At 40.2% G+C, this 121,896-nt stretch overlaps 5 protein-coding genes across 5 annotated transcripts; 1 reads left to right on the forward strand and 4 right to left on the reverse strand.

Annotated features, from left to right (window-relative positions):
* Positions 1–33,593: 33,593 nt before the first annotated feature.
* Positions 33,594–37,723, reverse strand: LOC124277771. Its single transcript, XM_046713505.1, has 5 exons — positions 37,672–37,723; positions 36,618–36,790; positions 35,223–35,361; positions 34,444–34,579; positions 33,594–34,346 (listed from the first exon to the last, which is right to left on the reverse strand). The coding sequence occupies exons 1-5, from the start codon at positions 37,720–37,722 to the stop codon at positions 34,258–34,260; spliced, it is 588 nt and encodes a 195-aa protein (XP_046569461.1). The 5' UTR covers position 37,723; the 3' UTR covers positions 33,594–34,257.
* Positions 37,724–37,727: 4 nt separating this feature from the next.
* Positions 37,728–43,139, reverse strand: LOC124277746. The gene is made up of 2 exons (XM_046713471.1): positions 42,328–43,139; positions 37,728–37,954 (listed from the first exon to the last, which is right to left on the reverse strand). The coding sequence occupies exons 1-2, from the start codon at positions 42,719–42,721 to the stop codon at positions 37,728–37,730; spliced, it is 621 nt and encodes a 206-aa protein (XP_046569427.1). The 5' UTR covers positions 42,722–43,139.
* A 7,163-nt stretch (positions 43,140–50,302) lies between these two features.
* Positions 50,303–63,927, reverse strand: LOC124277770. Its single transcript, XM_046713504.1, has 6 exons — positions 63,487–63,927; positions 61,881–62,032; positions 60,680–60,861; positions 57,186–57,324; positions 54,504–54,636; positions 50,303–51,135 (listed from the first exon to the last, which is right to left on the reverse strand). Exons 1-6 carry the CDS (start codon positions 63,893–63,895, stop codon positions 51,008–51,010), a joined length of 1,143 nt encoding a protein of 380 aa, XP_046569460.1. The 5' UTR covers positions 63,896–63,927; the 3' UTR covers positions 50,303–51,007.
* Positions 63,928–65,676: 1,749 nt separating this feature from the next.
* On the reverse strand, positions 65,677–80,702 carry LOC124277772. Its single transcript, XM_046713506.1, has 7 exons — positions 80,355–80,702; positions 79,138–79,224; positions 71,439–71,593; positions 69,961–70,136; positions 68,201–68,339; positions 66,507–66,639; positions 65,677–65,863 (listed from the first exon to the last, which is right to left on the reverse strand). Exons 1-7 carry the CDS (start codon positions 80,692–80,694, stop codon positions 65,775–65,777), a joined length of 1,119 nt encoding a protein of 372 aa, XP_046569462.1. The 5' UTR covers positions 80,695–80,702; the 3' UTR covers positions 65,677–65,774.
* Positions 80,703–83,127: 2,425 nt separating this feature from the next.
* LOC124277774 (CREB-binding protein-like) lies at positions 83,128–116,166 on the forward strand. Its single transcript, XM_046713507.1, has 2 exons — positions 83,128–83,208; positions 110,419–116,166. Exon 2 carries the CDS (start codon positions 110,434–110,436, stop codon positions 112,582–112,584), a length of 2,151 nt encoding a protein of 716 aa, XP_046569463.1. The 5' UTR covers positions 83,128–83,208; positions 110,419–110,433; the 3' UTR covers positions 112,585–116,166.
* The last annotated feature ends 5,730 nt before the right edge of the window (positions 116,167–121,896 follow it).

The raw sequence follows: 121,896 nt of genomic DNA on the forward strand, positions 1-121,896 counted from the left end.
TAAAGTTGTTAAGCTTTTAATAGACTTGCCTACTGAGATTTTATTTGTTTGTTGTAAAACGGTGCACTCAGCAATAGTTCGAATATTATCAAGTCTGGACCAGACAATTAAGTGATTGATGTCAAAGAGCATCGATCTATGCAATTGGGAAAGCAATTCATCACAAGCCTTTTGAGAGTCATACGACATCAAATGCTCCATATATGTAATCATTATTGCCAATAGCACCTGTACCCTGCTATATAGAAGCTAGTGTCAATGGCAACCGTGTCATACTGTCATCTATGAAACAAGCATAAACTCTGTTCAAGAGTGTTATCTGAAACAGAGTTGAAACCTTTACGTAAGCAGGGAAAATAGAAAAATCAAACAAATAGAACTAAGTGATTCCCGACACTCTTCACTGAAATATAAGACAATTATATTGTTAGAAACGGTTAAGCAGGTCCGACTTACAAACGGTTAAGCAGGTCCGAATTACAAATGTAAGTCCACACACCTGATGTACCAAATTACAAACTACCTAACTATGGCTGAAACACTGTGCCTACAAGATACAGAGATACTAGTAGTTATCCAGGAGAAGATTTTGCATTACTTGCTCAAGTATCATGTTCTTGGGCATTGTTAGTATCACTGTTTCTCAGAAGTTTTCATTTACAATTCCACAAGACGAAATCTTTCAAGTATATTTTTCAAGATTAATGAGAAGTACTAGATTTAGAAACATCATTATATGATTAAATATATCTCAGCTATCATTGTAATATTAGTAGCTTGCAGGCAGTTCCTAAAATACGTATTCATTACAGAATCCAGATCAATAACATCATTTTAACAAAACAAGTTAATCAAGAAGTGGGAATTTATGGACACCATCGTCAGTAACAAGACGTTTCTAACATCGTGTTCCTCATATTACAGAAGTTGACATCCATAAATTTCCTCTTTATGGGTATCGCTTCCAATGTCATCCGAACACTTATACGTTCATCAAAGGGATAAATATTGGATGATAGCAATGTATATATGTAAACCTAATTCGTAAATGTATGCATGTAGAGGAGAGAGGAGAGAGAGAGAGAGAGAGAGAGAGAGAGAGAGAGAGAGAGAGAGAGAGAGAGAGAGAGAGAGAGAGAGAGAGAGAGAGAGAGAGAGAGAGAGAGAGAGAGAGAGAGAGAGAGAGAGAGAGAGAGAGAGAGAGAGAGAGAGAGAGAGAATAATGATCCGTATTGGTTTCCCCTAACTTCTTGTGTCACTCGCCGTGACATGGCTTCTTCATATCCATAAGCGTTGTAAAACCACATTCTACCATGACTTAAGTAAATACTGGATTGTGATTGGTTATTTAATTAAAGTCACTCAGAGGTATATAACCACGTTATATACATCTGGTTTTCCAACACAGTATGTAACCTTTTATAATCTTAATAACGCGGTTATGGTAGAATGGAGATAAACATACTGTGTTGGAAAATCAGAGGCATATAACGAAATTATAATAGCTCTAATTTTGTATTTCAAAAATATTTTAAAAATACCTCATGCTATGCGTTCGGTTTTAAACCAAATTTAGAGCTGTTATAATGTCGTTATATTCCTCTGATTTTCCAACACAGTATATTTATCTCCGGTCCAGGAACTGGTTAAGTGTGTGTCACGAGTAAGAGTTTCCCTAGCCTTGAGGGTGATTCATGTGATGACACTAGATCGCATGATAGTACATCCTGTGTCATTCAATCATTGAGGCATCGTGAGTGAGTGTAAGTACACAGATGTATATGTAATACCACATAATGCATACCGTATATTCCATAGAGTTTCATGTGACCAAGGCGCTCGAGGAGACAAGGGACGACTATCCGTGGAATCTTCATTGAAGCGGACAGATTTAGTAGCTACCTACCCCAGCAACTCAACGTTAGTGCTGGTTGTCGAAGATGAGAATCATGTTCCTTTATGTCCATTTTACGTTGACTTTACCAATACTTTACCATTGATCAAACAACCTGGTACATGCTACTCCATCATTTGTAATCACAGTTATAACATCATCACATTGTGACGTCATAGCCACTTTTCATATTGGATATGACGTCACAAAATTTAATCAGTTGTTAGACCTCATCTGAGGCTTTCAATAGATGCTAAATGTGCAGGGGTTATATTTGATATGTAAATATGATAATGGTGTTGCCATTACTTGTTGAACAGCCCTCGTACAATGTGTTTGTACGTAAATGTGATTTTACAATTAATAGTTTGTTTATTACACCTTCCCATTTTACTGTTTTACTGCACGTTATTGACACAGTGCAGTATTTGGATGCGTCTGTGTGTGAGTGCACGTGTGAGAATGCCATTCTGGTGTGCGTCTGTGCGTGTGTGCATGTGTGTAAGAGTCTGCGTCCATGCGCTAATGTGTGCGCTTAAGGTTAGGAAGAAATGCATGAAATACTCATGGGTGCATCATGTAAATATTATGTAAGCAGGACAGCCTTAATGGTTTGATCATAACACTTGGTACAAGTGTCAGGTATATAGAAAGTTTGTCTTGGGGTTTGTTGTCATTTGTAGAATGCACAAATCTGGGAAGGATGAAACAGAAGAAACTCATTCGGTCATCCGAAGTCTGGTTACTCTACATGGAAAGTCTGTAGTTGTTGTAATTTCGTCAAAGCAGTCAAATATCACATGAAAGCAAATTGATGTATTGTTTGCTCAAGGAAATTGGTATAAGTGATATACAGGAATAATGCCACGTACAATGCCAGTATGGTACCAGAGGACGAAATCTGCCAACACCACGCATCATATGATCAACTTTTGGCTTGACTCTAAAACCTGAAGTAACCTCGATTCCTCTGTGCTGGATTCCAAAGCTCCATAAGGATCCGTACAAGGTGATATATATTTGGGGGTCCACCAAATATTCCACCAAATCCCTGTCTCAAAGAATAACCATAATTCTAACCACTACCAATTAAGAACTTTTTTTATGTATTGCATTTGAGACAAGTGGAATTAATACTGTTAGGAATCTCAAATTTGCGTATTTATTTACTGCTTCATAAACGGACCGAGTTAGGTTCTGTAAAACATTTGGTTTATCTTTACGTTGTACACCACTATCCCACAAGGGAAAATGAAAGTAGTGAGCATAGACAACTTGTCCTAGAATGAAAGCAAATCCATTTTTGAAATTTTCTTAGAAAGTTTTGAACTGCTTAACTTCTTTATTAATATCATTTACGTAATATTGGGGATAAAACATTCAGACAAGAAATATGGGCACCATTTGTGTTCCCCTCCTTTTATGTATGCATATGAGTCAGAATTTCTGCTCCGGTTGGCAAAATCAAAACGAGTTTGATTTACCTTCAGATATTTCGATGATGTAATATAGTTCAATCTTTTATCTTCAGAACTGTAATCACTTCTCCCTGAAGATAAAGATGAATCATGTTGGAGAAGATCCGTGTCGTGTGATTATTTCAGAAACTTCTTCTTATATATGTACTACTGTACGCTCGGTATTCTCATCACTTTCTTTATAAAATATATTTCTATATATATATATATATATATATATATATATATATATATATATATATATATATATATATATATATATATATATATATATATATATAAATATGAGAGTATATATATATACTCTTTATATTTAAGCACATACATATTTATGCATATATTTATGCACATATGTGTGTCTGTGTGTGTGTATATATATATATATATATATATATATATATATATATATATATATATCAGAATATATATGCACAAATATTAGATAATGTGTATTAAAGGGAGATGATCAGTCCTCATTAACAGCTCCAGCATTTGCTGTTTATATTTCACATTTTGGGGGTAAATCAAGCCTTCTCGTTTTATCAAGTCTTCAAAGGGCGTCATATGACACTTGCTCTGAAGTTGCTCGATCAAGGTTACAACATTCAATGCTTTCAAAAAGTGTTATGGTAGACATGTTCAGAACATTTCAAAATTTGATGCATCAGTAACAAAAAATGTTTTTCACTTGTACCGTACATTTCCTTGTGTTTTTTCAGGTGAACAATTGACCAGCCTGTCCCTGGAGGGGAACGATACGCCTCTCTTCGCAAACACCTGGGAAGTGATTTATTAGTACATGGTCATTCTATAGTCGGAATTGTACATTCGACACTGCTTCCTTCAGCAGAGATTTCTATGGATGTGGAAGGATTTTGTTGCTTTTATTGTATGTGTGTATTAATCTACGAATGCGTTAATATACATCTACTTCTGTCTGTATGCCTTACAGTGATGTAAAGGTACACTGTGTATCTGTGTGTGTATTAATCTACGAATGCGTTAATATACATCTACTTCTGTCTGTATGCCTTACAGTGATGTAAAGGTACACTGTGTATCTGTGTGTGTATTAATCTACGAATGCGTTAATATACATCTACTTCTGTCTGTATGCCTTACAGTGATGTAAAGGTACACTGTGTATCTGTGTGTGTATTAATCTACGAATGCGTTAATATACATCTACTTCTGTCTGTATGCCTTACAGTGATGTAAAGGTACACTGTGTATCTGTGTGTGTATTAATCTACGAATGCGTTAATATTCATCTACTTCTGTCTGTATGCCTTACAGTGATGTAAAGGTACACTGTGTATCTGTGTGTGTATTAATCTACGAATGCGTTAATATTCATCTACTTCTGTCTGTATGCCTTACAGTGATGTAAAGGTACACTGTGTATCTGTGTGTGTATTAATCTACGAATGCGTTAATATACATCTACTTCTGTCTGTATGCCTTACAGTGATGTAAAGGTACACTGTGTATCTGTGTGTGTATTAATCTGATGCGTTAATATTCAACTTCTGTCTGTATGCCTTACAGTGTGTATCTGTGTGTGTATTAATCTACGAATGCGTTAATATTCATCTACTTCTGTCTGTATGCCTTACTGTCTGTATGTATTAATCTACCGTTAATATACATCTAGTGATGTACAGTGAAGGTACACTGTGTATCTGTGTGTGTATTAATCTACGAATGCGTTAATATACATCTACTTCTGTCTGTATGCCTTACAGTGATGTAAAGGTACATTGTGTATCTGTGTGTGTATTAATCTACGAATGCGTTAATATACATCTACTTCTGTCTGTATGCCTTACAGTGATGTGAAGGTACACTGTGTATCTGTGTGTGTATTAATCTACGAATGCGTTAATATACATCTACTTCTGTCTGTATGCCTTACAGTGATGTAAAGGTACATTGTGTATCTGTGTGTGTATTAATCTACGAATGTGTTAATATACATCTACTTCTGTCTGTATGCCTTACAGTGTGAAGGTACACTGTGTATCTGTGTGTATATTAATCTACGAATGCGTTAATATACATCTACTTCTGTCTGTATGCCCAGTGATGTGAAGGTTACAGTGATGTATACAAGGTACAGTGTGTATCTGTGTGTGTATTAATCTACGAATGCGTTAATATTCATCTACTTCTGTCTGTATGCCTTACAGTGATGTAAAGGTACACTGTGTATCTGTGTGTGTATTAATCTACGAATGCGTTAATATACATCTACTTCTGTCTGTATGCCTTACAGTGATGTGAAGGTACACTGTGTATCTGTGTGTGTATTAATCTACGAATGCGTTAATATACATCTACTTCTGTCTGTATGCCTTACAGTGATGTAAAGGTACATTGTGTATCTGTGTGTGTATTAATCTACGAATGTGTTAATATACATCTACTTCTGTCTGTATGCCTTACAGTGATGTGAAGGTACACTGTGTATCTGTGTGTGTATTAATCTACGAATGTGTTAATATACATCTACTTCTGTCTGTATGCCTTACAGTGATGTAAAGGTACATTGTGTATCTTTGTGTGTATTTGTGGTTGTGTGCACGTATAAATGGTGGTAATGCGTATTGTGTTTGTAGGGTGGTGGTGATGATGATGATGATGGCATGCGTCCTTGTGTGCGAGTGTGTCAAAGTATGCCCGCTGTAAACAAAATATTATATTTCCGTCGTCATGTCCTAATATCTGCTATAATATTACTCTATGTATTGAATACTATCAATAACGTATGTTCCTCCTGACCCATTCTGGGTGGCATTCATACACACTGTGTGTTGTAGTGTTATAGTAGTCGTTTTATCACTCTTTTTAACTGCACTAATGGCGAAGCTATAATAAACTAGTTCGAGTGTATTGTACTAACCTATATACAGTATTTGTGCATAAACAAATGTTGCCAACGAAAATAGCAGACAATGCCTTTCTCTGCCACTGAGTCCATATGATCAATGACTGATGAATGACAATAACCTCGGTAAAGGATGCAGACATTAGATGATTTTAGAATTTAGAAATCAAGGGAGCAGCTCTTGTGTTTTCAAATTACATTCAGACATCACTTGAGGGGATGGGATTTCTGTTCGTGTCACAACAGAAAATAAAACTTTTTAAAATATAAATAAAATATTTAGTTGACTTCCACGAAAGATTAAACCATAACAGCGAAAAGGCAACTCTAAAGTTTGGCTCCTGAATCTGCAGTGACAGTGACTTTATGGACATTGGTTGATTGTGAGGAGTCCGGTATACAGAGACGTAACAGTGCACGTCTTAAAACTAATACATATTTTCTATCGATTTCTTATCGATTTTCTTTGATAAAACGTTTGAGTTATACACTGGAGACTGGGTCCAAGCTTCGCTGACATCAATTACCAAATGTCTGCCCCAAACTGGTCGACTATTTCCGGTGGATCTGGGGGTAAATGTCTGCAATCATCCCCAAACTGGTCCGCCATTTCCGGCTGTTATAAAGGTAAATGCGGGTGTTGGAAATGTCAACATGAAAAGTATCTTCAAACGGTCGCGGGGAAGACCATTTCCGCTTTGTAATTAGATAATTCACTAACCGCAGTTACCTACCTATCGGTGACCTGATCTCCTGCGAGAGATGGGTGCACTCCACATGAGAAGATGTGTATGGTGTAAGCCGCCTTTCAGCAATATTTCAGCAATATTCCAGCAATAACACACCGTGATCTGGATTGACACATTTTGACTAAGCTGGCAATTGATGCTAAGCCCTCGACGAGGTGAGCGGAGTTACAACACCTCGTGTGGCGACTGGAAAAGGGAATATATATCTTGCTTATAGGTACCCAGGAAATTCCAGTTTCGGGGGCTATTTCAGCGGATGCCAGTATAACATATTAGAGACCGTTCATAATTTATGGCTAGGGGGTGGGTGGGGTGAGGTGGTGTGTGTGTGTGTGTGTGTGTGTGTGTGTGTGTGTGTGTGTGTGTGTGTGTGTGTGTGTGTGTGTGTGTGTGTGTGTGTGTGTGTGATGATGATGATGATGATTTTTATGGAGAAGCATGTACAATGTGAATGACCCCCCAACATATGTACAAAGTAAGTGACCCCCTGCATGTCATGTACAAAGTCAATGACCCCCTCACCCTTCCTATATTTTTAAAGCATACATTTTACATATTTTTATGTACAAAATTGCTGACCCCCTACAAACCTAAACACACTGCCCCTTTAAAATACACACATATGCATGTCACACATTAATACGAAGAAGTACAAGACACACATAAATACATACAAATACAACAAATACGACTACATGATAATTTATTTCAATCTTGGCAATCATCTTTGGAAAGTAACTGTAAATGTCTTTACTATAAGCAATTCAAATCTTTGTTAAATGCTGAGAGCTACTTGATAAATAATGATATCCCTCAATATTTAAAAACTATATATGCCCGATTTCGGTGCTGTAATTTTAAACTAGCAGTTGAAACGGGCAGATACACTGATGTTGCATATAATGAAAGGCATTGCCTGTTTTGTAAATTAAATGGTATCCTCGTTGTTGAAGATGAATGGCATGTGTTTTATATCTGTGATGCATATTCTCATATCAGAAATAAGTACATATCAAAATATTTCAGTAAATGTCCATCAACTATTAATTTTATATCAATATTACAGAGTAAAAATGTTAATATTATCAAGGATGTATGTCTATTTTTATACTTTGTTGACAAGAAACACAAATCTAAATGAAATATATATGTGCTCTACTTATCACCAATGTATGTACATGTATTTTGGGCCGGACGCCTGTTACTGAAATAAAATTCTGTTCTGTTCTGTTCATAAATACGAAGAAGTACAAGTCACACATAAATATATACAAATACAACTCACACATAATGCACACAACTTCAAGTCACACATAAGCGCACAATGATACAAGTCACACGTTAATACGCTTAAATATACCGGAAAAGCAATGCTCTTTAAACCCAACTCGCATAAAGTTACAGTTTACATAAATAACGCTGATCAGAACTTTGTCCATGGACATCAACATGGGATTGCATGCAGGACTTAAACCATTTACATTTATTGCATAAATCCTACTCAGACTGGGAATGAATTGAAAGTTTAAAGAATGGTGCTACAAGTACTTTAGCATTACGACCTATGGAACTAAACAGATCTGATAAAATTCTAATAAAAAGTGGTGACTTCGACCGTGAGTCACAGAACACAACCCACATTCGTTGCTATGTCTATGAGGCACCGAGTTAGTTATTAAGACATAAAATTTCACATAAATAAAGGATGATTGCTAAACACTAGTGTCAGAGAACAGCACAGACGTATTCCCCATCTCACAGACTAAACAATAACCCCACTAAATAATACATGAGACGCTGATCACGTGGAAATGCACATTTTCTCACCAGAAACGTACGGCACCAATTATGCCATAGATTTTACTATTTAACAAACGAAAGTTAACGACCTAACAGAAAAAAATCAATGCGTATCGTGTCGACAGCGCGTGCATTTCGTGTGAGAAACGCGAATCTGCCATTTTCCTCGCTGGAGTACCCCAGGGTTAGATTCTTTGTCCTTTGTTATTCTATCATAATTGCGATCTCTCCTAATCGGCGCCGCTTGAGAATGGGCTAGATGACCATGATAGTAAAAACGATGTTTTGCGTGTTTTCGCTTCTAAATCACCTGAATGTCCTCAAAACAAAGATAATCATCTGAACAATCTGACCCTAAACGGACAGACGCTCACGTGAGGAAAACTGGGTGGGAAAAACAGAATGACGAAAGCTGGACAAAGATTAATAGTTTTCCCCGTAACGTTTGGTCAATGAGGAGCGTAGGGTTACGCACATTGGTGGTGAAATGGTACTTGGCGCGAACAACGTACTGTTGACATTATTGGGGGGTGATTTATGATGGGGAGACTTCTGTCCAATGCAAACATGAGGCTGGGTTTCACAAATATTTAGAGAAGGAAAGAAAGGAAACGGTGACCTCGTGTACCACTACGTACGTCAGCCAAACACCTACAAAGAGTTAATGTCACAGTATCTCTTAAATTTATTTGTCGAACTATTATTCAGTTGTGTATTAATGAATACTAATAATGCATCAATCTGAGCAACGTGTCGCACTGAAGGATCAGATTCAGCTGGCCGTTGGTGATATTGTGATGCTAGAATATTGCTTAATACGGCGTAGAAACATGAATGTTTGCACCAAATAAATATACAACAGGAAGCTGTTCACGCAAATCCTAAAACTCCCCAACAAAAGCAGGATGACCATAATCAAAGATATAACAACGTGGCCAGTGAGATACAAAACTTTACGTTAAATACTTAAAGGTTATGTGTATTTACTGTTTCGTAATACAGGGGACAGCATCAATACAGCAGGAAGTAACACCCGCAATAATGTACTGTGTTGGTAATTTTCACCATTCTCCCTTATTTAGGATTAATATTTAATTTCTTTTATGAAAAATACACAGAAACTGTTGCTTCGTTTTGAGTCCAAAGTAACTAACTGGGACGTTCAATCAAATGGCCCATTTCTGGTGTCCCCTGCCGTGATATTGCCGGAATATTGCTAAAAGAGGCGTAAAACCCAACTCACTCACTCAGTCAAATGAATCAATCTAATAAGAGAGGTGCTGTGGAAAGCGACTGACGCGATTATGAAAATAGCGACGTCGTTTCTAAAACAAAGATACGGAGTGGGCGACTGAATGAGTGAGTTTTGTTTTGCGCCGTTTTTAGCAATATTTCAGCAATATCACGGCGGGGGACACCAGAAATGGGCTTCATGAAGTGAGTGGGTATTTATTGTAACAGAACGGAGTATGTTGTATTCGAAAATCCGGGTTAGAATTGGCCTTCAGTAACCCATGCTTGTCGTAAGAGGCGACTAACGGGATCGGGTTCTCAGGCTCGCTGACTTGGTTGACACATGTCATCGGTTCCCAATTGCGTAGATAGATGCTCATGACGTTGATCATTAGATTGTCTGGTCCGGACCCGATTATTTACAGACCGCTACCATATAGCTGGAATATTGCTGAGTGCGGGGTTAAACGAAGAAAAGAGGACAAAAACAAGTAACTGTGTGATCCTAATGGCCTTCTGTAGGGCATGTGGATGATATCTCGGACCCAGGACCTTCGTTTCTCTCTCATTTTCAGTTTTTCTTTGCTGATGGAAATATTTTTTCTGTTCGCTTTACAAGACGACGTCATATTAACTATTGAACCACAACAATAAATACACGTGTACATGGACACACATATAGCTATAGATTGCCCTGTTTTGTTGGAGGTTGTAAAACCGTGTTCCGTGGCACAAGCCGAGTTCGATCCACACCTGAGGGCGACACAGGTCGCCATTGATGTGCCACGCTGTGACGAGGCGCCTACAACTGTCTACGTATGTTCTCTTCACCCACAAACGTCGCTGTGATGAAACACGGTATTGTCCTTACAGATGTAATATTCTCATTGTGAAGCTTATTAAATTCGCTTTTGAAATAAGTATAAAAGTTTGCAAGTGTCAACTTTCTATTTCAAGTATTCTGTACCGGGTCATGCGGTTCGCTGTCGTTGTTTCGGGCCGGTAAAGAACTCAAGCCGGAAATGAAATGGCACTGCAGTCTATTCATCCCATGTTAAATTTCTACACATAAATAAACTAACATAAGACTGTTACACACTTTCAAGCTCTGCATTATGTCGGGGTGTTTTTGTTCCATCACAACCCGTCGCCCACAAACTCCATGTATTGTTCATCTACTCAATATGATATAAAACCGCTAGCCTTTGCTGCATTGTCAGTCTCCGTGTTTAGAGAGCATTGCTCATTGAAAAGGTGCACTTAACCTTTTAACCAGCGCTCGACCTGCAGCGGCAAGATGTGTTTTGGTTAAAACACATAAAAGAGCAGACCTCGAATTGATACGAATACATTAGGAGAAATATGAAAGCATTATAAACACTGTTTCACATGGAAGGACCAGCAGTTCTGACCGAGTTTATTTCCATTGACATGTTTGTCCAGCAAATACTCCAAGAGTTCATGTTGTAGGCTGGAACACGAGCCTAGCACGTTCTGGTTGTTGGAATATTCACAAACTCAATGCATCATGATACAAACTGGTCCCAATAGACCTAGTCTCTCTTTCTCGCCGGAGCTGGGCTCAGTCTATTTTTTGAAGATAAACCCAAGCTAAATTTACGGTTTCGCTGTCAGAAAGCGGGGCTCCATTCACACTGCCATGTTGTGGAGCTCGCATGGTAGTCAAGCAACACAATTAAAATCACCCCCATGCTGCTTTTCGCACGAGCGTAATTAATGACTTGCGCGTGCCAGCACGTGCAGTCACGTGCCGAAAGACGCTCAAAAATCGAGCATACGTGACCGTAACGGCGAGCGACTTTGCAACGAGAAGTAGGAAGCCCTTCTAACCATCTGCAATGAAATAAACATGCCCATCCATTGGACAGGGCGATGCAATGAAAAATGACTAGGATAGGGGTCATATGCCCCCCGTCCTTACAACGTTTGGAGAAGTTTGGGAAGAACGGGTTGTCCTTTGGCACAAAGACAATTCGCGACCTACAAAGAGAGTTGATTACAGTCAGCTTGCTGACTTGGCCGATATGGGCGGATTTTCACAAGACTTGTACTTTCAGTTTGCAAAGCTTACAGCTGGCCATTACGAGCTATGGTGATGTTGAGGGTCGGTGCGTGGAGAATAAGGGGAACGGTGGCGAGCGACAACACGTGAACAAGTGTTTAATATGCATAGGATGTGTCCATGGAATCACTTCTTGGTTCCGTCTCAGGAGCCGAGTCTCATCTAGAGCCTGGAGGAGGGTTCCCCGAACAACGACCGTGAGGGTTCTCCACAGCGCCGAACCCATAGATCCCCCTGATGAGCTGTCGGGGGATTGATCCTGAAGTCAACGACCGCACTTAACTCTTCAATGTTCAGATGAGAATGGTTGCACCCTCCTTTCATGGTTCTCACATAAAGCAAGTGGTGAGGGCGTGGGTTGGCTCCAGTCGTCTTCGAATCATGAAACGAAAAAACCAACAAGATCCTAAAACACAAGATAAAACAAGGACTTTCTTCCCACATCTTGAAGTTACGAAACACTTTTATATATTAACTACAGAACGCCATTGAGATAATGCTGACGATCGGATGCCTAACACTGAGGGTGTGGGTTCGAATCCCGGATGGAACGAACCCACTAGAACATGTACTTCAATATAAAAGTGTAATCCTAACATAAATTCTTATTTGTACACATTGTTATTCCTGCCTCTACAGATGGGGGTTTATACGATACGATATACAGTTTAGGATTTCCAAGCACTTAACGGAACAGTTTCACTTTCAATGAAAAATAAATCAGAATTTCATAACGATTTCTGACCGTTTTTCATGTTTCACAAATTAAAATCACAGTTTGCAGTTTAAGTGAAGTTCCCCCCCCCCCCCAAGCGGGACCAGGTGTTTCATAAGACTGTGTTGCCTTAATATGTGCTCAAGGTATTTGTGTATAGATGTTACATTGTCACAAAGAGTGAGTGAGAGGGTGAGTGAGTGAGTGGGTAGGTGGTTGAGAGAGTGGTTGAGTGAGTGAGTGCGAGCGAGCGTTCGTTCGTTCGTGAGCGACTTTCACGCCACTGTATGTTGTGACGCTGGGCTTTCATAGAGAATCCAGTGGGTGATAACATGAACAACAAACAACGTCATCAAGGCAAGATGTGACACAGTTGCCCACTGTACGTAAAACCTATGAAACCAATTTCACATAATCGTAATAGTAGGTGGGTTGCGTCTCTTTACAATATGGAAAGGCAAAGCGATATGGAACAGCGTGTACAAATCAACCACAATTTACGTCATGGGCAATATCAAAGCAACATATACAATGTGAAATGAAAGAGATGTGGCACAACACAAGTACCACAGTTATATTTCCATACAAAAACAAGCATCTATAGGTTCATGTCAGGCATAGAATAGGCATCCTGTCTCAACAAAGGGACACAACTACTCATATTGCCGCTCCCCACCGGCCAGCGATTTCTCCGGTAGAATAGTTGATTATGCAGCCATATTACCACATCACTGTAGCCCGCAACTGTTCGAATCCGATATCTATAAACCAGAGGTTGAGAGCATGAATAGAAATGGTGTTGGAGTAATGTGAAGACTATGCGCTGAAAGGAAATAGTTCCGTCAAAACCTACTCCAAGTATATGAATTTTCGGTGGTCAGTGTGCACACACGACACCTCCCTTGGCTCCATGTCACTGTGTGTGAGGCTGTACTTTCACATCCAACGGTATGGTATGTTTTGCTCTGGGTTCATATCAATAAAGTACACAATATCTTGGCCAGCTGTGGATACACGCCGCACATAATTCGTTATGGCATGTTGGCCGGGTTTTTCGTCACAAGAAAGGTGTAAAGGGTGTCAGTTTGACAGTTTGGATTTCAGTGAAAGTTTTGTTGAATGTTCAAAACTACCATCAAGTTGTCATGCGATAGTCACGTGCATGAAGTTCAACTACGGATTTTTCTGGGTGAGACCCAGTGATACGACAAAAATTAAAGGTGTTAAATATAATGTAAACTTGAAGCCTAAAGCTCTATCAACTAATTACTTTCCAATTTTCAAAAATATCTTGTGAAAAATCTCTTTTTTCCACAATTGGTATTACAAATTACTTTTTAATTTTCAAGAATATCTTGTGAAAAATATGTTCTCTCTGCAAATTTTGTAACTGAAAACATGTACATTTACTTTCAAGAATTCAAAGCTGAATGAAGCAAAATGTTACATAGAAATTCATGAAAATAATATTTGAAAACAGCGGCAGAATCTTCCCATCGGTATGCCTCTACTAAAACCCGTGTATTTGATTCCAACTGCAATATCAGGATGTGTTTCTAAAGAGATGAAGATGACACAATCGGAAAGTTACAATGAACACGGCTTTTATCAGAGAATTCTTGTAGCTATGGAAACGGTCTTGTCTTATTTAGGAATCAGTGATGATAGCAGGTGTTCGCCAAAATGTCAGCGTATCCTGCCACGGGGTTTGTTCAACTGAAAACACACTGAACACATGAATCAAGTGAAAACCATCCATGGGACATCACTGATGCCTCGAATTTGGAAATAGAATCTGGCGTTTGAAAGCTTTACTATATTGCTGCAATACTGATGAGACAACCCTTGAGCAAGAGGCGTATGGCGCTGCTTGAAGTCTTCGTAGACAGAACACGTTCGATTGGACGTCCAACGCTGTGATATGTAAACTAAAGGACAGAGCTGCTCCAGTATTCATGACAGGTTGACACCAACCCTCTTCACATACAGTCGGTAGTTACTTTTGTCACACTGAATGTATCTATATATGAAACAGATAAGACAGTTCCACTGCTTATTTCTTGTTCGGGTTGGTAGAAGGAATTAACTACTTGGCCATGTTTTAGCGATTCCAGCCATTGTTAGTACTCAAACGTAAGTTACGTCTTGGCCTTCATTCATTGTTTAGTGATGCCAACCATTGTTAGTCCTCAAACGTAAGTTACGTCTTGGCCTTCGTTCATTGTTTAGTGATGCCAACCATTGTTAGTCCTCAAACGTAAGTTACGTCTCGGCCTTCATTCAATGTTTAGTTATGCCAACCATTGTTAGTCCTCAAACGTAAGTTACGTCTTGGCCTTCATTCATTGTTTAGTGATGCCAACCATTGCTAGTCCACAAACGTAACGTACGTCTTGGCCTTCATTCAATGTTTAGTGATGCCAACCATTGTTAGTCCTCAAACGTAAGTTACGTCTTGGCCTTCATTCATTGTTTAGTGATGCCAACCATTGCTAGTCCACAAACGTAACTTACGTCTTGGCCTTCATTCATTGTTTAGTGATGCCAACCATTGTTAGTCCTCAAACGTAACTTACGTCTTGGCCTTCATTCATTGTTTTCATCATTTTGAACAGGTCGAAACAGGAGGAGAACACAAATGGTACCCATGGAGATGACATTTGCTTTTTATTTTTTGACAAGTTGTTGTAATCCTTGAAAACAGATTTGAAGATTGTTACTTTAGGTATGGTGACCTGGTTTCGTGACATCCACGGATGAAGGAATGAAGTTTCCCATTAACACTGTCATTTGAAATTGTGGTGTAAATTGTTGAAAAACAAAAGGTTTTAACGTAATTGACCCTTTGACGTTATTTTCTGAGATTGCAAACAGTCAAACAAATCGGAGCGTCATAGGTGGCATTGTTGTAATGCCATTTAGTACTAGGTTCTTGTTGAACGCCCTTGCGCATTAAGACCGGTTGTAAGTATGAAAGACGACCAGACTTTGAAAAGGTGCTTCAAGTTTTCAGTGCACAAAGCACGTGGACACTGTACACGTCACGATAAGAGTGTGATGGTCTGATTTCTATAACAAACGTTGTGCACAAGCGTGAAATTTATCAGATGCGATTCTCGCGCCTCAGTGAAACGCAAGATCCGACAATTGTCAGATTTGTCCTGAAGGTTGTCAGATATGGCAGGGTAATTAATCGTAAAGGATACAACACGTGCCAAGAACGTTCCCAGTTTTCAGCTATAGCTGAATCTAAAAAGGCTTGTCACGTGACATGTCATTTTTTTCAGGTTAATTTCACGTTTCGCAGTATAGTATTGAACGCGTTTCATCCCCATTTTCGGTGCGGTCGAACTGTACAGACCCGTGTACCTACATCCGATTTTCAGGTGTGTCGCGATTGATTACACCACGTCTTGGCTAAGCTGCATTCTTCCCAGCTGTATGTTAGCCCTGATCGTATATTTCCTGCATTGTTAGCACGGAAAAACAGCATGCCTATCAGTCTTAGGAACAGGCAGTAATTATTAAAATACGTTCTCAAAGATGCATACGAAACAAAAAATTAAATGATGAACTTTGCCTCAACCTCAGTTAATGAGCATACTTATGTGTTATATATTTTGAAGAATGAGAAGAGCGCATGAATTGTACTTAATCTGATGACTGTCGTATCTGTGTCTGTTCCATGAATCGGCTCCATCTACACAGACCTTTTGTCCGTGACGTCGCGGGGAGCTTGTCTTATAATGGGATCAAAATATCAAACGCAAAGACTTCAAACTCATAAACTGGGAATACTGTACGCGTTTTTGTACGGCCGACACACCTGAAGTAAATTACCTGTAATAGGGTATGATATCGCTAACTTGCTGGCTTATTCAGAGGCTGCCGGTTTTTACCAAATAACAACCTGTCCCATCGATTCTGTTACAATATATGGCGTGGATTAATTTTTCAGGCAGTGGAACAGTTTTCTTAGAAGAGTCCGCTGCGGCATACAATTACCTCTGGAAGTCTTTCCTAATGACAGACATACTTTGTGTTTGTTCTGACAAGGCTTAGAAGCGTAATGAGAAGAATTATCATAATTATGATTGGAGACGTCTTAATACTTCAACAAATACTGAACAAGCTAATTGGACAAGGACCCCGCTGGAAATAACCGGCATCTGTTTCTTTGTAGAAACAAAAATATTTAGATCCATATGTTGAAAAGCCTATAGTTTACTTTTGAACTATATCAAGTTTCATTATTCAAACATTACAATTTTACATCAATTTAAATCAACAATATTTAGAGAATATTTGTTGTGGAATTACTGATGTCTGTCCCGTTTGTGTGTATTGCATGTCCTCAATAAAACTGATCAGTATAATTCGTTCCCATAGCGATGTTTCACATATGGTTTGTTATAGAGCATTTAGCACAGATACACGACATGACAATGTTGCGATCTACCACACTATGACTAAAGACTGAATACTTTTAATTCGCATTGCTAGAAAAAATACTATCATCTGCAAAGTATTTTTCTTCTAATTTACCCCCAAAGTCTTGGTTTTTGTATTCCAGACCCCAGGATGTATTTTTTTTCGAAGAAATCAAAGGATTCCAAGACAATAACGTGATATGTTCTGTCAAAGCGGTATATACCATGGCCCAAAATAGAACAAACATTTGTAAAAAAATCAATTAAAACACATTTTCATATCGTCAGCAACATACTTGTTTCATAATCGATGAAAACACAGTTAAAATAACAAAGAGCTGCATTTGTCGATGTTAGTTTTCCAAACAACTTAGCTCAATTCGCGAAGACGCATAACCAAGACAATCCGTAGCAAGTACCTTGTCGAAAGGGGAGCTGTTCCTTAATTTCTGTTAACCTTTCACGGTAGCGAACATCAAGTGTTTATCTTCTCCTATGAGAACTGTGCAGCTTCTCGGGCAATTAAGGAGGTGAGACGCGAGACAGCTTTACAACTGTATTTATGGAAGGATCGGTAGCCAAAACGCACCCATATGCTGCACGTGAACTTGGCCACTTGGTTGTAGCAGATCGACTTGGTAATGGCACCGTCATTAGAGCTAGAGGGGGCAGCAGGAGGAAGCTGGGAATCGGTAGCCAGAGAGAACAATTGTTTAAAACCTCTAATGTAAATATAACACACACATCTGAACATCGGAAAGACTTTGGCACCACATGTATAGAGAAAACAGAGGTTAGAACGTGGTCTTGCTTTACCGGCAGTTACCGTGTCCCACTTACAGTTGAATATGAGATTTTCTGTCATTACAGGGCATTACGAACGTCTCCCACTGTACACTGAAGGGTGGCAGCAAATCATGAAATATCTGTATAAGCTACGTATTAATCACGACCACTTACCTCAGAATACTTACACTGCTATGTTTCATCGAAAGCTGATCGAACACAAAAATATTCACAGATGTTCATAGTTTCCTGTTGTAAGTTGAAGAGCGGAAAGTTGTTATTTCATTGATATGGTACGTGATAAGGACTGGCCGATTAACGTAAAATGTTTACGAAAAACAAAATATCAGCTCTGAGAAATCTTTCGTTGCTCGTGAATCATTGCAGGAACTGAAACTGTTATAGCTTCATACCAATATGGCGTTCACGACAGTGTGCAATTACACGGAGTCTGGCGAAATATGTATGTATGTATGTATGTATGTGTGTGTGTGTGTGTGTGTGTGTGTGTGTGTGTGTGTGTGCGTGCGTACGTGCGTGCGTGCGTGCGTATTTGAATTTCATTTACAGATCCTCCGTACGTAACAGGTATATTCATTAAATATTACAAGGCTGTGAACCCTAACAACTTCATTGGCCATTTTGTTTTAGAAATATTGACCACTTAATGCGTCGTCGTACTATATTTCTGTTGACGATTGTAACTATATCATGATAATGTGCTTATTATTCACTACCAAATAGTCAGTTTGTCATTTGTTCTGTTTTGTTTTATTATCACACCAGGGGCGGTGCGGTAAAAGCGGTTAAAGCGTTCGCTCGTCACGCCAAAGACCCGGGTTCGATTCCCCACATGGGTACAATGTGTGAAGTCCATTTCTGGTGTCCCCCGCCGTGATATTGCTGGAGTATTGCTTAAAGCGGCGTAAAACCCACTCATTCATTAATATTACACAATCATTGTACTTGGAGTTTTTAGAGATAACAAGTGCGGCAAGCACTATCCAACAAGGAACACATCTCCCGGAGCCACGCACCAGATTCCTGAAAGACCTGCCCCAACATAGTGAATGAGAGAGTGAGTTAATGTTTAATGTATTTTAATATAATATATTAGAGAATCGTGGCGATATTCAAATTCCCCTAAAAATGGACATCCGTCATACGCATTTACAGACACATAGAAATATCTGTCGCCGTTTACTCTTCATGACTCAACTTCTGCTAAATACACTGTGCTTTCTACGAATACAATAACCTATTTATTTGTTCCAGAATTACTAAAACCCCAGGTTAAATCAATAGATAATTGCCCACCAGTAAGTTCTGAAAAGAGTGATGTGTTTCCGACAAAAGACGTCAAGACTAAAAAGTTAAGTATTTTGAAATTACACCTGCGATCAAATCACACACAAATCATTCCTTCTGTGAAGTTTTTAATAAGTCTGAATAATCCGATTTTGGCATGCATTTTATCCATAAATCGACAGTCTGTAAACCTTTTGTCGGTGAACTGGCGTTTCGAAAGGGGGAAATTTAAGATCAATTGAATAGTGAGATTCTTGTTCACCTGTATTTGACGCCACTGCGCACGTGTATAGTTAGTGTTAGAGAAAATAGCACAGTCATGCATTCACATTTTGACGTCATTACCTGAATGGCGTTGACACAAGGCGCGTTTTCTCCGGCTAGAATGTTGGGCGCGCCACAGATTTGCTGATAGTGAAGCTACCATTATCCAGCTTTGGTTTTTCGGCACACGCATGTCCTAAAATCTATCCGTCCATATGTCACTGAAATTGCTTAACTTCTATGATTGTGATAGATGACACAAACCCAGTATACCGCACCTTTTGCGACATGCCATATTCCGTTAATAACGGTTGTTGGCACTCAATGGCGTCAGGGCTCTGCACAGGGCTTAAGTGTGATTAAGCGATTAGAGAAGGGAGCGAAATGACAGAAAGAAGAGTAAAGACAGCACCACTTATCGAGAATGAATTTTAACCTCCAGAGTTCTCCTCTCACACCAATCAGATGAAAAATGAATCGATTAATGTTACATAATATGTTCAATATGATTTACTGTTGTACCAAAACCCGCAACATTGTGTGTATGATCATGGATGTTGTCAGGAAATATGACAATATTGAAGAGTGAGTTTGGTTTTACGCCGTTTTCAGCAATTTTTCAGCAATATCACGGCAGAGGACACCAGAAATGGGTTTCACACATTGTATCCATGTGGGGAATCGAACCCGGGTCTTCGGCGTGACGAGTGAACGCTTTAACCACTAGGCTACCCCATCGCCCCCACAAGGGTGTATTTGTAACATATGTATAACCAGCGTGGGTCATCAGGGTCAGCCTGGGATAGGAACGCCGCACAAGTGGAGAGAAAGAGGGAGAGGGATATCGAAATAGTCTGCACTATTAACAAAGAGAGTATGCAGGTGGGTGAGTGACCGAGAGAAAATATTTGGTTGAGGAAAAAGTTTGCGAGTGAGTGAGTGATAGGAAGTATGTTAGTTCGAGAAAGCGGATGTTTGTGGGTGAGTTCAAATATGGGGAAGTTCGAGAAAGGTTAAGTATGTTGGTGAGTGAGTGAAAGGGACGCATGTTAATGTATTAGAAAGGGGAAGTTTGTGAGAAGGAAACGGCATGTGGATGAGAGTCGAGCAAGCAAGAAAACGCAAAAGTAAGGAAAGGGAAAATACGAGGGATAAAGTGATCGGGTGAGTGAGAAAGGGAAAATACGAGGGATAAAGTCATCGGGTGAGTGAGAAAGGGAAAATACGAGGGATAAAGTATTCGGGTGAGTGAGAAAGGGAAAATACGAGGGATAAAGTATTCGGGTGAGTGAGAAAGGGAAAATACGAGGGATAAAGTATTCGGGTGAGTGAGAAAGGGAAAATACGAGGGATAAAGTATTCGGGTGAGTAAGAAAGGGAAAATACGAGGGATAAAGTATTCGGGTGAGTGAGAAAGGGAAAATACGAGGGATAAAGTATTCGGGTGAGAGAGAAAGGGAAAATACGAGGGAGAAAGTATTCGGGTGAGTGAGAGAAAGAGAAATACGTGGGAGAAAGTATTCGGGTGAGAGAGAAAGAGAAATACGTGGGAGAAAGTGTTCGGGTGAGTGAGAGAAAGAAATACGTGGGAGAAAGTGTTCGGGTGAGTGAGAGAAAGGGAAAATACGAGGGATAAAGCATTCGGGTGAGTGAGAACGGGAAAATTTGTGGGAGAAAGTATTCGGATGAGAGAGAAAGGGAAAATATGTGGGAGAAAGTATTCGGATGAGAGAGAAAGGGAAAATACGTGGGCGAGAAAGTATTCGGGTGAGAGAGAAAGGGAAAAAACGAGGGATAAAGTATTCGGATGAGAGAGAAAGGGAAAATATGTGGGAGAAAGTATTCGGATGAGAGAGAAAGGGAAATACGTGGGAGAAAGTACATGTATTCGGGTGAGAGAGAGAAAGGGAAAATACGTGGGCGAGAAAGTATTCGGGTGAGTGAGAGAAAGGTAAAGATTGTCTGTGAGAGAGGAAAATACGTTTGGGAATGAGAGAAGTGAGTTGGTGAGAGGAAAAGACATAAAACTATGCCACACATGACATGCACATTCATATCTGTGGTTCCAATGCGGGTAAATACACACCTTAGCTCCACAGAGTCCGTGGTGTATGTAGATGCGGGCTAAATGGATATATTTGATTGAAAGACAGACATCCAGGTTCTCACAGTTCTGAAAAGCGCAACGGAAGATATCAATGAATACGCACTGACCCTCAGGCGGTGGTGCGATCTGTACAGTTCAAGTACAACGACGTGCTACCGCAACCCATGGGAAACATTCAGATGTGGAGCATCCTGCATTCACCTTCCAAGTTTTCATCAACATTTCTGTAACTGTATGTTCGCCGAAACTAATTCCACGAGAGACTGTACCCTTATAATGTTTATATATAAAGTAATATAGTTACATTGAATTCTAAACTTCATTGTTTTCGACCACGTGTTATATAGTGTGTTAACAGCAATACGAAAACAATCAAATGGTATTTAATGACAAATATAATTATGCATTTGTTAACGGTGCACTGAGTCTAGAAGCAGGTTATTAAAATTTAAAACGATTACAGTAAATTAAAACAGGCAGAGTTTCAATAACTGAAATAGCAATATCCATCTCAGGGAGTTGACATTGCACTCCGTATAAGGTCACGTGTTCCTGCATTTATATAATGGTCTGTACTGCTACAGTTAGAATCACTATCTATAAATAGTAGCAGTAGTAGTAGTAGTAGTAGTTGAAGCAATAGAATTACCAGTAGTAGCAGTAGTAGTAGTAGTAGTAGACCAGTAGTAGTAGTAGTAGTAGATAAGGTAGTATTACAGTAGTAGTAGTAGTAGTAGCAGCAGCAGAAACAACAGGAACAGTAGTAGTAGTAGTAGTTGTAGTAGTAGAAGTAGTAATAGTAGTAGTAGTAGTAGTAGTAGTAGTAGTAGTAGTAGTAGTAGATAGTAGTAGTAGTAGATAGTAGTAGTAGCAGCAGCAGGAACAGTAGTAGTAGTAGTAGGTTCTGGTGTCAACAGCCGTGAGTGTTGTAGTAGCTAAAAGTAGTAGTAAAAGCAAACTCAGTCAGTCAGTCAATAGTAGTAGTAGTAGTAGTAGTAGTAGTAGTAGTTAGTACTAATGGTTGATCGTCACGATATGGCTGAGATATTGCCGATGTGACGTTAAATATTCACTCACTCACTCACTAATAGTTGAACTATAGTAGCACCGGTAGCAGTAGTAGCACAGTAAACATGTAAGTAGTAGTATATTAGGCATTTCATGAATACATCAAACATCAAAATCCTACCCAGAGTAAAGAAATCTATAGTGTAGCAAAGGTTATAGTTAGCTAAATGACAGACTGGGGAGACAGTTGGGAATTGCCAAATAAATGTAAGATAGACAGAAAGAAGCTATGATACTGTCCCGATTTAATGGAAACTACATATTTGCAAAACTAACTACACAGTACAATCGACATCAAACAGCTGATACTGTGACACGTAGCATCTTTCCATAGAAATAATAATGTATATGAGATTAAACAACGATTCTTCAATAAACAGTCATTGGCTAAACATATAGTTTCAATATTACTGCATGTATCAAAGTACAGAGATACAAACACAATTGTACTTGATGACGGCCTTACTGGAAGAGGGTGGAAAGTACAATGCCCGAGGGCCAAACAAACACTACCCCCATTGTATACGTTGCTATTGATCTCGTGGAAGGCCAGGACTATACTTACTTATGAATGCATTTTTTCAGAGACAAAGTCCAGAACGCCCATATTCAAGAAAACGTTTGGGCAGAATACAAATATACACTTAGAAGTTGGTGTTCTGAGCTGACTAAAGCAACAGAGTGAAGGCCACGAATACTTCTGCTGTACCTGCCCTCTCATGTTGTTTTGGCGTTGTTGGACGGGAGTAGACGTCCAGGGTATTGACACCCACACACAAAGAACCATGTCGGACCCCACCAGCCTCGCTGTATACAGCTATATTTATAAATATACATGAGAGGGAGATGTTTGATTAATGTAGATGCCTTCTTGTGACAGAGTTTATCGTGCATGTTTTCCCTCGCATTTATTAGTTTGGTTTATTCTCTTGTGAAGCATGCAAAGACTCATGATGAATACAACGCATTCAACAGATTTTCTTAACGAAATCAGGATAGTGGGCATAATCTCAGTGTTGAGTTTATTGATGGTTGTGTGTAGTGATAGAAGTGTCGACCAAGTGAAGTGTCATAGCAAACAAGCGAAGGCTTGGCTAAGTTTTACAGAAAAAGGCTTGGCTAAGTATTACAGGGGAAATCTTGGCTAAGTTTTACAGGGAAAGACTCGGCTAGGTTTTACAGGGGAAGGCTTGGCTATGTTTCACAGGGGAAGGCTTGGCTATGTTTTACAGGGGAAGGCTTGGCTAAGTTTCACAGGGGAAGGCTTGGCTAAGTTTCACAGGGGAAGGCTTGGCTATGTTTTACAGGGGAAGGCTTGGCTAAGTTTTACAGGGAAAGACTCGGCTAAGTTTCACAGGGGAAGGATTGGCTATGTTTTACAGGTGAAGGCTTGGCTAAGTTTTACAGGGGAAGGCTTGAGTAAGTTTAACTGGGAAAGACTCGGCTAAGTTTCACAGGGGAAGGCTTGGCTATGTTTCACAGGGGAAGGCTTGGCTAAGTTTTACAGGGGAAGGCTTGGCTAAGTTTCACAGGAGAAGGCTTGGCTAAGTTTTACAGGGGAAGGCATGGCTAAGTTTTACAGGGGAGGCTTGGCTAAGTTTTACAGGGGAAGGCTTGGCTAAGTTTCACAGGAGAAGGCTTGGCTATGTTTTACAGGGAAGGCTTGGCTATGTTATACTGGGAAAGGCATGGCTATGTTTTACAGTGAAGGCTTGACTAAGTTTTACAATGGAAGGCTTGGCTATGTTTTACAGGGAAAGGCTTGGCTATGTTTTACAGGGGAAGGCTTGGCTATGTTTTACAGGGAAGGCTTGGCTATGTTTTACAGGGGAAGGCTTGGCTATGTTTTACAGGGGAAGGCTTGGCTAAGTTTTACAGGGGAAGGCTTGGCTAAGTTTTACAGGGGAAGGCTTGGCTATGTTTTACAGGGAAAGGCTTGTCTATGTTTTACAATGAAAGGCTTGACTAAGTTTTACAGGGGAAGGCTTGGCTAAGATTTACAGGGGAAGCCTAGACTCAGTTTTTCAGTCGAAGGCAAGGCTCAGTTTTCACAGGAAACATATATGAACGATCACTGCACTGAGTTTATGTGCAGTGTGTTGAGAAGTGGTCTGACAGGGCAAACAGAATGCTTTCTGTGTGCAGCTCACGACCAGTCTCTTCCCACTCGAAACCATCACAGTGTGGATTGTCACCCTTGCATTCCGAATATTAATTGTTACTACTAGTACAAACACTATTTTGACAGTTTCATAGGCAAAGACGTCGCAATGAGTGGAACAAGGTTACGGAACTTCAAAATGTCCAAATACTCACAAGGCCCGATTTATATGTTATCTTATATTCCGTTCACAACGTGCTAAGGACGACACTGATGAAACTGCTCTGTGGCTCACAATAACAACGCCAGTGAATAGTCAGCCATGGTTATATTTAGTGGGAAAATGTAAACCGTTCTCGAAATTTCATACGAAAAGTGAAGTAACATCAAGTGTCATTTTTTACAAAAAGGTAAAAAAAAAATCGTTTGCTAGATACACTGGATATCTTGAACAATAATGTCTGACAGAAACTCCTGAGGGTAAAAAGACCGTATCTCATACACAGTCGCAGACCCTGTGAAATGATAATGATTGGTCCGCAAGAGCAATGTCTTGATAGAATATACTGTCGGGACAATAGAAAGTATACAGCCATGTTTGATGATGGCTATATATGACACAAACAGGAAGTGCGCTTTGGACCTTACGATGCTTTGTTTCGTCAACTGGTGTCTGCCCAGAAACCTTCTGATAACTTGTAAATGTTTCGTTTAACCCAGTTTACATGGGAATTCGTTCTTTTGCCCACCCTGCAGATGTGTTCATCGTACTGTAGTAAATGTTAGTTATTATATTCCGATGCATTTTAGGTGCATGCAATGTAAAGAAAAAGCTATATAGAGATGGGTTGATTGGTTGGTTTGTTGTTTAACTTCGCGCTCAGCAATATTCCAGCTGTATGGTGCCGGTTTGTAAATATTCGAGTCTGGGCCAGACAATCCAGTGATCAGCATCATGAGCATCGATCTACACAATTGGGATACGATGACATGGATCAACCAAGTCAGCGACCCTGACCACCCGATCCTGTCTGTCGATCCCGTTACGACAAGCATGGGTTGCTTAAGATCAATACTTACCCGAAACGTCACGGGTGATATAGGCTGGCTGGTTGGTTGTTTGTTTAACTCATGGATCACTGCACCTGCTATCAATCGATCCCAGGTACAGGCGCTCGTTCACTGACTTAATTGTTGCCGAAAGTGGCGAAAAACAACTTTCAACCATTCGCGCAAGATGTTTTTATTTTGTCATACATGGTTTCATATTACATATGCATTCCCGCGTTTTTGCATTGCCATTTGCAGAGAAGGCTCGTGTAAATCAACACAACACAACACAAACATCCTGAACGTTCAAACTGGATCATAAACAAACATCTGTATTACACGGAGACTCTCTATTCACACTAGATACCTTCAAAAATGGATCTCTCTCTATTTTATACTGGTCTTGCTGCTCATCAGAAAACAGAGGTTCTTGGTTTAAAGGGTTGTTGTTGAAGTCACACCTTCTGTTTAAAGTATTTCGGTTTAACAGTTTAAATTCAAATTCGTTTCAAAATGTTGTTTTTCATTACCATCTGTTAAAAAAATCAGCTTTGGAACCTTTGTGAAGGATAAATCCTGAAACACCAGAACTTGGTGAGAGAAAGCATTTGGCCGGCATAGTGCCAGACAAAGTGGGACTGATTGTCCGGAACATACTTTTCAAAAGCCAAAACGTGATCATTTATTTATTTCCCTAATAATTCGTTTCCCCGTGGTAATTCTAGCAAAGTGTGACATGAGGGACATGACAGTTGTCAGGAAAGCACAATCGCTGACATATCACCCTCTCCTGTTCAACGGGCTCCGTTTCGATTTTAATGAAAAATTACTTTTGGTGATCGCCTGGACTTTGGGTCATGAATTCGCCAAGAGAGGGGTACACTTCATATGTATCACTTATCCATAAAAACACCCCCTCCAAGCACACAAAAGATTTGAATGTCCATGTGGCATTTTTTCCTTTGAATGGACCTGCTTGCTTCTAAGTTGGAAGCCGTACCCGGACTGTCGTTTTGCTCAAAGCCCGAACCGTAATGGCGGCACGTGCGCTTTGGGCGTGTCAGGTTCTCATGCGCACTTCTCGCGGCGTGGCTCGCTCACGCGAGATTATGGCGCAAGTCGGTTCTCACTTAACCCCACAGTGTACAAAAGCGCAAATGGCAGTTTTAGGGTGAAAACCGACAGACGAAAGCTAACAGAGCCCTTTAGTTTTCATCACCCAGATGTCCCATCAATAGTACTGTACACCAGGACCAAAACAAAGGTCCTCAAGTGTTAAAGTTAATTTGAGACGTTTTTCTCGCCATATGTAAACACTATTACACCAGACCCCTTGTTCGAGGCGACTCCACAGTGGGGAGGTTTAAACACGAGTAAAAAAGTGTGAGCTTTGAGAAAAAAAATTGAATTTAAAGTTTAATCGCTAAAGCCTACACGATTTTAGTGTTAAACAAATTGCATCCTCTTGACTCGCGCCCTTAAAGCAGTTTTAACAAGATGTTTCATCTTGTCGGGTGTGTTTGGTTTTCTGGAGAGGATATCTGTTCGATCACACCAAAACCTCAAGAGAAACAGTGGGGAATGAAACACCCAAGAAACCAGAAACTTGAAGTCACAAGGCCGCAGAACTATAAATTATATTGTATTTCAGACCTTCACCGGCGCCGCACCATGTTGCCGTGCTTTTTTTCTGTGCGGTTTTCACACATTGGCTCATCCAGTCTGCGTTGTTATTCACGGATAGGGTTGCTTTTTTCACACAGTGGCTCATCCATGCTGTTTTGTTAGTTACGGATAGGGTTGCGTATTTCACACATTGGCACACCCATATTGTTTTGTTAGTTACGGATATTAAGATTGCGTATTTCACACTTTGGCACAGCCATATTCTTTTGCTAGTTACGGATAAGATTGCGTATTTCACACTTTGGCACACCCATATTGTTTTGTTAGTTACGGATAGGGTTGCGTAATTCACACTTTGGCACACCCATATTGTTTTGTTAGTTACGGATAAGATTGCGTATTTCACACATTGGCACACCCATATTGTTTTGTTAGTTACGGATAGGGTTGCGTATTTCACACACTGGCACATCCATATTGTTTTGTTAGTTACAGATAGGGTTGCGTATTTCACACTTTGGCACACCCATATTGTTTTGTTAGTTACGGATATTAAGATTGCGTATTTCACACTTTGGCACACCCATATTGTTTTGCTAGTTACAGATAGGGTTGCGTATTTCACACTTTGGCACACCCATATTGTTTTGTTAGTTACGGATAGGGTTGCGTAATTCACACTTTGGCACACCCATATTGTTTTGTTATTTACAGATAGGGTTGTGTATTTCACACATTGGCACACCCACATTGTTTTGTTAGTTACGGATAGGGTTGCGTATTTCACACACTGGCACATCCATATTGTTTTGTTAGGTACGGATAAGATTGCGTATTTCGCACAATGGCACATCCATGTTGTTTTGTTAGGTACGGATAAGATTGCGTATTTCACACATTGGCTCATGCACAAACATTCTGTGTTTGTTACGGATTTGGTTGCATTTTTCACACATTGGCACATCGACTCCATGGATTTGCAAATATTTGATTATTGAGTATTTTGAGGGAGGTAATTGAGTTAGGTTTTGCACCGCTTTAAGCAATACTCCAGCAATATCACGACGGGGTGACTAGAAATTGGCTTCACACATTGTGCCAATGCGGGGAATCAAACCCGTATCTTCGGCGTGACAAGCGAACGCCTAAACTACTAGGCTACCCCAACGACCCTGTACACACAGACTACTAAAAAAGCTGCCACTTGACACCTGTATATGACCGAATATTTACAAAGTTTATCAAGACGCCACCGAAGCATTGCGAATTTTAGTTTGATGTGGCGTCCTTTTGTCCGGCAGTTTATTATGAGTACAAACCATTGAAACTCTAAAATGAAAGAAAAATGCTGATTGATAAAATTGATGTCGATGAACGATCATGTCAATTCCCAAACTAAAGATTTTACCATTTCCTATAACAGCTGACAGTCCTGACAGAATTGTCTTACATTTATCCCTTATACAGAAGTTTAATCTATTATTTATAATCATGATGGGTTTTGCATCAGAGGTGTGAACATTGATGCTCATCAAACCAATACTAAGGTACAATTTAAAAGGTTGGCCATTCTTCATACTCTGAAACTACAGTCCAATCCCGATGAGTCGAATGCCGGTGTCTCGAATATTATGCATAACTCGAAGTACCTGTCGGTCCCGACCATTCCCTGTTATAGTTGTCATCATTTGAATACCGGTTACACGAATTCGTCTCATAAATACACACGATGACTCGAGAAGGAAATTTGGTCCCATGAGATTCAAACAGCAGCTATCTTGTATACATAAGCCGAAGTCAGTCAATGAGAAGTTGATGGTGTAGCAAACTGATCCAATTAACAAACCAGCGCGACTCGCGACTTTCCGCCATTGACAGGTGAGTTCAAAAGTCAGATTAGTGATTTTACTGTCTGTGCTAATCAGACTGGAACTAATAAGGTGCCCCTGTTAGTGATATGGAAATCATTAGATAAACAAATGCTCAGTCGGAGGAATTAGGACTGGATCATCTTTTTTTCTACCCTCATAGACATACCTATGTCTCGAACACATCGATAAGTCGAATTTATTACTTGGTCCCGAGCGATTCGACTCATCGGGATTTGACTCTACTTCTCCATCGAGTCAGCTTTAATGTATCAATACAAACGAAACTGCTTCTTGACAAGGAAAGAGTGTACTCCAAACCGCGGGCACCTGTTCAACTGTACTTAATCTGTGAACACTTTCGTCAATTTAACGTTGATCCAATTTGTAAAGGCCGGTTTTAAAAAGCATTGTGTCTTTACTATTTTTTATCAACGACACCTTTGAGTATTTGACATTTGCAATCAGTATGTACATGGTGTGTGTAGATGTTGTAAGGCGGCATTAGGCATTCAGCACTACTCTACCTTCACACAGGCTCCTGTACATACATCATGGCCTGACAAACTAGTGGTTGATAACATGAGCACCGCTTCACACCCATTGAGGTTTACTCGACTTGAACTGACCATGTTCCATCACATTTTGTTTGTCCTCGGTTCTTGGGGAAATCAAACTTACAATTGTAACTCACTCTTGAGGAAATCAGGGCCATTCGCGACTTCTCGTGTCATTCCGAGGTAAACCGAATGACAACTCGTGCCTTGTGAACTGGGTTCATATCAACTGAACGCAAACGCAAAAGCGAAAGAAATCGTCAGCTTCACGTACCACCTGTGCCATTGTTTACCGGATTGTTTTCATGGATTATATATTGTTATTTTGGATATATAACGAAATAAGGACGATATTTGTTTATCAAGAAGCCTATATCACCTTACGCAGTTTCCATTTCATTGTCGTATTTGCTAGTACAACATCGGTCGGAGTGGCAATGGGTCGTCCCACAGGTTAATTACGAAACAGCCGAGTGGTGCTAAATGTCAGGAATCAGGTCTGAATGCACGCACCTGTCAGGCTCATGTATACTGTAGTTATCTGTAAATAATTAGAGAATGTGTGCATGTTACTTGCTGTGACAATCAGAATTTATCTTAGCAACACATCCTTGTGAAAGGCGGTTAACGGGATCGGCAGGTCAGACTCAATCGTGTCCCAATTTCGTTGATAGAAGTTCATGGTGTCTAATCACTGTATTGTTTGGTCCAGGCTGGATTATTTACAGATGGCCGTGATATCTCTGGAAAACTGTTGAGTGCGGCGTTAAACACCAAACAAAAAAATAAAAAAATGTTCTGTTTCAAACTGGTGTTCATTTGATTTATGGAGCAGAAAACAACTGCGCAAAGACAATGTCTTAAACATATGTGTGCATGTGTTGGAATAGGATGCGTGTACATACGCGTGTAAACGTTTATGAATGTATGCACATGCTGGTATAGTATGTATGTGGTATGCATGTATGTATTTACGCTATGTGTATATGATAAGTGTAAATGTATGTTTGCATGTTGTGTGTACATATGCACGTGCATGGGTATATGAGGTGTGTGTGTATGAAAATATGAATGTAAAAGAAAATATTAATAATATTAAATAGCACAGACCTGCTATACAATGAATCATTTACTTCCACATACTGATATGTTGTAAAGCAGTTCGAATTGATGAAGTACTTCACAGGGATTCTAAAACGCTGTATTTCATCCAAATGATTGTGGCACCATTGTTTCACCTGCGCCATATTAAGAGTAAGGGCAGACAGAACGAGGCACCCTCTCATTCGAGCTCTGTTTAAATGGAATTTCACGTTTACTTTAATTTCGTTATCCCGTATTTTAAACCTTCACGCCAAAATGTCAGACATTGTTCGGGTGCACGAAACCAGAAGGCTATTGACACTTGTAACATTTTTACAGGTGCTCTTTAGAAATCCAGCACATAAATTGTTCACGAAAATTGACTTTGATAGCCGTATAATCGCCATTACCTGAGCAGGTAAACAGGCCATTGAAAAGATATAATAAAGAATAATCTTTATGATGCGGGCATCGGCTTAATATCTGTGACAATTATGAACGAGACACAGCTGAGATCAATACGCTTTTAAGGCACAGTTAGAGAATCTAAAATGAAATCTGTGAAGTTCTTACCTTATTAAACAACGCTGGCCAGGATGTTGACGGTAACAACAGCCACACTACCTACACCACTACAGTGGCATACATGCGGGCAGGGAAATATGTTGTAATGTCCAACCAAGTGCTTTGAATTAAATTTCTTTTCATGGTTTTGACAACACACAGCATTCTTCAGAAATTACACACGCGTTTGAATATAATGATTTATTTTAAAAATCAGAAAGGTCTGTAATATTGAAACAGTTATATTTCTACCCGTGATTTATATTGTTGGAGGCCGCGGGAACCCATTCACAGATTGTGCATTGGTGGGTCTTATCCGATATAAATGCTTTGGTTTTGATTGTAAGACCGTGTGCATACAGGTTGTGCCTGTTAAGTTTTAATCTGAAAGGTAAACATGTCAAAAAGGTGCCCCCCACCCATATATTCCCGTATGCCAGGTCGCCCCGACTGTCGAGCAGTACGGTGGAGGATATCAGCGTGCCAGTTCATTGTTGGGATTCTGTAAAGCTGAACAAGATTAAGTTTTGTTCAACTCTTCAGTTACGGCGGAGATATGCCCACATCTTATGAAGCAGGGCCTATATTTTCGAAGCTCTCTTAGCGCTAAGATAGTCGTAAGTTAATGTTAATGTATGGCACTTACGACTATCTTATCGCTAAGAGAGCTTAGAAAATCTAGGCCCAGGACACTTACACATGAAGGTTGGCAACACAGAAAGACATATGTACTATGTTCCGTAGATAAACAATGACTTTACTGAACAATATTGACTATGTTCCGTAGATAAACAATGACTTTACTGACCAAGCTTTACTTATTTACTTGTAATGCCAAACAAACAAAACACCTGTATTTTCTTGAATTAATTTCGCACAATTCCGCTAAAGGACGAGTGAGTGAGTATGGTTTTACTCCGCTTTTAGCAATGTGTCATCAATATCACGGCTGGGGACACTAGAAATGGGCTTCACATATTGTACCCATGTGGGGAATCGAACCCGGGTCTTCGGCGTGACTTCCGCTAAAGGAATTCATCAAGAGGGTATTCAGTCAGATATACTGGCCAAGTCATCTGTTACTTCCTTTGGTAAAATATGACATGAAGAATAAAGTTGTGTGTCATTTTTGACAACGTGAACCTAAATATGACCAAGTAGCACATGGCCTACAATGACCATCGGGACCAACCAACACTGACCTACCCCTCCCATTCTGCCACACCCTGGTCGACCTTCTCCGACCCTCTTGTGTCCATCCTCACGTCCACCCAGAGCCCGTTGATACACATGAACATCCGGGTTAGACTTGATCTTCAGTAACCCATGCTTGTCGTAAGAGGCGACTAACGGGATCGGGTGGTCAGGTTCGCTGACTTGGTTGACACGTCATCGGTTCCCATTTGCACAGACCGATGCTCATACTGTTGATCACTGACTCGAAGATTTACAGACAGCCGCCATGTAGCTGGAATATTGCTGAGTGCGGTGTTAAACAACAAACCAACCAACCAACCTTGCACTTGGCACCTCCGAGTGTGGCTGCATGTTCTGCGTATCTATTTCACAGAGCAAACTGTATGAAAGACCAAGCTGGAATATTGCTGACTCACTCACTTACTGAAAGACCATGCCACCAGATTAACACGGACGTCCTCTTCTGACACATACTGCCTTCAAGTAGACCAGTCCTTGTTTTGTTTTTTCTCCTTAACGCTGAGTGTCAGAGGGGGTAACACCAAGCATCACCGTTAATGGTCTTTGGTATGACGCAACTCTCCGCGCCCAGAGCAGATACTCTATCCCTTAGACCAGGGAGGTAGTGGGTGCAGACGTTGACGTGATGGTGGTGGTAACGTGTAAGTACACATTAATGTGTTTAATCCAATTCCCAAGTAATATATATCTCATATGAAAACAAATGGCAGAACGACATTTATTATTACCTTACATTATGCACACAAATAATCCTTTAAGAAAAGGGCAATTTAAGTCTGTCTACTTAAAATAAGATTAATGAGAATATTTCACGAAAAAAACAACTCAACTGTTACACCACGCAAATACTGTCAATCTCCAGTCTACTTGAGAAAACAGAAAAGAAGAAATTTTGTTATCGTGTGCCGCAAGCGTTGGACTGACTGACTGGGTTTAGTTTTACGCCGCTTTTAGCAATATTCCAGCAATATCACGGCGGGGGACACCAGAAATAGGCTTAACACATTGTGCCCATGTGGGGAATCGAACCCGGGTCTTCGGCGTGACGAGCCAACGCTTTAACAACTAGGCTACCCCACCGCCCTCGCAAGTGTTGGAAACGTCAACGGTTCTGAAGTGTTAAACGTCTCCGAAATCATCAGAAACATTTCAGAACAGTTATAGTGAGTGAGTGAGTGAGTTGGGTTTTAACGACGCTTTTAGCAATATTCCAGCAATATCGCGGCGGGGGACACCAGAAATTGGCTTCACATATTGTACCCATGTGGTGAATCGAACCAGGGTCTTCAGCGTGACGAGCGAACGCTTTAACCACTAGGCTACCCCACCGCCCCAGAACAGTTATAAGACTAGTGTTTATATCATATATACTAGTTCATGTGACTGATTTATATGTAGATATAGCCCTCAAAGGCGAGACTGGTGGACTTCGTGTTAGCCAGTAGCTGAACATCCCAGAGGCCGCCAGGAAATAGAACTGGAAAGACAGAAAATAGGTGTTATCAAAAATGGGAATGAACGACCTGATAATAGTTTCCAAACCATAACCTGATAAAAACTTCGGCCTCACTTACGTGTGTCGCCTTCCATGACAGTCACGTGAACGTCCCGACATGCATTTCGACACTCACGAGGCGGTGAAAATTTGACAGTTCGCTGCCCTTGCCCCTGCACGTAGCAGGCGTAAGCGAAGTCTGAGAAACCTTCATTCTGATAAACAAACAAGTTTCGACATTTAAACCATCTTGATACCAGGTAACAATCTGTATGAGGACAATCAAGTTAAATAACATCAATAAAGGTTAAAGTGTGGGTCGGTACTATCAGCTTAACACCCGTGAAGATCCGGGTTAGAATTGATCCAGTAACCCATGCTTGTTGTAAGAGGCAACTAACGGGATCAGGTGGGCAGGCTCGCTGACTTGGTTGACACATGTCATCGTATCCCAGTTGTGTAGATTGATGCTCATGCTGTTGATCATTGGATTATCGGTCCAGACTCGATTATTTACAGACCGCCGCCATATAGCTGGAATATTGCTGATTACGGCGTTAAATACGAAACAAACAATATGTATATATATATAAGCCTTAGGTGATTTATGGTTTAGATATTAACCACTACGATGAAACTGAACAGCGCGAGTTGTAGTGCCTAGATAACTTGGCTGTCCTTATATTGAAATCAGTTTCTAACCAAACATTCACTCTAGAGGAATCAGAAATGCACATGGAATTTTCAAAAGAAACCGCCACTGACACTGTAATAATGGTGTTCGGTTGATACTAAAAGATATGTACTTCGTCATTCTTGATGGGCAAAACTACTTCTACAATGACAAACACTCGCTACCATTTTCCTACTACCGGTCCCAGGACCATCCACGAATATAAACTTCTTTGGCGCCACTTCGGATTCCGGGGGTAACAGGTTAGGTCTGGGAAACATCTTCCTCATCAGCATAGCCACCGCCAAATTCATCTTACTATTCCTGAACATGAGATACAGAAAATATTGGAAACATTCAAGTGATATCAGATTTACGTCATTCACAGACATGTAGCTGACTTCTTTGAGTGGAATTTCTGAAAGTGGCAAGTACAATACATAGAACAAACTTTATGGATAACAACTTCTTTTATTTCGTGAGTGCGACGTTTCGATACAGATTCTTGTACCGTTAGCAAGCAGGAAAGACAACGGTACCAGAATCTGTATCGAAATAAAAGAACTTGTTATCCATAAAGTTTGTTCTATATATTGACATGTAACTGGTCTAAATAAAAAAGAAAGAGTCACGATATGTGTGGTTATAAACAGTCTTAGATCGGCCTAAAATAAAGGCTTGTATTTATAAAACAGTCTTAGATTGGCCTAAAATAAAGGCTTGTATTTATAAAACAGTCTTAGATCGGCCTAAAATACAGGCTTGTATTTATAAACAGTCTTAGATCGGCCTAAAATAAAGGCTTGTATTTATAAAACAGTCTTAGATCGGCCTAAAATACAGGCTTGTATTTATAAACAGTTTCTGGTTGGCATTAAACAGAGGCATTGCACTTTCTTTCAGTGAATGTACACAACCGGGAGATTCTGGGACTTTCTCCAGAAGTCTATGACAGTTTTTTTTTGTAATGGTGGACTCAACCAATTGGGAAATAGGTATCATGGCTAAAGGGGTGTCATCGTACCCTGAAGGCGTGGCGCTTCGCCCATATTATCAACCACTGGATTGTCTTGTCTAGACTCGCTAGTTTAATGGTCACCGTTATATTAGATGGAATATTCCTGTTGTTGGCACAGTGGTATCTAACGTTTTGTTTTACGATCGTTATAGTGAGATTATAGCACAGAGGCAATATATGTCCTTCAGTTTGCTTGTTCAGCGATCATTGGTTTTCAAGATAGCGTCGCAAAATGCCTTTCCAGGCTTTTCAGGGACAACTATTGAATACATATTGTGCTATTGTGGGGAATAATTACTCAATTTATTTCGGAAGGGACATGGGGGAAAAGTGCCAAATACGTGCTAACTATAATCGTATGGTCCTTTCACAGGTCTGTCTGTCCTCGACCCCCCTGCACAAAGCAGTTTCAGCGACAAAGTGATCGACAAAGTGATCGTAGCTCTCATACGGTAGTCGTAACGCTGAGGTCGCTCTGTGCAACGGGGCCAAGCCAGTTAACAGATCGATAATACTTATATTTAATTTCATGTTAAAATACTTGGCCTCACTTGGATCGTACCAGGTACATGATACTTTCTCCGACTGCAACTTTGAAAGAAAACTGTGGGTGGAGAAGTCTTTGATAGGGATAGCGCCGGTAGGGAAACAGTCTAGCGTGACGTTGGCCAGAACGTCTTCATGCTCTTTAACTAACGCCACCATGTCGGAAAGATTCACGCTGTTGGCTGAGTGCTGAAAATGTAGAAAATATGCCTCGTTGTTGCAAAGTCACACAAGGAACATAGGGCATTGTTTGGTCTGTAACTCGATTCGCTGTGCAGTGTTGCAGCCCTTAGTTCACCCAGTATCTGCTGATTGGGAGGTAGAATCCCATTTCGCCCTTATTGTGAACCCTGTTTGCCAGCACTATACCGCTGGGCGTCATCAACACAGAAATACAGCTTGCTCTTAGCAAATCCACTCACTCATACAACAAGGTACTCTGTTATTGAAATAGGTTAAGATTAACTTCAAGTTAAATGAAGGTACCAGAGTGCCAATGTCCTATTACTTGTCTAAGAATTTACCCCAAGCTGAAAATGATGGAAACAGCGCCGTATGCAAATAATCGATGTCAATGTCAGATGTTAGATCGTGTTTGACGTAGTATCCAACGTAGCTCCCTGGTGTAGTGGTTAGAGCGTCCGCCCGGAGAGCGGAAGGTCGCGGGTTCGACCCCCGACCGCGTCATACCAAAAGACGTTAAAATATGGTACTTGTCGGTCCATGCCTGGCGCTCGGCATTAATGGGTACAACAAGGACTGGTCGGCTCGGAGTCAGTATACTGTGTCTGAGTGGGGTATTTTCATGCTTAACTGCGGCATGGTATCTCAGTGGGCTAGCACTATAAGAACAGCTTACGTCTGGGCTAGTACAAGCAGCCACACATACACATACACACGCATGTACGTCGTCATATGAGCGAAATATTCACCTCAAGCTACAGCGACGATAAACCCATATTTCACCTCACACTTTCTTTGTTTAGAATGAGCACCTCATCCTCATAGAGCGTCCGCCCGGAGGCAGCATGAATTACATAATGTGAACTTTATTCTATGATGCAAATTACCTTATGCAGCAAAATGTATCTCGAAAGATATCTCCTGGATTTCTTCAACATCGTTCTCAAAATGATTCGATATCTCCTGTCTTCAAATTCTCTGACGCTGTCTCAAATTCTTGGGAACCCTCGTCACCGCCATCGTTCACGTCGAGACCCAGGACCCTGTCGGTATGGGCATGCTGAGCCACACCTAGCAACACTTTGGCTTGTGTGACGTCACTACAGAGTTCGCAGTCGACGTGGTCGTAGTAGAGGGGGTTAGGTACAGCACACACGGCCGGGATATATTCTGAAACCAGGGAGGTGATTCCTGTAGATTGGTTGTCAGATATAATTTAAAATCACGCAAATGTTTCCTCGTGGATCTCTCTAATAGTGTTTAATATTTTTGATACTTAAAGGTCACATGCAACCAAAAAAATCAAACATAATTAAAACACAATTATCACTTATTCATGACATATAATATACATTGCTGGTTATGAAAATACATATAAACAAAATTATAAGCGTACAATCGCAAATCAAAAGTGCAATATTGTGTACTTCGGTTTACTTCCCAAGAAACGGGGGCGGTGGGGTAGCCTAATGGTTAAAGTGTTGGCTCGTCACGCCGAAGACCCGGGTTCGAATCCCCACATGGGCACAATGTGTAAAGCCCATTTCTGGTGTCCCCCGCCGTGATGTTGCTGGAATATTGCTAAAAGCGGCGTAAAACCAAACTCAGTCAGTCAGTCAGTCAGTCAGTCCCAAGAAACGAAGCAGCCGGGATACCGAACCCAGTCAGAGCGGGTGGGTGTGCACTCAAGTGTAACGGATGGTTCATTTGCAGATGCTCATTGTGTGTATATATAGAGATGTTGGGTTTTGTAAATACATGCTCATTTTTTGTGTATAACATTTTGCAATCAACAGACATCATAACATGTCATGTGTTCAAGTATCACACCTGCCTGTCTGTGTAATTACATAATGTGACAGAGACCGAACTCGGGCCATAAATCAATGCATTTTGTTTATGGTGTATAGCCTGATTGGTGTTAAGTTCAAATTGCATGTGGTCAGTGATAGCAGCTGTGTATTGAATATTGTCATTAGCAGACAGGCAGGCAGACACACAGGTGTCAATAAAACAAGACATTGAGTTTTGTCTGTGACAACGACATATCTATATCACAGTTAGAAATTCTGTCAACGTTAAATAATGACATTGCTTTTAAGTATCGAACTGAGAAAGTGACTCGGTAAGAAGAACGTGTGGTGAAATAGACAAATGAAATTATATAAACAGTTAATTTACTGTCATAACATATAAAAAAGCTCGCGCCTGTGAGATATCAACAAAACATTAGAAAAATAGCTCACACCAAAGCCTTCACCGAGTATTCACCAGACAACCCGCTTCCAACCCGCGCGAATCTATTTCACTGCGCACATGCTATGAGCGCAGCCAAGCTGTTGAAACCCGTTTTCCCCAGAAAAGTCTGGGGAAATTTAGTGAAACGTTTGAACTCCGATTTCGCGCGTTTTTTTTCATCGCGTTATTTTTCAACTTTATAAGTTGAATTTGCATTTTTTGACGCTTTGTTTCGGTAAGTCCATACCGAAAGGTATCAGAATCTGCAAAGTTGTGTTTTACGTTGCATGTGACCTTTAACAACCAATCCTTGTATGTTTGGAGAGCCTGGCATCGAGTGAGTGAGTGAGTGAGTATGGTTTTACGCCTCTTTTAGCAATATTCCAGCAATATCACGGCGGGGGACACCAGAAAGGGGCTTCACACATTGTGCCCATGTTGGGAATCGAACCCGGGTTTTCGGCGTGACGAGCGAACGCTTTAACCACTAGGCTACCCCACTGCCCCCCTGGCATCAAGGCTGCACCACCCTTTCTTTGATTTACTTTCCAAGGCCATTGAACTAAACGTCATGACACGTGGTTACAAACAATCAACTACATATTTTCCATAAAGGTGTTATGACTTCCTGAAGATGCTCAATGAGATGTTCAATCAGTTGTCACTTTACTGTATCTGCTAGTAATACCTTTACACATGTGGCTTTGTCTATGTAGCCTGGGGTCAAAGAATCGTTATCATGTAGGATGTTAATCATCTTTATATCACCTGTACCTGGTACATAACGTATATCATGAGGCACTACGATTATTGAACACTCATGGATCGGCTCTCATGGATGTGACTTCTTTGAGTGGCATTTTTAGAAGTGTTGTGTATATATATCACATGTACCTGGTACATGACGTATATAATGAGGCACTACGATTATTGAACACTCATGGATCGGCTCTCATGGATGTGACTTCTTTGAGTGGCATTTTTAGAAGTGTTGTGTATATATATCACCTGTACCTGGTACATAACGTATATCATGAGGCACTACGATTATTGAACACTCATGGATCGGCTCTCATGGATGTGACTTCTTTGAGTGGCATTTTTAGAAGTGTTGTGTATATATATCACCTGTACCTGGTACATAACGTATATAATGAGGCACTACGATTATTGAACACTCATGGATCGGCTCTCATGGATGTGACTTCTTTGAGTGGCATTTTTAGAAGTGATGTATATATATATCACCTGTACCTGGTACATAACGTATATAATGAGGCACTACGATTATTGAACACTCATGGATCGGCTCTCATGGATGTGACTTCTTTGAGTGGCATTTTTAGAAGTGTTGTGTATATATATCACCTGTACCTGGTACATAACGTATATAATGAGGCACTACGATTATTGAACACTCATGGATCGGCTCTCATGGATGTGACTTCTTTGAGTGGCATTTTTAGAAGTGTTGTGTATATATCACATGTACCTGGTACATAACGTATATCATGAGGCACTACGATTATTGAACACTCATGGATCGGCTCTCATGGATGTGACTTCTTTGAGTGGCATTTTTAGAAGTGTTGTGTATATATATCACCTGTACCTGGTACATAACGTATATAATGAGGCACTACGATTATTGAACACTCATGGATCGGCTCTCATGGATGTGACTTCTTTGAGTGGCATTTTAGAAGTGTTGTGTATATATATCACCTGTACCTGGTACATAACGTATATAATGAGGCACTACGATTATTGAACACTCATGGATCGGCTCTCATGGTTGTGACTTCTTTGAGTGGCATTTTAGAAGTGTTGTGTATATATATCACCTGTACCTGGTACATAACGTATATAATGAGGCACTACGATTATTGAACACTCATGGATCGGCTCTCATGGATGTGACTTCTTTGAGTGGCATTTTTAGAAGTGTTGTGTATATATATCACCTGTACCTGGTACATAACGTATATAATGAGGCCCTACGATTATTGAACACTCATGGATCGGCTCTCATGGATGTGACTTCTTTGAGTGGCATTTTTAGAAGTGTTGTGTATATATATCACCTGTACCTGGTACATAACGTATATAATGAGGCACTACGATTATTGAACACTCATGGATCGGCTCTCATGGATGTGACTTCTTTGAGTGGCATTTTTAGAAGTGTTGTGTATATATATCACCTGTACCTGGTACATAACGTATATAATGAGGCCCTACGATTATTGAACACTCATGGATCGGCTCTCATGGATGTGACTTCTTTGAGTGGCATTTTTAGAAGTGTTGCGTATATATATCACCTGTACCTGGTACATAACGTATATCATGAGGCACTACGATTATTGAACACTCATGGATCGGCTCTCATGGATGTGACTTCTTTGAGTGGCATTTTTAGAAGTGTTGTGTATATATATCACCTGTTCTCACCCTGTACCATTCTTACTTGAAAACGATACAAAAATCTGTCGTGCTCTAGGATTAAAGACGTTGTCATCCATATATACTTGTTATATTTCACGGATGTGTTTAAAATAACTCATATACACACAAATGGTAATAATTGTTATTCTCTAATCGGATAAAAGAACAAAGGTTTTTTTCGTTTTCTGTAGGTGATGATGTTGTACAAATACATTTACTCAACTTGCTACAGACTGTCAGTTGGCACAGGTCTAGGTCACTTGTCAAAGAAAAATATTAGTCATTTAATATTGTACATTGATATATTAGTTTATAAAAAGATGCCCCATCCACGAAAACAATACAGGTGATAGACAGACATAACAGGTGTGGAATAGAGCACCTCAGGTGACAGACACGAAACAGGCGTGTCGAAAATAGTACAGGTGATAGACATAAATCAAGGCAAAGATAAAACTTTAAGAAAAACTACACAGGTGAAATATTTAAATGAATAAACTGAAAAAATAAGGATGGTACACTGAACACAGAAATACACATAAAAATCATTAATATAAGAGTGAGTGAGTGAGTATGGTTTTACGCCGCTTTTAACAATATTCCAGCAATATCACGGCGGGGACACCAGAAATGGGCTTCACACATTGTACCCATGTGGGGAATCGAACCCGGGTCTTCGGCGTGACGAGCGAACGCTTTAACCACTAGGCTACCCTACCGCCCAATTAATATAAGAGGAGAGAGAGATGGTGTGAATGTTCGAGTGGGAACACTATGTGAAGTCCATCCATGATTCTGTAGCCCCGCTATAAGATCATACCAGGTAAATGGAGGCGTTATAATTTGACAACACTCACCGTCAGCGCCCGAGGTGGGCAGGTAGGGTTCCACGAACAACCGCGCTAATCTGGTGATCTTGTACTCGAGGCCAGACATGGACTCCTGCATCGAAGGGGGTATAACATCACAGCAAACCACCATTGTAATCAAACCTAACACAACAACCGCCACCACTGTGATGAGTCGAAGACTTCTTACATAGTCTATTACAGAACACACCGCGTCCAGTTGTCGTGCATACGGTGTTCTGTTGGAGACATCTCGTTGTAATGCCTTCTTGGAGCAGCTATGTATTGCCGCGTCGCTTAAGTGCATTCTTTTCCCTAATCGAAAAAGTTTATCTGCTCTGACAGAGAGTTCTGTGATTGAACTCTGTTTTGAGAATACATTGTCACTAAGATATTTCATCATGAAAGTCCTGGACCCATACGCTAGCAGTATGCTGGGAAATGTTGTTGAAATTTTCGTTAATCATTAAAATGTTGCGTTACACTCCAAGTTAGCACTTTTGACACTGAATAATGTTTTAAAAAATGCAAAATATAAGAACAATATCCTCATGGCTGTCACACGTATTGTCTTCAGAAACTGCCAAGTGTGTTCACGACTAAGGCCGAAGATAGGCCTTAATCAGGTTCTGTTAGATCCTGACTCTTGCCACTATCATCATCAGTGCCTGTAACCCACTGAGCCCATCTGCATTCCGGGTGCATGGAGCGTCAACTATCCACCGACTTACGTGCATGCATTCGTCCGAGTCGACATCGACGCTATCTATTTGTACGTGGCTCTATGGTCAAGACATTTCATAATTAACCACCGCATGTTGCATTCCTTTTCGTCTGTTACAACGCGATCTTTGACAAATTTACACTTATAACAAGCACGATCCAAGCTGTGACAGGGAAAATCTTAAGGCTAGATCGGTTGCGACTTCATGATTCATGTGCACACTAGTGTTGGGAATTGGTTAAACTTTTATAATTGATGATTGCTTCATTACAACCGATCAATCATCAAAAATAATTGGTTAGCGTCATTTATGAATTTTTCCTGGTTATTTTTGTTAATGAACAAAAACATAAAGAAAACACATGTAGTTCTTAGGTGTTTTTGTGTGCAAATTTCACATCTTGAAAGGATGACTAATATGTTAGGAACATAACTCTCTTGGGGCCTTTAAGATAAATTCAATCATGACTTGGAACGAGCTTGTAGTGCTCATGAAATGTAACTGATAAAACCAACCTTGTGAAAAATATTGTTAATGCAAAAAGTGTTCCAGAATTGTTTGTGTTCGATTATGAGAAAACATGATCGATTGAATGGTCGTTTAGTCATTGCGACCAATCTTCGATTATTTCAATTAATCGGACCACCACTAGTGCACACTCCTTTGTCCAAACTCCTGGATCCATCTCTGCTTGTTGGGAAGTCGTCACAGGCTGATTAGCAGTACCAGCATATTTGAACTTTAACAAAAATTACATATTATGGTGTAAAGCAATTACCTAGGAAATGTCCTTGATACCGCGTCTCACGCATGTTACATATTGCAACGTATGCCACCACTAACCCGATAACCTGCATCGTTTCAGGATATCCTCCTTCTGTTCAATGAACTGTCACGCATTAATCGGGGCTGACGTGACAGATATATCGGCACTGTCTCCATCCGACACGTGAATCTTGTCTGAACCAACCAGTCATACCATTACAACAGGCGATCCACGCCGCCAACAGCATCATAAACTGTCACAGCTGTAGACACCCGGCCACCAAGGGGTATTGTCGTTACATTCTCATTAAAAATCCCCTTTGGTGCATGAAATGGGAATGTCATTTTTTATCACCGAACATTGATTCACATGTACAAAATTTAATATATATATTTTATATGATCACACATGTCTAAAAAATCAATACCTTCACATAATGGCCACATGCACCCTATGACGTATTAGTTTTAGCAACTGTATCCTCTATTGTGTTTGTGATAAGAGATTCAAATCTATTTGTATTTACGGCCAGCAGTAGCCAGGTTGCATGGAAGTGTGACAGATGCGAGTACTGTCGCTATAAATGCATGTCGCCCGTAAATGTCTCGTGTCACAACGATGCTACATGCGCACCTGACGTCAGCCTGTCAGACAGATTTATTTACCTGTACAGGTAGGTCAGAGGTCGTGCTTACATTTCTGGAACAACTGTCAAGTTACCCCGACTAAACTATTATACTACATTTATTTCATTGTTCCTCAGATTCTACATTCTTTTTCACGGGGAATGGTTTCTTGAACTATTTAACTGTGTGAATGTTGTTTTACACCGCTGGTGGAAACATCACTAAGCTGTCGTCATCGGCTCTCATGGATGTGTTTTAAAAAAACACTAGTGGTAAGAATGGTTATACTCTAATCGGATCAAAGAACAAATTGTTTTTGTTTTCTTTTAAGTGATGATGTTGTACAAATACATTTACTGTGTTCCAGACCGCCAGTTGGCACAGGTCTAGGTCATTTGTCAAAGAAAAATATTAGTCATTTGATATTGTACATTGCTATATCAGGTTAGAAGAGATGCCCCATGCACGAAAATAGTACAGGTGATAGACAGACAGAACAGGTGTGGAATACAGCAGCTCAGGTGACAGACACGAAACAGGTGTGTCGAAAATAGTACAGGTGATATACATAAATCAAGGCAAAGATAATTTTTAAAATATTTTTTTTATTTATTCAAATCATTTACACGGTTTTGCATGACAGTATATTTAGGAGAATAGAGCATGGCAGTTTGGCTATTGAAGTAGTTTCTATTACAATTAATGAGAGAGGTATACTTAGTTAACTTATAGAATTCAGTGAGCTCCTTCTGTATCAACTGGAATGTTGGCGTGTAGTTATTCTTTCTAAAGTTAAAAATGATTCATTTTGACAGGATAATTACAAGGTTTATGGGATTGTTATTTTTCGATAAACAGCCAAAAAAGAACGTTTTCTTTGGATATTGTTACCGGGCTTTGCATTTTGTGCGATATCCAACTTGTCAGGTCTCTCCAGATGGGACTCACTTTGTTGCATTCCCAGAATATATGTTTGACATATTCTATTTCTTTAGAACAGGGGTGGTGGGGTAGCCTAGTGGATAAAGCGTTGGCTCGTCACGCCAAAGACCTGGGTTCGATTTCCCACATGGGTACAATGTGTGAAGCCCATTTGTGGTGTCCCCCGCCGTGATATTGCTGGAATAGTGCTAAAAGCGGCGTAAAACCATACTCACTCACTCGTTGCTGTCGTAGAACAGTAACTGCATTTTGTACTGTCCACGTAACCCATCGAGTGAGAAGACAGTTGGTTGGCAAGATATGGTGTAAGATTTGATATTGGAACCACTGCAGTTCAGTCACATTCGTGCAACTAAACGGGATAGAATTGATGTTCTTCCTGTCTTGTTCGTCAATATCATGTCCAAGGACTTCCCATTTGGCGAAGTGATTATTTTTCTCGCATATCTCTGTAATAAATATTTTATAGTACTACTGTGAACCTTGTTTTTGTCTGTTCAGATGGTATATATGAAATGGTAAAAGAGGGGATTGTAGGAAAGCATTTAGTTTTGGTAATCGTTGGCTTCTACAGAATTGTTTAATAGCTTGAACAACACCTGTGTAGGTTAGAAAGTTAGGTTTCACGTTGAAAACAGATTTGAAGGTTTCGAATTTATTATCTACAAGATCGTTGATGAAACGTACCCCATTTACAAACCATTCGCTGTAAAATATGCTAGCATGCATGTTTATGTTCTCGTTACACCATATATACTAGGCTAGGATGCCCTTGGCATTTATACTCTCCGCGTGGATGTTATCTATGAACTTCACGAGGCTTCATAAGGTCCTTGTAGTATGCATTTCGTATCCTGGTAATCATAAGAATAATGGACACCACTTCGACGTTGATTTTGATGCTCGACGTACCATTGGTATTCTTTGGGCATGGATTATTTCTAGTATTTTGGGGCATTTTATACCTCCATCTGATGTTTCACAAATAATCTGGCTTCTTACTTTGTCGGGTTATTTCCCAAAATGAACTCGAAACACTTTTGTCTAATATCTGGTGGATCTGGAAGAGATGAGAATAGATGGCTGCATTTGGGAAGAAAACGTGATTTTAAGTATGGTGTTTTCAAAATCTACAAGTATATTAAACCTGGTATCCGATAGGTGTCTGTGTAGTCCAGTAAGTGATATATTTGTTGTTATTTCACCTATGTATCTTCCAGCAATAAATCCTTTTTGGTCTTCATTAATCAATGAATTTAACACAGTTTTTACTCTTTGTGATATTGCTATCGGTGTGATTTTATAGAACACGGATAGTAGGTTGAGCTTATTGGTCGCCAGTTTTTCAAATATTGTTTTGGTTTATTTCCTTTTGGAAGTAGCGTTATTAGTCCTTGTCTTTGTGATATTGATAAGTGTCCATTTTTGTAAGCGCTATTTAACGACTTTAGAAGATATTTCCTTAGATCGTTCCAGAAAAAAATGATACATTCCGCCGTAAAACCATCTTGGCCAGGACGCTTGTCATTTTTAAAGTGTTTCACAGCTTCCTGCATCTCATTGTAGGTCAGCTCACCTTCTAACCTCTGGGCTATTTCATTTGATAGTTTAGGAGTATCGTATTCTTTTAGTATTCTTTTCAAGGTCTATTTTGAAATGTTCTGTTTTGAATATAGTTTCAAGTAATACGATTTTCCTTCTTTTGGTAGATCCTCTGTTCCACAGGAGATATCGCTTTGTGTGAGATCAAACGATATCTCCTAGGAGATATCGCTTTGACAGTAGATTTTGTACAATGCCCTGACAATGCTATGACGTCATGAACTTGATGACGTCACAATGCTATGACATCGCTGCACTGCAAGTCTAATGGCAGTACAGTGTTCAGATATGTACATTTTCATTGAAAACTAATGAAGAATGATTTTTGATGATAAATAGAATCTCATCCTCGTGTTATCAACACTCGTTGATAAAGGTAAAAATATTCTCGGCAAGCCTCGGATATTTGTAACTTTATCAACTCGTGTTGATATAATTGATATCAGTAGACACTTGGGTGAGATTCTCTATATAACCTGACCCAACACACCATTATATCAAGTCCCGACACAAACAAAAATCAAATATGACGCAAATAGTGTACCAGACCGCACATTAGTAAGAGAGACACACACACGCACACGAATATATATAGGAATGCACAATACGGGTAAATATTCCGGTCCTTTGGTTAGGGAAGGGGGTCTGTGGAGAGGAACTCTTGTACAGATTCTTACACAAACTACTACGGGGAATAACATTGGAGGCACACAGGCAACACCCATTTCATCACATGGTGTTGTACCCATGGGGAGGTTACCAGTTGAGATTTCATCACATGGTGTTGTACCCATGGGGAGGTTACCAAGTGAGATTTCATCACATGGTGGTGTACCCATGGGGAGGTTACCAATTGAGATTTCATCACATGGTGTTGTACCCATGGGGAGGTTACCAATTGAGATTTCATCACATGGTGTTGTACCCATGGGGAGGTTACCAACTGAGATTTCATCACATGGTGTTGTACCCATGGGGAGGTTACCAACTGAGATTTCATCACATGGTGTTGTACCCATGGGGGAGGTTACCAATTGAGATTTCATCACATGGTGTTGTACCCATGGTTGAGGTTACCAATTGAGATTTCATCACATGGTGTTGTACCCATGGGGAGGTTACCAATTGAGATTTCATCACATGGTGTTGTACCCATGGGGAGGTTACCAACATGGTGTTGAGATTTCATCACATGGTGTTGTACCCATGGGGAGGTTACCAATTGAGATTTCATCACATGGTGTTGTACCCATGGGGAGTTATTTGAGATTTCATCACATGGTGTTGTACCCATGGGGAGGTTACCAATTGAGATTTCATCACATGGTGTTGTACCCATGGGGAGGTTACCAATTGAGATTTCATCACATGGTGTTGTACCCATGGGGAGGTTACCAGTTGAGATTTCATCACATGGTGTTGTACCCATGGTGTTACCAATTGAGATTTCATCACATGGTGTTGTACCCATGGGGAGGTTACCAATTGAGATTTCATCACATGGTGTTGTACCCATGGGGAGGTTACCAATTGAGATTTCATCACATGGTGTTGTACCCATGGGGAGGTTACCAATTGAGATTTCATCACATATGTGCCATACCCATGGGGATGGTGTACCAGTTGAGATTTCATCACATGGTGTTGTACCCATGGGGAGGTTACCAGTTGAGAATTCATCACATGGTGTTGTACCCATGGGGAGGTTACCAATTGAGGTTCATCACATGTTGTTGTACCCATTCATCACCAGATTTCATCACATGGTGGTCACATGGTGTTGTACCCATGGGGAGGTTACCAATTGAGATTTCATCACATGGTGTTGTACCCATGGGGAGGTTACCAATTGAGATTTCATCACATGGTGTTGTACCCATGGGGAGGTTACCAACTGAGATTTCATCACATGGTGTTGTACCCATGGGGAGGTTACCAATTGAGATTTCATCACATGGTGTTGTACCCATGGGGAGGTTACCAATTGAGATTTCATCACATGGTGTTGTACCCATGGGGAGGTTACCAATTGAGATTTCATCACATGGTGTTGTACCCATGGGGAGGTTACCAGTTGAGATTTCATCACATGGTGGTGTACCCATGGGGAGGTTACCAATTGAGATTTCATCAATATATGCCATCTATTAGCCATGGTGTAGTAAAACTTATACTGAGTGGAGTATACAGGCTTTAAATCCCCTCACGTATATTAACACACTGTGGATATAAGTACAGGTACACACATGCATGCATGCATACATACATACATACACACAAGTATATGCATACCATGGTTTGATATGTGGGTTTGAGGACTCAATGAATCTTGTGATCCTCGCCTCAAAGAACACAAATTTGTCATGCCAGAGGGTAGCATAAACGAAATGGGTTGGTCTAACGCGTAAAAAGTCATTTAATATTTACATTGATCTATTAGTTTAGAAAAAAATGCACCATGCACGAAAACAATACAGGTGATAGACAGAGAAAACAGGTGTGGAATAAGCTGCACAGGTGAGACTACAGAAACAGGTGTGTCGAAAATAGTACAGGTGATAGACATATATCAAGGCAAAGATAATACTTTAATAAATAATCACAGGTGAAATATTTGGACTTCTATGAAAATGCCTTGCAAAACACGATTTCATGATGGTTTAAGTACTTATATCAATATAAACATTATTCCTCTTCTACTGTAAAATATATGCCTCCCTCATTCCACTGGGTTTGTTTTATATTGGGAAAAGGGGCGGTGGGGTAACCTAGTGGTTAAAGCGTTCGCTCATCACGCGGAAGACCCAGGTTCGATTCCCCACATGGGTACAATGTGTGAAGCCCATATTTGGTGTCCCCGCCATGATATTGCTGTAACATTGCTAAACGTGGGGTAAAACTAAACTCTCTCAATTATATTGGCAAGTGCACAACACATGGCACCATGTAATCATAACACTCCCAACATTAATGAAGCTTTGAAACTTACAAGATCTTTCCAGCTAGATTAACATTGTAAGAACGGCACGGAAACGTCACTATATGCATCTGCAATCAAGAGGAGTGGTCATCCATAAAGTTGTATGCTTCATTACTGAATAACCAAGTTCTAGAATGTCGATCAAACAACGAACATTCACCGGTCTATCCCACCATATTCTAATGCTGTTCCCTTTATGTTCAGCAATTTCAAAGTTACTAATGAAGCTGATTTATCATTAATTTCATGGGACTCATTTGTTTTCGTTTATCTGTCCTAACTCATCAGTATACTAATGACACTATTTTACATCTCTCAATCTGAAACAATACAGACTGGAATCAAGAATATATCAATATATTTAATTCAAATTTCAACTTGATATACAGAGTGAAGATTTAACAATTTGTACACATCCCCTTTCCAGTTACTCACTCACTTCACTTCATCCATTCATTGCATCTTCAGTTTGTGGAGTAGTTGTACAGACAATGGCATAATACAAAAAATATATTTAAAAAAATATAATTAGAGTACAGTGGAATTCTAAAAATACGGAATTCTTAACAAGATGTAGAATGCTGAATTCAAACCAAAACTTACTATATTTTTAAATTACATATGCAATACCGTACACCTTTGAGGAATTCTTAATGCTTCTAATTACTTAATGGACTTGTGCTGGTTGTAAAACACACCTAAGGTTGCCTGTCCACCCTATACTTCCTCCAAATCTCCCAGCATTAGATGTTAAACCCTGAACATTCTTTACATAGAGACAATCAACGCATTATTTTCAATTAGAATTTTCATCAACAAGAACAAGGGACAGCTCCACAAGACTTGAGGAGTCTACAACTGTCTAAAGATTCTTTTTAAATATTGGACAGGAGAGTAGTCAAACTTTGTATGAAAATATCAGTTTGTGAATTTGGCTTGTCAAGAAATAATACCAGTGTTTTTCAGATCAAGATTCCTTTCCGGATTAAGAAGATATCAATGATTTGTTTGACAATATTATGCTGGAGGTGTAGTTGCTATATCCGACTCATTGGTCTTCTGTTTCTGACAACAGTGGTGGAGGCAACTCCGGTAACATATGTCCGAGGTAGCTGATACTGATTTCCTCCTTGTTGTCAGAGACTTCTACGTCCATGGCGCCACTCAGGAAAAGCACTGTACAAACAAACAACACTATTACATACAGTTTTCTACTGAATACATTGGCCGAGTAGCGGCATTTGACAAAAATACATAGGGATTCCAAGTCAGATCTGTTAATTCATGGCGTTGAGGGGCGGTTGGGTAGCCTAGTGGTCAAAGTGTTCGCTCATCACATCGAGGACCTGAGTTCGATTTTGTGTGAAGCCCATTTCTGGAGTCCCCCCACGGTGATATTGCTGGACTATTGCTAAAAGTGGCCAAACCTAAACTCACTCACTCACTCACTCCTGGCATTGACTGATAACAGATCAGGATTACTTGGAAGGGTTATACCCAAACCTTAGCCTATCAGATGATTCTGTTTGTTGGAACTTTCTGACATTATTGTAGCTACTATTGTTTGAAATGTTGAATCTGATTTTGTTCCTTATATATATTATTCAATAAAACAATTACTGACTTTATATGAGTTTAATACTCTCTTTATGGTAATTAGAAAATGATCCAAATATGGATCTCAGGCTTCCAGATTTCAGAATAGAAAATATAATATAGAAATATATGAATAGAATATGAACTAACATGCTCTTTTATTTTTTAAGAAAGAAATTCATTGTCTTAAAAAAATGTATCAAATTCATTTTAAACTGCAAATTTACAAAATGGTGCACTGTTGATGCAATCATGTAGAACAAGAAGCTATGTTGAATGTCGTTCAATCTCAACAAACAAGGAATTATCCACAGTCAGCTGCTTAGGCCAAAAAAAAAAAATGTCCGTTTCCTATTACATGCTTTTTAAAAATAGGGTAGGTGGGTCAGTTTTATCTTTTTTTTAAACTTTTTTTTTATTTTATAGTAGCACCAGGTGGGCACCTGAGGTCTTCAAGGATACCATATCATGTAGTGACAATGCCTTGTGATGAAACATTGAAAGATTTCTATATCAAATCATTATTTATGTTATATATTTGCAGATTTGGTCAGTGACAGCCCATTATGCCAATTCAATACAATCCATTTTAGCCCTATGTACACTGAAAAACATGAACATATCATAATCGATTTGGATGAAACTGATGAGTTGAAGTGCACTCCAGTCATGATATTGACTTGGTTAAAAAAAGATTTACGGTCGGTCGGGTTACCGGAAACGGACATATTTTTTTTCTTGGCCTTACACAGACAAGGGCCCAGTAAAGATGAAGTCAATCACACTGAGTTCACATTGTAGTAAAGCATTAATTCTATTAAATCAAGATTTTATTGTTTTTGTAAGAAAGTCCAAAGTGGAAGTATTTCATTAAACAGTATCAATTATAAAGAAATAATTGCAAGAAACCTTTCTATTTTTTTATCCAAAATTAAATCTTCATGTGAACCATTATCTTCATTTAAATGATTAACACTGACAATGAAATAACATTGGTAATGTCACGCTGATATAATCCAAAGCGGCAAGGATATCTCTACTATTATGTTCCTCAATTCTCTCTGAGCTATATAATCTGGTTTTCATGCTGTTAGGTTAATTCACATCCATTGTTTCCATTGTTCTTGTCCATCTTGTCTTAACAACAATGCATTGTCACAAACAATTAAAGATGACTTCTTCCATTGTTCATGTCATCACAGCAGTTTTTGTGACATTGTTCGAACAACAGACCTAGTCAGCTAGCTATTCTTGAAACATTCATAGCCCTACAAACTTCTGAAGCCCATTCTTAACACACTGGCTACGGTCAAAGTTAAGGATTCTTAGGGCTACGAACGTTTCGAGAATATTGGCCAATGTGTCTGCTTGTGAAGGGGAGACCACAGTTTTCTACACTGTCCCTCACAAAACAAAATACTGGCATCTTAGAATTATGGATTTTATCTTTGTTGATAAACAATATCAATTTTTTCCCAATTCAATTACTATTTGACATACTGAGTGATAAACATAATAACAGAACCTTTGATTGTTTGTTTTGAATTGTTTTAAGAATAAAATACAAGCTCATAGTCTTTGACATTGTGTGCCAACCCTTGCAACCCTTGCTGCAGAATTCACAGGAGAATGCCATGAGTCATGCAGGTAAGCCAATAGGTTGTTTAATATGGGATTCCAACAAATCTCAATCTTAATCATGATACAAATTTTGTTTGCAGAAACCCTTATTTCAAATATTTCTTTTGGTAGCTCTTTTTGTCACAACTGCCTTTGAATGTAACCATGCAAAGCTCCATGTGACAATGTTTCTTTGCTATGTAAGAAAATAGAATGTAGAAGTCTATTCTTTAATCTCACATTGACTCATCAGTCCCGGACACAACTAAAGGGAGATAACCCTTGACAAAACGTTTGCCTGCTGGTCGGTGTTTTTCCACAGCACACATTGGAATGAAGTTACACTGTCCTTCATGGAAGCGCTGTCAGCTTCCTGCAGAATTATATCATGCTTTCAAGTAAACACAGAATTACTATTAAAAGCCCCAAAATCAGAGTCGGTTCATGGAATATTTTCAGAAGACATTTAAAAAAATATGTGTTTGAAGTATTAAGTTGCTGCTTAATGCGCTCCACCATGAACTACCAGAACAATCTGTAGGACATCTTTATAAGCATCCCCCAAAAGACCAAAAATTACTCTGACAATCCATAACTTCATGTGGTTTTACAGAAAACAGCCGTAACGATCAATGACTAATAATGAAAATGTTTGGGTTGCATTATGATGTATACTAAGTTTGTTCACTACTGCATTAAAAAGAGCTTAAATTTGTGTAAGTTTTTGACAGCACACTACAAATTTGTTAGGTGCTCAGGGTACAAATGATGATGAATCTGGCGTGTGTTTCCATATTTGCAGGTATTATTGAGTATTTATTGCCTCCAAATTTTAATCTGGTACCGACAGCACTTTTAGAGGTTTAAAACAGTAAATTATGAGGTAAGAAAGTTACGTCTTCAGGTGACTGATAAATTAAAAGTTCCTCCATGCTTGTACAGTCAGCTTTGAAAACTTCACCCTTTAAATTGTTTTAAACAAAAAAATTAATATGATGCTGTGATACTTAAAGAGCAATAAAAAAGCAAGACCATTTCAAAGTTGGTAATATTGTAAATCATTAATATTGGTTAGTTTGGTTATTAGTTGTCCAACATCACACAATATTTCAACTATATGACTAGAAAACCTAGTGACTGATATCATGAGCAATGCTCCACGTCATCAGATATGCAAGCCGACGACATGCAAACAGCCGAGTCAGCAACCCTGATCACCCAATCTATTAAAACTCATCCCAGACTAGCATTCAATGCTGTGGAGCAGTTGGAGGCAGGGTGCCTGGTGTGAGTCCCCCTTGTACAACACAGTAGATCTCACAACTAACCCATATCTCCCTCCTTCACTGTGACGCTCAATGACTGACAGACGTCATCACATCCCTTGTGTGGGCGGAACACGAGAGTCCGGGTGCCTGTCCCCTGGGCGTACCAGCTGTACCCTTCCAATGTGCTGGGAGGCTGCAAACATAAGTGAAAAATATGAAAAAACCTTCCCTTTGATGGAACAATTCAGTTTCTACAGTTAATTAACCTAAAAAAATGTTAAATAGCACAGGTATTTTTAAAACAATATAAACACTGTTGGTTTCAAGATATTTCTCATTAACATCTTGCACCATGTTCTTGACTACTATGTGATTACCTCCCTTACATACTGAAATCGATAAACATTGTCTTTCCACAACAATTGGTGCAGCAACCCTTTCAGGTCACATGAACAAGAAGCTAACCAGTACAGAGGCACCGTCTCCCTCCCAGTGATAAACTTACTGACAAATGTCACACACAGCAACGTTTAGATGAAAATACAGATGAACAACTAACAACATTGTTTGTGAAAAAGTAGATAAAAATTACATGTTGCAAGCAATAATTGTGTTTATAATACAAATATACTTTCTGTTCAGTTACCCAGGTGTTCAGCTGACTTATACCATTTCAAATAGACAATGGCTCAACTGTCTCACCTGTTTACACCTTTGCGAGAACAATCCTGATTCATAAGTGCAAAAAGTGATTAAATTAATGACATTTCAAATTTTGTGTTCGTAAAGTGTGCCATTATTTGTCTCAGGTTCACACCTATTTTTTATTGTAATGTTAGCTAAATCGAGACAAAAACAACTGACGCAGTTTCCTTACTTGTAAAACTACAATGTAAACAACATGTGTGTCTCAACCGGACGTATCCTCAATCAGTTTGATCACGGAATAGATCGGTACACAATGTCCTAATTGTGTCCCGTTGTTGCCCACATGAGTTTTGTCGTGGGGTTTACGATTACAGTCGATTTTTCAGCTCTGATTGTCGATATATATAATGTGAGTGATAACCAGCACTAGATACTAGGCGCTATATATATATCCATTATTATTATTATTATTTTTGTACTCACTTCTTATGATTTTAGGGCCAGTGAAATTCATAAATAGAGTATTAAAATAAATAACTCATGGCTTATATGACAAAATCATCATGCCCACCCTTTTAAAAGGTCCCAAATGGAAATAACCCATTGCCCGGCGTCCGGGTCCAGTGTTTTTTTTTCTGTCGGGCAAGCAAATTTGTATATCTCCTGTAAGTTGACCAAGTGAGTCTTAAAGTTAGTGGATTTGTTGTTACATGGCAGTGTTGTTTTGTGTCTTAAAAAACAATGTTGAAATGTTGTAATTAATATATTGTTTTTTTTCAAGTTTCACTTTATGTTCATAACTAGTTGTTGGAATGAATAACTGTCTATCCTTAACAGTGGTGTGGAAGTTAATATATTATGATGCTTTAGGAGCAAAGGTTAATCCGGAAGAACAGTTAGAGAACAATCCTGCAACAGAACTTTCTAGAGGGATAGGAAAGCACCACACATAACATCACTGCCACAGGCTAATTTGCATATCATGTGACCGGACTTTTCTCTTGTTTGTAATCAAACACGCATATTCATAATAAGAAGAGACTGGACTCACGAACGCTTTTCGGCGCTCTCTTCATAATGTTTTACATTGTTACATATATATTCTTCCACAACTGCGACAGTTAGGTCTATGACAGTACATATTTAGATATCAAACTGGCTGCATCGTTTGCTCTCCGTCGGCGACGATGACAGCACGTGGAGCCGTACAACCTATGTAAACAAAGGATCGCTACGCAAATCGAAATAGTGTTCCATGTTTTTGGATATATTCTCAGTGAAACTAATTCATTCTATTAAAGATGTTTAGTAAGATGTGTAGACCCATCAAAAATAAAAGAGTAAAAGAAATCTGTACATTATATTGAATGGACGGTGCAAGATGTGACGAATCGTCCTGTGGCAGAGGTACTATGCTGGCTTGCCGCATGGAACTCTGGGTTGGAGAGTGGGAAAGCACATGCCTGATCTAATACTACATCAAGACCACGGATAATAGTTTCACCCTGTATATCTGGCCTTGACCTATTTTGGAAGCTTGACCTTGCTTGCTGCTGGGTGAGTATCATTATAAGTGACTTCATAGCCGTAACTACCTCCTGTGTAATTCATACAACCATTAGGTGTACAACTGTCAAATTTTGTACTTCCTGTCTATTGGGGACTGCACCTGTACTTATTTGGCAACTGTCTGTATTGATTTGAAAACCTAGTTGATTTTATGACATATTTGTTAATTGTGTAACATTCTTTCTTACTTCTAGTTGGTTTTACACTGATTTCTTTGTGCAAAGATTTCTTGGTTGACTTTTCTGTTTGAATTTGGTATCACTGGCCATATATTACAGAGCTGTATCATATTTTGCTGACACATCAAATCATATTATCAGGAGGAACATGGCATATTCTTCATAAGGCATTCTGCAGAATCTGAGACATTTATCAAAATGTGGTCAATGTAAAGTAACAATCAAGTAGTTATTTCAAATAGACAAGTGGAATTGCAAAATATTTGAAGCTAAAGAGTGGTGCAAAACTGTTTTCCATGTCCAGAGTTACCAACTGCTTGTCATGACAGGGTCGTCAGCTACTCACCAGTTTCCGATGTTCAGCACCTTTCCCGTCAATGAAGACATTCCTCTGGAGACAAATCTCTGCATTAGAGGGGATGACCGACGCTTTTGGAAACAGACTCCTCATCAGCTGCCCATGAAACAGCTTCTCCCTGCTATCCCTGTCGGAAGTTACAATAAACATAATAATGATCATTGCTATATATCTAGATTTATGATTAAGTCCTGGGCCCATTTCCTCAAAGCATATTAGAGCTAGGACAGTAGTAAGTCTATGTTGAAGTATGAGAGTTACGATCATCTTAGGCCATTTCAGTTACTGGCTGTAGATCCTCAACTCACTGTCAATAGGCCAAGGGAAGCAGCACACTGTCAATAGGACCAAGGGAAGCAGCACACTGTCAATAGGGCCAAGGGAAGCAGCACACTGTCAATAGGGCCAAGGGAAGCAGCACACTGTCAATAGGCCATGGGAAGCAGCACACTGTCAATAGGCCATGGGAAGCAGCACACTGTCAATAGGACCAAGGGAAGCAGCACACTGTCAATAGGACCAAGGGAAGCAGCACACTGTCAATAGGGCCAAGGGAAGCAGCACACTGTCAATAGGGCCAAGGGAAGCAGCACACTGTCAATAGGGCCAAGGGAAGCAGCACACTGTCAATAGGGCCAAGGGAAGCAGCACACTGTCAATAGGGCCAAGGGAAGCAGCACACTGCCAGTAGGGCCAAGGGAAGCAGCACACTGTCAATAGGGCCAAGGGAAGCAGCTCACTGTCAATAGGCCATGGGAAGCAGCACACTGTCAATAGGACCAAGGGAAGCAGCACACTGTCAATAGGACCAAGGGAAGCAGCACACTGTCAATAGGCCAAGGGAAGCAGCTCACTGTCAATAGGGCCAAGGTAAGCAGCACACTGTCAATAGGCCAATGGCAGCACATGGAAGCAGCACACTGTCAATAGAGGCCAAAGGGAAGCAGCACACTGTCAATAGGGCCATGGGAAGCAGCACACTGTCAATAGGGCCAAGGGAAGCAGCACACTATCAATAGAGACCAAGGGAAGCAGCTCACTGACTGCCAGTAGGGCCAAGGGAAGAAGCTCAGTGTCAATGGGTCTAAGGGAAGTAACTCACTGTCAATAGGGCCATGGGAAGCAGCACACTGTCAATAGGGCCAAGGGAAGCAGCACACTGTCAATAGGGCCAAGGGAAGCAGCACACTGCCAGTAGGGCCAACTGTCAATAGGAAGAAGCAGCACACTGTCAATAGGGCTAAGGGAAGCAGCTCACTGTCAATAGGGCCATGGGAAGCAGCACACTGTCAATAGGGCCAAGGGAAGCAGTCAATGAGGCCAAGGGAAGCACACTGTCAATAGGGCCAAGGGAAGCAGCACACTGTCAATAGGGCCAAGGGAAGCAGCACACTGTCAATAGGGCCAAGGGAAGCAGCACACTGTCAATAGGGCCAAGGGAAGCAGCACACTGTCAATAGGGCTAAGGGAAGCAACTCACTGTCAATAGGGCCATGGGAAGCAGCACACTGTCAATAGGGCCAAGGGAAGCAGCACACTGTCAATAGGGCCAAGGGAAGCAGCACACTGTCAATAGGGCCAAGGGAAGCAGCACACTGTCAAGGGAAGAAAGCACACTGTCAATAGGGCCAAGGGAAGCAGCTGACTGTCAATAGGGCCAAGGGAAGCAGCTGACTGTCAATAGGGCTAAGGGAAGCAGCACACTGTCAATAGGGCTAAGGAAAGCAGCACACTGTCAATAGGACCAAGGGAAGCAGCTCACTGTCAATAGAGGCCAAGGGAAGCAACACACACTGTCAATAGGGCCATGGGAAGCAGCACACTGTCAATAGGGCTGAAGGGAAGCAGGAAGCCAAAGGGAAGCACACTGTCAATAGGACCAAGGGAAGCAGCACACTGTCAATAGGCCATGGGAAGCAGCAGCACACACTGTCAATAGGGCCAAGGGAAGCAGCACACTGTCAATAGGGCCAAAGGGAAGCAGCTCACTGTCAATAGGGCCAAGGGAAGCAGCACACTGTCAATAGGGCCATGGGATGGGCAGCACACTGTCAATAGAGCCAAGGAAGCAGCACACTGTCAATAGGGCCAAGGGAAGCAGCTCACTGCCAGTAGAGACCAAGGGAAGAAGCTCAGTGTCAAAAGGTCTAAGCAGGAAGTCACTCACTGTCAATAGGGCCAATGGGAAGCAGCACACTGTCAATAGGCCAAGGAAGCAGCACACTGTCAAAGGGAAGCAGCACACTGTCAATAGGGCCAAGGGAAGCAGCACACTGTCAATAGGGCCAAGGGGGAAGCAGCACACTGTCAATAGGTCTAAGGAAGGGAAGTAACTCACTGTCAATAGGGCCATGGGAAGCAGCACACTGTGTCAATAGGACCAAGGGAAGCAGCTGACTGTCAATAGGGGCAGCACCCAAGGGAAGCAGCACACTGTCAATAGGGCCAAGGGAAGCAGCACACTGTCAATAGGGCCAAGGGAAGCAGCACACTGTCAATAGGGCCAAGGGAAGCAGCTGACTGTCAATAGGGCTAGGGGAAGCAGCTGACTGTCAATAGAGCTAAGGAAAGCAGCACACTGTCAATAGGACGAAGGGAAGCATCTCACTGTCAATAGGGCGAAGGGAAGCAGCACACTGTCAATAGGGCCAAGGGAAGCAGCACACTGTCAATAGGCCCAAGGGAAGCAGCACACTGTCAATAGGGCCAAGGGAAGCAGCACACTGTCAATAGGGCTAAGGGAAGCAGCACACTGCCAATAGGACGAAGGGAAGAAACTCAGTCTCATTAGGTCTAAGGGAAGTAACTCACTGTCAATAGGGTCAAGGGAAGTAACCTCACTGAAGCGTCATTACAAACTGTTTACCTCTTTTGTAATATTTTTTTGCAGTAATTCAGACACATCATTTTAAAACAAGGATATTTAACAGAATATAAACAAACTATCCAAAATTGTAATAGTATCAGTAAAATAATTATGATATTAACATTTGTATTTATCTTACCTCACACATAAATGTAGCTTTCTGATTGGCTGAGCCCTCTTCTATTATTTTCAATGTACCCCGCTTACGAGCAAGTAACATTTCAATGTACCCCGATGTCAATGGCAACTCATTTGGTACTTCTTGGTAGTAATTCTTTATCTCAAATAACATTGAATCACGTATGATGTACGGAAATTATCGATGTTTTGCGAATGCAAATCGATGGAAGGGAGACTAACTCTAAATCTGTTTTTCTTGTCAGCAAAATCTAGCGATGGCTACAAAAAATTTGTACCCGTGCTTCAAACAGTTCAAAATTAAGGTGTTTGGTAAGATAAATACGTTGTTCACTGGTCCCTCAGGGCCCATGGATTGATGTACCCTCGGGCTAAGGGAACATAAACAAACATCGAGGGTACATCAACCCATGTCCTCCTCGAGACCAATGAACAACTTATATTAGAATGGACATTTTACAATAAAAATGCAGCCTACCAGTTACATGAGAAGTTTTCATCCTGTATTATTTTGTCCAGTAAGTCTGGTCTGGCTAGGTCACTTGTATACTGAGCCCAGTCGGCAGTACAGTCCAGGGAATGACTGGTCAGCATGTGGTTGTCCTGGTACTTGTGTAAAACCTGCCATATGTCACGGAGATGTACCGGCGCTTGGAGGCCCTGAAACATGACACCTTGTGCATCAGAGTGTGGAACTGATGCAGGTGTAGCGGCCAAAAACTTTGCAAGTCCCGTGATGGGATTAGAACCACAGATCTTCTGATCCGAAGTCGGATGCCTTGTCCACATGACCAAAGAGGTTAACCCCGTCAGCAAGCTGACAAGGTAAGGATGTCATCTGTGGGATGACTCCACGCCCAGCTACATTGGTCTCACATGATCATTGCTTTGGTGAAACCCATGAGGACTGGTGCACTGGTGCTGACAAACAATCAGTGCAAAACCCACTCTCCCTGTGTTAAAATGCTGGTATGAAAATTAAAATATATTTTTTTAAATCCCATTGCCTTAAATCAAATTTAAAGTTGCTGGCAGGACAATGTTGTGTAATTGCATGATAATGCATGGCATACTGGGAGACCACAATCTGAGGGCTGTTTGAATCTTCCATGTTTACTAAGTGTACTACAGACCTCACACAGGACTTGTGGCAATTCACACATGTATGCTACATAATCTGTGAATAATAAGTAGTTTAGTAGTTAAAGCGTTGGCTCATAAATTAATGTTGCATATGGGTACAATGTGTGAAGCCCATTTCTGGTGTCCCCCGCCGTGATAGTGCTGAAATATTGCTAAAAGCGACATTAAAGCCATACTCACTCACTTACTCACACTGTGAATAATAATTTCATGGTGAGCAAGCTCCATATACCTCATCTATGTGTAAGCGTTTATTTTATTAATTTACAAGTACTTTCAGTAAACTCTAAATACCAATTTGTTATGTCTTTTTGTTTCCTCAACCTTTAATGTGTAGAATGCATTACTTTATGAGAAATGATAATGCTCATTCATTTAAATCATTCCAAACATAAACATTTCCTCAAATGATAACAAATTTTTGTGGGATATTTTAGCATTATGAGTTGACTTGACAGTCAAAGGGAGATAACTCCTGTGCCAAAATGACTGCTATTTTACCTCCTAAAAGAGACACTGTTCACAAGGATTTTTACCCTGAAAACCATGGGTCCTGACACAATGGACAGGTCAAAGTCGGTTGTGGTCGTCATTTCTCGTATTGTCTTCATCTGCTGACAGTTCATACAATCCATCACTGGATCGGCAAACATAGGGTTATCAACAAGACATTCGGTCTCGTAGTACTCTGGAAGAAGAATGTGGAAGTTCAGACTTTCATGCAGATCTTTCATTTGACATGAACATATTTCAATTGAGGAATAGGATCAGGTCAGCGTGACCTGCCTCCTCAAATTTGTGTTCTTGTACACTCACATTTCAAAACACATCAGTAATTATGTATTCTACGATATCAATGACAAATAATGACTCACTGCATCTGTAAACGCAAAACTGATCTTGGCATGACTTACGAGATGCACAATGATATGATGCATGGGGTTACAGCACCAGCTAAATGAGTGAGTGAGTGAGTGCTTAGTTTTACGCTGCTCTCAGCAATATTCCAGCTGTATGGCCCGCCGTGATGTTGCTGGAATATTGCTAAAAGCGGCGTAAAGCCAAACTCAGTCAGTCCATCTGTATGGCAGAGGTCTGTAAATAATCGAGTCTGGACCAGACAATCCAGTGATCAACATCACGAGCATTGATCTACGCAATTGGGAACGGATGACATGTGTCAACCAAGTCAGCGAACCTGACCACCCTATCCCGTTAGTCGCCTCTTAGTCTTACGACAAGTATGGATTACTGAAGACCAATTCACACCCAGATCACGTGTAAGTGAGTGTGTGAGTGAAGATGTTCTTACACCGTTTTCAGCATCAAATATGTCAGATCAAAGAATGGGGAGTTTCATAATGACTCATGTACACATAAGTTCACCCAAATGTATCAAGCATGTAAGAATTCACTCTTTGATGTCCACACATGAAAACTGAAAGCACAGTTCGAACTCATTAGACCCGTGAAGATCCGCGGTCTTCTGCAACCCATGCTTGCCACAAAAGACGACTATGCTTGTCGTAAGAGGCGACTAACGGGATTGGGTGGTCTGGCTTGCTGGTTGGTTGACACATATACAAAGGAACTGTTTTCATACATCATAAATCTATATAAATGTTCAATCTGCAAACAAAATACACCTTTATGCATTCGTCTAGAATATCCCCTGAATGGACCCCCAAAACCCGCTACCAAAATTGTTTTGGCATCCTAATGGAATATAATATTATTCAATTTTCTACACTAATTAATAGACAAATGTTACACATTAAACAATGATTATAGTAGTGGGCGTGACAGAATATGTTTATGTTGACCCAGCCAAACGCAACGACCTGCCAGTGAGTCGCTGTGACGGTCCAGCGTACAAACATATTACTACGCCTTCCTCCTGCAGCAGAACGCCACATGGCCAGTTGGGTTACTTATAGACTAAGGCTTAGTCTCTGAATATATATAATTTTGATAGTAACAAACAAGCTCATTTATATTGAAAAGGAGCCCTAGGGAGACCAGAGATTCAGAACCTTAGGAAATCTAGACTTGCTTTATTTAGGGATTTAGCACTGCAGAGAGGGCTTGGCAGTAGTGAAATTAATGTGGTTCAGGGACTGTGAGACAGACTAGGTTACTTACTGTCAATGTGAAATACTTGCTGGAGCGGAACGCTCAAACTAAGACGAACAACCCTCATTATGTTGTAAGCGTATGGCTGAAGGAACCGAGAGGGGGAGATCGACTTGGCTTGATATGCCATCACCCCTGCTGTCACTGTCGTCGCGACCAGCAGCACCCCCACCAGTACAAAACACATGTTGAAGCAACATCGACATCGGGCCCATGTCTTTCGGGCTGCGAACTTTCTTGCTTGGACGTTACTAGCTTTCTTCTTAGGTGATTTCTTGGTGTTTACTTTCATCGACATGGCTCTCTGAACACATAATTCTATCTCCGCGTTGGTCAATCCCCATTCCTTCCCTAAATTACGAAGTTCTGACACATTTTGTCGGACATATGCGAGCGCTTCCTGGATTTCAGTCGCCATGTTGGACACGCACAACCTGTTTCCTGTTGTGTGCTTGACAACAATAAACCTGACACAGATATCTCCGTGGCCGCAGAGACTAGTTGTCTGTCATAATACCCCATTGCTGTTAGTCGCTAAATTATTAACCGTTTAATGAGTATCTGCGCTTGAAGTTTCAATATTAGTATTTATAAATAACAAAAGTTGAATTTTTGGTGGGGACACCGCGCTTTACAAGCGTTTCCATGGCTACATACTAAACCGTGACTCTGGAGTCTCCTTGTGTCAAGATTGCACTGGTTTAAATTCACCATATAAGTCCTGTAAATAACAACATATAAATGTAAAGCTCCTTTTGATTGATGTAAATCAAAAGTTCAACGCTGGATATAAAAAGTTAAAATAAAAAACAAATAAGATGGATGAGCCCGTCATAAATAACCACAACTGTCGAATAACGAAAATAATTTTTCACCATTACGTCATCTCTAGTGTGACGTCAATCCAGCATTATTCGTATGACGTCAACAATGTCGTCCTGGTGACGTAAACTAAAATCTATGTGTAATAAATAGATTTTTACACGAGCAACTATGTAATACGACTTATACGAAACGAGTGTGAAATTTTGTATAATTTTGCACGAGTTTCGTATAAATCATATGACACATTTGCTCGAGTGTAATAAATTTTTTATTATCCATTTCATTCGGGTAACAGCCGAATTGCCCCAGCTACAAAATGCCCCAGCATATTTGGTAAAAAAAATGCCCCAATTTATTTAAAATGATTAAATATATGCCAAAAATGTATAGTTTTTGTCAACTTTGATATTATATTCTTCATATAAATGCCAATATCCAGTCCGCGTCATCATACTTCTTCTCGGTCACTCTAGTTCTACATAGTCTGCGTGTCCAGCCTTCACATATATCACATGGGATTGCCTCTTGGTCTTCACATTCCCTGCTGTTGATGGTCATCTTAAATTGTCAGTTGGAAGATGTGAATGACTTACCCTTGGTCCAAGATCAATTTATACAAGGAGTTGAACTGCTCATACCTTCACACACTGCTGTAGTTGACATTTCCTCACTCAGTTGAGATACGATGATATGTGTCAAAAACGTCAGCGAGTCTCACCACCAGATCCCGTTAGTTGCCTCTAACGACAACCATGGGTTACTGAAGATCAATTCTAACCCGGATCTTCACGGGTCTTTTTGTGAAAGATAAATTAAGATGTTTTACTAATTCAAAATATAAAGTAGTTTTACAAAATTGTTGGAGGCACCGATTATCAAATACCTTTGGTCAGGTTGAAATAAAAGCCTTTGATGCTTAGTTTCGTCGACTCTCTTCAGGAAAAATAAGTAATGACAAGAAAAGTTCAAAGAATGTCTTTATTGTCAATTACTTCAATGGAAATGTTTGAGACAGTTGAAAACAAATGAGCGAACAGACATCAACACAGGAGGCGTGGTGATGTGTATATGGATGAAAACAGTGGGTGGATCTGTCTGTTGAGAGAAGACATTGACTGCCACCGATCAGAGGCCGACTGACTGGGAAGACCAACAGACCGAGGGGATCGAAAGATCAGGAGTCAAAAGTGTTGGGGATACTGTGAGAGAGTGATAGATTAGCGAGTCGACAGATTGGGAAGACACACAACCCGGGGAGAACAATAGATTAGGGACACCGAGATATCGGGAGCCAAAGAGGTTGGGGATACTGTGAGAGCGTGGTACACTTGGGAGTCGACAGATTTGGTGTGGGGTGGGGAAATATGACCAGGGAGTTCAAAGATCAGGAAGACCGCGAGATCGGGGGTCATAAAGGTTGTGAGAATTTGATAGTTAGGATGGACGACAGATTGGGGAGACCTGACAGATTATCAAGGAAGGATGTGTCCGAGAAATCCGACACTGGTTTCTTCGCCGTTTTCTTCTACATTAACTGTCCAAATCCCACTTGGGAAAGTCACTGAAACAAAGTTATTATATATCAGTAAATAACCTATTGAATGGGCGTCATTTTGTAAATATATCACTCTCTCCGACTTGTTAAATTATAATACACTTTTAAATCGTGCATGAGTATGGCCTGATAAAAATGTTCATCATATTAGCAGCTTAATGACGAAGCCCTTGTCTGATGAATTATTTTGTGGGTTAGTAACTTTCAGGCGTAGCTAGCCCGACTGGCTAGATAAATTTGGAAACTATTTCACACTGTTTTGAAGGTAAACCTCAGATAAGTGTTATTGTTTGTTCTTTGATGCCTCAAATTTCCAGCGATATGGCTGTCTGTAAATAATCAAGTCTGGACCAGACAATCCAGTGACAGGCATAATGAGCATCGATCTCCGGTATTGGGATACGATGACATGCATCAGCTAAATCAGTGACTTATCACACAATGTAATAAAAATATCCCCCAAAGTAACGCTCCCTAACATCCCCCAAAGTAACGCTCCCTAACATCCCCCAAAGTAACGCTCCCTAACATCCCCCAAAGTAACGCTCCCTAACATCCCCCCAAAGTAACGGTTCAGTATGTTCGAGGGTGTTTTGCACCGTTGTTAGACCAGAGGTGTGATGTCGACCACCGCGTGTATTCAACATACATATATCTCCCTCCTTCATGGTAATCTGGAACGTGTTGCAGATGTCGACACACCCCTCGGGAGAGTTGAACACCACCTTCCGCTTTCCTTGGCCCTGGGCATACCAGCTATACCCTCCCTGGGCACTGGGCGGCTGAAACAATAGACATATCCCCGTGTCATACATCCATCAGACCACACCGGTACGTGTGTTTGCTTGCTGTTAAACGCTACTTTATACAAAGTATATGACGGCGGTCTGCCAACCATGTGACTGACGTCATGAACATCAAACAACATGTGTGTCTCAACCGGACGTATCCTCAATCAATTTGATCATGGTACAGATCGGTACACAATGTCCTAATGAGTTTTGTCGTGGGGTTTACGATTACAGTCGATTACTCAGCTCTGATTGTCGATATAAATATTGTGAGTGATAACCAGCACTAGATACTAGGCGCTATATATATATCCATTATTATTATTATTATTTTTTTTGAACTCACTTCTTATGATTTTAGGGCCAGTGAAATTCATAATTACAGTAATAAAATAAATAACAAATAGCTTATATGACAAAATCATCATGCCCACCCTTTAATAAAAGGTCCCGAGTTCCATGTGAGTCTTAAAGTTAGGGATTGTTGTTACTTGGCAGTGTTGTTTGTGTCAAAACAATGTTGTAATTGTAATATATTGTTTTCAAGTTTTGCTTTAAGTTCATAACACTGTGTTTTAGTCAACAAAATTAGTTGTTGGAATGAATTACTGTCTATCCTTAACAGTGGTGTGGAAGTTAATATATTATGATGCTAAAGGTTAATCCAGAAGAACAGCTAGAGAACAATCCTGCAACAGAACCTTCTAGAGCTGACTGACTGACTGAGTTTTGTATTTACGCCGCTTTTAGCAATATTCCAGCAACATCACGGCTGGGGACACCAGAAATGGGCTTCACACATTATACCCATGTGGGGATTCGAACCCGGGTCGTAACCACTAGGCTACCCCACCGCCCCTCAAACTACACAGATGGCATACACTCATATACTAGAAACAAATCACCCAATCTTGTCAGTCGCCTTTTACGACAAGCAGGTGTTCTAAAGACCATCTTTAACAAAATCAGTGTATGAAATAAGCCGAGAATCCTGCCAGACATCAGCGCTGGTAACTTCAAAATGTTACCAGCCCAAAATGGATATAACTAGATCAAATATGGTGAATGTATGGTGAACTCAGAGGTATTGAACATCTTAAATTTTTACCAGACCATCGGGCTCGCTAGCTGTAAATTTAGACCGTCCGTCAGAAATCTAGACCGTCTCGGGCTGTCGGAGGGGCCTTATTTCATACACTGACAATATGTGTGGTGAAATATATTACCAATAACTGGTTTACCTGAACCATAAAGAGGTATATCCAAAGGGCCACTGAGAAATCCCGTAATATTCCAACATGACACATGTCATTATGATAAATTCATACAGTCTTATTGCACCGCGGGGTTTTGGAAACCAGGTGCCTATAACGACGTACATTGTCATATTACGGTTTCAATACCTTAGGTCCTTTGTGACTACAAGCGGCCTTTTGTGTGGTATTAGAATATGAAGCGTGATTTCACGGCGTTACAGAATACTTAACGAAACATCATATCTAAAGCTCCAAGTTTGCACTGTTAAGCGACACCGAAGTGAAGTGTTACCCACCAAAGTCCTTTGTTGACCCCCGTGTCCGTCTATGTAGATGTATTTCTGAAGGGCGATCTCTGTCTCGGGTGGTATGATGGACGGTCGGGGAAACATACGTCTCATCAGCTGGCCCAGAAACATCTTCTCCTTGCTGTTCCTGAAAAAACGTCGGTATAGCGTTTGAAGCGCCAGTAAAATCATAAGGTACGCACGTGAGCGTTTCCGAATCGTTAATACACTGGACAAAAATAGTTAGGGATATATGTAAATTTTGAAATTATGAATAATGATCTATTTACTCATTGACACACTGATAAAATATCAATCATAAACACATTGGCGGATCGAGAAGGGGGGTCAGGACCCACCCCCACCCCCCTTGAAAATGACTTAAGACCACATTGAAGAAATATTTTTTGCGTTGGCGAAGCCGGGGGGTGGTGGTGGTGGTGTGTGTGGGGTGGTGGTGGTTTGTGTTCAGGGGGTTCGAAACCCCTGACCCCCCCTTTCAAAATTCCTGGATCCGCCCATGTAAACATACCAATATCCCTAACTTATTTTGTCCAGTATATACAATGTGGTACTTCAAATACTACATGTTCCACACGTCAGTTCGCTTAGTGACATGACATTAGAAAGGTTTGAATAGTCTAGGCTGTCAACCAGTAGTTCCTTTGTTCCACAGTCTGATCGGTCAACCTTTCAGGTCGATTGTCACTGATTTCGATTTCCACAAATCAACAATATGCCTATTAACTGTCTATGAATACATGAACGGTACTATTATACAAAAAAAAACACCAAAATGTCTAAAGAGTCGTATTTTAACTTTGGAACCTATGATGAAGCTGAAAAATGAATGACCTTCATGATATACCAGTGTTTATATGTTATAGTTTGTTATACATTTCAGGGGGCGGTGGGGTAGGCAATAGTTAAATCATCCGCTTATCACGCTGAAGACCTGGGTTGGATTCCCCACATATGTACAATGTGTGAAGAGCCCGCGTGATATTGCTGGAATATTGCTAACAGAGGCGTAAACACATATTCACTCACTCACTATACGTTTTAGGCTCGAACACGCAGTAGTAGCCGGCACTACAGCGTCGGTTTCAAACAGACCCTTGCTGAACGACAATAACATTCAGAAACAGTAATCAATTTAACAACCCCCCCTGTATCAGGTACTGACGAATGATCAGCAGTGAGGTTCGTCTTCCAACGTCCACAGATTAGAAAACCTTTATCTAAACGTCAATCAGACCGATGTTGTACTGTTAATGTATGGAGCTTTAACACACCCTGCTAGGTGAATTAGTTTACTGATTCGGTTACCTGTTACACGTGTTCGATATTATTAATCAAGTTCAACCCAGACGGTTCGAGGATTCGGTTACAAAGGACCCCTCCATCACCTTATTTAGAGACTGACACAGGCTGACACTCAAGCTGCCTGAATTAATTGTGTGTTTGCATGTGTGTGTGCGCGCGCGTGTGTGTGGAGAGTTTAACACCCCCTCCAGTGGCTAGCCTCCGTGGCCAAACTGGCATTTGTTTCTATTATGGCATCTCGGTGTGTGTGTCTCGGAAGAGCAGATCCCCTAACCTTTGCACTTCATGATTTATGTGCACCCCTTCTCCAAAATCCTGGTACTTTTTCACAGGAAAATCCAAAATGTTAAAAAGAACCGAATTTTAATTGAAGTCTTTGGTCTTGATATGGATGATGCCAAACTGGCATCACTACGAGAATATACAGGCATAAACAGTCGTACCATACACAAGAGAAGTTCTTCTCAGCAGTGATCTGCTCCAGCAAATCATCCCGTGCCAGATCACTAGCCTTGGCAGCCCACCCTGCCGTGCAGTCGACCGGATGGTGCATCAGCTGATCCTTTTCTTTCCTAACAGCAGACTGTACATCCTCGAGAAGCACCGGAGCCTGCAGACCCTGTGTACAGAAGATAAAGAGATACATACTCCACAGGAGGATCCTGCTGGGATTCTGTCCGAACGTGGAACATCAATAATCGATGTTGTTATTCATGTAAAAACGACATTCCGTTATGCCGGAGTTTGCCTACACCCGACGAGCTCCTTTACAATATATACTGGACAAAAGTAGTTAGGGATATATGTAAATTTTGAAATTATGAATAATGATGAAATTTATTCATTGACATACTGATAAAATATCAATGATAAAAATACCAATATCCCTAACTTATTTTGTCCAGTATATTACCTGTAACCACAGATATCGCACTGGAATCACTTTTGGTAACGATCATAGTAACCTTAATACAAGCACATTTGTTATGTGCCCAGTGAACGAGCTAGGATGTAAGATTATATATATGATATATATGAAGAGAATAAGCCTTCATTTTTGTAGTAATAAGACAATCAGTTGTCCAAGATATGTCTCTCGGCTGAAACATGATCAGAAGTATATTATCTATACGTTCTGGGAACATGATTCAACACTAGGACAACCACAAACAAGCATGTTACAGGGTGTCATTGCAGAGTGTGACGCCATTGTTTTGAAGCTGAAGAACAATTTATCAGTTTCATCACTGATATGACTTATACCAGAGACCATATAATCTATTATATGGTCTCTGCTTATACACTGTCGGCAGGGAAGGTAAACCCAACTCACTCACTCACGCTGTGTTTACCGTATTGCCTCCAAAAGATTACCTCTTTCCCATACGCCAGGTTTCTAACACTAGCCGTTGACCTACTCCACAATGGGCGCTAAACTGATCGTAAGTCCCATACTTAAACATAGCATCACGCTGCTCGTAACGTCACGAAACCTCGGATTCTTATGTCTGTAATACAAGTCGCGTCTGTAATACAAGCGGGTTCTCTAAAACAAGGCGGGTTTAGTAGACCAATGACTGAAATATTTAGATAAAAATGGTTTTCCATCCTGCCTATGCCCAGTTATAGATATAGCCTCTAACTCAATAAAGACTTAGAAGCCTAATTTCACACACGTCGAATGAGTCGCCTGACGGCTAATGCGTGCACTCGTCACGCCCGGGTCACGGGTTCGATTCCTCAGAGACGCCGGATATCCGACAGAAGCATATATAAATGGTATATAATGTCCAATGTATTGACGCTGGGTGTCTGTAGGAAGAAATGCCCTTAATCAAAACGGCACAAGTCCCTGATGGACTATCTTATGTTATACACTGTTGAACACTATAGAAGCTAGGAAGTTATTCTCAATACGCACTCTGTGTACGAGAGGGTACGACAGCAGGTGGAGCTTCAGTGTCTTGATCTTGACCTTTAGTTCTTTGACACCCTTATTGTTCTTGCACGAGTCGCACTCAGGTTCCGGAAGAATGTACAGGGGGTTGTCCACGAGACATTCGCTGCTGTAGAAGTCTGTAAACAATAGGAACACAAGTAACAAACTACGAGGCGAAAATTAGCTCTGAAACGTCGTGTAAAGAATAAAAAAGAAGTGGTTATCCATAAAACGTGTCATATAAAAATAGAGCAGAATAATAAATAGAGAATACTACAGGAGGTCTCATTACATACGAGCGAAAGCTAGGTCAGATAACATTGGAAGGTCACGAGTTTCGTATAATTCGTATGTAATGAGACCGAGTGTGGTATTACCAACGTCTTACATGCATTAAATTGACAAAATAACGTATTTTTGTTATGTTTTTGGTTTCAAACCGAAACCGGTTTCATAAAGAGGTTGCGGTAGAGTTTTGTACTGTAGTACAATATTTGCATGACGTCACACTGTAATGACGTCACTGCCTTTGTAACCGACGTCACGATGCATGTCAGTTGTCATCGCCTCGTACAGACTCCGTAACACCTCGTTTCTTGGTTTCCATTTGCTTCATTCGGCTAACATCACTGGTGGAAACATTGCGTTTATGTTTTTTCGACGGATATAATGTCTTAGTTCGAGTCACAATTAAACAGCGACACGGCAACGTTCGCAATGTTTACATTCCCACAATGCATGTAAGTTGTAAAATGAATGAATTCACGTGTTTGTTATGAATGAACAAGTAGTTCCGTCACAACGTGACCTAACTGAGAGGTCATCGGTTATCCAATCAAATCGTTAGAATCTCAGGTCAAGTCGTTACGACACAGGTCAACGCGATACGACACTCGTGTCGTACTGTAATTTATAATAATAACTGTATTTATTACCCACGTGGTCAACGTATGGGTAGTTGCATACTAATCTCGTACGTCACACGAGTGTCGTATCGCGTTGACCTGTGTCGTAACGACTTGACCTGAGATTCTAACGAGTTGATTGGATAACCGATGACCCCTCAATTAGGTCACATTCTGACGTAACTATTTTTTCATTCATAACAAACACGTGAATTCATTCATTCTACAACTTAAATGCATTGTGGGAATGTAAACATTACGAACGTTGCCGTGTCGCTGTTTAATTGTGAGTCGAACTGAGACATTGTATCCGTCGAAAAACATAAACGCAATGTTTCCACCAGTGATGTTAGCCGAATAAAGCAGTTGCAAACCAAGAAACGGGGTGCTACGGAGTAGTTTACTGTAGGAGGCTGTACGAGAGATAATGACAACTGACATGCATCGTGACGTCGGTTACCAAGGGGGACAGACGAGAATGTCGTAGTGACGTCAATACAGTGTGACGTCATGCAAAAGTGTACTTCAGAACAAAATTCTTCCGCAAACTCTTTATGAAACCGGTTTCGGTTTGAAACCATAACAATAACAATGATACGCTATTTTGTCAATTCAAAGCATGTAAGACGTGGGTAATAAATAAAATACCACACTCGGTCTCATCACATACGAATTATACGAAACTCGTGACCTTCCTATGGTTTCTGATCTCGCTTTCGCTCGGTCAGATACCATAGGAAGGACACTCGTTTCGTATAATTCGTATGTAATGAGACCTCGTGTAGTATTCTCTATATACTCATTACTCAATGCAGATGGTTCTACAACTATTCTCAGCAGTATGGATATGCGTAAGACATACCCAGAGTAAAGATAAAGATTTCCTAGACTGAGATTTTGTACAATCGTCGAAAACTTAAAACTGAAATCTGTGTGCGAGTTGGGTCGAACTCTTTGGTTGGGGGTCTCTGAGGACGTCGAGTGAGGGTGGTTGTGGGGAGGACGGTGGGTGGTGGTGGCTGTAGAGAGGACGGTGGGTGGGTGTGGGAGGACGGTGGGTGGGGTGGTTGTGGCGAGGACGGTGGGTGATGTGGGGGAGGACGGTTGGTGGGGTGGTTGTGGCGAGGACGATGGGTGGGGGTGTCTGTGGCGAGGACGGTGGGTGGGGTGGTTGTAGGGAGAACGGTGGGTGGTGTAGCTGTGGCGAGGACGGTGGGCGGTGTGGGGAGGACGGTGGGTGGGGTCGGTTGTGGCGAGGACGGTGGTAGGTGTGGGGAGGACGGTTAATGGGGTGGTTGTAGGGAGGACGGTGGTTGTGGCGAGGACGGTGGGTGGTGTGGGGAGGACGGTGGATGGGGGTGTCTGTGGCGAGGACGGTGGGTGGGTTGGTTGTATGGAGGACGGTGGGTGGTGTGGTTGTGGCGAGGACGGTGGGTGGGGGTGGCTGGGGCGAGGACGGTGGGTGAGGTGGTTGTGGCGAGGACAGTGACAATGGGCAGAGATGGGCATGACAGCTTGCAAACCGCAGATTATTTGAGGTCAAATCGAACAGCTATAACAGATGTACTGGCTGTGTTTGACATCTGCCACATTCATATAACGATCAGCTCGAATTTATGAAACAATAGGGTTGTAATATTCTCACAACACTGGGAGTGAGTGAGTGAGTATGGTTTCACGCCGCTTTTAGCAATATTCCAGCAATGTTGACTGTCGGTAACAGTTACAAGGAAACGAACTCACTTATGAAGTAGCAGTAATTATTATCTAACAGGTGCTGACCCTCACCATCCTCCCACACGTCAGAATATTGTATTAGTTCACTTTGATGTTGGTGTACCACATTAGATACGACAGGTATAACAATACACGCAGGTACACGTGATCATCCAGGTTAGAATTAATCCATGCCAACCCATGCTTGACGTCAGAGGCGACTAACGGGATCGGGTGACTAGGTTGATATATGTCATCTTATCCTATTGAGTGTATCGATGTTCAGGATGTCAGTCACCGGATTGTATGGTCCAGATTCGACTATTTACAGACCGCCGCCATATGACTGAAATACTGACCAGTATAAAACAAGGCGTGCTTATAATATTAAAAACGCCTATTAAAGATATAGTGACACGATAGTTACACTAGCTATAACTGAAGTAAATGTATACCTCCATACAATGCTGTAACATATATTACGGAAATCTGCCTGTGCAGAGGGGCGTATGAATGAGTGAATATCAGCCATGTTCTAGCAAAATGACGTGTCCATGAGTGAGTAAGTGTCGGAAATGAATGTTCACAGCGGTCTGTAAATGATCGGAGTCTGGCAGAAATTCCTGGATTTGAACAACAGCGTCTGGGTACGGCGATACACCCAAATGACACCAGTATATTGTGTCGGTAGTTATTCCGTCGTGTACAACACTAAAACGCTCTGAGTACTAAGGTTTCGTACGAATCGGGACAGTCACACATTTAATGGGCAACACTATACCAGTTTTAGTAGTTCTCTTACTTCTACAACCACTGAAATCCTATAATAAAGCATTAACGGTACAATGGTAGTGGCGTTACGGTCGCTTTGTACAAATTGGTCCAGGTGCACACATTTAACGACGAGGTTCCCACATCACTTTAATTGTAGATGGGTACATCTACATCTTGCTCTGTGCGTATGGGAACAATCAACTTTAGAACAAGACGGATTCATACACCAAATACTACCTCTACATAGAAACATACTTCTGTGTCCAGAACTAAAGAGAATCTTACTTGAAAGGTCAGTCGCCCCATGGAAAGGAACTGACAACAGTCGAGCGTATTTTAAGACTGCAACCATGCCATGTGCTATTACATCCTGAGGAAGCAGTAGTCCCAGAAGACTGTGCCCAGTTGAGCTGACCGCCACGAACAGGACAGTGACCACCGAGATCAGACATAGTCGTCGAGCACTCAGGTTACACCACATCCATCGGGTGAAGACGGTTAACCCACACCTATCACTGGCAGCAACGTTTGGCCCGCCGAGAGACTGCTCCAAGCATTGATTTATTATGGAGGCTGAGGTGCCATTGGATTCTGCCGTCTTACAGACTGCTTCGACTTTGGACCTGAAGTGTTCAAGATTATACACATCCGGGGAAGCAGACATCGTGATGAGCAGACGACACTGATTCAAGATCGGAAACGCAGACTTACGCGCATAAACAGTGAAAATGTTTTGAAGAAAGACAACACTCAGTGGTGTGGGAATCAGTGAAAATTGATCACCCAGACAATAGCCAAATGGAATGAAGTTGTTCGGGCCCTTGTCAGTCATCCACGACTGCGTCTGATAGCATGGTTCAGCCTGGGGCCGGATATGTCTGCATCGTATGGAACACCGTGGTTGTATCAGCACGGGCCTGTCATGCACATTGAGTGTAGGTGTCAGAAAGGTAATGGGTTCTATATGTACTCCATCAGCCGTCATCTGTCCTTTGTGCTACGTGACAGTCTCCACGGTGTCTCCCGCCAGCTGTTGCACCTCACTATTACGCGTTTGTCACTTTGGGTACTCTGCTATGGATGAGCCGGACATCAACTGGTATGCAGATCTCTCTACGGGAAATAATCAGCAACAGACATGGTGGACATGTTCTTGCTCTATAATGCCAAATACTACCATAGACGTTTTGTAAATAGCTGCTTGATACTCACCTCCGTAATGTCACAGAATATATAAAGAGGCATTTCATTTTTACCCATACATGCAAAACATGCAGCTATTACATAATCTTAAAACACTAAAGGGAGACAGTTGTTGGCGGCACTGAACGACGTGTCAGTGGCATCAGTTAGAAGGACTGACTGACTGACTGAGTTTGGTTCCACACCGCTTTTAGCAATATTCCAGCAATGTTGACTGTCGGTAACAGTTACAAGGAAACGAACTTACTCATGAAGTAGCAGTAATTATTATCTAACAGGTGCTGACCCTCACCGTCCTCCCACACGTCAGAATATTGTACTAGTTCACTTTGATGTTGGTGTACCACATTAGATACGACAGGTATAACAATACACGCAGGTACACGTGATCATCCTGGTTAGAATTGATCCATGCCAACCCATGCTTGACATCAGATGCGACTAACGGGATCGGGTGACTAGGTTGCTGTATGTCATCTGATCCTTATTGGGTGTATCGATGTTCAGGATGTCAGTCACCGGATTGTATGGTCCAGATTCGACTATTTACACACCGCCGCCATATGACTGAAATACTGACCAGTATAAAACAAGGCGTGCTTATAATATTAAAAAACGCCTATTAAAGATATAGTAACACGATAGTTACACTAGCTATGACTGAAGTAAATGTATACCTCCATACAATGCTGTAACATATATTACGGAAATCTGCCTGTGCAGAGGGGCGTATGAATGAGTGAATATCAGCCATGTTCTAGCAAAATGACGTGTCCATGAGTGAGTAAGTGTCGGAAATGAATGTTCACAGCGGTCTGTAAATGATCGGAGTCTGGCAGAAATTCCTGGATTTGAACAACAGCGTCTGGGTACGGCGATACACCCAAATGACACCAGTATATTGTGTCTGTAGTTATTCCGTCGTGTATAACACCAAAACGCTCGGAGTACTAAGGTTTCGTACGAATCGGGACAGTCACACATTTAGTGGGCAACCCTATACCAGTTTTAGGAGTTTTCTTACTTCTACAACCACTAAAATCCTATAATAAAGCATTAACGGTACAATGGTAGTGGCGTTACGGTCGCTTTGTACAAATGGGTCCAGGTGCACATATTTAACGACGAGGTTTCCACATTACTTTAATTGCAGCTGGGTACATCTACATCTTGCTCTGTACGTATGGGAACAATCAACTTTAGAATAAGGCGGATTCATACATCAAATACTACATCTACATAGAAACATACTTCTGTGTCCAGAACTAAAGATAATCTTACTTGAAAGGTCAGTCGCCCCATGGAAAGGAACTGACAACAGTCGAGCGTATTTTAAGACTGCAACCATGCCATGTGCTATTACATCCTGAGGAAGCAGTAGTCCCAGAAGACTGTGCCCAGTTGAGCTGACCGCCACGAACAGGACAGTGACCACCGAGATCAGACATAGTCGTCGAGCACTCAGGTTACACCACATCCATCGGGTGAAGACGCTTAACCCACACCTATCGTTGGCAGCAACGTTTGGCCCGCCGAGAGACTGGTCCAGGCATTGATTTATTGTGGAGGCTGAGGTGCCATTGGATTCTGCCGTCTTACAGACTGCTTCGACTTTGGACCTGAAGTGTTCAAGATTATACACATCCGGGGCAGCAGACATCGTGATGAGCAGACGACACTGATTCAAGATCGGAAACGCAGACTTACGCGCATAAACAGTGAAAATGTTTTGAAGAAAGACAACACACAGTGGTGTGGGAATCAGTGAAAATTGATCACCCAGACAATAGCCAAATGGAATGGAGTTGTTCGGGCCCTTGTCAGTCATCCACGACTGCATCTGATAGCATGGTTCAGCCTGGGGCCGGATATGTCTGCATCGTATGGAACACCGTGGTTGTATCAGCACGGGCCTGTCATGCACATTGAGTGTAGGTGTCAGAAAGGTAATGGGTTCTATATGTACTCCATCAGCCGTCATCTGTCCTTTGTGCTACGTGACAGTCTCCACGGTGTCTCCCGCCAGCTGTTGCACCTCACTATTACGCGTTTGTCACTTTGGGTACTGTGCTATGGATGAGCCGGACATCAACTGGTATGCAGATCTCTCTACGGGACATAATCAGCAAAAGACATGGTGGCCATGTTCTTGCTCTATAATGCCAAATACTACCGTAGACGTTTTGTAAAGAGCTGCTTGATACTCACCTCCGTAATGTCACAGTATATATAAAGAGGCATTTCATTTTTACCCATACATGCAAAACATGCAGCTATTACATAATCTTAAAACACTAAAGGGAGGCAATTGTTGGCGGCACTGAACGACGTGTCAGTGTCATCAGTTAGAAGGAAGCAACATGCCTACCAACGTTGTACATATGTACGACACATGCATTGTCGCGACAAATTGGAAACCCGTTCGTCAATAACTTGACCATTCGTTGGGCTGACCATATCAGTGGCAAGATCCGATGACCGTGTGTTTGAATCCCAATCTACGTTTGTCAGCACTATGCTCACGCTAGAGAGTTTCATCAATGTGGTTGACCTTTCAGACCACTTCCGGCTTTCTTCTAACAATAGAAGTTGTTTTCCGCATAGTGTTTGAACCACTGACGTTCAATCCAGTATCGTGGGGTGTCACAAAACCGTGACTAAACAGGCTAAACATTATGTCACAGAAATTAAGTTCACTTATTAACCTACAAAATGAAAAGTAAGCCCCAAACGGTTCCAATGCTGAATTATCTACAGCTGTGACAATCTAGATTTGAAAAATCATTCTAGATATAAGTCGGATTCAACATAACTGTTTATCTGGGGTCTGGCAGATTGTTCAACGGTAGGGGACAAACTATCCTTAACGGGGGACTTACTTGGCACACTGGAAGTTTGAATCAAGTCGTTCAAACATAACTGTGTATTAGTTTCTGTCGTAGAATTTATGACATATGTTGTATCACCTAAATGGTTATCCTGGCGACAGTTAATTTCTCTTGGTGCTAATGACAAGGTGTGGTATTTGATGGCATGATCAACAGAATGACCCCCTTTATTACGCGATGGTCAGAACGACTTACCTTCCATCTTCATCAAACGGTGAAACGGCACGGCCAAGAGTCGGGTGTAAAAACTGAAGGAATATTCGATATCTCTCATACACTCGCCTGTGGGAAAAACACACGTGAGTTAACACACACATATCACTATACACTAATCAAAGTACGTAACAGCATACATTAAGTAGTGTTGGGAATTGGTTAAAATCGAATAATTGATGATTGGTCCATTCCAACCGATCAATTATCGAAAATAATTGGTTAGCGTCATTTATTAAATGTCCCTGTTATTTTTGTTAATGCACACACAAAAAATAAAGAAAAAACCTGTAGTAATTTGTTTGTTTTTTGCAAATTTAAATTATGATTAGTATGTTAGGATCACATATTTCCTGGATTCTTTAAGATAAATTCAGTCATGACTTGGAACGAGCTTGTAGTGCTTATGAAATGTAAATTTAATGACACAGACAAAACCAGCCTTGTGAAAAATATTGTTAATGCAAACAAGTGTTCCAAGATTGGTCGTGTTCGATTACGAGAAAACATGTTCGATTGCTTGGTCGTTGAGTCACTGCGACCAATCTTCGATTATCTCAATTAATCGGACCACCACTAACATTAAGTATAATATTTGTCTACGTGTCTACTGTCGTATTTAAATCTCTCCGCAGTGACACATCATTCGTATTAATACTTTATGATTTAAGTGAATTAGAGTTGAATTAATAAGATTAGGGATTCGTCGTTCTCGAGGACAGTACTGAAAGTATATGGTGGTGGTATTACGACATCAAAGAGTGAGTGAGTATGGTTTTACGCCGCATTTTAGCAATATTCCAGCAATATCACGACGGGGGACACCAGAAATAGACTTCACACATTGTACACATGTGGGGATCGGACCCGGGTCGTCAGCGTGACGAGCGAACGCTTTAACCACTAGGCTACCCCACCGCCCCCGACATCAAAGAACGAGAGATAGTAGTTATCGAAAGAATAACATCTTGAAAAATGTGTTATGAATAATATTAACGTAATATCAATGTGTTACAGGAGTGTAAATACCCTCGTCTAGTAGGATAGGACATATTCTGCTTATAATTATACTGCTTATACTATCACCCTACTTAAATGTTGTAGTATACGATAAGATTGGTTTACCATTCATACTGGTTGGAAACCCACGTGATCTAAGTTGTATGTTTAAATATTGAAGTATAAATACAAACACCTACCAATATATGAACCCTGCCCCGCCGCGGCGACACCCATATAGCCGAAAAACACCACACACAAGACGACGATAACAACTTGTGTTCTAGTGCTCGTCTTTCGCTGCAGTTGTTTGAACCATATTGCCAGATTCTCCCAGGAAATATCTTGGAGACAGATTTGAGAGTAATGGCCTGGAATGGGAGCACACATAGCCTTGCTCGCGCATCGCTCGATTGTTTCTTCACTGAAACCCCAATCTGAACCCAAACGTCGGATGTCGTGGACATTTTCTCGGAGAAACAAGAGCCGGTCAGCAGAGCTTGTATCCATGTTGCTCGTCCCAAGTCGAATGATGATCATCAGACGTACTGGTGAAGCAACACCTGCTCTGATGGCTACAACGGCTGTGCTTCACACCCGTGTCGTGACAGATTATCCCTTATCAAGGTGTGTGTGCATGCGTGCGCGCGTGTGCGCGTGTGAGTAAGAGCGCTTCCGTGGTGCGGCCCTGGGGGTAAGTTTCATGTTTTCAGAAACGTTCAATAAATGTGCTTGAATCATCCCTGCATCAGTTTGTAAAAGGCGATGTTTGGCTGGGCATTGTTGTGTAAGGAAACCTGGGGATGGATCTAAATTTGCAAACTTTTCCACTTTAAGCGCTTGTCTTGATGCAGTGTGAAATGGCAGTCATGGGCTTTCCGCCATAGGCTACAGTCTAACCCTAAGGTTAAAACACTGAAACACTTGTATCCACAGGACGTACATGTATACGTGTACATTTCAGGAACGGTTCCGTAGCCTAGTGGTTAAAACTTTCGATCATCATACGGAAGACCGAAGTTCTATTCCTATATGGGTAGTGTTACTAAGTTTGAATCCCTTTTTCTCCGGAATCACAATAACTTTTTTACGGATGAAACACGTGTACACGAATCACTACCCCATTTTATAAATTTAGCCAAGAGATGATACCAAGAATGGGTTTTACCTATGGGGGTCGAACCCGGGTCTGTGGCGAGCAAATCGTCACTGATACATCGTATATGGTCTTAAGAATAGAGCTGGCCTATGAGGGACGCTTAGTCTCTGAATATATATACATGTAATTTTGATAGTAACAAACAAACCCATTTAAATTGAAAAGGAGCCCCAGGGAGACCACATGCAGATTCATTGAAATTGAGGAAATCTAGACTTGCTTCATTTAGGGCTTTAGCATTGTAGATAGGGCTTGGCAGTAGGGAAAATAATGTGGTTCAGGGACTGTGAGACAGACTACCTTCCGTTCAGCCCTTTCAGCAATGCTAAATCCCTAAATGAAGCAAGTCTAGATTTCCTCAGGTGTTCAATCTCTCATCTCACTTGGGCTCCTTATCAATTTAAAGGGAAATATTTGTTTCCATAAAAATTATACATATTCATAGACGAAGTGTTAGTCAAGAACGGGACCCTGTACAGGCAGCTCAACACACACACACACGTGCACGCACGTCGCCATGTAAGTGTTGTATTCTTGAAGGCGAAGTTCAACATATTCCGCTTCAAATTATTAAAAACAGGTTTCGGGGTTTTATTCCAGCAATTCGAAACACATTTTGTTACCCTGACAGCCGAATGTTCACGGTGTATGTCAGTAAAGTAGTTAATGACAACGTAATTACTCAAAGGCAGGGGCTCGGTTTCCGCGTACCGCTCATTACATTGTCTTGACCTGTAGTTCATACAAGATGTCTCTAATGGAGATCGCACTGGTCATCGTAGAGTTAACATGTGTCCATGGAGATAGGGAATCTGTGAGCACATATGTATAATTCTGTTGCTTGGGTTGCCGATGCCAAGTTGAAGTTAAATACAATATCTGTACATAATTACAGAAGATATATTTGAAAATATATGCAGGCGTCGATGACGAAAGGAAACGCACATTCTTTTAATTAGTCCTGCATTACTGAAGAATCCATGCACCCAGTCTATACATGATAAGACCAGACAAGTCTTTGCAGTATAGAGTATTTCAAACCGAGAAAACTGATGTGTTATAAAATACTTCACAGAAGAATATAAGAGTCTAAAGGACCGTGATGATGATTTTTATTTTATGGAGACACATGTACAATGTGAATGACCCTCCTAAAATGTATGTATAAAGTGACAAACACGCAAACCCACCCCACCCCCACCCCCAACTTTTAAGCATAATTTTAATATTTTTATGTACAAAATTGTTGACCCCCTATCTTCCAAGAACAAATTTGGGACCCCCCTTAAAATCATCATCACCCCTCTTAACCATAATTACATTATGAACGGTCCCTAAGTTTCCCCAGGTGAAATAAACTTTATACTTTGGTCCAGGGAGGTAGACTGGTTAACCAGGGTTTAACCCTACATGTTTTTCTTCCGGCCTTCAATTCTTAATCAATTAATTGTATAAAACACAACAAACGTTAAATGCGTGGGTATTTTAAAATAATAAAATCAAGTGTCTGAACAACAAATGTTGATTCACTGCTCTTCTTTTCTTCGATGAACTGCCATTCATCCTGTCAGGAATCGTGAGAAGTTCCCTCTCTATAGCGCTGAGAGCCAGACACTGCAAGTGAATAATAGGCGATAAAGTGCTATTTGACATAGAACGACAAAGACGCACATATGTAAGCATCTGCGTGAAGATAAACAATAATACAAGTAATTCATTGATATGTATTTGCATCGATTTCAGGAATACAACCAAGTAATAGAATGTCTAACACGTGAATATTATCAGTTAACAGTACGCTGGTAGTAATAAACAAACATGGCGGCCGTATGATGAAAAGACGATCGCTCAATGAACAGAATGAAATAGACGAAGCACATGGCAGTCGGATGAAGGTAAGAACGTGACCTCTAGTGCGCATGTTATTATTGCAACAATTAAAACCACCAGACTCATTTATGGCGGTGTTCCTGGAGTAAGGGATGAGATTAAGTGGAGAATATTTAGAAACACACGGAAAGGGGACGGGATGGGTTTCTCCGCGGAGCTCGCCTTACGCTGTCAATTTTTACACACTGCAGGGCAAAGTTTCAGGTTATGAATTTGACAGATTAAGTAACTTATTGTGCTTTAATATCTTAACAGAATTAAATGTAAGTGTCAAGGTGTCATGGCATGGCCAGCCCTGAATGCTAGGTCATCCGATTTCGCATTGCCCGTCAGCTAACGGAGCCAGCGGGCGAAGCAGCGCTCTCCAATTATCGTCGACCGCCCGATAAACGGAACACGATCCCTCTCTCAGCGCTGTCGGCGTTCAGCAGCTCGCGCTGAGCAGGGAGTGTGCACAGCCGTGACCCACACAAATCTGCACATTCCCGTGAAAACTGGGGCAGTGGAAAGGATACGGCATGTTATTTATTGTGGTTATAATATGTATTTCGTTGCGTGTGAAGATTTGATGTTTTACCATTCCCATAGAAAGGCATCAGCCCTTCCCGGAAGTTGATTGATTGAATACCAGGAATATTACATCCTAAGGCTATTTATAGAATTTGGCGTCCATGCTTCTTATCTTGCGACTAGAGCTGAGCAAGATCCTGACAGTGTTGAGAAATTGTTTACCAAAACTGTGTAGTTTAAGCTGGTGTAATGCAATTCTCAGGGCTTTCACTTCAAGCAAATATTTTGCTGATGAAGTTCACAGTTTTCTCTTAATTAGTATTAAATACCGTTCATTATCGTTGAAACTGATATTTTTATTAACCTTTTGATACCTGCTGAATGGAATTTTTGTGATATATTCAAGGTCATGGTTGTGGGAGCTCGTGTTTTCAGTGCTATGATTATATGACATTTTGTGGAGAGTTTTTCTGTCTTGTTCGCTAGCTGTAAACTGTAAACAGTGAACCCATCTCACTTTAAAGGAAAAGAAATCTGTTAGTCGTCCATCCTGCGCCATTTTGATTAGCCCGCGTAATAACTGGATGCGATTTAGAACCAGCTAGCTAACAAAATGAGTTTCAGACCAACAGAGTGCCTCGTGTGAAAACCTGGAGAGTCCCCTTGAATTTTCATATTTGAATTTTTCTTACCAAAACCTCTCCTTGCAAATGCGTATAGGTTTGTGAATGTGTATGTTAATTATGTAAACTTTCATCAAAGGATTGACCGATAATACATTGACTGATTAATCACTGTTATCTTGCATTTTGTTACCAGTAATAAACATGTTTCATTGGGTAACGATTAAATTATTCCACATGTACAAATTATCAAACGATATCAATCAGTTATTCTAATGTGATGTTATGTTTTTTAGATATGTAACATAAAATCAAAATTGGGATATATTTTTTCTGATAAAATAATGTTTTCATTCGATCAGTGCACCAAAAGTCTTTTTGTAGAATAATGGGTAGTTTTAACCGAAACACTGGTAGAATGTGAAAAATGTTAATTCAGCTGATTGCTAGTTTCTGGCTTAGTTTCTGGAGGAATACAGACAGTTTGTTATTTATCTGCGAATAAAACGTGTCCAATGATAATTTATCAGATATTTCACATTTTTTTCACCTGTTCGTTTACCTGAAGTCTCTGAAGCGTGCTCTGAAGATTTTTACTATGTAGATAAATGATGCTCACTGCTAGCTTCATGTCCTGTATACATTAATCAACAACAAAACCATATGTCAGTTTGGCTGTAACTATATTGCATATCCTTTCTTATGACAGGCAACTTCTCATTCTTTGATCCTCCGATGGGTGTCGCTTCTTGCAAGCACAGCAAAAATAGCGTTTGAGTACAAGTAAAACCTGGCGATATGATAGTCCATATTAAGCAAATTGTATTCTGTGAAGAAACCATGAATCATTATTTGTGTCCCTTTAAGACGTTTCAAAGTAAAAGAAACCTGTGGTGCGAGTTATACTGTTGTGAGAATATTTCGTTGTTTGCTTGTTAATGATTGCGCCCAAAATCGTAAATATATTTCATGGATTTCATATCAGTATTCGGTATACACGTGATGTCAATCGGTCGATTGTCAGGTCCAGATTTGATGTTTACAGGCTACCATCAAATACCAGGAATATTGCCGAGTTTGTTGTTCAAGAAATATTCCCCAAACCCCCCAACCCTCAAACAAATATGTAGCCCTGACTAAGGCATGATTTTCTCGAGAATGGAATTGAGTTGTCAACCATGTAGAATTGCATCTTGACTCTAACCAAGTCCAAAGGTCCTAATATTCCTATAATGATTACCAGCATCGTACTGCCTATACAGTACTCGAACAGTACTGCAACAGCAGTTGAGATTGATTACCACAGCTCATTTGATTGTTAACAATTAAACTCCGTGTTCATGAATAGCGTCAGACCCTCGGACAAATCTGGTAGATTTGCCGGCTGTCCGATGGAAGTCTACAACGCCGGCCCCAGTGTCCGCTGTATATTTCACAATGACTTTGACTGAAGTTGTTATATGTGACATGTCACACTTGTTTGCTGTTTATAAATTTTACGTTTGTTAATGAATTTGTGAACTTTTGGTGTCAAAAAGCAAGAATGTCGCGCGATACGTGACATCAAATTTCATGCAAAGGGCTTTGCTACATGATTATTTAGGGTTATTTTTATAACTTAAATAAGTTTAATTTTATGCAGTATTATGTTATGCGCAGTTAGTTTTTTCGGTTAGTAAAGTCAGACTCGTATATCCGAACTTCAGATATCCGAATACCTCGATTTCCGAACATTCTTCAGAAAAAACGAAATTTTCTAGTTACAATTTACCTCGTATATCCTAATGTTCGGTTTCTGTATCCGAACGGTCAATTTTGGTAACGAAACAGCAAAATATGTACAAATTTGCCTCGTATATCCGAACATCAAGGCTGTCGTCGGCAAGATGTCCGATGTTTACCACTCCTCAACAGTGCTCACTGAATTGACCTTTGATCAATCCTATATCAAAACCCAAGGTCTGTTGTTGGCGAGGTATCAAAGCACGAAGTCTATCATGTCTACCGCTTGTCAAAACATTGTGCTGGCTGCTAGTTAATTCATTGTTTATTGAATATTTATCACAGGGCGTATAGGTTAATTAGAGAAGTGTCATAGTATGTTATTGAAACAAGGATTACTCCATTCTCAATTAATGCTCCCGTATCAGGCATGCGCAGAGCCGATGGAACTGGCTAGCAGACGCCGCGAGGAACCGCGCCAGACGAACTTGTATGACATGTTGTTGAGTTACCGAATCAGTAATAAATCCCCACTATGAAGATCAAGAGTTCCCTTATTCTATGACATGGTGTCAGAAGTAAAGTACTGAAGACGTAATAAAGAAGATGGCACGATTTTCGTCTCCAGCAAACTTTGATTTCTCCACACCGGCCGAGTGGCTCCAATAGGGCAACGGTTCATGAGATATCGTTCCGCGACGAAACTGGATAAACTGTCAGAAGAAGTTCAGATAAGTTCACTCATTTACGCAATGGGAAAGGAAGGGGAACACATTATGAACTCTTTTACATTTGACGAAGGTGATGAGGGGAAATTTGACAAAGTGATTCAGAAATATGATAAACATTTTGTTCCAAAACGGAATGTGATTCACGAGAAAGCCAAGTTTCAACAACGCAATCAACGATCGGTTGAAAGTGTGGAAGCGTTTATACGCTCGTTGTATGAACTTGCAGAGTACTGTGAATTTGGGAATATGCGTGATGAAAGTATTCGTGACAGGATTGTCATTGGAATTTCTGACAGACAAGTTTCAGAACGGATGCAATCAATTCCTGGATTAATATTGGATCAGACAGCAAGGGAAACTAGTCAAGTCTCAAATCAAGAATCAAGACAATATTCAGACTTTAGAAGAGGTAAGGAGTAGAAATTCAAGAAATATGACCCTTTATGCCCATAGAGGTAGAAGATTTGGTCTCTCGCGAGGTTTTCACCATGGAAGTAATGGTAACCATGGAAACCAAAGGAATCAACAATCATACAGTCAGAATAAGCCCAGTTCATGTTGTGGTAATCTTCATTCAGGAAGGTGTCGCGTTAGTGGTCAGACATGTCACGGATGTAACAAGAAAGGACATTATGCCAAGATGTGTACAAGCAATAGAAAACAAAATGTTCACAGTGTAGAGACATGTTTTGTCCGATGATGAGGGAAGTGGATTCTATATTGGATCTGTCAGCTGTGAAGATGATAATGATGCATGGATGGTTACATTGTATGTTCAAGACACACCTGTTGAATTCAAAGTTGACACCGGTGCAGACTCAACAGTGATTTCAGGAAAAACTTATGACAAACTTTTCAAGAAAACAAAGTTATTACCACCAGATCGTGAACTTTCAGGACATTCACACCTAATAGGGTGTGCAGGATTGTTCTTGCACAGGTGAGATATCATGGTGAATTATACAAGTTCAACGTTTATGTCACAGACGGACATAACAATCTGCTGAGTAGGAATGTTTCACACAAGATGGGTTTGGTGAAGCCGAACTTTCATGAAATCAGCACAGATATAGACAAAGTACACTCAAGTATATTGACGTTGAACATGACAAAAGACTTAACGGCACAATTGACGCCATCCAGAAAGCGGGACTTAGCTGAACAAAGACAAGTGCAAGTTCCGGAAATCAGAAATTGTATATTTCGGACACAGAATAAGCAAAGATGGATGCCATTCTTGAATTAGAATCTCCGAAGGATATTTTGGAACTTAGACGCATCTTGGGACTGGTGAACTATTTGGGGAAATTCCTACCGGATATTTCCACAGTCACGAAACCAATGACTGATCTACTCCATGCCGATACTATGTGGTATTGGGGCCCAGATCAAGAGTCTGCTTTCTCCAAAGTGAAAGCCATGGTAACCAGTGCACCGGTACTGGCATTCTATGATCCCAAGTTGCCAACCATGGTGAGTGCGGACGCAAGCAGCTATGGTCTAGGAAGTGCCTTGTTACAGCTGCATGGTGGAATCACATGGAAGCAAGTGGCTTTCTGTTCAAGAACGCTAACGGGTTCGGTGTGCCGTTATGCGCAGATCGAAAAGGAGACTCCAGCTGGTGTATGGGCGTGCGAGAAATTCAATCGCTACCTCATAGGTTTGGATGGATTCAAACTGCAAACAGATCACAAACCTCTCGTTCCACTCATCAACTCGTATGATCTCAACAATGTGCCACTCCGATGTCAAAGACTGTTGCTGTGCTTGAGAAGATTTCAAGTCACAGCAGAGTATGTTCCTGGGAAAGACCTAGTCGGCCCAGACACGTTATCAAGAAGTCCCATGAAATGTTCTGATGAAGACCCAACGTTGAGCGAAGAAGTAGAAACCTACTTGGAGTCTGTATCTACACAGAGACCCATTTCGGACAAGAAAGTCAACGCATTAAAGATGATGTCGGCCAATGACCCTGATCATCCAACATGCTATGCAGTTCACCCGGACAGGATGGCCAGAGCACAGTAAGAACATACCATCTGAGGTACAACAGTTCTATGTTGTGAGAGGAGAACTGTCAGTAGTTGATGACCTACTGGTGATCCGCGATCGTATCATCGTTCCCGAAGTTCTACGAGAGGAAATCTTGGAGAAAATTCACTAGGGACACCAGGGAGTAAATAAGTGCCAGGAAAGAGCAGCATTGTGTGTGTGGTGGCCAGGGATATCAAACGATATCAAGACGAAAGTTAGCCAGTGTAACTTTTGTCAGACACATAAGCCGTCTCAGAGAAAGGAGCCACTTATCACAGCCCCACTTCCAGAGAGACCTTGGCAGAAGATTGCTGCTGATTTGTGTTTTGCCAAGGGACAGAACTGTCTTGTAGTAGTGGACTATTACTCAAGGTATCTTGAAATTGCTCACTTAACCAATATAACATGTTCACAAGCGATGGGCAAGTTGAAGGCAATGTTCGCTTGATGGGGCGTACCAGAAGAATTTCGCTCAGATAATGGAACATAATTCACATCTGCAGACTTCAAACAGTTTGCACAAGATTACAAGTTCAAGTTGACCACATCAAGTCCGCACTTCCCTCAGTCTAACGGCGAAGCAGAGAGTGCAGTGCGCATTGCGAAGAGGATTCTTAACCAGGAAGATCCCTATCTAGCTCTAATGGCCTACAGATCCACACCTAGCACCACCAAAGGTGTATCTCCGGCTCAGCTGATGATGGGCCGACAAATCCTCACAATGTTACCAACGTTACCGGAAAACCTGGTTCCCCGATGGCCTAATCTGAAACAGGTGGAAGAGAGAGACAGTGCAAAGAAGTCTTCATATGAGACTTTCTACAATCGCAGACATGGCATGCAGTGGTCGCCAGAGCTGCCACTAGGTGCACCAGTTCGAGTCAAGCTTGACGGTGAGAAGATATGGTCGACTCCAGGCACCGTTCAGACCAGGGCACAGACTCCTCGGAGTTACCATATCAAGACAGCAGCGGGTAACTTAAGAAGAAATCGCCGTCATCTGAGGTTTGATGAATCCCAGACAGCAGGCAGTGACATTCCACAAGACTCGCACACTGAGTTTGAGAAGTCGCCTCCAATTGAGTGCAGTGTCAGTAATCCTGTGTCTGACACTATCCAGTACACAACACGGTCTGGTCTACCGGTGAAGCCTCCCCAGAAGTATGGAGACTGGAGGTGAAGTGACATTAATGTTAAATAATTCCTTGAATTGACTTTAAATTAATTGCATGTGCCAAGGAATAATTTTTGTGATCAGTGACATTCAAGTTCATGTTCAGTGAAGTAAATTTTATTTCAAAGAACAGTTAATTCACAAATATGTGAACACTTAAAAGTTGTGTTTATTATGGACTGTTTCAAGTTCAGAAGGAAGTTGCCTACAATCGTCACCGGAGACTGAATTTAATGTTGCAGAGATTTCTTTATCTCTGGCCAGTTACAGTAAATGTTCACCATCAAGTGACATTAAGGTTAATATTGTTTAAAGAGTTTATTTTATCTTAAAAGGGGGAGATGTCATAGTATCTTATTGAAACAAGGATTACTCCATTCTCAATTAATGCTCCCTTATCGGGCATGCGTAGAGCCGATGGAACTGGCTAGCAGATGCCGTGCAAAACCGCGCCAGACGAACTTGTATGACATGTTGTTGAGTTACCGAATCAGTAATAAATCCCCACTATGAAGATCACGGGTTCCCTTATTCTATGACAAGAAGAAACAATTAAAGGTCACATGCAACGTAAAACACAACTTTGCAGATTCTGATACCTTTGCAAAAATGCAAATTCAACTTATAAAGTTGAAAAATTATGCGATGGAAACTCCTGCGCGAAATCGTAGTTCAAACGATTCACTAACTTTCCCCCAGCGCTTGGGGGAATTGAAGTGGTTTCAACAGCTGGGCTGCTCTCATAGCACATGCGCAGTGAAATAGGTTCGCAGAGCTTGGAAGCGGGTTTTCCGGTGAATATTCGGTGAAGGCTTTGGTGTGAGCTATTTTACTACTGTGTTGTTGATATTTCACAGGCACAAGCTTTTTATATGTTATTACAGTAGATTACCGATTTAACTGTTTATATAATTTCATTTGTCTATTTCACCACACGTTCTTCTTACCGAGTCACTTTCTCAGTTCGATACTTAAAAGCAATGTCATTATTTAGCGTTGTACAGAATTTCTAACTGTGATATAGATATGTCGTTGTCACAGACAAAACTCAATGTCTGTTTTATTGGCACCTATGTGTCTGCCTGCCCGTCTGCTAATGACAATATTCAATACACAATTTAAATCACTGACCACATGCAATTTGAATTTAACACCTATCAGGCTACTCACCATAAACAAAACGCATTGATTTATGGCCCGAGTTCGGTCTCCGTCACATTATGTAATTACACAGACAGGCAGGTGTGATACTTGTACACATGACATGTTATGATGTCTGTTGATTGCAAAATGTTATACACAAAAAATGAGCATGTATTTACAAAACCCAACATCTCTATATGTAGACACACAATGAGCCGTGAGGGCATCTGCAAATGAACCAGCCGTTACACTTGAGTGCACACCCTCCCGCTCTGACTGGGTTCTGTATCCCGGCTGCTTCGTTTCTTGGGAAGTAAACCCAAGTACAAAATATTGCACTTTTGATTTGCGATTGTACGCTTATAATTTTGTTTTTATTTTTTTTCATAACCAGCAATGTATATTATATGTCATGAATAAGTGATAATTGTGTTTTAATTATGTTTGATTTTTTGGTTGCATGTGACCTTTTAAAGTTTGACATTGAGTTGACGCTGATTCGAATCGTTGATTAAGTAAGCATAAATAATGATGGAGGTATCAGTCGTTGTGCATTTGGGCAAGATGGCTAGTACACCTGCTAAACGTAAACGTTCTGCCATTATGTTTTGATAGCAATTTCAATCCTGAGATATATGCTATATATAGAAACAACACAAAGGCGTGGATGACAGCAGAGCTGTTTCATGATTGGCTGCTCTCTTTTGATTGACAGATGAGGTCACGTGGAGGAAGGGTCATTTTGCTTGTTGACAATGCGGCTAGTCACAACTGTAATCAATAATCAATCACAAATTGAATACAGAAGAACATTATTACCATGATGACAGATACAACATACTGGTGGTTGTAACAGACTATTTCATTGGTCCTTTCTGCATTACTTTGTATAATCCTCCAAAATTTACTCGAGCAATGGTATTTGGTGACCTGGTGATGGATAGGAAACATGATGCGATATGTTGTAAGAGTGAATGAGTATGATTCAATGCAGCTTTTTGCAATATTCCAGCAATATCATGACTGGCGATATAAGACTTCACACATTGTACCCATGTGTAGAATCAAACCAGGGTCTTTGGTGTTACAAGCAAACGCTTTTACCACTAGGCTACCTCATTGCACCTGATGATTTTTTATTTCGTTGCTGTCTCAAGAGGGAATTCAGGTTGCAGTGTTTGTGCTGTTTTTTAACATCCGGTCACCGACCTCCTAATTTACCAGTCCACCATGAAATCTGCCGGTCACAAAATATGATAGTTCCGTCGTCCTCCTCGTATCCGAGCCATTTAAATTCTGATATCCAATCTGAATTAACTTTCCGTAATTTACTAGGATTTAGTTTGGAAGCCGATTGCAACTTGAATTTGAATCATTGTTTTGCCCCTTACTGTTTGTATCGTCATTCTCAATAACCGAAATCGTACGTTTACCCCAAAAGATTGGAGAGCGTCGCCTGCTCTCTGCGTGTCATTTCATTACACATGGTATATAAACAATCGAATAACATCGTTATTTTCCGTGATTTCCCACGACAACAGTGATTATAGTGACATTTCAAGGTACAACATATATCGATCATTTCCAAATGAATGACCAATCATATCGCGCACAACATAATGAATTTAGAGGGAAACCTCATCTCACGTGAAAACTGTGGCCGATTCTATTATTAGAGGATTACTTCAGCGATTTTGTTTGAATTTCGGTAACATTTTAAGTAGGACAAAAAATAGTTTTGGTATTTTACTGGACAAGGTGACCGATAGCGTCACAATTTTTATCGGCCAAAATCCTGTATGTACTGGAGAACAGAAACACTGGGTTCCTAGGCATTAGTTATGCTGCAAAAATTCTGTTCTGTTAAAGTGGATTTGTAAATGTATATATTATCACTGGCTACCTCTCATATTTCTTGTTACATGTTCGTTTCTGCCTAGCTCAGACACAAGTTGGGAAATACCGTATGTATATTTTAATGTAAGCCTGTCAGAAGATAGTGATGCACATCTCAGATCTTTACACATGTAACACAGAGCATAGCGCGCTGACTAACCTAGAAACATGCTGAGGTTGAACCAGGATTTGAACCCTCAACCCTGTTTCTGGCACATAGTTCTGCACACCGTCACACCATAGACAACTGGGCCACCTGTGTCTTGACTTACTTGACTGACTGACTGACTGAGTTTGGTTTTACGCCGCTTTTAGCAATATTCCAGCAATATCACGGCGGGGGACACCAGAAATGGGCTTCACACATTGTACCCATGTGGGGATTCGAACCCGGGTCTTCGGCGTGACGAGCCAACGCTTTAACCACTAGGCTACCCCACCGCCCCCGACTTAACTTGAGCAGCAGCGAGCTATATTTATATTTTGATGTTATACATGTTATTTATTTAGCTTTCAAGGAATATGCAGATATTTGAAAACATTTGACAGTTAATCTTACCATGTTCATGATGTCAGGCATGTAAACTCGCTACCTGTATTGAGTAAATTATCGTTACTTTTTCAAAATTGAGATACTTTTATACATATTGTCCTCATATCAGTAGTGAGGTATCTTAACACTGGATTGTAACATTGCATTCAATGCTGTAATCCTAAAGGACAGGATGTTGATTGTTCTGAAGCGTTGTTTGTAAACAACAGCTGATAAAAGCCTTGAATGCGATAAAGCCTATGCAATAATGCTCAGGGTGACTGCTTGCGGGGAGAAATCGTTTTGCTCCAGTGATTGCACTGCAGTTGTACTCTCATCACTAGCCTGGACTTTTCTGTTATTTGCAAACAAACGCACTTGCTCTAGTGGTATATAGAATAGCGGTCCGAGATCACTTCTGACAAAAGCCTTTATTTATGAAATAAAGCTTTTATCAGGCCCTAATCTCTTCCGCTAGTGTATATACCACTTTTGAATCCCCAGCCAGCTTCCTGGTCACTATGACCGCGAGCCAACACTTTCCTGGTCACTCGGCTTTGTTGTTTCATATCAACGTATATAATGTTGATCTCAGGGAAACAATTTAATGTGAATCGCCTATGATTTCTTTGGTTTTCGTAATGAAGACTTGTCGGGCTTGTTGTACTCCTTGTTCTATGTACTTTTTTTTCTCGTCTTCACTGATGGCAGTGTTTTTACGAGACTTGGTTCGAATCTCTTGTTTCATTTGTGATATTGTGAGAGTTCAGAGAGTACCAAACGAAACTCTTGCTCAGAGATTTTGTTGTCTATGAGTGCCGTGGAAATATGATCGCTTATTGTGTTTAACTTTGCCTCAGCCAGAATTCTGATTTCATCGTGTTTCAATACTTTGCGATGTAATTTGCGAGATGCAAACTTTACACACGATGAGAATTTCAAAAGTCGACATTTAATATAAAACTATAAACTTTCATTTGCTAGAATTTGCTAAACTAAAACACTCGATAAGCCACGGGTTGGTCGATTTTCAACACGAGTTTGGCGTGTTTTGTTTCGGCGAGCTGTTTTTTCACTCGTTCCCATTCTAGTTTGCTAGGAATCACGTCATTTTCTCTCAAGCATTCATCCAACGGATCCCTGTCCTTGCAGAGAAATAAGGCTACCCATTGCATTCGGCAGTCACCCTCTAGCAACCCTCCATTCTCCAAATCGCCCGTCAAAATAATAACGATCAAACCACCAACTTCTGATCAAAAGTATTAACTCTACAAACCTTCCCGCCAACTCATGATCAAAACATCAACCCCCACGACCACTTGATCTATTTTTTTTACCACACTCGCCAGTAAGGCCCATCGAAGCTATAAATCCACCGAGCTAACACTTGCTCATAAGTCGACGATAAATCGATCAAACTGATAATTAAACATCAATCCAACTAACACTTGACATAACTCGACAATAAACTAGTCAAACCAATAACTAACATAAATCCACAATAAATCGATCACACAACACTTGATATAAGTCGTCAATAGTTCCATCGAGTTAATAACTGATTAACACTCGATCGTAACTCGACGGTAAAGTTCATCAAAATAACTAACATAAGTCGACAGTAAAGTAATCAAATAACTGATCACAGGGCTCCAGATAAGGGCCGTATCGGCATATGTACGGATATAAATTAAGGGCGATACGGTAGGAAATAATGTAGAAAACGTAGCAGATACGCACCACAGCAATGGTGTACGGTCTTAGAATCACCTACAGACGTATTTATCTGAAAAAAGTATTGTTTTATTGTTTACTCACCTGTTTAAACACAAGAGTAGCAATGTTGTGGTGCATATATGACACGAAACATAAGATTACTGATACTCCATTAAATTCCATTCAGTACTCTAAATGTACTCTTATTGTTTTCCAGTACTCTTATATTGAAAAATAAGGAGTACGTACTCCTGATTATCGCGAGCCCTGTGATCATAAGTTGGCAATAAATTAATCCAACTAACACTTGACCACAATTCAGCAATAGGTTCTTCAAAATAACAAACATAAATCCACGATAAACTAATCCGACTAACACTTGATCATAAGTCGACGATAAAGTTAGTTGAACACTTGACAATAACTCGACGATAAACTAATGCAACTAACACTTGATCACAACTCGACAATAAATCCATCGAATTGATTCGGCAGTAAGGCCCATCGAGTTAATATTTTGACATAAATCGGCGATAAGTTGAATCGAGCTCGATCATAACTCGACGACTAACACTTGACAATAACTCGCCAATAAGCTAGTCAAACTAATAATTAACGTAAGTAACAATAAAGTAATCAAACAAATAACTAACATAAGTCGACAATAAGTTCATCGAGCTAATAACTAACCATAAGTCCCCAACAAACTAATCGAGCTAACACTTGATCAATAAATCGACGATAAAGTTAGTCAATTAACACTTGACATAACTCGACAATAAACTAATCCAACTAACACTCGATCATAAATCGACAATAAGCTAGTCGAACTAATAATAACACTCGATCATAACTCGACATCAAAATAGTTAACCGAATTAATAACTAACACTCGATCACCAAGTCGGCAGTAAGATTAGTCGAGCTAATAACTAACAATAACTCGACATAAGCTAATCCAACTAACACTTGACATAAGTCGACGATAAAGTAATCAAAGAAATAACTGACATAAGTCGGCAAAAGATCCGTCAAACTAATAACTAACTTGACGATAAATCCATCATAACACTTGACATAAGTCGACGATAAAATAATCAAACCAACACTAGATCATAAGTTGACGATAAGTTCATCGAGCTAATAACTAACATAACAGTAAATCAATCCAACACTTGATCATGAGTTGACGATAAGTTCGAGGACCACAAGTTGACGATAAAGTTAATCGACTAACATTTGATCATAACTCGAGTCAAACTAATAACTAATATAAGTGATAATAAATTCATCGAGCTAATAACTGACATAAGTCGACGATAAACTAATCATACTAATAACCGACATAAGTCGACGATAAATTCATCAACACTTGATAATAACTTGACAATAAATTAATCCAACTAACACTCGATCATAACTCGAGTCAAACTAATAACCGACATAAGTCGATGATAAATTCATCAAAATAACTAACATAAGTCGAGTCAAACTAATAACCGCCATAAGTCGACGATAAATTCACCGACAGACATAACTCAAAAAATTAAACTAATCCAACTAACACTTGATCATAACTCGAGTCAAACTAATAACTGATATAAGTCGACGATAAGCGAGTCAAACTAATAACTGACATAAGTCGGCAGTAGGCTAGTCAAACTAATAACTGACATAAGTCGGCAGTAAACTAGTCAAACTAATAACTGACATAAGTCGGCAGTAAACTAGTCAAACTAATAACTGACATAAGTCGGCAGTAAACTAGTCAAACTAATAACTGACATAAGTAGGCAGTAAACTAGTCAAACTACACATAACTCGATGATAAATTCATCATAACACTCAATCATAAAACACTCAATTAAATTTCAATTGATCATATATTATCGGCAGAATTAAAATTATAAACTGTTTTTTCGCAATGTTATTGAAAACAACGATTCTCGGACACATGCTTCGGCAGCGGGTCCACAATAACATTGTCAAAGAGCAAAGTAACGTTGTTTCGAGGAAATCATTAAATACATTGAATAAACTAATGAATAAAATCAACAATAGCATTCATAAAAGTTGTCAAACGTACATATAAAAATACTATTTCCATCTTTTTGTGCGACCATGTAATGTAAGTCAAGTCACTGACAAGTGACATCTCGGCTTTTGCCACCTCAATCTTCACGCTCGGACACGCTGTTTAATGCAAAATATATGCATGAAGCATTTTTGTCACAGGTCATAACCTAGCACGATATGTCCAATAAGTTCCATAATTTACGTATAGGTAGCGATTTCTTGCTTAATATGTTCAGAATAGCATTATTTTACCAAGAACTTTTGTCTAAATCTAAAGGTTTTCGTTTACGTGGACGGTATCCATGATTGGCTGCCTTATGTCACGTGTCTGATTTTGACCGATCATGACCCTTATAGCAGACTGTGGCGAAAAAGCATCATTAGAAACCAATCTTTATCCAATAAAATCGCTTCTTACAACTGTGAAAATACTCTCGGAAAGGGTATAGGGATATTGTTGATGTTCAGAGCTTTCAAACGATACCTGTCATCAAACGATTCGGCCTGCATGTTATTCATACGAAGCTTTGAAAACTGAGGTATTTTTCATTGTTGTGTCATGTTACCGAGCGGAAAGCCTCTGATATAGGGAAATAGGTGACCATACATATTATTTAAGAAATCTTTTAATAATAGTTTTCTGATTACGTAAAAATGAAAATATAAAAGAAAAAGGCACAGGGATGTTATGACATGTCACAAATGGAAAAAAATCGTCATGGTTTTTCTTTTTTCGTGATTTTTTTGACATTATAAATGTAAGCTTGCATTTTCATTAAAAAATATATTTATTTAAGTTGTAGTTGTATTATTTGAATAATGTTAGAAAAATAAATTTCATATTTATCAACAGTGGGATTAGGTCTTTTAATTGATGTATGAGAGGTAGTAGCAATAATGTTTTACAAGCTTATATATAATTTCCTTCATAAACATAGGCTTCATCTATGACCTTAGAGTCTCTGGGAACTGGGTGTCATGGCAGTAAATGCCTCTGGTTGACTGGTGTTGAAGGAGTTAACTGCTCTTCACTATGCAGAAAGGACTACATACCAATTTTGTCTTCTGGAACCAGGAAGTTTTGACTGTTTAAAGTTTAAAGTTTGCAAGTCTGAGATTGACAAAAGAAAATCAGTGTTAATTATTGTAATTCCAAAGCTATGACATTTTAGCTGAATTAAACAGTTGGATGAAAAGAAGCAAGCTATGACATCATGCTCACTTTTAAGGGTATGTTTCAAAACAACTGAATATTAAAAAATAACAACACTTCTGTTTTGTTCAGTCCCTTTATTCACAGAGGAGTGATTGATGTTCATTTATCTGTTTATAAGTCATGAATCTTTGAAAAAAGCTTGAAGTTTGCTGTATATCTAGAATCCAAGTTGCAACATTAAATGTCATTCACAATTTAGTTATATGACGGCATTGGGATTAAAAAAATGTCAAAAAGAGCTTTAGGTCAATGGCCTATAGCCAGACACCCACTCAGGACATTTGTCCTACTGATTTTTATAGGCTTCAAAATCACTGTTGTTATGTGGTGTATTTGTTGCCATATTATTTGACAATTTAACATGTTTATTGTTTATTAGTGATGTATTTGTATTCATTTTCTCAGTGAAGCACAGATTCTAGTCATATTTGGGTTTGAGTCCCATCCGGGATTTGAACCTAAACTCTGACAGTAAGGCACCTAATCAACAGCACACAAATAGAGAATACTAAACGATGTCCTGTGTAATACCATATTTATGAAACAAGTGAATGGCTTGTTATCTAACGAGCGAAATCGAGTTAAAGACCAATACCATTCACAAGTTTCATAAATATGGTAATATACTGGACATAGTTTAGTATTTTATGTATTACTAAGGCCAGACCAATTATATTTCTTGTTTTATGGATTTTTGTCCTCCAAAAACCTAAAGGCAGGAGGGAAAAAATAATCAAAAAAAATCACCAGTCAATGAAATATTCCTCCTAAATATTAAAAGTATTTTACTTTTGGCAATTTATGAAGTGTATATGGAGCAAAAAACAATCACAAAAACATTTTATTGTAAGTTTATATTTTTGGCAAATAAAAACATTAGGATTTTATTGTTTGAGTGGGGAAAATTAATTATTTTTTTCTTTCTTATTGTTGAAAAAATACAACCGGTGGATCCGTAAAACAAGAACTAAAATTGGTCTGGCCTAACGCAACATTAGCAAAATAATGTCCAGCAAAGTACTTCCTAAGAATTCAACGATTGTGATGACTCAACTTTCCGTGAGTCAAGCAAGGTCTAATATTATTGTGACAGAGGTATTAGCATTGTGATGTCATAACTGTAAACCACTTTGACGTCATACGTACTGCATTACGCGATGTTATTACACAATGTGTAATGTTATTACTGTGTAATATATTATGATTATTTATATATAATATATAATGTGTAATATATTATTATTGTGTAATAACATTCTAAAATTATTAAACAGTGATATCTTCAACGGGTGAGTAATAAAGTCAGCTATCTAACCCACACAGCTACTTAAGCATCCACCAACTACATGGTGGTGGGGTAGCCTAGTGGTTATAGCGTGATATCTTCAACGGGTGAGTAATAAAGTCAGCTATCTAACCCACACAGCTACTTAAGCATCCACCAACTACATGGTGGTGGGGTAGCCTAGTGGTTATAGCGTGATATCTTCAACGGGTGAGTAATAAAGTCAGCTATCTAACCCACACAGCTACTTAAGCATCCACCAACTACATGGTGGTGGGGTAGCCTAGTGGTTATAGCGTGATATCTTCAAGAGTAATGATATCTTCATGGTGGTGGGTGAGTATCTCAACGGGTGAGTAATAAAGTCAGCTATCTAACCCACACAGCTACTTAAGCATCCACCAACTACATGGTGGTGGGGTAGCCTAGTGGTTATAGCGTGATATCTTCAACGGGTGAGTAATAAAGTCAGCTATCTAACCCACACAGCTACTTAAGCATCCACCAACTACATGGTGGTGGGGTAGCCTAGTGGTTATAGTGTTGGCTCTTCATGCCTAAGACCAGGGTTCGATTCCCCACATGGGTACATTTCTGGTGTCCCCCATCGTGATATTGTTGGAATATTGTTAAAAGCCACACAAAAACATACTCACTCTTTCTACAAACTACTACATCTGGTAGTCAAAAAATCACATACTTTGTATGACCCTCTGACAAGTGTAACTCACATGGCTCTTTAGGTCGAAGCTATGAATATACATAGTTTAACGATGTAGTGAAAGACTGAAGATCAAGCGGGAAGTAATTTGAATAGCATCATGATGTCAGCGCACAATACCGTACCTCAATCAGTGTGCCTTATCGCAGGATATAGTTCAGTCGGCATCTCTAATGGCAAGGAATCTTAGAATACACTGTAAGGCAAATATAGACTATATATAAGGTTAGTATTTCTCTTGGTAAAATAATAGATCTGATAATATTTTTACCGTTCACTGCATCCGAACATATTTTCGTTGTATTATTGTATAACTTGTAGAAACGTGTGCACAGCTGATAGCTATTCCGGCTCTGTTTGCAAGGCAAATACACAAGGTAATCTTAACCCCTGCATATAATATAAAGCCCAACAAAGTCAAGTTAGAGCTGAAAAGGTAAATAGTCTTGTCTAATGACGTTTAATTGTAAATTCGACATCTTCACCAACAAAACTCATTTTCTCTTGGTCTTTCACACAAAGCGATACAATGATGTTTTCTTACCACCAGAAAAATGAGTTTGATGAAAGTGTTCTAAGTTATCAACTACTGGTAATATCTCAAAAGACTTATCTACAGATGTTGATTACAATATTGTTGGACCATCTTGGTTAGCAGTTCATTGTTTAAAGCGAGTGAATGAGTTTACTTTTATGCCGCTTTTAGCAATATTCCAGCAATATCAGGGCAGGGGACACCAGAAATGGGCTTCACATATTTTACCCATGTGGGTAATCAAACCCGGGCCTTTGGCGTGACGAGCAAAAGCTTTAACCACTACGCTACCCCACCGCCCTCGTTGTTCAGAAGGTACAGCTGAGATGCCCAGAAAATGACATCACCACTTTCTTTGGTGTTTATCATGAAACTGTTCACTCGTTTCCAGCTGAGTTGTTGTGCTCATTGTAGTGTTTAATTAGTTATTCTGTTTACTATTCATAAAATAAAAATACTAAGTACTTCATGTAAATCAAAGGTGTACAAGCCAGCATCATTAATATCAGGTCTTGGACTTTGCTACTGCTACAGAGAGATCTGAGGATGATCCATTAGTGCTTTCTGATAGGTTGATGTCGACATCCTGGTTGTCATTATATTAGTCAGTCACAACACATCCTTCCGACTTGACCTGTAATTGGATGTCCTCAGATCTAAGTATAGCAGTAGCAAGCTAATAAAGTAATATCTGATTTTAATGAGATTGTGGATGAGCTAATCTACAGACACAAAAAGCCAGTGTACACAGTCCCTCCATGATTTACTGTACCGTCATTCAGCCTCTAATCATTACAGATGTTGATCAAAGCGCGACCCACACAAGTATTCTCAAGGACCTTGATCACATTTGCCACTGGCACTGTACGATAAAGTGATCTACAATTTTCTGTACGATTTTTTAGGCATCATGGGTGACCGCGGACTACGACGTTAGTGTTCACATTGTCTACGGGCATCGTGCAGTTTTCTTGGGGACAGGCGGAGGCAAACCTGCATGGAGGCTGCACAGAAATTGTAAGGAGATCTTATGGAGATCGTGCAGTCTCCCCAGCTACTGTCTCCTACAGATATTGTTCGGAGCCTGTGCGGTGTCCTTGCAGAGATTGAATGGTAATCGTGCAGTAGGTGTTTTTTAGGCCTAGAGTCCCCAGTATATGGAAGAGCACTGTGTGCAAACTCACATTTTTGTATAACTCAAGATGGGACCTAAACGCAATGACCGCACAGTGTCCGTGTGATTTCACGGGCACCGCACGGAGACCGCGTGGTGTTCGTGCAGGATCCATGCGGATATCCCACGATCCTTCGATCGTGCTTACCTCACAATCACTGTGAGGTGCCTGTGCGATGCCACTGACAGGCTATGGGATTAAGATTTTTTTCAAATTTGTCAAACTATACTGTTTGACAAAATCATAGAGGCTATGGCACCTATAGGATCGTGCAATAAGCGTACTAAGGAAATGGAGCTACGGGCAGTTTATGGGAGCCATAGACCCATCGCAGGCCAAATATGAACCAGGCATAAATAGTCATGACATTACTTAACCTTTAGGTGTCGATTTTGTCGATTGTAATTTACTAACCTGATATGTTGCTGTTTTTAAAACACTCTTTCTGAATGCTTGGCTTTATCTTTGAATTTAATATCTTGATGTTGATATTGAAATAAGTTCATCTGATGTAATTATCCTAGTCCAATGGAGAGTTTTGTTAATAACTTCTAGATGTACTATTTTTCTTTTGTTTCTGAGTGGCAGATATATAGTCTTTCTTAGGAGGGTGTATTTAAAATGATTTCCTAAATGAATATATGTGAAAGCTCTAAACTAATGTCTGTAATGCTGTCTTATCAAGAAAGAAGAATGAATTATTTGCAAACAGGCAATAATATATGTCAAGCTATCATCTGAATTGCCTCGTTGTTTAAAAATCTATATTCCCCACAAGGTTATCTAAGGAAAGCCTTCCCAGTGCTTTTTGGTGAACACATATAGTGTTTATTGATTTTTGTAAGGTTGGCTTTATATAAAAAGAGTAATTTAATTTACGTCGTCAAGGCTCATGTGCTGGGCTTATATCTGGGCATATCTTCAGAACAGCTATTAACCCAATAACTTGTCCTTGTCTTCAGCTCCTGCAGCCCATGGACAGACCCTTGTCAGCTCTTTGTTTGACAAACGCTATTTAAGGAGAAAGTAAACATGGCGACTTCGCACTTTTCAATTTTTTAAGGCGTACAAATGACACATGAGTGTTAAATCCTGTTAGTAGGCAGCTGACGGCTTCTTCATGTTGTTAATAATTCTTAGCGTAAGTTTATGGACATGGTATTCAAATGAAATTCCAGACAGGAAAGCTCTGTAATGTGAATAGGAAGCGTGAATAGAAAATGTGAATAGACTGGGCAACAGCCCGATCTTCAAAATTGTGCAGCACAATATGCACCGAGAACCAATTTTAACTCCCGTGGTGGATTATTTTCATTTTCATTTTTTATTCTTTGTTAAAATCTATTTCTATATTTTTAATTTGGTTTAAACGGTTATATATTTGTGAGTGAGTTAATTTTCAAAGTCACTTTAGTTTGATATACCATATTATCTAATAAGACTAAGAGTCCTGGTACCGGTTCTACAGAGTTATCCATGATTATCGAAACTTTATGTGGGGTGTTCGGACAACTGACAAAGGAGGGAGCTTTTGAAAACTATTCATAACTCCATATACAGGTCTAACAAAGAAAACTTTCCCACTGTGCAGAAAAATGCAGAAAAGCACTTTAATCGAGGAAATAGCAACATAAACACAGTACCTCACTACTAAAAAACAGTAAAAACGGCAACGAAAAACTATGAAACTGCAACATTTTTATATCAGCGAACTTTGACCTCTACTGCGCATGCGCATTATGATCCGGGCTTCTTTCCAATTTCCCAGCAACCGTGAATACCTTGCGAAGAAAACGTATTAAATATGTCGAAATAATTGCTGTCAATCGTTTCATAAGAATGGAAAGTAAACTGAACTAGTGTGCACACAAGTATCATGATGATAAATGCCAAATAACACAACAGAAATACTTAAAAGGAATGTAACTTTTGTCCAAGCTGGAAATGTCAACATGCGGTCAAGACTTCCTCTTCCATGTGTGCATGCACAAAATCGAAGTTCCGGGCTCCTCGTTTTATGATGTTATGTTAGCGATTTAAAGTTGCTGTTTTTACTGTTTCAGTAGCAAGGTATTATGTTTATGTTGCTATTTCCACGATTAATGTGGGCTTTTCTGCGTATTTCTGCACAGTGGGAAAGCTTTCTTTGGTAGGCCTGATATATGTGTATGATATGCACCCCTTTCTACACACTTGTATTTTCTGTAAACAACATGTATATTACCAGGAGTTCAAAAATCCCATCGCCCGACGCCTGGGACAAGTCAGTTTTCTTTTCGGGCAATCAAATAATGGTATCTTACTTGTCCGTGGGGTACTAGATAATTTCCACTTATGGTTTCAAACCACAAATAAACTTGGATTTAATTTCATATCTGCTCAAAATGTAGCTATAACATTTCGCAATGATAATAAAGTAGAGTTATCTTTCTTTGCTATTTATCACTCTTCAATAAATAGTCCAATAAACATTAACATCAAATACCATGTTGATTTCTTCTTTCATAATTACATCATCATCATTATTTCATAAAATCAGGGCAAGTGGAAAATTGGTCAGGACAAGTTACTTTCTTAAAGTCACTTGCCCTTTGGCAAGTGGCTTTTTAAAAAAAATTTGAACCCCTGTATTACACATTAAAAATATAGACTGTGATGTAACCATATGTACATAATATGAAACCATCACTCTGGGACCCTGCAGGAGGTATAGTGGGGCACTTCATGGAGTGGGATAAATAAATCCCATGAATATGACCTGCCCTGTGATATACAGTATATCCAAGATGTGGGCAATATACGGTACCCCGATTAGTCTTTGATACTATGAAACTCTTCAGAAGCTAGCCAGTTTTCAATGAAATGGTTTCAGACAATGTTTGTCTACACGCAGTAGACCTTGAGGACATTGAATGGATGGCTGGAGTACCGTGCTGTCATTGTAGGCATCAATCAATATAGGAGTGAATCAGATGTGACCCAGACCGAGGATTGTTCCTTGTGAGTAAGAGACTTTTACAGAAAGAAAGGAATAATTCTACCTTGGCTTTGGTAATTACTTGATTCTGATTGGTCTGAATGAATTTTCTCTTACCACCTGTCATTGGAATAACCGTAGTTGGTGCATGCATCATGTGTGGAGAAGGTAATATTTATAAAAAAATACTTCTTAATCGTTGTAGAATAGAATTATATGGACAGATTCAGGTTATACAGTGCTGTTATGCTGTTACTACAGTGTTCTCCGAATATGTGTGGCAGAAAACAATGTATTGAGAGAGAGACTATGATTTCAAGGTGAAGGGTTCACATAGAACCTGGACTGTTGTTGGGGACCCCTGTGAATCTGTGATGCTGGCAAACAAAATGTCTCTGACACACACTCAATGTCTGTGATGTATATGGTCGACATATTACAAGGTGAAAAACATTGCTTCATGGACCTTGTATAACATCTCTTACATTAATTCAGATTGATGACTTAAAACATCAAACTCAACCTTTGTGGCTTCAGTCTTTATCCTGATTACCGTCGCTAACTCAAAAGGGTTCGCAGGGAAGTTTGTTATTGTAGACTGGAGATAAACATTCTGTGTTTTCAATGTAGAGCACGCGTATCTGTACATTTTTCTGTGCTAAATAATATTATATTACATTTGGATTTTAGTTGTACATTTGGTTCCAAATTCTGTCTTAGTGTCTTTATGTTGTGGTAGGTGGAGTAGCTTAGTGGTTAAAGTGTTCACTTGTCATTAAACACTTGAACACTTATTTTGTTGATATTTTCGTACGAGTTCGAACCCTACTTGCTCAATACATACATTGTCAGTACTTCATGAGCGTGTATACACAGTGTTCCTCATCTATTCTCTCTATACATACAGCTTCTTTGCTTCTTTGGGCGTTGGAGTAGCCTAGTGGTTAAAGCGTTCTCTCGTCATTCTGAAAACCTGGGTTAGATTCTCCACTTGGGCACAATGTGTTCCCTGCCATGATATTGCTTGAATATTGCTAAAAGTGGTGTAAAACAATAGTCATTCACTCTTCTTTGCCTCTCAGTTACAACTGACTGACTGAGTTTGGTTTTACGCCGCTTTTAGCAATATTCCAGCAACATCACGGCGGCCTCTCAGTTACAAGGGGTGGTGGGGTAGCATTGTGGTTAAAGCATTTGTCCATTATGTCTAAGACCTTGGTTCGATTCCCGACATAGGTGCAATGATTTAACCATGTAATCCATGTACTAGTGTAACCATCTATTGAAAAACCTGATAATTATCACCTGCTGCGCGTTTAGCTCGAAGCGGGGGATTTAGTATTAGGCTCCGTCCGTATGTACGTACGAATTGGAATATCTTAAGAACCGTTGACTGGATTCTTTTCCTATTTGGTACCTAGTTTCATCACAGTAAAACAAAGGTCTCAGTCAGGTATTGTGACCTTGACCTTCATTTCAAGGTCACAAGGGGACTTTAACATTTTACCCTTGTCAGCGAGATATCTCAAGAACCGTTCCCTGGATTTTCTTCATATTCAACACCAAGCTTTATCTAGGGAAGGCATAGAGCCCAGTCAATTTTGGTGACCATCACTCAATTTTCAAGGTCATGGCGACACTTTGGGGATTTCAGCATGTTAAGCTGTATGTTAAGCTTGTCAGCGAGATATCTCAAGAACCATAAACTGGACTTTCTTCATATTTGACACCAAGCTTCATCTGGGGAAGGTGCAAGGTCCAGTCGATTTTGGTGACCTCACGTAATTTTCAAGGTCACGGCAACACTTTGAAGATTTCAGCATGTTAGACTGCATGTTAAGATTTTCAGCGAGATATCTCATGAACAGTTCACTGGATTTTCTTCATAGACTTTCAAGACTTCCCTTGAATGTTTTTCAATAAGCAATTTCTTTCTTACTATTTTTGCATATTTCATACACTAAGACATTGAAGACCAGGGTTCGATTCCCACATGGGTACAATGTGAGAAGCCCATTTCTGGTGTCTCCCGTCAAGATATTGCTCGAATTATTGCTAAAAGCGGCGTAAATCCATACTCACTCACTCACTAGTTCATGCATCTTATTTCAACTTTGATAAATTGATAGCACTAGGGTGCATCCTGGTTTCGTCTGGTGCAGCTAATTTTCTCAGTCAGCATGCACCAGGTGCAAGTTACTTCCAGTTCATCAAATCAGCCCTGGAGTGTGCCGACTACATGAGTCGTCGTACCTACTCATTCCCAGGCCAGGCTGTGGTAGAGTCAGCTCAAGGATTTTACACGGAGTAACTCATTTAACTTTACAAAGACATAACACACCGACCTTCATTCCCTTACTAAAAGATGTACAGCTCACCACTACACCCCATATGGGCCCTATGTGTAAATACAGGGATTTATGGGACACAAATTCCTGCGTCCTATACCCATTAAAATTGACGCGAAATTTATTAACGCATCCACAGGGATGCAGAAAATGTCCAAATACTTATTGTAAAAATTCCAATCAAGTAACAATAAGTTATCACTGAGTTTGCTACTAGCTGGGTTGTTATGGTATTATTTGCAATTTGATTACTGTAACAATTAATGTGATGATCTTGATACACAATACAATAACAGTATTAATAATAATATTAATATCTAAGTGTCTGGGACCCCCATTTTGTTGTCCAGGACCCCTGAAAATTAGAGTATGAGTCCCAGGGACCCTCAAATACAGGACTCAAGGTAAATCCCTGTGAACGGTAGATGAAGGAACACTGTGTATTCAAACTGTGTATAGATGGTGAATAAATACCTGGCTGGCTGTATCTGCACCAGTGTTCACCTGCTCCTGAAAGGTGATATTTATGGTTGAAACTTGACATTAACCATGGATGAACATAGCATGAAGTAAGTCACATGGGTGACTGGCCAGGAGGAGCATTCATTTATGTCATCCCTCGGCTAAGAATAACTGCTTGTGAGTAGGAGGCTTTCATATAGAGGGTTTATCAGTTGAAGGTGAATTTTCCATGTAAGTGTCATATTTGGAATGACAAGTTTATGCAAGTGCCAGAATCTCTGTGTCATGTAAATGTCATTATTCAAGACATTGTTTGACAGAACATGCAGAAGAAAAATCTGTATGAATGCAGTATTATGTGTATAATGCAGTATTTGCACACTGCACAGCAGTGAACCTATACGTGCTGTGCCTGTTGATTTCATGGCTCCACAGGATAAAAAGGTTTTATTTATTTTCTACCTCAATGAAGTATGTGTACATTATAATCAAGAATGAGATACTGATGCCGTATACAGAATGGCTCTCCCTGACATGCTAACTAGGTCAGACCCAATGACTCAATGGCTGACTGTCAAAGTCTGGAAAGGCTGCTATCAGCCAAGATCAAAGTCTTATGCCGGGCATAAATTTATAGACATTTATATTTATGATGTTATTACCATTATGAGACCTCCGTGGTGTAGTGGTTAGAGCGTCCGCCCGGAGAGCAGAAGGTCGCGGGTTCGATCCCCGACAGCGTCATACCAAAAGACGTTAAAATATGGTACTTGTTGGTCCCTGCCTGGTGCTCGGCATTATTGGGTACAACCAGGACTGGTCGGCTCGGAGTCAGTATACTGTGTCTGAGTGGGGTGGGTATTCATGCTTCACTGCGGCATGGTATCTCAGTGAGCTAGCACTATAAAACCAGCTTAAGTCTGGGCTAGTACAAGCAGCCGCATATACACATACACACGCATGCACGTCGTCATATGAGCGAAATATTCTCAAGCACGACGTTAAACCCAATTTCACCTCACCTCACCTCACCTCACCTCACCATTATGAGAAAAAGTATGCACATTATAAGTTCTCCTTGTGATATTCATATAGTTATTTTGGGGGGAGATTTACAGTGTTCACGAATAGCATCTGACCCTCTGACAAATCCGTCAGATTCGCCAACTGTCTGATAGAAGTCTACAACCCACCGGCCCCAGTGTCTGACTGTATGTTTCATAATGACTTTGACTGAAGTGGCTATATGTGACATGTGACACTTGTTTGCTGTTAATAAATAATTTCAATGCCAATTATGAGAAATGTTAAATCTGAAATGTGTGTTTAATTTTATTCTATGGGTCCTTTGAATTTTCAATGGGTCAGACAGACATCTGAAACTTACAGGACCCAATGTCCTGTTACTTTGAAACACCATTCGTGAACACTGGATTTAAGGAGTATGTAGCTAGGTTAGTGCTCGATTGAAACACAAGTAACTGTTCAATGAATTATAATCAGGAAAGAGGTCCGTCATTATCTGACTGTAGGTCATCAGCATGGAGTAGCCAATCATGGGCTTGGAAATGGATCTCACACGTATATGTTTGATACCAGTTTTCTCACATTGGTTTTATACCTTCGTGTGTGTGAAAAACCTTTTTACTCACTCTGTCACAGGCTGGGTGGTGCCTATTAAACATGTTGGACATTGGTGAACAGGAAGGTGTACACGTTATATCAATCTTTTAATGGCATGCCTGGTGTTGTAGTGTACTTGCTTTATAGGAATTCCTATGGTCTACTTACACCTACTCGTGAACATCCGGGTTAGAATTGATCTTCAGTAACCCATGCTCGTCGTAAGAGGCGACTAATGGGATCGGGTGGTCAGGCATGCTGACTTGGTTGACTCATGTCATCGTATCCCAGTTGCGTAGATCGATGTTCATGCTGTTGATCACTGGATTGTCAGGCCCAGACTCGACTGCAGCCATATAGCTGGAATATTGCTGAGTGCTGCGTAAAACTCACTTACACCTACATATACTCATGGAAACAAAAAAGAGGGAACACATGAAAGTACAAGTATTCCTTTATTCTTTTCCAGGTTTCTTCACAAGGTATGTATTGCACTGTGAGTGAAATTCTGGAATTAAATAAAGGAACACATGTACTTTCAAGAGTTGCCTTATTCATTTCATGAGTATGTTTTACATATTGCACAATGATGACTTCAAGGATGGACATTCTGTTTAACTATTTTGAACAGTCATTTACATATTGATTCAGGATAAAATCATTGATGAAGATATATCATTAGAACACTGATTAATTCAAAATGTTTTCTATTTCAGGTCTGAAGACAAGCAATGGCTGACTACAACCAGCTACCCATTAAAATAGAGACAGAGCATGAGCAGTTTGTGGTTCAGCTAGATAACTCGGAGTATGGTGACGAGGAGCTGCTAAGTCCCAATGAAAGTGGGGACTTCTCGGAGTACCATGAATATCAGGATGGTGGTGGGAAGCTCCGGCTGAAGCGGAGACGCAAATGTGGGCAGTGTGGACCATGCCAGGTCAAGGAGAACTGTGACAAGTGTCACTTCTGCATGAGGAGGGACGTTTTAAAACAGTCATGCATTTATCGAAAGTGTTTATATTTGAGGAAGAAAATGCCAAGGATCCGCTCGGACAGTTTGAATGGAAATAATGGCCTTCCCAGACCAGCAATTCCAGGTGCACCCTCAGTACATCCCACGTCCCCACCTGTCATGTGTGTGTCACCAAATCAGGGTCCAATTCAGTCCCCCAATGAAATAAACTCTTGTCGTCTGCCTCAAAGTAGTCCAACTTTTGTTCCAGGCTCTCATGGGCCAAGCCCTCCAGGAGCAAGTCCACCAGGACCAAATTCACAGTCTTCACTTCCTGATTCATCACGGCAGCAACACTTAGACCCTCTTCGAGGATTCCAAGCAGATGTCAGACATATGACACCTGACAATGTCAGGCCATTTTCACAGGAATCAATGCGGTCTCATTCTGTAGAACGACCAAGGTCACTCCAGGGTGATGTCAGGCCCATGTCAGCAGAGGCTGTGCGCTCTCCTCCAGCTAGTCAAGTGCCACCTGCACAGTCGGAGCTGTTGAGACAAATGCCATCAGGGCATTACCAAGCACGCATTAATCACTTACAACATTTTCAAAACAGTCAGATACCACAGTTGCCTAAGGATCAAATTGGACCTCGAACATTTGATCAACTTGGACCTCGAGCATTAGAACAGTTGAGACATCTTGGTCCTGAGCACTATGGAGCTGTGCAGTATGGCCATCCCCGACATATGATACCTCCACATGGATTACCAACTCCATATGGGTTTCCTCCAGGCAATATTCCACCTGTGTCATCAAGCCAGATGAGTTTACCACAGGCATGTCGCTACAGTGTGCCCACACAGCCAGCGTTCCATCCACATCTTGCATACAACTCCAACTTAAGACCTCATTCCTTAAATTCTTCGAATCCTTCAGGGACACTCATGACTCCACCTTTCTACCCCCCTCCCCCTCCTCCTGTTGCTACCAGTCTGGCCAGTATCCCATTGGGTCAGTATCATCCTCCCTCTCAAAGTACCTTCTCTGCAGGTGGATTTGGCTCTCACCACCCTGCAATATATCCAGGGGGCCTCTACCCTCCATTCAGACCACCTAATGAACCATTCATTTACCATGCTCGTTTGCCACCACCATCGTCAGTGTTTTCAGAGCATGCAAGCCAAATGTCACAATTTCGGGACCAGTATTTAAAAAAGGCAGAAGATGAGGAAGAAGATTGTAAGAAGTTTGATATTTTCCGACTCACCAAGAAGAATGATGCAGAACTGATGCGTGAAAAGTATGCTGAAGAAAGTGGACGTAGTTCTGTTGATTCTGTTATTGTTTCAGACAAGGAACAGCTGAATTCCAAAGTACCTCTACCAAAATCTCGTGTTGATGATGACCTTTTGGAACAAATAAACAACATCTCACGAGAGGACCAATGCAACGTAACAATTACCATTGATGATTTAAAAATGCAGGCATTTATCAGATCAGATGGTGTAAATAATTTAGAAATTGAGATAGAATCTCCAAACTTGTCCCCAGATAGTTTACCAAGATCACCCAACAAAGATCATTGCCCAAACTCTTCATCATCAATAGATGCTAAAATTTCATCCAAAACCAGTGTTGAGAAGATCCGTGCAGATGAGAATTCTGATGGTGGTTGTAAGCAGACGTCAAAGCTGACGACATGCAGAAAACAGACAGTTACTGGCACTGTGTGTTTGAAGCAAGACTTGGGTGATGAAGGCATCATGCAGCTGGAACTGCCGGGGCACAAGGTTCAGATCGAGGAAACTCTACTGGAAGAGCAGTTGGTCAAACAGTCTGATAATCCTGAAGAACTCCTTCAGTTCATATCAAACCAATCACCACCATCATCATCAATGTTTCCAGAAACAATCACCATTAACTAATGTCAATGAAAACATTGGACTGATCATGACATATCTGTGTCTGTCACAAGGCCAGGTGACTGTTGTGCGTAGTTTTATTATATTCATCATACACTTGTGGAGGCACTGTTTTTTTTACAGACAAGCTTATGCCTTATTTGTGTAGAGATGTTTTCAGAATATGAGTATCATTATTTGTCTGTTTTGATATTACATTGTGAGTTAAGGTATTTCCACCAGTGCTAAGATGACCTTTCATGAAACCATTCATGAACTGTGTTCGTATCACGAATATGGATAATCATGTGTCACCTTCCAAACAGATCTCCTGATTTGTTCTAACATACATCACCATAATGTCTTTTGAAACCCTGTTATGTGAAGCATATAGAGCAAAGACTGTGAAAAACAAACAGACCATACATCCAGATATAAAAATAAGGCCTTAAAGCCATAACCTGTCAATTACCTTAATTTGATAAACAAAGGGTGGTGTATATGTAAAATATATACAAGTCCTTATTTTGTGTATGTAGAACAGCCTATGAACGTGCATGGGTCATTTTTCTTTCGTTACAGAGATTGTATATTTTCATCTGTATGTGCCCATAACTATATTACATGGTTGTAAATAGGTGGGAGAGTGGTCTAGCTCCATGTCTACCATTAGATGTTGTGAAATGTCAAAGTAGAACATGAATATCTATTTTTCCACAGCAGTCGAAGAGGTCTTTTGTTGTACAATCACACCAATCACACGATCACCATGTAGCTGGTTTTATGGCTTGATTGTGAATTGTCTTTTGTTCAATGCTTACTTCACAGAAACAGTAGAACTATTTCTATGTTTATAACATGAGAACTGTGTCCTTATGGTCCCAATGGTGTGTTATAACACGTTTACATTTACTTTCCAAATGGTATTGTAACAGGTGCAGTGGAAATTCAAAAAGTGGTATTGAGAACATTTAATTGAACTCTTTTGAAACATTTCTCTTTCTAATCATTCAGTAATATTTGCAGTACCGTATATTACCGTAGATAAGCTGACCCCCATAGATAAGCCGACCCCCTATATGACCCTTAGAATCAATGTCAAAATGGTATGTTTCGTACATAAGCCGATCCCCGCGGTATCTAGTTAAGATTTCCTGGACCCTGTCCCCCAAAGCCATATTGGTGCCAAGCCCATGTGAAATATTGCTTTGTAGATTGGCGCCAACACTTAGTGTTGCAATATGACCGTGTGCAGGATTTGTCAGAACAATGAAGCAACAAATTGGTGGATTGTATCCTTTTGTACTATTCAAATCAAAGCCAAACAGCAAATGTGTGTGTTCTCCAGATAGATTATACAGGTTCATAAGCTTTAAACTGGAATATGTTTCTATTGTCATTCCTCATCCGTTTTGTTTTGGGCAGAGGGTTCTGAAAGCAGCGAGAGGATATATAATGTCAGCTTCTCTGCTGTTAGGAATGTTATGAAGAAGGTGACATTCATGTATTGTCTTCTTTACGGGGTCTCAAATGATGGGAACAGTTTCCAGACTTTATTGGTTACAGTGGATTAATGGAGTAGTGCTCTTCAAAGTTAAATGAACAAAACAGCAAGTTACAAGTCCAAATATACTCCCTATTTACCTGAACCCTAGTATCTGACCCTTCCTGGTATCCACTGTAGGGGTCAGGAGTTGGGTATAGAATGCCTGATTGGGCACTGTTTTACCCTTCCAAGAATAGATTGATAAAATGATCTGATTATGTTTACACTTAAAGTTGCCTGAAGCTATATGTTTACTTGAATGTATGAAAGTCCAAAGGAGTGTGTCCAAGAAGAGATGTTAACATTTGAGATGTGTTGTGTAACCATGGAGTTTAATTGTTGTTGCCATTAAAGAATATATCACATAAACCACAGGTTGGGTAGTCATGTGGGCTCTTGGATGACTGCTGTGTTCTGGCACTTAGTGTGTTCAGACCTGTGACAGGTAGTGCTGTAGATATTGTTACCCCTTTCTCTGTAGCACCTGCCTTAAGTCATTTTGCAGCTGGAATGTTTGAAAGCTGCTTCTTGCTTACATAAATATGATAATAATCCATTGTCAGTTCTGGACAGGCTTTGTATACACTTCCTTTGCCCGTCACCTTGGTGTTCGGCTGATCTGCAGTGTGGTAATGATGTTTCTCCAGTTTTCGTCAGCTGAGGATGTTTAAAGTCACGGAAGTCAAATAAGCTTCGTCATCTGTATGAATATTTGTCGAACCCTGCAGCTGGGTGATAATTAAGCAAACTGTACATGTTTTACGAGAAATATTGCTGATGCTTGATGAAATGTTGGTACTCATAAGTCCTCACTTGCTTCCATGACTGAGTCCAAGTCTGGATTCATTGGTTAACAGTAATGGTGGTCCGATTGATTGAAATAATCGAAGATTGGTCGCAATGACTAAACGACCAAGCAATCGATCATGTTTTCTCATAATCAAACACAAACAATTTTTGAACAAGATCATTCCAAGTCATGATTGAATTTATCTTAAAGACTCCAGGTAATTTATGTTCCTCACATACTAGTCATCCTTTAAATATGTCAGATTTGCAAAATGCATTTTGTGCAATTTGCAAAAACACAGACAGAACTAATGGTTATTTTTTGTGCATATCCAAACATAACGAGGAAAATTTGATAAATGACGCTAACCAATTATTTTCGATGAGTGATCGGATGTTATGAACCAATCATCAATTGTGAGATTTAAACCAATTCCAAACACTAGTTAACAGTAATACCGCCACTGTAAGGAGTGTCGTTATGTCAGGTGATGGAGCAATGCAGCGTGTACAAGACATGTGGAGTGCTGATTTACATTGGATCATTTCGATGGTAAGGTGAATGTTTTGTGCTTATAGAGTTCAAGTTGTATTATATATAAATAAAAACAGAAATATTAGGGAGCAGTTCAAAGTTCAGTAAACCATAATTCCTGGAGTTGGAGTATTGCCTAGATTCTGTCCCATAAAAAAATTATTGTTGTAATGTTGACATCCTGAGAACAAATTTGATAATGGGAATGAAACTTGACATTATAATAGTGCTGGTGGTGTGGTAGAGATCATGTGTACACAAAGATGACATTACTGAAGCTGCCACTCTCAGCCCAGTAAATAGACGGTGATTTCAGCTGTTGTTGAATGATTTCAACTGTGAACCCTTGAAAGGTTCATTACTGTCTGCTGTTGATCACTGGATTGTCTGGTCCAGACTAAATTATTTACAGACCGCCACCATATAGCTGGAACATTGCTGAGTGCGCGGTAAAACTAAATTCACTCACTCATTACTGTCAGATGAACTATTTCCAGTTAATCCAGAACTGGAGGACTTATTGTTTGTATCTTTCGAACTGCTCTTTATCTAGTCGTAGGGTAATAGTATTGACAGTTCAGAACTGGACTCTTGAGTTCAGTTGTCAGACAACAATGTATATTCTTTCATTATTATTTCCAAGATATATTTCACTGATTGGATATTGGTATACTATCACTGAAAAGCTCAAGGTGCACAAGGTTTTTATTTTCCATTTTACAGATTTTCTGTAGCGTTATCAAAGAATTGGGTGTTCTTTAACGTCTTTTAAATAGATATAAGAAATGAATTTGTGGCATTGCATTTTCATTAACTAGTCTTCCAGAGGCAGGAATACCATAATATTCATCGTGTGACACACAATATTGGAAAATGAGTATATACCTTAGATGTAGGAAATGAAAGCTTTGAAAAAACCCATAATATTTTGAAACTGGTGATGGTTTTCGCATTTTGTGCATATTTCTAGGCCAGATTCTATTGTAATTTATGATAAATTGAATTGTTTATCTACAAATGTTGACATTATACAGCATCTGTCTTGTGTTAGTGCTATTGTGATCCGTAGATCTTTTAAGGTGGTTGATCTTGAACAGCTGAGTCTAACTCCATGAGGAAGGGTAACGTCTTTGAGTGGCATTTTTAGAAGTTGGAGAATCAGATAAGGACAGTTTTTATGGATGAACAACTTCTTTATTCAGGTGATGTGAAGTTTCGATACAGATACTTGTATTCTTGATACTTGTTTGTCCTTATCTGAGGAAGGGTTTGTCATAATCCATAGAAAGTTGACACATACTGACACAGATAATTTTTGTGCTATCCCAGTGGTCTAGGGTAGCAAATGTCCTTGGTATCTTATTTTTGTTGTAGGACCAGTCTAATGATGAATACGTTGAGCCCTATGCTCTATCACCTGTCTGGTTTGTGCATCAACAGTATCTTGCTCATGTTATCGCTACTGGCTGTGCCAGCTGTCATCATATTGATTTAATTGTTCGCTCCAAATAATAATTGATCCCCACCTCCCTAATCAGATCATCATTGTCAGTAAGGGGCTGTATACACAGAGGTCATCTATCAGTTGTGATAACACAGCCACTATGCAGTGTGGTGCTGTCAGCTGTCTTTGTTTTATTGAAAATGAAATGAAACTGTTCCTGATAAGGATGATTCACTGAAGCTGGAATGAACCCAACCACTCCTGTTCATCATGGAGCATCTTCTAAACATCCAGCTGGTAAACACCTTTTCTAACATAACAGGGGCGGTGGGGTAGCCTAGTGGTTAAAGCGTTGGCTCGTCACGCCGAAGACCCGGGTTTGAATCCCCACATGGGTACAATGTGTGAAGCCCATTTCTGGTGTCCCCCGCTGTGATGTTGCTGTAATATTGCTAAAAGCGGCGTAAAACCAACCTCAGTCAGTCTAACATAACAGTATCAGCTGCTGAATCTAACTTAATGTCACCTGGTTGCCACAAACACGATTTATTCCCATGGATTTTTATTTCCATCAAGTGATGGTGCCTACAAAGAATTTGTCGTCCTCTTGCTCATGGTGATTGTCCTCAATGACTTCAATGATGTGTTTGCCAAGACACATCGCAATAAAAGTTCCCATTCAGGTGTGTATGAGACAATATTTGTGGCTGGACATATTTAACCACTGCACTTGTGTTGTCTTCCACACTTCCTGCACACAGACTCATTCTTATACCCTTTCCCTGGGGCATGTGGCATGTCTGGAATTACATTTTACATTGTCTACCCTTGGACCATGATTCTTTTACTTATCTAGATAGCCATTTCTCCTTAAACTGAAAGCTGACTTTTCATCATCTCTGGCTTCAGTGTCAGACATACAGCTATCACTAAGTCAAGATTAGGAATCATCTTTAATCTCCGGGACACGCATTGGCCCCCAATACTGATGACAATACTGTCATGATGTACTCATTCTTTTTGCCTCTGGGGCGGTGGGGTAGCCTAGTGGTTAAAACATCGCTCGTCACGCCGACGACCCGGGTTCGATTCCCCACATGGGTACAATGTGTGAAGCCCATTTCTGGTGTCCCCTGCCGTGATGTTGCTGGAATATTGCTAAAAGTGGCGTAAAACCCATCTCCCTCTCTCACTTTTTGCCTCCAAAGTGCTAATGCTCAGTAAGTCCACACTGATTTTGTATAAAGGCTTTATCTAATTTTCTGACTTGCTCTCTGTCTCACCAAAACATGCTCATTCATGGATCACATTCCGTTTCAGTACAAAATGATTATCAAATTGAGCAGGCACATTATCCAAGTAGGTAAATGATTCCATGTTTTCGGCCTCTTTCCTGAAGGACAGACTAAAAATGTCATCCTCACCTTCCATGTCACTCTGATCAGTTAGGATATGATATCACAGGAAATGCTGCATAACACTCTCCAGGCTTGTCAAAATGAAAATACCCCAGCGAAGCCTGATGTGTTGACAGTTCTGGCACAACACGACAGTTAATTACTCACACAAAGAGTGATGTAGATCCTTCCTACCACTTCTGTGTTCACGTGGCCATGTCAGAATCACGACATGACATTGAAGAGTTGGTTAAGATGAATAGATTTGTTAGGATTACATATGTGGCTGTTGTGTGCTCACTGGCACCAGGTTCCAGATGCTCCCTTTTGCACATGACCAAACAACAGAATGTTTGCCTCAAACCACTCAGTAGTAGGTACCAGGTGTTTACAGGATTGGTTGATTTGAACCAGTGACTATGAGGTGTTATGTATCCACAATAGATGGAGGAATGTCGTGTATACAAAACCCTAATGTATTGATGACAATAAGAAATTAGCTTATTTAGATTTGTAACTAAATGATACTCAGGCAAATTTGTTGGTTTTACTGTACTGTTTCTATGGAAACTATTCCAAATTATGGGAATTATTGTCTGTACAAAATAATATTGTTTATGTCAGTGAAGGAAAGCCCTTGAAAAGTTAGCAAGGGGTTAAGACACTGATGAACTTAATGCTGCATCTGTTCGGGAGGGTTAGACTGGTGTCCGAGATCGTTGTTTGTGTTGTTGCATGAAATATCGGTAGAATATTTATGTAGATAACTTGTTAATATTTATCTCAAGCTAAGCAAGTCCACTTGAATCTAATAATGCTGAAACTCCAAAGATTCTTCAGATGAAGTGTTATGCTTTTTAATCCAATGGAACTATGCTATGAAATATTTGCATTATTATCCAACTGTTTGTAAGCCTCTTCCAGTGGGTTGCCTAGTAGTTACCGAACTGACCACCACTGTGTTTGGTTTTCGTCAGTTCTGTGATCATGACAAGTGCAAGCCTGGTCCTTCTTCTATTCCAGAGAATTTTCTGATGTACATCATGTAGAATTGGCTGTTATTTGGGGTACTCAGATTGCATTTCTGTTAAAACAAGTACATGTTTCAGCTTCTCAACTAACATGTCTGGAGTCATCAAGCCAAATTTGTTGATTTGGTTTGAAAATGTGAAACAAAACATCGCCACCAGTCTGGCATATGTATTTTTTTTCAAAATCAATAGACTGATGAAACTGATGCATTATGGGTAAGATTTTACTTCCAGAAATTGATTTGAAAATATTCGGTCTTGTCAAGAACAGGAAATGACTTGTTTTAGGAAAGTTGTTTTGAATTCCAAATGCTGTGTACTTTATACAGCATTGTGACATCAGTATATTGATTGTCACCAAGATGTGACCAGTGAGGCCTGATGACTTAGTCAACGAATTAAAAATTCCCTTTGTTGATGATAGTTCAAACATGTTTAGACACCAATTTGTGTACTGGCGTATTAATGAAGTGTTGTTTTGTAGCCTGTTTTTGCGGGTGTTTGACAAAGGGTACAGCTGCCTCCATTTACACACGAAGCAGATGCCTTTCCAGTTTCATTTAGAGTTCTGTCCCGGTACTTGAAAATTTAATATGTAATCAAAAATGAGCTAATACAACAATCAAACAGTAATGAGAATGTCATATTTGTCTTTCTGTTCCTTCTGTATTAAAGGAAGAAATGAATAGTTCATGTTAGATAGGAGATGGAGTGTGATATTTAGTTCTATACTTGGTTGGGTGTTATCATCTTCAGAATGTTTTATTATAAGTCAATGTTCACCTCAAGTATTTAGTCTAGTTGTGAGGCAACCCATATTAAAACTGTTCAATATCAAATCTGTTAATACTGTGTGATAGTTTTAGATGGTTTTGGAGCGTAAACTCCAGCAGTTTTAATGATATATTGTTAAGACATTTTTAAGCTGAGTTTATTGCAGATATTTTGATGTTCAGCTCTTCTATTTCCAGGGATACAGATCCATCTTTATGTTGTAGCTCAACAAATCTGAATTGACAACTTTTACGATGAGATTTGGGATTATTTGAAAACCTTTGATATAAAATGGAGCTGACACATTGGTTCACTGTGAGATCTGTGCATGTATTATCTCCCTTGAATGAATTTAGAAACGTCTGCCATGGCTATGATTAGTGGTCAGAGTTGATTGTCAATTAGCAGTTGCTGCTGTGTACTGATGAGGAATAAAATCAGAGTTTTAAAAGAGAAGTATATTTTTGTGAAATGCCTAGACTTTTCTAACATATGAAGGGTACTTTGATTGTAATGCATACTTTGGCAGTAGTGGTCTGTTAGTTCAGTGGTGTGTGAGAGACCTCTGTCTCTGGGTCTTACGGTTGAAAGGGACATAGTCTTGTTGATGGTGTGTTTCATTTACATTACAAGGTGTTAAGAAATCAGCTCTGTCCATCAGTCAGTTGGACAAATTCATGTTTGATCTGAACATGAAGTGCTCCTCAATGTTTATATGTCAATATGCACAAAACTGTATGTATCCGACTCCAGATTCCTTCAATATTTCCATGAATAATGGTAATTTTTCCCCACGATACACCCTCTTTCAGTCACAGTCAATTTCTCCAACAACCGAGAATGGACTTTAAAGCATTTGTTTGAATTCAGACTGTTCATTTTCAGAATTATTTGGGTTTGGCAGTTATTTTTGCAATTAACCATTCAACAGATCATGGCTTGTTTCTCCCATAGGCATTCAAATTAGTGCAGTATTGATCCTATGATAATATAATCCATATGTCAGATAGTAATTGCCTTGTGATGGGCATGAGACACACTCACCACGTGAAGGAGAGAATATATAAGTTGTATAGAGACCTGACAGAAACAAGTAATTTGAATTTGTTAAATAACGGAACTGAGATACCCTGTTGTATGTGCTCTTTATGTATGTAGGTATAGTTGTGTATCACTAAATGGACCAAACAGGCTGGGATCATCAGCAGGGTTGTACAGAGTGGCGTGTCCAGTATACATGTATTGATAGGGGTACAAACACAAATATACTGCTGGTATCAATGACAGGATGATGGCAATATTCATTGTTTCTAATTCTTGATAAGATATATATAGGCTCTGTAATTGAGGTTTTGAATCTCGGAGTACTATACAGGGTCATGATATTGTTTCCTGGTGTCATTGGGACCCTGTTTCTTTGAGTCTAAGTAAAACCCTTAAGCTGTGACTCATTATACACCTGTACTTAGCACTAGAACTGTGGTACTCTGATGAACCCAGACTGAGTAGATGGCTGAATATACTGACATTACCCTGTTGTTGAACGTTCTAGATGTCAACGGACTATATATTAACTGATTGGACTATATTGTGCTTTATCACATGGCAGGTGTAGATGAGATGTTATCAGTTACTTCTTTGTCTGGACAGGCCATTTATTGAAGCCTCCTGTCAAACAGCTGAAATACTACTGTCATTGCTTGATTCTCCATTCACAGTCATAAGTCATCCGCATAATGTATTAGAGTAGTTCATATATTAAAATACATATATATATATATATATATTTGTTTTATTTCTTCACAAGTAATAAGGCAAGT

The sequence above is a fragment of the Haliotis rubra genome, unplaced genomic scaffold, assembly GCF_003918875.1.
Source record: "Haliotis rubra isolate DU_JTF1 unplaced genomic scaffold, ASM391887v1 Scf227, whole genome shotgun sequence".
In the NCBI taxonomy this organism is placed as follows: domain Eukaryota; kingdom Metazoa; phylum Mollusca; class Gastropoda; order Lepetellida; family Haliotidae; genus Haliotis; species Haliotis rubra.

Excerpts from the sequence above, each read along its gene's own strand:
- LOC124277771 (XM_046713505.1), bottom strand. The coding sequence starts at position 37,722 with ATGTTGAAGAAATCCAGGAGATATCTTTCGAGATACATTTTGCTGCAT. Across the intron at positions 36,791-37,671 it reads GATACATTTTGCTGCATAAG|CACTCAGCCAACAGCGTGAA; the intron begins GTAATTTGCATC and ends CTACATTTTCAG. Across the intron at positions 34,580-35,222 it reads GGACCGGTAGTAGGAAAATG|AATGAAGGTTTCTCAGACTT; the intron begins GTAGCGAGTGTT and ends TTTGTTTATCAG.
- LOC124277746 (XM_046713471.1), bottom strand. The coding sequence starts at position 42,721 with ATGATGAAATATCTTAGTGACAATGTATTCTCAAAACAGAGTTCAATC. Across the intron at positions 37,955-42,327 it reads GCCCACCTCGGGCGCTGACG|AATATATCCCGGCCGTGTGT; the intron begins GTGAGTGTTGTC and ends CCCTGGTTTCAG.
- LOC124277770 (XM_046713504.1), bottom strand. The coding sequence starts at position 63,895 with ATGGCGACTGAAATCCAGGAAGCGCTCGCATATGTCCGACAAAATGTG. Across the intron at positions 57,325-60,679 it reads GAAAACTTCTCATGTAACTG|GGATAGCAGGGAGAAGCTGT; the intron begins GTAGGCTGCATT and ends AACTTCCGACAG. Across the intron at positions 54,637-57,185 it reads GTGCTGAACATCGGAAACTG|CCTCCCAGCACATTGGAAGG; the intron begins GTGAGTAGCTGA and ends TTATGTTTGCAG.
- LOC124277772 (XM_046713506.1), bottom strand. The coding sequence starts at position 80,694 with ATGATCATCATTCGACTTGGGACGAGCAACATGGATACAAGCTCTGCT. Across the intron at positions 79,225-80,354 it reads GGGGCAGGGTTCATATATTG|GCGAGTGTATGAGAGATATC; the intron begins GTAGGTGTTTGT and ends TTTTTCCCACAG. Across the intron at positions 65,864-66,506 it reads CATGAAGGAGGGAGATATAT|TGACTTTCCCAAGTGGGATT; the intron begins GTATGTTGAATA and ends ACTTTGTTTCAG.
- LOC124277774 (XM_046713507.1), top strand. The coding sequence starts at position 110,434 with ATGGCTGACTACAACCAGCTACCCATTAAAATAGAGACAGAGCATGAG.